This window comes from Globicephala melas, chromosome 1 (genome assembly GCF_963455315.2).
Source record: "Globicephala melas chromosome 1, mGloMel1.2, whole genome shotgun sequence".
Lineage (NCBI taxonomy): Eukaryota > Metazoa > Chordata > Mammalia > Artiodactyla > Delphinidae > Globicephala > Globicephala melas.
This window is the reverse complement of record NC_083314.1, coordinates 1,665,161-1,784,875: the sequence shown is the minus strand read 5'-3', so window position 1 is coordinate 1,784,875 and position 119,715 is coordinate 1,665,161. Positions and strand designations below refer to the sequence as shown.

Here is a 119,715-nt window from a genome sequence, read left to right as displayed (position 1 = left end):
CTGGGGAAATACGAACATAGCGAAGGCCATTTCGTAGGGGATCCTCAGAATCAAGGCGAATGTTTAGACCGCACCTAGGAAGCCAAGCAGAGCGAGCAAGCGGGTGTGTGCGGATGGAGAGATTCCTGACCTTGAAATCAGGAGGCGCGACTTTGAGCGTCCGCGCTGTTCTCCCCATGAAACCTTGAGGAATTCTCTTACTCTCTCTGGGCCTCCATTTTCCGGCTGTAAAATGTGATTAATACCTCGATGACGTGCTATCGTATTATTCAGTTCAATAAGCCGCAGTACGGGAAAGGCCTAGGACAGTATCAGACACATAGTCGGAAACCATGACAGTTTGCTGGTCGTGGATATTTGCTGGATCACCAAAATCCAGGTTTAGGAAGATTCTCACATTCACCTGTGGGCTCAGAAAGTGAGAAATAGTGGGAGTGGATGAGAGGGAATGGAAGTGAGAGATACTCGCATTGGCTGGGTGCAGGACTCAAGGACAACGACACGTTAGCAGCACGTGCGAGGCAGAAGCTGAGACGCGGATTAGGGAACCGCCTGGTCCAGTGGTGAGAGTTGAAGCCATAAAGACATCCCTGTGATGCCAAGAGCAGGAGTGTAGAGGAAGGAGGGGACCAAGGGCTGAGTTTTGACCATCTCCTCTGCTGGGTTCGGAAGGACAGCAGAGAGAACACGGGTCTCCCGGAGCCCACGGAACCTGAGAGAGAAGATGGCCTCGGGAACAAAGGGGCAGTTGTAAGTGCCACACGTCACAGGGGCCAAAGAAACAGGAGCACAGGAGTCACAACGGGAGCTCCTGAGGGACTTCTGTGAGCACAGTGTCAGTGGTTCCGGGGGAGCCGAAGCCACATCGCCGGAAAGAGTGAAGAGGTGAGTTTAAAATAGATTAAGTTAATATTTGGAATAGGTAAAGCTGCCTATGAATCAAAAGGTACCAAAGCATATAAAGAGAAACCTAGGTCTCTCACCTACTCCTCCAATTTCTGTTCAAATGTTCAGGAATATCCATGGAGAGTCAATGAATAGGTATTTTTGGTTTTGGTTTTCGGGATTTTTTAGTCCCGAGAATTTTTTTATTGTTATTTTATGATCGTTTCACACATTTTAATATATACCTGATTCTTCATAATCTGAATTTATAGTAACACATCAGGCATGTTTTCGAAATACCAACTAAAACCTACTACTCTGCACCCCTCTTTCTACTTGACCATATGATGTCTTGGAGATCTCTCTATATGATCCCGACGTACAGCGTAGTTTATTTGATCAGTCTTGACACAATCCTCTACTGGTGGATATGTGGGATGTTTCCATCAAGAACTTGATAAAAGGAACAAAATCTTCATGAGTGACTAGGGGACGTTCTAAAACTCTAGACCTTGATGACTCAAGTAGCAGAACTGCTGGATCTACCCACAAACAGCTGCATCCATTCCCTCTTGCTAGACTCCTTCCAGGTTTTTTTTTGGCCGAGTCATGCAGCATGTGGGATCTTCCCCCACCAGGTATTGAACCCGTGCCCCCTTCCCTGCTGCGTTGGGAATGCGCAGTCTTAACCACTGGACCGCCAGGGAAGTCCCCTTCCAGTTTTTTTTTTTTTTTTTTTTGCAGTACGCGGGCCTGTCACTGTTGTGGCCTCTCCCGTTGCGGAGCACAGGCTCCGGACACACAGGCCCAGCGGCCATGGCTCACGGGCCCAGCCGCTCCACGGCATGTGGGATCTTCCCGGGCCGGGGCACGAACCCGTGTCCCCTGCATCGGCAGGCGGACTCTCAACCGCTGCGCCACCAGGGAAGCCCCCACTTCCAGTTTATATTTGGTCCTTGCCTTCACTGGAGGACCCCATTTCTTGTCCTGTAACCTCCCCTAGCCTTTTTGCATTATCCTATCATAATGCTTTCTGGAAATAAAAAAAGTAACTTCTGCTCTAAAGATTTAAATCTTGAGTGCTAGCCAGCTGACTGATTAAACCTTCAGTTATGGTCTGGTAAAGTACAGAGATGTCACGCTCCCATTGTGGACTGTTGGCATTGCGAGTACCTTAGAATTTGCATAACTCTACCTCCTTTGTTTTACAGAAGTGGAAATCAGAGAGCAGAGAAGTGACATGTGTTCCCCCAAATCATGTGGCCAAAGAGTAGTGGAGCCCAGTATCCCCACTACCTTTTTTTTTTAAAAATAAATTTATTTATTTATTTATTTATGGCTGCATTGGGTCTTTGTTGCTGCATGCAGGCTTTCTCTAGCTGCAGTGAGCGTGGGCTTCTCACTGCGGTGGCTTCTCGTTGCGGAGCACGGGCTCTAGGTGCGCGAGCTTCAGTAGCTGTGGCGCAGGCTTAGTTGCTCCGCGGCATGTGGGATCAGCGCTCGAACCCGTGTCGCCTGCATTGGCCGGTGGATTCTTAACCACTGCGCCACCAGGGAAGCCCTCACTCCCTTTTTTGTTTTGTTTGTTTTTTGGCCACGCCATGCAGCTTGTGGGATCTTAGTTCCCTGACCAGGGATTGAACCCAGCCCCGGCAGTGAGAGCACAGAGCCCTAACCACTGGATCACCAGGGAATTCCCCCAGATTGGTGTTCTTTCTGTTTCCTCCAACATCCTTACCTGTCTTCAATGATTCTGAAAGTGGTAGAAGCATTGCCCATTACTGGAGACTCAGGTTTGAGCAGGGAATAAATAAAGGACAAATGTCTTAGGGATCTGGAAAACGGGAGGGCCGCCCCTGGGAAGCTGAGGGCCAGGCTTCACGGTTGGGTTTAGACACTGACTCACCTCCCGCCCCGCTAGGAGGTTTCGGGGATCCCAGTGTTTCAGCTGCTGCAGCTCCACACTTGGCCTCAGACCACACAGGCCTTGCTGGAGTCGTTGTGAAGGTTGATGAGGTAATCCTTGTAGAACTCTGTTAGCTCTGCGGACGAAAACCACAACCGTGTCTAGAAATGATGGAGTGCCCGCCATTCGGCCCACACTCTTCTACCCCAACTTGGTTTATCAGATGCGGCTATACTTCAGCCAGTTTAACCTCTTATTGTCATCGGTTAGCTTAGCATTCTTGTCCTTTTTAAACCTACCGCAACCCTGCCGGTCATTCTTAACTTGGATGATTCAAAGGTGACTTATTCTAGTTCCTTGAGTTTCAAAATAACATAAGGTCTCCACCACCTCCTTAAGTCCTCTGTACCTTGGTTATTCCATTTGCCAAATGAGGAAAATAGGGCTGTGGTGAAGGTTAAAAAAGTTAATGTATGTGGAGCAGGGCCTGATACACAGAAAGTGTCAATAAGCGTTAGCTCCTGTCAGTGTAACTAATTGAACATGGATGACAGTATGTGAATACACGCCTTCAGTTAAAGAAATAACGTGCACTTAGTGTAGTGCTTAGTGTAGTGTAGTGTTTAGTGTTTCTCTGTTTCCGAGGGGACGCAATGAAGATTTCCGTGGGTGAAGTACCAAGGCTTTGAGCCTACGCAGATGTAATCATGACAACGGGAGGAGAGCTGGGCTGCCCAGGCCCCGAGATCTCTCAGTTTTCCCATTCAAAATTTGCTTTCTCAGCTGTCTTGTTCGACACTGCAGCCTCAGCACGCAGGTACTCAATCAATATTGGCTTATGAATGAATGAATAAATGTATGAGTCTATCCAAAGACAGAGAAATGGAGGACGGCCCCAAGGAAGGAAGTCTGGCTGACACTGTGGATTTTCCAGGAGAAAGGAGATCAACTTTTAAAACAGAGAGGATGAGGAATAGACATGTAGGAATAGTGTAACTGTGGCCTGATGGCTAGATTCCAAGCCTGGAGATAAAAAATAGAGGGATGGCTGTGCAGTTGGACAAGTTGGCCCAAAGAATCATTGGGTTTTGTTTCTGTTTTTTAATGAAGCCAGATACCTCAAGAAAGCCGCGAGAGCGTTTCTTTTTGACAGCGGTCCTCTGCAGAGATTTCCAGTTGTTGAAAGGGATCATTCGGAAGGTATCACAAAGAGCACCCTATTAGAGTGTCTGTCTCCCTGAAAGTAAATCCTCCTCCTTTGTACTCAGGGTGTTTCTCTGTTAATAATAGCCTCCTACTATGACCCCAAGTTTCACAGCCTCCCTGAAAGTAAAAGCTACTCTTTGTGTAGGCATTTTTTTGTTTTCCATTCCTACACACACTCCTACCCAATTGGGGTCATAGTTATGCCGTCGCTACTAAATGCATCACCACTGAATCAAAGGACAAGCAGAACAACTGTCTGTGCTCCCTTCTCTTCCTCATTGTGTTTATTTAGGTTGAAATTGTTTTCCGTAAGATTCAACAAGCATTCACCCAGCACCCTGTGTGAGTGAAGCACTGTGTTAGGTCACAGACACAGCATAGAGTTGGTTGGGCGTGGTTTCTGGCCTTGAGAATCTTGCATTTGTTTGCAGATGGTCACGGTGACTGGTGAAATGCTTTGGTGTCTCTCTTCAACCTTTCCAGTATATAGGTTTCTCTTAATTTGACTTGTCACTTTAGGATTTCATTGAAGGTGAACTTTGGTTCAACAGAGTGCATTTGGTTTAACAGAGTCTCTATGAAACCCCCGATTCCTCTATCCGGATGTCCCCTCTGCACTTTATGTGCACTTACATCATTGTATTGTATTTACTTATGTACATGTCAACCTCCATAATCTGGGGAGGGAACAGGCACAGGGAAAGGAACCCTGGGAGTGGAGCCAGAAGACCTGTGCTTGTTTTTGAAGCCAGCCCCAGGTATGAATCAGCCATGAAATCTTGCCCAGGCAACTTAATCCCTCAGATCCTCAGTCCTGTATCTAGAATTGGAAGATAGTAATAACGCCTATTTCACAGCATGGATGTGAGAATTAAGGTAGTTATCATATGAATGGGCTGTGTCAACTATCATTCATATGCTAGTTTTATTATCCCCTGAATGATCTAGCAAAAGGCCTGGCCCATGAGAAATACTTTATTAATATTCATTCACTCATTGAAAAATGACATCAACCACCCTGTGGTGTATTATTCTTGTCTTCTTTTTGTAGCCCCTATTGTTAGTAGGTTTATCTGTAATGCCCTACTAGGTTCCGGGGGAGTATCTGTAGGGATCAAAGGGGCCTGCTTGCCAGTGGAGCTGCCCTTTTAGATAGTAGGGTCCAAAGCCCCCTCCCCACCCCCCATACTTCATATGTCCTGCTTCTATCTTAAGGGCAGGGAGTACCAGAGAAGCCCTAGTAGTTAAAGCATGGGCTTTGCAGTAAGACAGTCCTGGGTTCAAATCTTGGGTCAACCAGTTTACTAGTTGTGTGATCTGGGGTAATTTTCAAATTTTTCTGAGCTTTCCTTTTTTTGTATGTGTGTGAAATGAGGATACACAGGGTTGGACAATTAAAAGTCAATAATGTATTGAAAGGAGATAATGTGAGGAATTCTGAGTTAAATAAGCTCAACAAGAGTGAACTACAATGATATCCATCCCGAGTCCTTGTACATTAATTGAGCAAGTACTATGGGTTGGGCCCTACACGGGTGCGGGAGATAGACGCTGTCATCAGTGGGAAGACAGACAAGTCCTAGATGATTGCATGTACAGTACGTGCAAGAGCTGGGACAGAACAAGAACACGGTGCTCTGGGAACAGGAGAGCACCTGCCTGGCAGCCCTGACCGGGAGGATCAAGAGCTGTCAGGGAAGGCTTCCAGGAGGAGGTGATTCCTGTGAGAGCCTTGCGGGCCGAGTAGGAGTGAGCCAAGGGGACAGAAGGAGTACGGCCGAGCCAGGACACTGACATCTGAGAAGACGCCCCTTCGGGAAAACGGAGCGGCTCTGACAAAATGCAGCCACAAGGGCTTGTGGATGCCAGGTCATGCGGTTGGCTCCGTGCAGGAACTGACGCTTTGTTTGGAGGCGCTGATGGATGTGCCCCCTCCCGAGAGAGGACATTTAAGTGGAGAGCATGGAGTAAAGTATCCTGAAGTCGTGAAATCAACACCGGTGCGGAGCTTCCCAGATCCTCAATCGTGGTCAAGCCCCACGTGTGACTTAATCACCCCACGTTAACCTCTATACCTTTGTGGTCAACCAGCGATCACACCCACCCCCTCGGGTTACTTCGAGGACTAGATGGAATTGTTTAGGCACAAGTTGGCAGCAAAGCGTGTGTCACCGAATAAGCATTTTACTAAACATCAGTTCTCTGTGCCTCAGCACTGCGTCGCGAAAACACGAAAGCCACAGCGAGGCCCGTCTCCCCCTCCCTCCCCGCCTCTCCAGCAGGGTCAGCGGCCGCCTCACGCCGGGCCAGGACGCCAGGATGTGCACTCGGCTGACCAGCAGAGCCACCGCCGCCACCGCGCATGCTCCGCGGGCCGCCTGGACCCCCGCGGGGCGGCGGGCGGGGCGGGCCGCGCGAGGACGCATGCGCAGACCCGCGCCGCCGCTCGGTCCAGTGCGGCAGCTGGAAAACCGCAGCTGCGGCGGCGGAGGCGGCTACAGCGCGGGCGGCCGCAGGGGAAGCGCGGGGCAGGGCTGGCCGGGCGGGGCCCGAGCTCCGGGCTGACGGCGTCCACAAGGCGGAGGGCGCGGGGCGGCAGCGCGGCGGCGGCGGGGAGCGGGTGCCAGGAGGGACGGCTGTCGGCGCCCGCGCCGCAGGGACTTTGACGTTCTCCGCGGCGGCTCCGGCTGCGCCGGGTGGGGGCCGCTCGAGTCCCCCGGCCGCGTCTCCGGCGAGTCCCAGCGGCCCCGCGCTCCGGCCGGCGGGCGCCCCGAGGGCAGGGCCGCGAGCGGAGGGCGGCGCTGCGGGCGGCGCGATGGCGGGACGGCCCCCGCGACGTGACCGCTGAGGACGCCCCCGCCGCGCCCGGGCCCGGCCGCGCCGAGACAAAGGGGAGGCGCCCGCACGCGCGCTCGCGGGAGGCTCGCGGGACGGCCGGACGCGGCGCCGCCTCATCCCGGGCCGGGCGCGCGGGGCCGATGCTCTGAGCGGCCCGGATCCCGGCCCGGACCCAGACCCCGACCCCCACCCCCCAGCGCCTACCCCGCGGCCGGCAGCACCATGTGAAGGGCGGGCCGGCGCCCCGAGCGCGTGAAGATGGGGGATGCTGCGGACCCCCGGGACGGGAGGAGGACGTTCATTGTTCCAGCCATCAAGCCCTTCGACCACTATGACTTCTCCAGGGCCAAAATCGCCTGCAATCTGGCCTGGCTGGTGGCCAAGGCCTTCGGGACAGGTACGTGGTGCCCGCCCCCCATCCCTCCATCCCTCCGTCCCCGCAGGCTGCGCGCGTCCCCGTTTTGTTTCCCATCCTCTGGTCCCCTTCGCGCGTGTCTCCGCGCACAGGCTCGGGGACGCGATGGGAGAAGAAAGGAGGGGGGATAACGCAGGTTTGCTCTTCAATCAGGAGCCCTTGATTTGGGCAGGTGGGATGCAGCCAGATTTCTTTTATTGGATAGCAAAAGTGGGTGGGTTTTTTTTTCCCCCTCCCAGTGACCAATTTTGTCATGTTTTTACATGGGGTGGTTTTAATTTGTGGTATTTTCCTCATTGTGCTGCATTCATTTCCCCCACAGTCATAGTTGTGATTACACCACCGAGAAATCTGAGTTGGTTTCGTTATTATTGGAAAGAGGTGGATGGCACACAGACTACATTGATTTTGACATTTGTAACCATGGCTGCGATTCAGGATCCGTGGACTGCACCGTGGCCTCTGTCGGAGCGCAGTATTAATTTTTGTCGTCATTTTTGAAGCCCGTGTCCTCCCGTACACGTTTCAGGCTCTATTAAACCAGCTATTTAATATTTAGCTTGCTGAGTGTCACGTCCTATTTTTACTTCGTGTGCAGACACATTCCTTTTCCCAAACATTTTGGCTTCATAAATTAAGAAAAACAACAACTCCCTACTGTGGGATTTTTTTTTTTTTAATAGAAGAGTTTTTTGAGGGCATGTGCTGTTGACACAAATTGTATAGGACAGTAGGCGTCAGACACTCCCACCTTTACCCAGTCTTTGCAAAATGACAGGAAAAAGGCCTCCTGTTGTAATTCCTTAGCTGTTGCTTTAGGAGCCCATGTTGTGGAGCTCTGGAAGCATTACCTTCTCATGTGGAGATGCTCCTGGAAGGTAATTTAATCTGATAACTTCGAGTTATTTTGTAAGATTTCTGTGGCCTAGGTCATAAAGATTGGATGTGTAAAATATTTATTGAGAAGTTTCTTAGTATTTACAGACTTTTCTCCGGATGTTAAATACAGGGGTTTTTTTGTTTTATTTTTTTTTGAGGGGAAGAGGATGGCTTATTTCCAACTTTAGGACCGTGAAAATTTGTGGGTAAATGTTTTAATTCATTCTTACTGTTTAAACATACACAGCTGGATACATACATAGGTGACTATCAGGGCTGCATATTTAGTTAACTAGCAAATGAATCTCAGTGTTTAGAAAACTATTTGAATTAGTTTTGAGGGAAACTTCACGTTACAGTGATTTTGTGCTTATGACAGCTTCTGTTTTATTTGAATTATCATGCTTTGATATTGAAGTAGAAAGATTTTATTTATTTATTTATTTTTATTTAAATATTTAATTTATTTAATTTAATTATTAATTTAATATTAATAAATATTTTATTTATTTAAATATTTAAATATTTATTTAAAGGTTTTATTTATTTATTTTTGGCTGCGTTGGGTCTTCGTTGCTGCGTGCGGGGTTTTCTCTAGTTGCGGCGAGCAGGGGCTACTCTTCGTTGCGGTGCGTGGGCTTCTCATTGCGGTGGCTTCTCTTTGTTGCGGAGCATGGGCTCTAGGTGCACGGGCTTCAGTAGTTGTGGCGCGTGGGCTCAGTAGTTGTGGCGCGTGGGCTTAGTTGCTCCGCAGCATGTGGGATCTTCCTGGACCAGGGCTCAAACCCGTGTCCCCTGCATTGGCAGGCGGATTCTTAACCACCGCGCCACCAGGGAAGTCCTGATGTTAAAGGTTTTAAAACTAGCATCAGGAGTAAATATAATAAAACATTTATTTGGAAATAATTTAGATTTTAAAGATTTCTTTGGAACTAAATGTGTAGAGTGACAGCTCGGAGGAAACACAAAGTGTTAGTATATTTTTGTTTTCTGGCACCACTGATATCGGTGGTGAAAGTAATTGATGTATTTTGGTTTTAACTTAAGCAGCATACTGAAGCTAATATCCATTTAGAAGAGAAATGAAAGCTATTTAAGTTTTGGGGTTTTTTTTTTTAAAGATTTTGTTTTGATGTGGACCATTTTTTAAAGTCTTTATTGAATTTGTTACAATATTGCTTCTGTTTTATGTTTTTGGTTTTTTGGCTGGGAGGCATGTGGGATCTCAGCTCCCCGACCAGGGATCGAACCCACACCCCCTGCATTGGAAGGCGAAGTCTTAACCAGTGGACTGCCAGGGAAGTCCCTATTTAAGTATTTAGAAAAGATGGAAAGAGTAAAATTGATATAGTGACCTCTGTGGAAAAGCAGTGTGTACAAAATGGAAGGCAGAGGGAATAGCAAAAATATTTTCTTTCCTTCTGAAACTGAGAGGAAACTTGTAGTACAGATGTCACAACGTTGCCCTGGATTCACAAGGGTTCCTAACCAGAAAACGGCCTACTCTCTGGATGCCTGTCAGGCAAGTTTACTAGATCCTGGACCACTTGAGAAACAAGTGTTGAACACACTTGGCGAAGAAGAGAAGAGGAAGAAACAGTGTCAGTGGAATGTGTGTTGTGCCTGGGCACTGCGCTAGATGCTTTGCATTATGTTGTATGTTCGGGACTTACAGCAGCTCTGTGATGTAGGTAGCGTACTCCCCATTTAAAAAAGAGAGGACGCCAGTGCAGAGAGAGGTTAAACAACTTCCCCACGGTCACAGTTTTAGTACGGGCAGACGTGAGCTTTGATTTGATTGTCTGCCTAAAGGGTATGGCGTTGGTGAGGGCAGGCATGCCTCTTGTATGCCCGATACCTCAAACACATTGCTTCGTTTATTCCCACAGCATCCCTCTAGAAAGATATTGTCCTCATTTTGCAGGTGAGGGAAGAAGCTCAAATGAATTTGCTCAAGGTTAAACATCTGGCGAGCGGTGGATCCTGCGGGCCAGTGCAGGTCTTTCTGACTCTTAAGTCTGCGCTGTTTACCCTGCTCTGCAGAGTAAGCCTCTCATCTGCCAGTGTGCAGAATGGGCATACAGCACGCGTTAGAAGTCTTATTGATTTACTTTCTTTAAAGGATGGGCAGATCTTAACACACTCTCAGATGGCTTAGGTGAACGTTGTTGGTACTTGCAGTTGTCTTGGCAACAGTTAGAGTGGATGAAAGTCATATTCAAAATGGAATGAAAATAAGCTCAGAAGACCTTAAGAGTCACTTAGTAACGAGAAATTATATTGTTAAGAATGTTATCTTTGTGCATTTTGTTTATTCTTTAATCAACAGTATTTGAAAGTATAAATTTATATGGAGTGAGTTGAAACAATGTCGTGTTTCATTTCTTTTGATGTAAATTTTGTGCATTTGCTGCAGACACTGTTACATGGCAGATGATAGTAGACAACATATTTCAGAGGTATTGCTGGTGGTGCTCAGCTAATCATTCAGAACATTAGCCCAAATTTAAGTTATGATTTACTAAAATCGCTTCTTTAATGATGACATGTCCGGTCCTCAGTCACCAATTTAGTCTTTTTCTGTGAGAAAGTTTCTAACTTTTGACATATTAAAAAGAAGTCAATTTTAAACCCTATGTTGGACAATTCATTTAAAATGATAGCTAGAAATCAATTTTGGGCACAGAATGAAGTTACTGAACTATAAAAAGTAAATAAAGCGCTAGCATTGTAGTACCTAGAAAGCAAATGGAGTATTTACTTAATTTGAAGTCTTCTGTCAGAGCTTGGAATCATATTCTTTTTCTTTACACTAAAAATATTCCACATAGCTCAAATCTTCATAGTTTATTTTGTGGAAGAATGCAGGTACGGTTTTGATCAAATGAAGAATAAGTTTGTTTAGGTGAATTTTAATCTGTAAACCAAATAGATACTTTAAGCAAATTGCGGAAGGGGGGAAGTTAAACTGTGCTGTGTCTGCTGTATTTGAACAGCTTAACCCATCTAGCAGTGATATTACTGAGTTTGCTTTAAGTGCTTTGGGGAAAATGGTGGGTGCAAACCCTTTTATGACCTTCTTCCTTACTAAAGTCTTGCATTTGGAGGCAACTCTGTGAGGCTTGCAGGATCTCAGTTCCCCAGTCAGGGATTGAACCCAGGCCATGGCAGTGAGAGCACTGAGTCCTAACCCCTGGACTGCCAGGGAATTCCCAGCATTTGGAGTTCGAAACATGGAGCTTAAGGCCCAATTCCTAGTGTCACTTTATCATTTCAACTTTATCAACTATCATTCTCCCTTTCATACAGTGTAGTTTGATACAAACTACAAAACATATAGGAGAATATAAAATCATCTGCTATTTTAAATACCCCTTATTTCATTTCCTTATATATCCCAACACGTTTTCTCAAAATCCCGTCTCACACCTGACTCTCATGCACGTGTGAAGGATGTGCTGTCAGTGGACGGCACTCTGGTTAAGAGAGACTGATTGCAGAGAGGCCTGTTTGCGAAGTTCTCGTAGGAGTCTGGGCAAGAGATGGTGAGAGCTTGAAGCAGCCGCGCGGAAATGCTGCTAATATTTATTGAGTACTTACTGTGTGTCGGTCACTCTCCATGTATCATCTCATTTTAATCATCATGATGGCCTTGAGAGGTGGAAACTGTCCATCACTCCAGTGTTACTGATGAGGGAATGAGGCCCAGAGGGTTAGGGACTCACGCAAAGCCACCCAGCTTATGGTGCTGTGTTCTGAACCTGATTTCAGGCCTCCCACTTTACCATGTGCTGTTTGGGGAGAAGTCAAATTAATGGAAAAGAGGCAAAAGATAGAAAAAACATTGCAAAGGTATAATCCCTAGTGTTTCTAAATGACTGAATTCGGGGTGCATGGGGGGAGGATGAGGCCCCCTGAGGTGGCGAGGAGAATGAGGTTACTTGAGCTTTTGAGATCTGGGGACTGGGAAGGGTGAGTCCAGTGCCGCTGGCAGAGATGGCGAGCAGCAAGTTAAACGGCAAGTCGGCTTTGTTCTGGGGAACCTTAAGCTTGATGTGTTGGCCAGATGCCTTATCTGAGAAATCTAGTAAGGTAGGTAGCTGTAAATGTGGGTAGGGAGCACGATTGACCAGGTGAGGCTACGCAATAGCAATTGGGGAATCTTCTGCGTATAAAGTGTGATTGAAATCAGAAGGAGATGACACCGTAGAGCGACAGAAAAGATTTGAGACAGAATCTAGGGTGGTGAACACTTAGACTAGTTTTGGGAGGAGGCTGAGGAAAAGAAGGTGGAATTAGAGCAGAGAGTTAGGAAGAGAATTAAGAAAGTGTAAAGACACTGAGGCCCTGGAAGGAGAAAGTTTCCAGGCGGGTGGTCTTATTAACAGTGTCAAAGGCTACAGGTATTTAAACCATGCCTGAGTGGCAAATACGGGTGGCGGGTGGAGCACGTGGTCTGTGTGCCGGCACAGAGCTCCGAACCCGAGTACCGTTAGTGCAACAACATAGCCCAGTAGGACTGGAGGAGGTTTGTGTGATGAGTAGTGGGAGATGCAGCTTGAAAGGTAAATTGGGATTGTTTGAAGGACCACGTTAGGGAATTTGGTATTTGTTTAGTAGATAAATAAATTATCATAAGCACGTTGGAGTTTTGGAAAAGCTACTATGATTTATTGAGCACATACTTTGTGTTAAGTACAGTTTTGAACATTTTATATGCCTTATTTTAATCCTGAGAACGACCCTATTAAGTAGATACTATTTTATTTCTTCGTCTGCCACTCTAAGGTAGGGTTTCCCACTGCAGAACTTCTGGCTGGCTCCTTCCTTGTTGAGGGGGCCGTCCTATGCATTGTAGGATTTCACCAGCATCCTGGCCTCTACCCACTAGGTGACAGTGGTATTCCCCACTCCTACTTCTTCCCCAGTTGTGACACCCAGCAATGTCTCCAGACATTGCCAGTGTCTGCTGGGGCCAATACGACCCCAGCTTAAGAATCACTGCTATGAAGACTGTGAGATACACCTTCAATTTAAAAAGGTTTTTTGGACATTGAAGTACAAATTTGTTACATGTCCTGATTTCACAGATATTCAAATGGAAAATAAGAATTTAGGAAATATGACAGTTTGCCCTTTTTATAAAAGAGGAAATGGGTTTAGAGGGGTTAAATAACTTGCCCTTGATCATCCAGCTTGTAGATGGTGGAACAAAAATTAGAGTCAAAACCTTTATGATACTAAAGTTTGTATTTTGACCTCTGTGTTATACCTCTGTGCCTAGAGTTCATTACAGTTCTGTAGTATAATACTGGAAGTGAAGGCACAAAGAAAGCGTGAAAACCGTTCAAAAGTAAGTCTTACATTTTTTGTTTTTTGTGGAATTTAAAAGTATATTTAATTTTTCTTCAGCAAACCTGTTTGTATTTGATTAGTTAGTACAGAAATATTTAGCATCGGTCTGTCATTTCAGGGTCGTCCCCACCCCCCACCCCAGTGGATCTAGTTTTTTAGGTCCTAGTTCATGGACCTTTTCTATTGGTAAATTACAAATAATGATCTTTAAATTAATATTACACATTTGTTAGTAGTCACAGTGTGGTGCTTCTGCTGAGATAATAATTGTATTCACTGATCACGTTTAGCACTTTCCTTCCTGTGCCTTGCAGGGTCTCTCCTTTTTAAACACGGATTCTGCATCAATGTAACATTCTGGGTTAAAGGGCGACACCCCAACACTGTAGTGTCTTTCCAGCTCTCCTTCTACCACCTGCTCCCTTTTTGGGGGCCTTTTTCCTAAAGTCTTTGTCTCAGTTCCCCTGCTTGCCAAATAGTCATGATAATAAGCATTTGTTTTGCCTTCTTTAGAAGAAAAAGCGTATACATTGAAACATGAATTGATCCATCTTACACTTAGGCTGCTTTTGGATATTCTGTTTCCCATTGTGGAATGGGATTGTATTTCTTTAATAATTTCAAAGAATTCTTTTTATTCAAAATACTTTTTTCAGGAACGAAATTGGGTCATTTGTAGAGACGTGGATGGATCTAGAGACTGTCATACAGAGTGAAGTAAGTCAGAAAGAGAAAAATAAATATCGTATATTAACACATATATGTGGAACCTAGAAAAATGGTACAGATGAACCGGTTTGCAGGGCAGAAATTGAGACACAGATGTGGAGAGCAAACGTATGGACACCAAGGGGGGAAAGCCGCAGTGGGGGCGGGGGTGGTGGTGGTGGGATCAATTGGGCGATTGGGATTGACATGTAGACACTGATGTGTATAAAATGGATGACTAATAAGAACCTGCTGTATACAAAAATAAATAAAATACAATTCAAAAATTAAAAAAAAAATAAACTTTTTCAATTATGAACTGGGAAAAATAAAACAGAGGCTGGGACTCCAGCACTAGAGAGAAAACCGAAGTCCCTCTGTAACCGTCACGGTCGCACCCTGAGTGTTAGGCCTAGTCGTGTTTATGAAGCACCTGAAAATGGTTTTTTGAGATAAAGAAATAGAATTTCAGTTCACTGAAAAAGTGTTCGTCTCCTTACTCCATATTTAACAAATATAGGTTCCTGGGAACATGTGTGTATGATCTTGAAAAGTTATTTTGAATCTACCCCCACTCCCACTCCCAGCCCTCTCCTTCAAACCATTTTGTCTCTAAATGGGAGTTACAAGGAAATTTTAAGTACTTTAGGCTCTTGGAATAAAAAATATTTGAAATGTTTGAAATACTTTAAAAGACATTTGTCCTCAGCAAAGGAACGTTTCAAAGTAGATGGTTTCATTTTTGTCTGCTGGCATTTTATTGCTACTTTCAAGATTCTCTTTCAACTGTCTTCTTGTTTTCCATTCTTTTTGTTTTATGACATTCATATGACGAGGGTGCTGGCTTGTAAATTTTTCTCTAATTTACGCGTTTTGTAGAATTTTGTATTGTAACAGATTTTGAAACAGCAGAAATAACCTTTTTTCTTTTTTCGCTACCTCCATTTTTTTTAACATAGACTTTAGAGGTCTTGATTATAAGTTCTTGAAATTTTACTTTTGACACTTAATAGTTTTTGAAGAGGTGAGACAGGCACCGATTCAAAAGTCCAGAGGTGTAAAAGCCTAGGTCTAGTGAAAATCTCCTTCCCTCCTGGACCCTGAGCCACTCAGTTTGTGTTTTAAACTTGGTAATGTTGTTGGAAGACTGTTTCTCAAAAGATCTCTGGGAGTGCACTTACAAATGGTTGACATGGTGATTTTAATGTTACGTGTATTTGGCCACAACAAGGAAAAAGATCTCTTGGATACAGAGCAGGAAATGCATTGGAGGGAGACGAAGGGTTGTGAAGGGGGAACAGTTAGGAAGTTGTTACCGACCAGGTGAGAGGTGGCAGCGGCTTGAAGGTGGATGGATACGGAAGGAAGTGGATGCGCGTCAAAGGTAAGACCTGATGATATTGTGGGGCGTGTGAGACTGATTTTCCTTACTGGGGAACAGAACAGTGGGAGAGGGCCAGGTTGTGTGTGCGAAGGAAAGAGGGCGGGACAGAGCACTGCCGAGACGGTGGGGTGTGCGTTGGGCCCTTGAAGAGTCCCCCTCAGGTGGGGCTCAGAAGATCTCGGGGATGAGAGGCGAGGTGGTGATGGAGACACACAGGGTGGGTAGGTGCCAGTCACCCCGTGGGAGAGTGTGGGGAGGCCCCCAAGACAGGAGAGCCGCAGAGAGTGACCAGAGGGGAAGCGAGGAAGCGGCACAGGAGGCCCAGCTTGGGGGGTGAAGGCGCGGCCGGAGGCACCTCGGGATTTCGCAGCTCGGCAGAAGGTGTGGAGGGGAAGCAGGGGAGCGAAGCGGGCGGGGCGGCCGGGGCGTGTTCGCTGCGGCACGGAAAGCGCACCTGGGTCGGCGGACGGCGGCGGTGGCGGAGAGAGGGGGGAAGCCCTCCTCCCGCGCCCCGCCCTCTCTCACGTCCTTTCCCACGGCACCCAGGGCTCCTCAGAGAAACTTCTCTGCCCTTCTCCCGCCTCCTCCTTCCTCTTCAAGCAGACAAAGCCATGTGACGATGGCACATCCCAAACAACTACGATGACAGCGAGCTCCCTGTACCCCGCGTCTGACCTCCGCGGCCGGCGGCTCACCCCCGACCCAGCCGCCGGCTATTTAAAGCAAGTCCCCGACATCGTGTCATTGCATCTGTAAACATACTAGTGTCTCCGGCAGCCAGGGGCTCCCTTTTTATTTTTTTTAATTTATTTATTGTTTAAGATTTTTTGATGTGGACCATTTTTAAGGTCTTTATTGAGTTTGTTACGGTGTTGCTTCAGTTTGATGTTTTGGTTTTTGTTTTGGCCCGGAGGCATGTGGGATCCTAGCTCCCCAGCCAGGAATCGAACCGCACCCCGTGCCTCGGAAGGTGAAGTCTTAACCACTGGACCGCCGGGGAAGTCCCCAGGCGCTCCCTTTTTAAACTTTGCCGTGGTGCTGCCAGCATCACACCGCTCCACGTCACCAGTCATCTTTTTGTTTTCACTTTTCTGTTTTACAGTTCATTTGTTCCAGTCAGTATCTAAATAGGGGCCAGCCTTTGCAATTTGGTATGTGTCTCTAAGTTTTTTAAATATATCGGCTCCCCCTCCATCTAATTTTGTTTTCCTTACAGTTTACTTACTGGAGAAACCATAGTATTTGTCCTGTCGTTTCCCACGGCCTGGATCGCCATGAGATTGTTTAACAGGTTTCTTTTTGTCCCCTGTATTTCTTATACATTGACAGCTAAATATAGAGAATTGTACAGATTCCAGTTTGATTTTTTTTTTTTTTGCATACTCCATAGGTTTGTGTACTTCCACCAGGAGGCACTTAATGTCTCGTTATTTCTCTTTGTGTCACGGCTTCTTTGTTTGTTAGTGGGAATTCTCTTCCCTGTATTAAATGTCTGGGTGCCCTGGGGGAGAAGTTTCCACAGCGAACTGCCGGGCAGCCACCCTGGAGGTCACGGAGCAGGAATATTCACAGACAAACTCAGAGAGCTTCAATCACAGGGATTGTTAAATCGGTTTACAGTGAGAAGCGAGGGCAAAGAAAGGTGGGGTGAATTAACACACCCTCCCCGAATCCTGCAGCACACCACACCTCGTTCTTTGTGCTCCATCAGCCTTGCCCACAGATGGTACGGTTGCAACAACCAGCGCTGAGGTTTGAACAAGGAGGCCCACAGTGACACAAGGCCGCACACTTGCTCCATCAGAGACGCAGAGGACATGCATGCCTGCCGCAGCTGTGGCTTGTCGAGAAGCCTGATGAATAGGCTTGGGTCCTGTGCGCCTTGGGCAGAGCACACGCAGGCCAGAATGTGTGTCACTGATGGGTGGCCCAGTTAAGCATTCATGAATTTTAAGTGTTCATGTATATTTAGGGTTCATTGCCTATTGTTTGTTTAGCCTCATGTATATTTAATATATCATGAATATTTATTGCCTGGTGTATCTTGTGTATCATGAATAGTTAGCACGTTGGGACCTCATGAATATTAGGTATCTTCTGGTTTTTCCATTCCTTACTATGTTTAACATACATATGCTGCTAACCACTTAACCTTTATTTGGTAAATTCTTTGAGTTCTGTCCGTGATTAACAACTTTTTGCTTACTACTACTTGTCTTTACCTCACATATCTTAAAAGGTTTCACATATATTTTACAAACTTAAGCATCTTTTATAACAGAATTGGATAGCCTCGGAAGTAAAAGTGCATTTTCTGAGGTACAGGAAAGGCAGGATAACTGTTCTGTTCTTTCCCTTTATTGGACCAAACTGAATGGATCACTGGCCCCCGAGAATCTGGAAGGGAGGAAAGAACAGGGAGGAAGAGCATGTGAACAGTGGTGACGAGAATGTGCAAAGGCTTTGCGGGGGGAGGGAGCGTGCGTGGTTCCAGGAACTGAATGGGCCGCCAGGGGCAGGGCATGTCTTTCTTGTAGGTCAGAGGAAGGCTTTGAGTCCTTAAAGAAGCAGAGGTCATCGAAAACCCTGAGGTCTGGCAGGGTGTGTGACCTGCTCAAGTTTGCCCACGGGAAGGAAGCAGATTCTGGCTCCAGTAGAGAATGGTTTGGAGTGGGGACAGGTGTGAGCATTGCAAAGACAAGTTGAGGAGTAATGCAGTAGTGCAGGTGCAAAGTTCCGAGAGCCAGGACCAGGAGGTGGGAGTTGAGATTGCGAGAAGGGGAGGGTTGGGCTGGGTTTGGTGATGGATTTGGTCTGGGGCTTGAGGGACAACGCCTAGATGCCGCTGTACTTCTGTGACGCAGGGAACCCCGGGAATGATTACGCTTGGGGAGAAGATTGATTTGGGGCACTTTGAGGTTCATGACTCTCTTCAGCGTAATTTCAAATGCATAAGAATAGTACAAGGAATTCCTGCATACCCTTTCCCCAGGGTTACCAGTTGTTAACCTTTTGTCCCATTTTCTCCCTTCCCCTTCCCCCACACAAATCCGTGTGTGTCTGTATATACGTACACACACACACACACACACACACACACACGTAATGTTTTCTGAGCTGTCTGGGAAAGAATTAGAGACATTGTACCCTCTACCCCTAAATACTTCAGGCTGTCTCCTGATGAGAGATGAACGATAAGCCTCAGGTAATCTCAGTAAAATTATAAGAATAAGGAAATTTAACTTGGACCCCGTATTACCTAGTCCACACCCCCTGTTCAGGTTTGCCGTCGTCTTGATGTCCCGTGTTGCTGCTTTTCCCCGTTCCAAGATGCAGTCCAGGATCGGGCATCACATTTGGTAGGCTTGTCTCCGTCGGCTCCTTAACCTGGAACGGCGTCTCGGTCTGTCTCTGTCTCCCGTGATACGGACATGGTGAAGCCTCAGCGCCCCAGCTGCCTGCTGAGCTGGGTGGCGGGCCCCTGCCCTGGTCACTGTCTTTGCCCGGTGCCCCTGGCACAAGCAGGCAGTTCCCTGCAGGCTCCACCTGGGCCACCTCCTGCCTCGTGGTCCTCTGCCCTCTCTGGAACGCTGGGCCCTCATTCCGCCCCTGGGCTCCATGACTGGGACGACGACGAGATTCTGGTGTGGCTGCGGGCAGTGTCCCAACAAGAAAACCTAGACAGTCTGAAGGAACAGTACACAGACCCCTGCCCCAGACAAGAAGTGATGGAGACCCAGTAACCGGAGACGTTTCCCGACCCCCGCCCCGCTCCCGTCCCCTGGTGCCACCCCGTCTTCTTTGGCTTTCTTCCTTCTTGTCCTTTGACCACCTACTCTCTACTCTCCCTCCTTCCCTCCCTGCTCGCCTCCAGCTGACCCGCCCTCGCACCCCCTCATCCCTGCCACCTCCATCACCTGTCTCTCCAGCAGCAGGTGTGCTTCGTTGCCCCCTGCCTGGCCGCATCCCTGCGTCCCTCAGGAGGCTTGGGCAGGGATGCCCGGGAGGCACCAGAGATGAACCGCTGGGCATCTAGGCAGCCGCAGAGAAGTATCTAGACAGAGCGCAGTTTCCTTATCCTCTGTTGCTCCCAGGATCAGACCACTTGACATCCTCCCTCATGCACCGAGATGCTGGGGAGGGGGGGTCAGGAAGTAGGAAATCCAGGTTCTCAGTACCCCCGAAATGTCTGAGCCTGCAGTGTTGATTTGCTCCCTTTATTAAAATGTATTTTTATCTTATGAAAACTGTAGGCCAGTTATTTTATAGAACGTCCCTCATTTGGATCTAACGTGTCTTCTTGATGGATTCAAGTTATACAAACCTGGCGGGACGACCACAGAAGAGGTGCTGTGTTTTCAGTGTGGGTTGTGTCGGGGACACGCGATGTACGTTCAGTTGGTGGTGCAGACTTTGATCACTCGCTTCAGGCGGTATCTGCCACTTCTTTCCACTATAAAGTTATTATTTTCCATCTTTAATTAAGAAGCAATTCGTGGGGAGATAATTTGAAATACCCTGTTCATCAAACCCACCAATTTAGCATCCAGAATGATTCTTGCTTGAATCAGTTGTTATCCCATTTATTTTATCCCATTTTTAGTTGGTATTCCACTACAAAGAAGAGTTTTCCCTTCTTTTTCTTTCACATACTTATTCATTTATTTGTTTCCATCAGGGTGGACATTCTTGTTTTATTCCGTGGGTTCTAATCTTTTATTGTCATTATTTATTTTGATGTTCAGATTGTCTCAGGTTTGGTCAGTGGGATCTCCTTCTGAATCCTGTGAACTTTTGACATGGTCCCATCATTTGTTAGCTTTTGCACACGCACACACACACACACACACACACGTTCTTAGCTGATCTTGCAGTTTTCCTGCTCCAGCCCGGGAGGAAACAGCCATTTCTGGAGGAGTCCTGGTTCGTTTTAATGGGAGGCGTATTAGAAACTGAGATATAGGTGCGAGGCTTATTGCCGCTGGGATTTAGCAGACAGAGCTAGGAAACACGCACGTGCAGGTGTGACTCTCTCTGTCACAGATACATGCCAACCACCATGTGTCCACACTGACACTTCCCATCTCAGTCCAGCCCCACAGAGCTCGCTCGGACCCCCCCGCCCTTTCCATGTTTCTGAGAAACCAGGCTCTGGTGTGGGGTTTGTGAAGGGTTGTGAGGACCTGGAGCTCAGGAGAGGTCCCTGCGTCTCAAAGTATCCCGCTCTCCTCGAGGCTGCATTGTAGTGGGAGGGGGTAGAAATAGGCTAACCTAAATATTATGGGATAGTAGTCATTGAAACAGGACGACTGCGTGGGGTCAGGGAAGGTGTATCTGGGAGATGACCACTGACTGAGCTCCCGATGGGAAGGGCCGACCGCGGGAGGAGGGTGAGGGGCCGGGGAGTAGCTGGTGCCCAGGCCCTGAGGGACAGACGTGGCACCCTGTAGCGTCTGCGGTGTGGTGGGCCCAGAGGTGGAGGAACTTGAAGTCAGGAGCGACCATGGCTGCACACCTGTGCAGGCTGGGGAGCCCGAACTCAGGACAGGCAGTTCCTGTACTCACGGTCCCGGGTCAGGGAAGACACAGCTTTTAAATCCAAAGCCCGTTTTCCCCACTCTGTCATGCTGCCTCCTGCTGGTAGTGAATGTAGGTTAACTGGAAAAGGTTTGGTTTTGAGAGGGATACTATTGCAGAAGTAAAGAGTGGCCTAGGGGAAAACTGTCAGGTTTTTCAAAGCAGGTACTCGGAGTAAATTAGGATTACTAGTACAGAATCTGGGAGTTGAGGGGAAATTTGAAATCTGGGAGTCCCTTTAGGACAAGACTGATGACTAAAATTAAAAAAAAATAATAACATTTTCATTCATCAAATATTTATTTCGTGCTCGCCACGATCAGGCACTAAGATGCTACGGTTTGTATTATGGGGAATAATTATGGTCCTTGCCCTCTGGTCATGTAGGAGGTACTCTTTTTTTTTTAATTAATCTTTATTGGAGTATAGTTGCTTTACAACGTTGTGTTAGTTTCTACTCTACAGCAAAGTGAATCAGCTATAGTATATATATATCCCCTCTTTTTTTTTTATACTAGTGTTTATTTTTACTTGTTGACAGTTTTGCTTTATTTATTTATTTATGGCTGTGTTGGGTGTTCGTTTCTGTGCGAGGGCTTTCTGTAGTTGTGGCAAGCGGGGGCCACTCTTCATCGCGGTGCGCGGGCCTCTCACCGTCGCGGCCTCTCTTGTTGCGGAGCACAGGCTCCAGACGCGCAGGCTCAGTAGTTGTGGCTCACGGGCCTAGTTGCTCCGCGGCATGTGGGATCCTCCCAGACCAGGGCTCGAACCCGTATCCCCTGCATTGGCAGGCAGATGCTCAACCACTGCGCCACCAGGGAAGCCCTCCCCTCTTTTTTTGGATTTCTGTGAGGTACTCATTTTAATACATCCTTGTCAACTGTGGGTTTAAAAATTACTTGCCATTTTGATAGGCAAAGTCTCATTGTAACTTTCTTTGATTACCAGTACTATGATTTTTTAAAAAAATGTTAACTGACCATTTTTGTGTCTTTTGGTTAATTTAGAGTTCCAGGTGTAGGGCTTACTTTTACTTGGAGTTTTTGAAACTCACAAATTCTGTCTTAGTAATTGCCTTAGACATAATTTTTAGATTTGGAAAATAAGGCAGTGTTCCCATGGTTGAGTGCTGATATTTCTGAATTGCATTCCCCTTACACCCTGACCATTCACTGCTTTAAGGAAATCTGTGTCATTTGCTGGTGCATGGATGCAACTAGTACTAACTCAGCTTTATGGAAAAGTGCCTTGGGCAAGACTGTTTCTGTGCCCTCTGCCTGTGCCCAAGCATTTCAGGTGATTGTTAATTTCAAAGCTTAGCTCTAGTCAGGATTTATAATAACGTGAGTAAGGTAGGTTCTTGCTTAAGTCCTGGTGCACAAGAAAAACTTGTCTCTTATCCTTTGCAATTCTGGGAGTTTCAGTTTCTTGAAGTATTAATTTCTTACCTTCTTGTACTCTGGAGGTGAGGGGCAGGGTGAAACCTCTTATCTTTGATTTTGCCTGTTTATTTTCTAATATGTGGTTTCAGGTCATTTGTTTTAAAAATGTGATACAAGTCCAAACTGTTTTCTAACAAATGATAGTCTTGTACTGTTGGCAAAACGATAGACATTTTCGAAGTCTTCTTTTAAGCATATTTAGTTCCTGAAGACTTGCTCTTAGAAGTGACCTACTTTACAATACTCAGTATGCAGTTTTGCATTCTTTTGGGGTGGAATAATCTGTTTTTGTCATATTCTTGAAACATTCTTTGACTTGCTGGATTCCTTCCCTTTTCCTTGCGTTGAGATCTTTTTGAAACTTACATTTTCATCACTTAGATTTGTGGGTTCGTCATAATAAAATGAAAATAGCCCCTAAGCTGTATGTTTTCCACCTTCCAGCCTGTTGATCCTGGCAAACCATTGTTATTTTTGAATCTGTTTAGCTACAAGGTTTAGAGCTAAGACTCTGCACTTATCAGCTATGTGTCCTTGGGCAAGGTAACCTTTCTTGAGTTCCTTATCCGTAAAATAGGGACAAGAGGGTTGTTAGTATTGAACGACAGAATGCATGTTTGTGACAGTGCCCGCACATAAAGCCCTTTTTAAGTATTATACATTCCTGATATTTTTCTGTGTATTGTCTGATTTGACAGTTCCACCAAGTTGTAATAAAGATCGTGTGTGAGAATGGATGTAAAAGCCGTAAATAAATGTAAGCGGATGTACAGGTGCGGTGAAGTTTGCAACCCTGATGATGAGCAGTCACTTTTCTTTGCACAGCAGATGTTTAGGTACCAAGTCACCACATTAGTCACTTTTTATTGTTATAGGGGAAAAAAATCTATTATGTATACATTTTATAATAATTGTCTTCAAATCAAATAATTTCCCTTTAAATTTGCTCTACGAGTAGCTTCCATTTAGCTCCTGTGATACGAGAATTTAAGTGAGCGCCAGCACCGTGTTCTGTAGATTACAGCGGAGCTCATGTGTCACGCTGAGGCAGCTGCTAAGTTTAAGGCTGGCTCACTACTGGTTAATGCAGCTATGAAGGAAGGAAAGTGTTTTCAATTATTAAATGAGGATGATATTTTTAGATGTCTCCAAAATCCCAAATTGGTACATCTACTCTTGACCTCTTTCCAGAGTCCTGTATTCCCAGCTGCTTTTTGGATATTTCCACTTGGGTATTTTTGCTATTGTTTCAAACTCAGCATATGTAAAACTAAGTTTATGATCTTGCTTCTGGAGTTGATGCTTCCTCTGATTTTCTTTTCTCTTTTATTTTTCTCATTTTAAATTTATTTATTTATTTTTGACTGCGTTGGGTCTTCATTGCTGCGCGCGGGCTTTCTCTAGTTGCCGCGAGCGGGGGCTACTCTTCGTTGCGGTGCGCGGGCTTCTCACTGCGGTGACTCTTGTTGTGGAGCACGGGCTCTAGGTGTGCGGGCTTCAGTAGTTGTGGCACAGAGGCTCAGTAGTTGTGGCTCGCGGGCTCTAGAGCGCAGGCTCAGTAGTTGTGGTGCACGGGTTTATTTGCTCCGCGGCATGTGGGATCTTCGCAGACCGGGGCTCGAACCGGCGTTCCCTGCGTTGGCAGGCATCCGCCACTGCGGCCACCAGGGAAGCCCCTTGATCATTTATTGCTTAGTATTGTCTCCAGTTTCTGAATTGCTGAACTTTACCTGTCTGTCTCGATTATTTGTAGACTACTGGCTCCTTGAGGGTAAGGATTATTTCTAAATCCTTGAATTCCCCAGAACCATACTCATATAGAAAGTGAACGTGCAATCATTATGATACTGTTATTTGATGAAAATATTTTTCTAAATGATAGGACCTGTCAAGAACTTGAAGGTAAAATTGCTACGGAGTATATTAATACTCGCGAGTCCACCTTTTGGAAGGCTGACGTGGCTGAGCGCTGTGGCGTCGTCGGGCTCACGCTGAAGCTGCCTGTTCAGGAGGCTCCTCAAAGCCGCGATGGGCGGCGGGTGGCCCCGAGCCCTCATGCTCCGGAGGAGGCAGGCGGGGGCCTGGCTGGTGTCGGGCCAGAGCTGCCAGGTTCTGTGAGTGTGGCTCTACGCCAGCTTCCTGCTCAGATGCCCGCCTTTCCTCGCGGGGGACGACGCCCGTCCTTGCCTGGCGTTCTTCCCGGGCGATGGCCTGGCCGCCAGAGAGAAGCTCAGAGACCGTCCCATCGCCCAGCTGCCCTGTCTGTCTCGCTCGAAGGGAGCAGCTGGGTGCCCAGGAAGGCTTTTTGGGGTTGGGGTGGGGTCGGTGGGAAGGCGGAGGAAACAGGGCTTGCTGGCGTTCGGGACCTGTAAGGGCGGTTCTCCGAGAACCGCAGCTGTAGCTGCCCCTCAGCAGCCTCCGCGGGCCAGCAGGAAGGAGAGGCCAGAGGCGGCGGGAGGCGGAGGGACGGCGCGCAGTGGGCGCGTCCTGCTTGGCAGCCGGCGAGACGGGCAGCTTTGGGCAAAGGATTTTCTACTCCCAGGCGTCGAGGCCTAGCGGTGCCCGGAAGCAGCTGTTATCGTGAGCGCTTGAATGTGAGCGGATCCGCTGGAATGGGCTCTTCGGAGCCTTGTAGCTCGCTGTCTGTGTTCCAGCGTGCACGTGGGAATACTTTCCGCAGACTGCCCGGACTCAGAAGACGTCTCTCCCTGATGGCTTGGTAGAGTCGCTTTTTAGAATATTCTCGGAACCGTATCTTCCGTAAAGGAAAATTCTCTCTCTTTCTCGTTCCAGATTACCTGCCAAGGTCGACTAAATCATCTTTTCAGCTAAAGGGTTATTGTTATTTTTAGAAGGAATCTTAACTTTTAAGACATGAATGATTATTAGATAAACTGTGTTTCTTTTATAAAAACCTTGTAAGAAATTGTTTCCCCTTAATCTTTGTAGAAAACGTGCCAGAGGAGCTTCGAGAGCCATTTTACACAGATCAGTATGACCAGGAACACATCAAGCCGCCTGTTGTGAATCTGCTTCTCTCGGCTGAACTGTACTGTCGCGCTGGGAGCCTCATTCTGAAGAGCGACGCTGCCAAACCCCTTTTGGGCCATGACGCTGTCATCCAGGCTTTAGCACAGAAGGGTCTTTATGTCACTGACCAAGAGAAGTTGGTAACAGAACGAGATCTCCACAAGAAACCCATACAGATGGTGAGTCTACACACCCAAGATTATTTTGTTTCAAGTGTGTACGTTTGCGACTTGTATTATAATACAGAGGGACATAGGTTTTACAATTGCATTGGCATCTCTGCCTAGAGTTTAAAAAATACCTTTTTTCTCACAAGCCTCATTTTCAGATTAAGGAAGATTTTTTAAAATTGAAGTATAGTTGATTTACAGTGTTGTGTTTCAGGTGTATAGCAAAGTGAACAAATTAAGGAAGATTTTAATAAACTATTTTGGAATGTGTGGTGCTATTATAATGCCTGGGAGAAACAATTACATAATTTCCAACTAAAGGAAAGTGATTTCTGTTTTGGTTTAAAAACTTCTTTCCATCATAGAGACTAGAAGAGATGTAAAGTGCATCCTTTTATTCTCATTGGGAAAGAGATGGGATTTGTAAGTGTTCATTTACATGCTTGAATGACCTCTTGGTAAATGTCTGTATATCAGATACTTCAGTTTATTTAACAACGTGAATGCGTTCTTGTGGAAAACACACAATGACGGGCTCTGCGCTGGCTCGGGACTAGCAGGCAGGCCTCTCTCATGAGAGTCTGTGGAGACACACAGACGCTCAGGTGCATCGCATGCCGCTTCAATCTGCGGTACCGCGGTAGCTCAGGTTGACAAACCGCTGGGCATCGTCAAGAATGACATTAGAACAGCGGCTTCGCACGTTGAATTAAATCATGCTCTTGTATGAGACATTCCTTACTTCGGAGGAAGGAGAGAAATATACAAGAAGAAGATATGAAGTTTTGAAATTGAAGAATTTCGAAGAATGAACGAAAATTAGTTTCCCGAATATAGTGCTGAAAGAGATGATTGACCCGCTTTTGCTTTCTGTCTATTTTCCTTCTTAAAAAAAACAGTTACTTTCAAGAAATGGAGAATAACGTCTCAAGAAAAACTTAATGAATTTAGTAATAGATTTATAATAGAATTATTAAGGAAAACGAAGTGTTTATTATCAGATGTGAGATTTTCACCTCTCACTGACGGCTTCAGGTCCACCTTGCGGGTTCCCCCTATCGTTGTGCACCTGTCTCTGTGCTCAGGTGTCCCCACAGGCGCTCACCGCCACCTCTCTGCGGTCACTGCGCTGGTGGGATGCTCCTGCTCTGATTGTTTTTGCTTCCATCGTTCAGGCCAAATGGATGGTTGTAAAGCACGTCCGCAACGTTGAGTCTGTGTCTGTGTTTGCTCAGTACCCGTTCTTTCAGGTACCAAAGATACACGTCACGTGACCTGGTCCTTGTAGCATTAGAGGAGGTTATCCATTTTAGATCCTCTTTAATAAGAGTGAAACAAACCTGCCACATTTTCTTCATTATTTTTCCTAGTGCAGCTTGTGTGTGTGAAGATACAGTCTGGTAGACGACTAATCGCATTCCTGTCAGGTTTCTTTCACTCTGTATCGATCCTGCTATTAAATCTGACTCCAGTAGATGAGATTTAAGGAACGTGATGTAAATGATACGGCCTCTGGTCCTCTGGGTCTGGCTTCTGTCTGTGGGCATCAGGCACTCATGCTTGACTACATCACCTTCACCCTTGCGGTGTCACACCTACTGATCTGTGTTTTAATTGTATACTTTCAGTTTTTCTTACAGTTTGATTTAAAGTTTTCCAGTTGCTGTGAAATTTTGACTGATGATGCCGTACTCTAACTATTTTTCTAAGACCCCTGTGAGAACATTTCTCAGATACTAGTAAAAGCTTTGTTTCCTGAGAAGCTGTTTGGTCTGGTTTGACAGTAGTAAGAATCAGTTTCCTGCCTTGTCCTGCTTTTTGAGAAGTATAATGAAAACTGGTATGTTTAACTGTGCTGCATGTATTGACCCCACCACACTTCCCACCTCTAAACCATCCCGGTGTGTTTGAGATCTCTTACTTCCGTGCGCTGCCGCTGCCCCACAGCCTTTGGGGGAAGAGATGCGTGGTGGTGGCAGGAATACCATTCGAAGGCCAGCTTGACTAACCAGATCTTATTAACTTGGGGTGGGCGGGGATTGAAAGCAATGCCTTTCTAAAAAAATGACAACACCCGTTGCAGAGCACATGCTTTCTATCACAGTGCTTTTAAAGACAGATTTTGAGAGTACAGCCTTTAAAATGTTTTCTTCTGTATTTATAACCATGGGCAAGTGTTTTCAGGCATTACGTTTCAAAGCCAGTTAATAGTTATGACGTATTAAAGTTTATTCATAACTATTAACTGAATTGTCTGTCAGATCGCTAGAAGGGGTTGTAGAGTCGTGGTCTGCCTGATGGCTGTCACACACATGTGAGTAAAGGACAGATTGTGAACCAGGCACAGTTGCAGGGCTGGAAGCACAGGCTCTGAGAGCTGACGCTACCACGTGAGTCCGCGTTAAACGTACGGCGAGCTGTGTGCCTTAAAACCACAGGGGAGCGCCTCCCACCAGAAGTGTGTTCTGACCCAAAGCAGGTTAGCTGTCAGATTATCTGTCAGCACAAATACTGGTGTGTAGGATGGCTTGAAAGTTGAGGGACTTGTACAGTAAATGGAGCCCGATGTTAAGAATGATAACTTTCGAACTTTCCTGCACAGCGAAATGAAGTTGCGTGTGGACTGTGTTCGATATCATCAGGTTGGGCTGGGGGATTTGATCCATGCCATAAAATCTTAAATTCATAGAACTTTAGAGCCATAAAGAGCATTAGAGATCAGAAACCAGTGTGTAGTAGGAGACTTCCCAAACAGGAGGAGCCTGGGGAACACGAGTCCGTGGGAGCTTTGAACACAGACCCCCTGGCCCCCAAGGCAGAGCTGCTAGCATAGAGCCTTTAGAAGAGGGGTCAGCACATGTATTTTCAAACAAGTGTTCAAGGTGATTTGTATGATAAGAATGGGATCTGGGAAATCTGATCTAATCCAGAGTCATTTCAAATACGTAAAACTTAGAATTTAGAGAGGTTGAGTGACTTGCCTAGGGCAGCACTGTTATTTAGTAGCAGAAGTAGAATTAGAATCTGAATGAGCTAAAACTGTGGCTTTCTAATTTAGACTGCTGTAATTGGAAGCGAATTTGAGCACTTTAATATTTGGACTCATGCTGTCTAAACCATAGACTGCTTATGAAGCAAACTCTTGGTTGTAAATCAGCTTTCCAGCCATGTTTGTATATGTAGGAAATAAGAGTTGATATTTATAAAACTCCACAAAGTAAATGTATATAGTATGTGTGATATGAAACAAGGAGATTGATTTTCATATTTGATTTATAAAATACCGTTTATTATTTGATCAGATCTTGTTTTGGAACAGTCATCCTCATATAACACAAATTTTATTTTGAAGTGCTTTCTTTTAATGAGTAGCAAAAGGATTTAATACTCTGCTTAATTAATGGCAATTAAAGTGGGCTGATAAATCATTTGATAAGTAAGGCATAAAATGTTCCCTCAGTGAACTGTCAGGATTGTTATAAGGGATGTTTTTGGATATTCAGAAAACATAAGCTAAAAAGTTAGTACGTATCCCTGCTCCTGTCCATTACACTGCTTTGTAGTAGTGGCAGGCCAGTGAAGCTGTGTTTAGAACACAAAGATGATTGAAATATTTGTTTACCCTCAAGAAGGACATTCCTGTAGGTGAAGACGTGTTCCTTTATTTTGTTACGTTTTGTGGTCTGTGCATTCACCTGACCGCTGACACCTCCACTTGAATGACGTGGAACTTAGAATCCCGTGAGGAAGAAGATTGGCAAAAATGCTAACTAGCATGAAACAAGTGCTCTAAGTATGAGTTTAAGCAATAGGCGTTGGGAACGTACAGACGGGCGTGATGATTCCTGCCGGGGAGGATGAGGAAAGGCTTCAGAGGATGAATGGTTAATGGGCTTCCAGTGGTTGGGAAGAGGGGTGGGTGACAGAGGTGACTGCCCTGAAGGAATTCTTGGCCCAAGTTGGAACTGAAAGCATATATGTCACTACTTACAGTGTTGCCTGTGTGGAGGCATAAATGTGAGATGAGGCTGAAAGATAGGGTGGGCTTCCTAGGTGGTGAGGAGGCTCTGAGCCGAAGTTGAGGGTCTGTAGCTCTTTTTGTGGTTACAGGATCATGGGGTAAGTTTTCATACTGTTTTTCTGGGGTTTTTGTCGGTGGTGGTGGTGGTAGTGGTGGTTTGTTGACTTCTTTTTTCCAGCCTGCGTCAAGCAAGCAAACACGGCAAAACACTGGGAAGCACTTTGTGTGCTGATTTGCTTATACCCATCTGTATACGTGTTCACGTACCATCCCACCTGGAAGCCCTGTTGGTTTAGCTTACCCTGTGCCCGGCAGTGTGCCTCCACGTTTCATCCCCCGTCTCACATAATTTAAATCGTACAACAGTCCTTAGAGGAGAGTGTATGGTCCCCGCCGTACGGATGAGGAAGCTGAGGCTTTGAGAACGCGGCCTCGGCCTCGGAGCCAGCGCAGGGAGGGGCGGAGGCGGGATCCAGGCCAGCTCTGCTGCGGCTGGCTGTAGTTTCGTCTTCGCCTGGGTACGGGAAGTCCTGGGAGGTGGGCCGACGGGAGCGGGTGGGAGGAGAGAGGGGCTGTAGGCGGGAGGGAGCAGGGCCGTGTGCCTCTGGAAGCCTGCGCAGCCCTCTGCCCCGGCTTCTGCTCCTGTAGCCTTGTGTGAAGGGCTGCGGACGGAGGGCGGGTGAAGCAGTTGTGATCAGGTCTTTCTGGGGGGTGGTTTAAGACTGTGCGTGGTGATCCCCCGGTTACCACCAATTCTGCTGGGCACATGGAAAGCGCGGAACGGAGGAGCCGAGCTGGGGGAGCGTCGTGCAGTCCTCCTTCCTCCTGTTTTCCTTCCCGGCCTCCCTGCCAACTGCCGGCACACTGGGCCGGTCAGCAGCTGCTGTTGGGATTTCCTTGGCACCTCTGTCGCTGGAACTGGGGGTCCTGTACCCATGTAGAAGCTTTAAAAAATCTTTTCCCCATGTAAGAAGGTTAAAAATTGCACTTTAGAGGAAAAGGATTATATACATGTAACATTATAGTAGTGGTTGAGAAGGTACTTATTTCTAGTCACCCTTGTATAACAGTGCCTTACAAACTTATGAGCAGAGCTTGTCTGTGAAAAATGATTTTAAATTCTCGTAGCTGTCGTTGAGCAGGGTTCTCTCTTCACGCACAGTGCCGGGTCTTTCTGTTTCCCATGGGTCAGGTACCTAGTTTGGGCTCCATTAGTATTTCGAGGTAGCGTATACGCCTCAGTTACAAAGTCGCAGCATCTCTTGATATCTTACAGCGTGTTTCTTGTGTCTGCGTTTATCTGTAACAGTTATTTAGAACTCCAAATTACTTTCTCGTAGAAATAACTTGACTGGTGCTTAGTTCACCAGATGATCTCACAGTAACCTTTATATTTATAATAAAACTGAAGTCAGTCAGGCCGTTTATTAATTTATTCAGTTTAGTTACGGAGCTTCTGTCGTGTACTCTGTATTACCTGCTGTGATGAAACAGAGTCCCCGTCCTTCAGTGGCTCACTTTCTACTGGAGATTATAGAAACCTAAGCACACTGTAGTACGTACGTTTCAGGAGTTCAGAGGCACCAAACTCAGTCCTAATCTTAGTCTGAGTCTTGACGGCTCTGAAGGGGTTGCCAGGTGGGCACAGAAGCGCCTGTTGTAGATGGTGCGCGAGTGCCAAGGGTGTGAGAGCCGCGTGCACCGTCACAGCTTTAGCCCAGGGTACATGTCGGGGCCGATGAGAACCGAGGCCAGACCGTTGGATGGGGGCAGGGCACGGATGAGCTTCTGTGTCCCCCAAGTGTCACTTCATCCTGGAAGTGATGGGGCTTTAAACCAGGGAGGAGGGCATCAGACTTGTGTTACAGTCACTCTGCCATGGGAGAGACATCGCTGGAGGCCGTGGAATTTCAGCAGAAGCGTTTTTGAGGTGGAATTGAGATGATTTTTTTTTTAATCTGTGTCCCTACCCCCCACCCTTCCCCCCGGTAACCATAAGTTCCTTCTCTAAGTCTGTGAGCCTGTTTCTGTTTTGTAAATAAGGTCATTTGTATCATTTTTTTTTAGATTCCACATGTAAGTGATATCATATGGTATTTGTCTTTCTCTGTCTGACTGACTTCACTTAGTGTGATAATCTTCAGGTCCATCCCTGTTGCTGCAAATGGCATTATTTCATTCTTGCTAATGGCTGAGTAATATTCCATTGTATATCTGTACCGCATCTTCTTTATCCATTCCTCTGTTGATGGACACTTAGGTTGCTTCCATGTCCTGGCTATTGTAAACAGTGCTGCAGTGAACACTGGGGTGCATGTATCCTTTTGAACCAAGTTTTTCTCCAGATATATGCCCAGTAGTGGATTGCTGGGTCATATGGTACTTCTATTTTTAGTTTTCTAAGGAACCTCCATACTGTTCTCCATAGTGGCTGTATCAATTTACATTCCCACCAACAATGTAGGAGGGTTCCCTTTTCTCCACATCCTCTCCGGCATTTATTGTTTGTAGGTTTTTTTGATGATGGCCATTCTGACCTGTGTGAAGTGATACCTCACTGTAGTTTACATATGCGTTTCTCTAATAATTAGTGATGTTAAGCATCTTTTCATGTGCCTCTTGGCCATCTGTATGTCTTCTCTGGAGAAATGTCTCTTTAGGTCATCTGCCCATCTTTTGATTGGATATTTGTTTTTTTTGGTATTGAGCTGCGTGAGTTGTTTGAAAATTTCGGAGACTAATCCCTTGTCGGTTGCATTCTTTGCAAATATTTTCTCCCATTCTGTGGGTTGTCTTTTTGCTTTGTTTATGGTTTTCTTTGCTGTGCTAAAGCTTTTGAGTTTAATTGGGTCCCATTTGTTTATTTTTACTTCCATTACTCTGGGAGATGGATCGAAAAATGTATTGCTGCGATTTATGTCAGAGAGTGTTTGGCCTATGTTTCCCTCTAAGAGTTTTATGGTATCAGGTCTTACGTTTAGGTATTTAATCCATTTCGAGTTTATTTTTGTGTGTGGTGTTAAAGAGTGTTCTAATTTCATTTTTTGACATGTAGCTGTTCAGTTTTCCCAGTACTGTTTATTGAAGAGACTCTCTTTCCTCCATTTAATAGTCTTGCCTCAAACCTCTACAATTTGTTGTAGATTAATTGACCATAAGTGTGTGGGTTTATCTCTGGGCTTTCTGTCCTGTTCCATTGATCTGTATGTTGGTTTTTGTGCCAGTACCACACTGTTTTGATGACTGTAGCTTTGTAATATAGTCTGAAGTCAAGTCCTCAGTTGGGAAATGAAGAAGAGAACCTAGGATAAGGACTGGCCAAAAGATTTTAGCCCTTAGATCAACTCCAAGTAATTAATTGTTGGCTAACTGCTAGAAGCTGGGAAAACCAGCTCTCTGGTTTTGCTTCGTTCTGGGAGCCTCAGGCTCTAGATTTTAGCTCCCCATCCTCTGTTGCTTCTGGTGGTTTTGAATGCTGATACTTTTACCTTATAGGTTAAAAAAACAAAATAAGTAAAGGGACAGCCTTTTAGTTTAAAAATCTTGAGCTGATGGTCTTACGTTTTATTTTTGGTCAGAAAGGTAAAGGTTACTCTGAGTCTCGTCTTCAGCTTCTCTTTTCTTCTTAGCACCTGTTGAAAAACATAGAGATGTATGTAAGTGAAAGTGGGTCTTTGTTGTACTAAGGAATGGAGTAAGATTGATATGCATTTTGTTAGAAATGTCTGGTTTTTTAGTTTGTTATGTTGCATTTATGTTTTTACCAAGAAGATGGATGGGAATTCACTTCTTTAATGTACTTACTGAGCTCCCACTGTGTACTCTAGGTTAGGCGTTGGTGATGAAGTCTATGGTCTCTGCCCTAAAGATGCTCCTGGAGACCTGAGGTGAGGAGTCACGTGGATTGAAGGATCTGTAGTGTGAAAACGGGATAGGACCGAAGGCGGAAGGTTGTGGGGATGAAGTCAGGTGTGAGGAGAGTTGAATATACTTTACAGATGTTAATTATCCATGCAATATGTGTTACAGGTGTTAGTATCACTGTTCTATAGATGAGGAAACTGATACTCCAAAAGGTGAGTTGACTTGCCCAAGGCCAGACAGGTGAGAAATGCTGATGCCCGGGCTTAGCTTGTATCTGCTGACTCCCAAGCCCACGCTCATCCCGTTTAGACGTATGGCCTTCCAAAAACCCTAACACACACACAAAAAAAACCCTACTATTTCTGTAGTGCTTAACAGTTTATAAAGCATTTACACTTTTTTTTTTTGGTAACAACTAAGAAAAGTAAATAGGGCAGTTATTACCATCTCTTTTTATAACAAGTAAGGAAACTTTATGGATGGATGTTGTGAGTAACTACTTCTTCAGTTCCGACTGGAACAGGTGTGCAAAGAGGCAGTGAACAGATGGTGATTGTGTAGCCAGTTGGTGACAGAACAGTGACAGGCTCGGGCCTCCCTGACTCCTGACCCAGTGCTTGTTCTGCACATACGCTGTGCTGCCACCCTTGTTCCTGTCCTTGTGGATTTTATTCTGCATGGATTCTGGGGAGACCGGCAGAGAATGTCAGCGTGAAGCAGGATGTGACACAGTGAGAGGGTGTGCAGCAGACACACAGAATGGTGAGAGGAGAGGGTTAGGAACCCCAAGAGCAGGGGAGGGCGGCGGGAAGGGGAGTTGTTCCGGTCGCCCAAGCGAGGGGCTGTCTTAGTCTCCTCAGGCTGCTGTAACAGAATCCCACAGACTCTGTGGTTTATGAACAAGCGAAGTTTATCCCCCCCAGTTCTGGAGGCTGGGAAGGCCAAGGTCAAGGAGTCAGCATGGTCGGGTTTTGGTGAAGGCCTCTTCTGGGTTGTAGGCTGCCAGTTTCCCGCTGTGACCTCACGCGGGGGAACAGGCAGGGAGCTCTCCGGAGCCTCTCTTACAAGGGCACGAATCCTGTTCACAAGGACCCCACCTCAGGACCTGACCACCTCCCAGAGGCCCCGCCTCCTCGTACCATCATCTGGGGCTTTAGGGTTCAGCATAGGAGTTTTGGGGGAACACAGACATTCAGATCACAGCAGGTACTCTTCTTACATAGGGACGTCTCATTTAGTGACAGCTGACGTATGAAGATACAGACTTTTAAAAATACAGTGATTCACTTTGCAAAATAATTTTTAAATTTTAAAAATGCTTTACACCAGGATTTATTTTCACAACATTGCTTTGGAAAAATGCGACTTTTAACAACCCAAGTTTCTAAGAATATGTGAAATGAAAAATATCGTCCATATTATAATGTTCAATGTAATGTTCATTATTTTAAACGACTTGCTCTTACATATAGTGCACAGTCTCCTTTATCTGTTGAAAACATATTTTATATTTCTCATTTTTCCCCAGCTTTATTGATAAAATTTGCATATATTTAAGGTATATAATTTAATGTTTTAATATACACATACACTATGTATACTGATCATATCGAACCAAATATTATGCCTAGTACATAGTGCTTAAAAATGAAATGTTAATTTCTGGCCATAAAAATCAGATGGTTTAGACAAATTGGGATGGCGGAGAGTTTGTTTCCCCAGAGACCATGTCTGCACTCCCTCCCTGCTGTCGCTGGTTTATCCAGGAGTTAGGCTGCCTGATGTAGGAGGGCTGATTGCATTGTGCGGGGAGAAACTCACAGCACTGTGGTGGAAGGCGAGGCCCCGGAGCCCTTCGGTTTCTGTCCTTCCTGAGCCCACTGGTCCAGCGCTCCCAGAGTCTGTGCACTGCTTCCATGTCCCCATCAGTAAGTCCCAGTTGTTGTTTAAATTAGCGTGATTAGTCCCACAGACTCTGTTGCCTGCCATTAAAAGAAACGTAGCTAAACATTAAATAAAGAAGCCACTCATTACCCTTTATTTCCAGGTGAGGACAGACTTAACTGTAAAAGTAAAAGTTTTAGAGCGAAGAGACCATCACAACCATCTGGCCTGGACTTTTGAAATTCTCTTGACTAAGACTCACAGTTAGAAATACATTCTGCCTCGGGACCCACGCCTGGTCTAGCTAGATAAACGCATGTGACAGTTATCCTTGTAACTTGAGTTTTTTCCTGTTCTATTTGGAAAAAATGTGGACTGCAATTGACTGAACCTACTTCACGCGTGACCATGAGTGGGGCATAAACCCACGTTTAAAATTGCTTGTTGTTTAGTTAAGTTTTTTTTTTTTAATAGAGAAAAAATGGTGAAATGACAGTCTTGGTACTGAAAACTAAATAACCATACTCATGTTTTTCTTAAAAATGTATTCTAATATACAAGTTACCAACGTGATCTGTTTTAATGAAAAGAACTGTGGGAATAGAGTTTGTATGTGGACTTGCCTCCTTAAGATTTATGTTACCTAGGGACTTCCCTGGCAGTCCAGGGGTTAGGACTCAGCGTTTTCACTACCGTGGGCCCAGATTCAATCCCTGGTCTGGGAACTAAGATCCCACAAGCCACACAGCGAGGCAAAAAATATCTATATCTATCTATCTTATCTAATTTCTATGGTATACTGCTGCCAGGTTAATTTTCCTGAAATAACACTTTGATATCTGTCTTATTTTCCAATTAAAATTTTTTAATCATTTTATTTGACTTGAAATGCAGTATACATTACAGATTCAGATGCGTATTCTTTTGAAAAAATTTGACTTTCGGAGTTACTGTCTAAAGTGTGGTGTAACCAATTACTTCAGACTTTGTCTGTAAAATAGATAATTCACTTGTAAATAATGAAAGTTTTATTCTTTCTGTTTGTAATCTCATCTCCATAACATATTCAAAGTAGCAAAAGCTAAGATACTTAGGAAGTTGTCTGATATTACAGACCTGCCAGCAGTACTTTTTGATGATTATTGAAGGTGAAGTAAATGTATATTAACTAGGACTTTTCGTCTTTTAAGAAGGGAAGAAAGATAACTATCTATTCATTGTAGGTTACTAAACTTACGTAGGTAGTACTGTAGAGGATGATTTTTCTTTATTTGTATGATATATACAGCATTAGTATATATAATTGGAGCACCAAGATTGAGCTGTTTTAGCAGGTTTGGTGTAGAAATGCGGATTTTTCTAATCTGCACGCTTACGGTCCAGTGCTGTCTAGCGGTGCACGGTCCCAGCAGTGGTTCGCAGCCACCGACACCCCAGTCTGTGTCGAACAGATTGATCCGCCATCCCCATCCCCATGATACCGACCCATTTTTGTAGCTTGGTAGAGTGTAGTAGTTTAGCAGATTGTTTTAAATTAATGTCAGTGATGAGCTTTAAAGGAGGAAAGTAGATGATTATTTAAAAACTTTACCAAAAAAAAAAAAAAACTTTACAGACTGTTCCATTTGAATGCTTGCCTGTGTTTAGACACCTGGATAAATGAGCTTCTGTAATGGGGGAAAAAAATCTTTGTAATACTCGGTTTCTTCTGAGCTCACACTGTTCTGTGGTTGAAAAGAGGGTTTTAATGAGCTGTGTTACAAAGTGAGCTGTGTTACAAAGCCGTCCCTGGGGCCTGTCTTTTCAGGAAGTTCTTATATACTTTCAGGGATCTAAGAATGCTAATTATTGTTCTCCTGAAGCTAAAATATTTAGTTTGTGGTAAACAGTCCAGCTAGTAAACAGATTAAAAAGGTAACTTTAGAGAGTGATGAGGAAGGACTGTGAAGCATATAAAAGCGGGATGATGTGACAGAGCGATCGGGGGAATCGTGTGCAGGTCCATCATGGATAGAATGGTTGGGGCAGCCTTGTGTGCGAGAATGAGCAGAGGTGTCCATGAGGGTTCAGTGAGGCCGAGACAAGGGGGAGAGCATCGCCGACAGAGGGAGCCTCAAAATAAATCAGCTTCACGTCTGGATGATAAAGTTCCTACTAAGAGTTTCCTGGACGAAACATGTTCAGGAACTTGAATTTTTAGGGCCACATTTATTTGACTTGTAATTTGTACAGTATGAACTACTTGATTCATTCAGTAATCCTGGTTGAGAATTACTGTAGGTCTAGGCGATAGGAGACAGAGATGAGAAGACCAAGCCTTGCTTGCACAGAGCTAATATTTGAGTAGCAAAGACGAGCGATGAAAAGCTAAACAAATTGTAATAATTGCAGATGGTAGTAAACGCTCTGAAGAAAATAAATCGAAAAGAAAGAGGTGGAGGGAGTGAAGAATGCTGTTTTCATAGGAGGTGGTCAGGGAAGGCTTGTCTAGAGAGTTGACATTTGAACTGAGACCTAAATACCAGAAAGAAGCAGCGTGTGTGACATCTGGGAAAAGAACAATCCAGGGAAAAGGGACAGCAAGCTAAAGGCCTGGATGTGTGTTTCAGGAACTGAAAGGCCACTGAGGTTGGTCATGAGCAAGATGATGAGTGATGTTCAGCATCTTTTCATGATGCCTGTTGGCCGACCGTATGTCTTCTTTGGAAAAATGTCTATTCAGGTCCTCTGCCCATTTAAAAAAAAAATTTTTTTTTTTGGTTGCTTTCTTTTGGTCTTTTTTTTTTTTTTTGGCTTTGTTTTGTTTTTGATTTGAGTTGTATGAGTTCTTTGTATATTTTGGGTATTAGCCCCTTATCATTTGCAAATACCTTCTCCCATTCAGTAGGTGGCCTTTTTGTTTTGTTGACAGTGTCCTTCACTGTGCAAAAGCTTTTAAGTTTGATGAGGTCCCATTGATTTATTTTTGCTTTTCTTTCCCTTGCCTGAGAAGGCAGATCCAGAAAAAGATCGCTAAGACCAGTGTCAAAGAGTTTTCTGCCTGTATTTTCTTCTAGGAGTTCGTTTAGGTCTTTAAATGATTTTGAGGTTTATTTTTGTGTATGATGTGAGAACGTGTTCTAATTTGATTCTTTTACATGTAGCTGTCCAGTTTTCCCAGCACCACTCATTGAAGAGACTGTCTTTCCTCCTCTGTATTTCTTGCCTCCTTTGTTGTAGATTAATTGACCATAGGTGTGTGGGTTTATTTCTGGGCTCGTTATTCTGTACCATTGATCGATATGTCTGTTTTTGTGCCAGTACTGTACTGTTTTGATGACAGTATAGTACAGTCTGAAGTCAAGGATCGTGACACCTCCAGTTTTGTTCTTTTTTCTCACAATTGCTTTGGCTGGAGTCCATTTCTTATCAATATTTCCCTTTCCTGGGTATGGACTAAAGGGAAGGATGTGAGGGCTTAGAAGAGAGAGTGTATTTCCTTTTCCTTAAGCCAATTTTATGATTAAAAGGGTTTAGATTTTTGTTGTTGTTGTTTGTCTGGATGATAAAGCTACTTCAGAAAAACACTTAAAACTAATTGGAAAAGCAATGGTGGAAAATCTTGGATAATAATCTGGAAGGAAATAGAATATTGTATTTATCTCCATTTCTTTCTTACAGTGTTTTTTTTTATTGAGATACAATTGACATAGAACATTGTATTAGTTTTAGGTGTACAGCATATATGTTTATATTGCTGGATTGCAGTAGGTTCCGTTTTATCCCTACTCTGAAGCCTTTTGGGTTTCTGTTTGGGAGATGAGGATGGAGAGATAGTACTGATCCTACACACAACAAACGGCTTTATCTGCTAAAGCTTTTTTCTTTTTCTTTCTTTCTTTCTTTTTTTTTTTAACTCTATAAGAAGTCGTCTTTTTAGAAAGAGTGAATCACAGAGTTCAGCTTATTTTTGTATGCTGGAGCCAAAATGAAATTCCTCAGATAAAGTTCTAAATGGGGAAAAATCGTTTACTACTTCGCAGTTCTCCATCCAGCCGACAGGGAGTGCGCTTTTTGTGCCGAATCAGCTCCACAAAATCAGGGCTGTGTTGATCATGTTGTGTTCCCAGCTCCTGGCCCAGAGAAGATGCTGCCTCAGTGAAGGAAGAAGAGATGTTAGTGAATATTTAAATTAAGAAGTAAATCTATTTTGAAAGAGAAGTCATTCAGAATTACAACCGAGAGTGGTAGAGATGTGGTTTTTGTTTTTGTTTGCCTACAGATTTGAAAAGCGTGAGCTCTGGTTATTCATGACACGACACGCATGTTTACTGAGCTTCCACATGAGGTCTTCTGGGGGAGGGAGGCCCTGAGAATCTAATTAAGTGTTGAGATTGTTGGCTTTCTACTTTACCATTTTAATATGGTAAGCGCCTGTCCGCTTTCAGATAATCAGCTGATGAGCATGTGTTGACTTCCCTCTCCACCTCTGCTTTCTGTATCCAGCTGTGCCATTTAAAACTTCACAGTTCAGACCGCCTGGGGGGGTGGGATAGGGAGGGGTGGGAGGGAGGGAGACGCAAGAGGGAAGAGATATGGGAACATAGGTATATGTATAACTGATTCACTTTGTCATAAAGCAGAAACTAACACACCATTGTAAAGCAATTATACTCCAATAAAGATGTAAAAAAACAAAACAAAACAAAACAACTTCACAATTCATATTCATACATCAAATCACCAGGATGTACATTTTAAATGTCTTAACAATTTTATGTCAGTAAAGCTGAAATTTTTTTAAAAATTCACATTAATTAATTCTGTTTATAACACAGAATTAATTAATGCATTTTTACCAGTTTGTTTTCATGAAGTGAAGTATGCCTGAGATATAATTAGGTCTGTTAATACCAAGGATATAGTTTAGAAACTAAATCCAGTTACAGTAGATTTTAGGTTGCTCAGATTCTTTCATTATAGAGTTACGTGGTATTTCTCTAGAAATAGTTTAATTATAAAGTAACTTCAGAGTTCTATTGCATTTGGCCAGAGCCAGTTTTTGCTAAGAGCAGATTAAATCCAAGGAGTGGTTGACCCCTAGCTTCTGCCTAGTTGCTTAGCCCAAGGTGATAAATGAAGCCAATGAGAGTCTCTGCTTCAGAAATCTGAACAAACCATGGAAGGAATTTGCTTGTTAGCAGATGGAGAAACTAAGCAGAGAGTCCTGAGCAGGGAGAGTTAGGGCTGGGAAGGCATGGCAGACGGTGGAGTTAGGGGCAGGGAGAGCGCCTGGAAAGGGTCATAACCATCTTTCCATATTGATGAGTATAGACCCATGCCATCATTTTTCAAGACTGTAAAATACTCTGTGGTGTGAAAAGACCATAATTTATTTTTTTAAAATTTTATTTATTTATTTATGGCTGTGTTGGGTCCTCGTCTCTGTGCACGGGCTTTCTCCAGCTGCGGCGAGCGGGGGCCACTCTTCATCGCGGTGTGCGGGCCTCTCACTGTCGTGGCCTCTCTTGTTGCGGAGTACAGGCTCCAGACGCGCAGGCTCAGTAGCTGTGGCTCACGGGCCCAGTCACTCCGCGGCATGTGGGATCCTCCCAGACCAGGGCTCGAACCCGTGTCCCCCGCATCGGCAGGCGGACTCTCAGCCACTGCGCCACCAGGGAAGCCCAAAGACCATAATTTATTTGCCCAGTTCCTTGATGGATGTTTAGAACCTCCCCGCACTGAAAGGTTTGTAAGTATAACAGTGACGTGATCAGAGTTCCATATTTAAAACATAGAAAAGGAGGCTGTGTCACTAAGACTGAGCAGGCTGAGTACATATCGTAGTGACCTTTCCTGAGGTAGGGAAACGGGGAGAGGAGGAATTGCAGTGCGGGGAATGGCCACGCTCCAGTGAAGAGATGCCTGTTGAGGTGTGTGCTGAAAATAGAGATTTGGGAATCACCTGGGTAGTCCTGGATAGCTGAAGCCATGGGATTGAGATGACCGGGGAGGGCATGTTTTAGAGGAAAGAGAGAAGGTTAGGGATGGAACTGTTAGAAGCAACCAATATTTAAGTAATGCACAGAAGACACTGTGGAGAACAGACAAAGGTGTGGGATGAAGAACTGAACATTTCTGGATAGTATCAGGAGTCTTCTTGTTCTGATGACATCTATTTTTCTTAATGATTTTTATCCTCATTTTGCTCGGTAATTATTCTTTTCGTCTTAAATCCCAGACTGGGAAAATATTTTAACCTGTCTGTTCGATAGGTAGAACATCCTGATATATTAAGAGTGATCTCATAGATTTTTCTAAAGTAGTTTTGAGAAAAAACCTTAAAAGTTTCCTTTAAAAAAAACGATGAGGCATATAGGTTCAGAAATGCTTGGGTATTTGGCGTTTTATTAATTGCTGTACGGCGCACTGGCACCACTTGTTTATCTTCAGCTTTTCCTTCCCATCTTTGGCAGAATTGGTGCCACACCGCTAGTTTCCATATAGCTATAAGAACGTTACTGAAGAAAGCCTGAAAATACAAGGAAAACTGATTTTTTTCTATCTTTCTTTTGTTAGACAGCATTGTTATTGATAAATAATAGCATTATTTCTTGACTTTTTTAGTGATCTAAACTAGAATTTAGATTTGAATAATGTCAGTACTTAATGGGTCATTAAAAATCAATGTTTTAAAGGAGTTATGTTTGTTATGGTCTACCAAAACTATAGTCGTGTCCTTTTTTTTTTTTTTTTTTTTTTGCGGTACGCGGGCCTCTCACCGCTGTGGCCCCTCCCGTTGCGGAGCACAGGCTCCGGACGCGCAGGCTCAGCGGCCATGGCTCACGGGCCCAGCCGCTCCGCGGCATGTGGGATCTTCCCGGACCGGGGCACGAACCCGTGTCCCCTGCATCGGCAGGCGGACCCTCAACCACTGCGCCACCAGGGAAGCCCTATAGTCGTGTCATTTTATGTGGACAGTGAGGTATTGTATTACCAGCGCAGAGGGTTAACAAAAAAACTTGACAGTCGTTTGATCTCTTTACCCATTTCTTCACCTCAGAATGAACGTAGGGGAGATTTGACCGTTTTATCGTAGGTAGGAGCATTTCTTGAGAGTTACGTCACCAGGTTAGTTTGGGGGTCTCGTGCTGACAGCATCTGTTCTAAGTGCACTGGCTCCTATACATATTTAAACTCCTTTCATGTAAGCACTCGTTTTCCTGCCAGTTACCTAGTGAGGTACCTCCCAGATCTCCAGCTCTTTACCTCTGGCCAGTATCTATGTGTAGAGGCCGTGATGCCGGCCTCGGTGAAGTTAGGTGTCTTAGTTCTGCCGCTGTGGCATGTGTGTCTCAGCACTGCTTGCCAACAGGCCTTCATCTGGAAGGAAGTGGTGACCTCTACTTGGTGGCTTGGAGGAAGGTGTTCCTGCTTCTTCCTTTGCTGTTTGAGTTTCTGCCATAGCTGTGTCCAAATCTTGTGACATTTTGCCCACTGTTGTTCAACTTTAACTTGTCTTTGTAGTTTCTAAAAACCTGGGTGGTAACCTTCCACGTCGCCAGGGAGAGACATCATGACCTTCCTTTGTCTCTTCCCCGTAGACAGTGCTTGGCAGGTGAGTCCTGACTGCATGGTGGGCAGGTCAGGGAGCAGCTGTGATTGTGTCGGAACCTCGTGTGGTTCACTTTCTTTTTTTCTCTGGTAAAGCTAGTACTGTCAGGTGCAGTCTTCATACGTACCCAGCTGAAAGAAATCTGCTGACCAACTTCCTTTCGGGTAATTTTTTGAGTGTTAACTGGAGCTTTTACTGATAGTTATTTTTATATGAAGCATATTTCGGTGTATTTTATGCAACTTGTTTTCGATTTTGAGATTTGAGGCAGTTTTTGGCTCGGCATATCCATATGCCTGGAAAACTTTCAAATCTGGAAAGCTATAAAACACAAACATACTTTGAAGTACACCATATGTGGCTGGTTCAGCTCTACTAGGAATGTCACATTGGTTAGCAAATGAAAGAACATATCTGTCATTCTGCGTTGTTGGCATGAGGTGGCAGCAGTTATGTTGAGTGGTGGTGGACGAGCCTGGGCTGCCATATATAAACGGTCGTAAAAATAAAACTTGCCCAGGTCACTATGGTTAGGACGTTTGAAAAACACAGACGTTCTGTACTTAAATCGCGATGTGTTGGATATAATCATCTACTTTCGTGGGTTTTCCGTAAAGCAGCGCACGCTCTGCTGTCCCCGTGGTGGCTGTCTTTTCCTGCTTCCACTGTCTGGTGGCTCATTGCAGCCCCACTCTTAGTGGGCCAGGCACACTCCTAATTTCATTCCTTAAAGTATCGATCCATGTAGCATTTGTTTGGGGGAACATAAAAATAACTGATTACGGGGCCTTCCCTGGTGGCGCAGTGGTTGAGAGTCCGCCTGCCGATGCAGGGGACACGGGTTCGTGCCCCGGTCCGGGAGGATCCCACATGCCGCGGAGCGGCTGGGCCCGTGAGCCATGGCCGCTGAGCCTGCACGTCCGGAGCCTGTGCTCCGCAACGGGAGAGGCCACGACGGTGAGAGGCCCGCGTACCACAAAAAAATAATAATATAAAAAAAATAAATGATTATGATGAAGTTTGAAGATTATCTTTAGGTAATAAATTATTCTGCAGGCTAATCCCGTAGTCATACACTCACTAATACCTGAAGTAATAAAACACTACAAATCATTGTGTCACATAACAACTTCTAGAGTACTTTGATGTACTTTGGTCTCATTTGATGCCTTGTGGGGTGAGAAATTATGTATTATCCACATTTAACAGATGAAGAAGAGGCATCTCAATGAAGTCTGAGTGACTTTCAGGTCAGAGCTTTCTTTTTAAAAATCAGCTTTGTTGAGGCATCATTTAAATAAAGTGTACCTATTTAAAGTAAATAGTTTGAGTTTTGACAAATGTATACACTCATGTAAATACTACTCCAGTTAAAATATAAAATGTTTTTATTGGCTCCCAAAATCCCTTCGTGCCTCTTTGCTGTCAGGTCCCTATCTGCATCCCATGCTAGATCTCCATCAGTCTCCTTCCTGTCCCTGTAGGTGAGTTTTGCCTGTTCTAGAATTTCATATAGATGAAAGCATAATGTATGAACTTTTATTTTTTTAATTTATTTTTTTTAGAAATGTAGAATTTACTTATATTCACCGTAAAACGGTGTCACATTTTGTACATGGTTACCGGAAGAGAAATAACACTTGGATGACACTATATTGCTATCAACATTGCTTATGCTGCAGAGTCGGGAAACACTTACTTTCCCCTTTAAAAAAATTTAAAGCTCAGTTTCCAAAAGGTAGTTTTACCACTTATTTTCCTGTTCAAGAAACTGGGAAAATTCTGCAATAAAGGACGAAGGGGTGGAAGGGGAGGAACAGTGCTTCCTTCACTCCTGCCCCTGCTGAAGACACTCAGTGGGATTCGCAGTTGTCAAAGGCTCCTATTTGAAATGTGTTTGGTTACAAGATCAGACAAATCAGTAGATGGGAGAGGCCTTAAGTATAGATCTTTAGCATACAAACAAGGAAGACTAAAAACATTATCACCTATTGCTGGCTAACTTATTCGCAAGTTGCCTACGTACAAACATGCACATACAGTAACGTGGACTCGTTTCCTTTGGTAAAGCTCACCAAATAGAAGGTCTCTTCTAACACGCTAGTAAAAAATATTTAATTTCCTTTCAACTTTCAGATCAAGTGGCCACAAATCTGTCCTTTCTCCTAAATACTGTCCTCCATTTTTCTTTTCAACCTGGCAGTAGAACAAAACCATAACAGTAACTCGAGTGATGTGAAATCCATGTTTAAGTGATAGAAGGAAATGGGAGGAGGGGGCGTGAGAAAGCTAATCATGAACACAGCTCGGGGTATTTTCTTGAGAATTACTGTGTCAACGAGTTCCAAACACAACTGAGTTCCACAGATGTTTTAGAAGTACTTTTTCCGGTGCAAATATTTCATTCAATTCACAGTGACACAGTCGTTTTACAAAAGGCAGAACATGTTGAAACTCAGTAAACTACTTAACAGCTCATGAGGCTAATGCTGTAACAACAACAAAAGCCAAAAAGGGCACCGTGGATTCTGCCTCTGGCATAAAGAGGTAGAGACAGTCATCCAGTAGAAAAGATTAACAATAAAAAAACAAAAACGGTAAAACAAAACAGTGCACCCCCCCACACACACACAAAAAAAGCTCCACCACATTCCATTTCCGAGGACTAGTTCTGGAAAGCCTGGGTGGCATTCAGTCTGCTTCCGTGTTGAGATACCCGTTGCCCACAGTCATCTTGCTGTACTTCTTCTGTGGCTCTTCCTTAGAGACGTCCTTCACCTAGGCTCTCTTCAGCCCTCCAACCCAAGGAAGCTCAGTCAGCCCTCCTTGTACAGCAAGAGCAGACTTAACCCTATTAGCAAACTGGGCTGCATCTTCTCCTTTCTCTCTGGTCATGGGGGACGCGTACCGCACAGCACAGACAATGGCCCAGCTAGTCATCACTCAAAGCGCGTAGCTCACCGTGTCGTATTTACTGCTGTTCCAAAATGCGTCACCAAACTAAGGATCATACTTAATTGCAACTGGATGTATGGTTCCTCCAGTTTTAAAGCTTCCCTTTTTAAATATCATGACTGAAGTATTGTTGATGCAAGTTCCTTCAGGAAAGATGAGTATGGGTAATTTTTTCTTATCAGCAATATGTTCTTTTAGTCTGTTGGTAACCAGGTGTCAGGCCTTCATTTCTGAGCGTTCGGACCAGACATGTGGACACGCCTTGACCATAGCTCTGAATAATTCCCATCCACCATGCATGCACCTGGCCAACCGTAGCATAGCATCCATCCAACTGTCAAGATAAAACATCTACAGGGAGGTATGGTTGCAACACAAATGCCTCCCTTCTGGGGTCTGTACTGCGTGTTATGATAGCGAGTAGTACAGGGAGGGCATGAACATAGATCCGGCAGTGGACAAGTTCACTCAGCCGGTTTTTGAGGCTGCTTCCTGACAGCTGTCCAACCAGGGTACTTGCTGTAAACCTAGTGAAAGCCAAGGTAATTCTCAGAGGCAGTAGGACACAGTAGCGCACTGTGACGCCCAGCGCCACACCATGGTGAGCCACGGACGGATGTCTGGAAAGTTACATTGGTCCTTGTGAGGAGATTCCATGACACTAGCTCCTCTGCGGAGAACCGCTGGGTCACTTCATCTTCCATAGTGGCCTCCAGTACCTTCTTGGAGAAATAAAACACGTCAGACAGCTCCAAGTCCCTTCCTCGCAGACCGGACAGCCCATTTTCCACGGGTGACTCATCTCTGGAAGCTGAGTTTTTAAGAACTGACTCCTTTGAGGCTCCTTTTTCAATCTGTAATGTGGTCCACTCTCAAGTTTTCACCAGGGTCTTCACGTTGAGCTCGGAGATGCCCAGAGACACCCCAGAGGCCGAAGCTCCTAGCGTCAGAGTCAGCCCCACACCATCCATGGTTCGGCGCACCCAGAAGGGGTCCCCGGAGGAGGTCCGAGGGTGACGGCTGTCCCTGTGCCCGGCTCCCAGGAGTCAGTGCCGCCACCTCCCAGCACGTACTGCTGCAGGGAAAAACGAACTTCTGAAATTGGATGCTTTCGCTCATACTTTGTTGATTCAGTCACGTTGTTATGTGTCGTCTGGTCCTTTTTGTTGCCTAGTATCATTCCATTTTATGAAAACCACAGTATTCATTCACCTGCTGGTGTACATTGATGCTTACAGGGCTTGACCTATTACAAATAAAGTGGCTGTGAACATTTGTGTACATTTTTGTGAAGACATATATTTTCATTTCCCTTGGGTAAATACCTAGGAGTTGAATTGGTGGGCCATATGTAAGCACGTGTTTAACTTTTAAGTGGCTGTCCAGCAGTTTCCCAAAGTGGCTGTATTTATTTTTTTTTTTTGCGGTACGCAGGCCTCTCACTGTTGTGGCCTCTCCCGTTGCGGAGCACAGGCTCCGGACGCGCAGGCTCAGCAGCCACGGCTCACGGGCCCAGCCGCTCCGCGGCACGTGGAAACTTCCCAGACCGGGGCACGAACCTGTGTCCCCTGCATCGGCAGGCGGACTCTTAACCGCTGCGCCACCAGGGAAGCCCAAGTGGCTGTATTTTTAATTTTGCCACCAGCAGTGTATGAGGATTCCAGTTGCTCCACATCCTTGTCAACACTTTTGGTGTTGTTTTTTTAATTTTAGCCATTCTAGTGTGAATCAGTAGCTCCGTATGGTTTTAATTTCCGTTTTCTTGATGACTACTGTAGTTTAGTGTTTTTTATATGCTTATTGGTCATTCATACGTTGTCTTTTGTGTGTTAAATCTTTTTCTCATTTTCTTATTGGGCTTTTTATTTTCTTACTCTAAGAATTCTTTTATATTCTGACTACAAGTCCTTTGTCCATTATATGTATTACAAATATTTTCTTCTAGTCTGTGGTTTACCTTTTCATTTTCTTAATAATGTCTTTCCAGAAATTTTCATGAAGACCAATTTATAATTTTTCTCTTTTATGGTTAGTGCTTTTATGTCCTAAGAAGTCTTTGCCTATGTCTTGGTTGTAAAAGAGTTTTTTCTCTGTTTTTTCTTCGAGAATTTTATAGTTTCAGCTTTTACGTTTAGTTCTGTGACTCATTTTGGATTGTTATTATTTTGTATAACGGGAGGGAAGCGTCACGTTTTATTTATTGATTTAACCAGAACATTTAGTTGTTCCATAACCATTTGTTGAAGACCGTCCTTTCCCCACTGACTGACTTTGACACATGTGTCTGTTAGGCCAGTACCACTCAGTCTTGATCACAGTAGTTTTACAATAAGTCTTAAATCTGGCAGTGTCAGTCATTGAACTTTGTTGTTCTCTGTCAAAATTGTTTTAGTTATCCTAGGTTCTTTGTATTTCCACATAAATTTTAGAGTCACTTGTCAATTTCTACAAAAAAGCTTAGATTTAGCTTAGATATCGATTGGAATTGTGTCGAATCTATACATCATTGTAGGAAGAATTGATATTTTAGCACTATTGACTCCTCCTGTGTGAACATGCTATCTTTTCCCAATTTACTTAGGTCTTCTTTACTTTATTTCAGCAGTGTTTGTAGTTTTTAGTGTATGAGTTCTACACATATTTTGTGAAATTTCACTTTATTTCATATTTTTTATTTTGATTATAAACGGAATTTTAAAAAATTAATTTCCAGTTGTTCATTGCTAATACGGAGGCACACAGTTGAATTTGGAACATTGGTTTTTGTATGTTGCAACCTTGCATCTGTTCCTGGTAGGCTTTTTGTGGAGTAGCCAGAATTCCCTACGTGCACGATCCTGTTGTTCATGAATAAACAGATGTACTTCTTCCTTTCCAGTATGTTTGCCTTCTTTTTCCTTCTCTCATTGAACTGCCTGAGATTTCCAGACAATGTTAAATAAAAGTGGTGAGACCAGACATCCTTGCCTTATTCTTGGTCTTAAGGAGAGTGTATTTGGTTCTCATTGTTAAGCATGATGTTATCTGTAGGAATTTTGAATATCTGTCGGATGTTCTTTATCCAGTTTAGGAGGTTCTCTTCTATTCCTGGCTTGCTAAGAATTCTGTGTATGTGTGTGTTTTAAATCATGAATAGGTGCTGTATTTTGTCAAATGCTTTTTTTGCCTCTGTTGATATGATCACATGGCTTCCTCATTTATTCTGTTAACATGTGAATTACATGGATTGATTCTCAAATATTATACCAGTCTTGAATTCCTGGAGTTAAATTCATTTGGTCATGATGTATTATCTCTTTTATATATTGGTGGATTTCATTTCTTAATATTTTCTCAAGGGTATTTGCAGCCATTTGTATGAAAGATATTTTTCTTCTAATTTCTTTGTCTGGTTTCAGAATCAGAGTAATACTGACCTTACACGTTGAGTTGCAAAATGTTCTTTCCTCTTCTGTTTTCTGAAGGACTTTGTCTAAGATTGGCATTGTTTCTTCCTTAAATGTTTGATGGAATTCACCAGTGAACCATCAGGGCTTGATGTTTTCTTTGCGGGAAAGTTTTAAAATTACAACTTCATTAAAAAAATAGGTTTAGGTGGGTGGTGAATGCTATAAATGCTGTAAATTATATTTACAGCTATAATTTTTTTTGTTTCTTATGTCAGTTTTGGTTATTTTGTGTCTTTTCAAGGACTTTGTTTTTTTTTTTTTGCTTTTTTACTGTTTCATTAATTTCTGCTCTTAGTTTTATTATTTCCTTTCTCCTCCTTATTTTGATTTAATTTGCTCCTCTTTTTTTAGCTTTTTAAGGATGGAATCATAGGTAATTGATTTAAAAGTATTCTTTTCTGTTAAAAACACTGAAAGCCATAAGTTGCCCTCTAAGCTCTGCTTTAGCTGCAACCTGCAAATTTTGACATGGAGTCAAAAACCAGTGAATGTTGTTCATTACCATTCAGTTCAAAATATTTTCTGAATTCCCTGGTGATTTCTTCTTTGCCTCATAGAAATTCAGATGATTTAATTTCCAAGTACCTAGATGTTTTCCAGATACCTTTTTTTTATTATTGATTTCTAATTTACATCTGTTGTGGTTAGAGAACATATTTTGTATGATTTCAGTCCTTTTAAATATGTTGAGACTGTTTTATGCCTCAGCATTTGAATCTGTCTTGGTGAGTGTTTATGTGTACTTGAAAAGAACTGTTCTTTGGTATCGTGTTCTGTAAACGTCAGGTCATTTTGCTTGATGCTTTTCAAGTCTTCCATACCCCTTCTGATTTTATGTTCAGTTATTCTACTGATTCTTGAAAAAGAAGTATTAAAAACTTCAACTAATTTTGGATTTCTCTGTTTCTCTTTTTAATTCTGTTTTTCTTCATATATTAATATTTTGGCTTCTTTCAAGATTTCCCCTTTTTTCAGAAGTTTGACTATGAGATGCCTGTGTGCATTTTTCTTTATATATATTCTGCAAAGGGCTCACTTAAATTTTTGGTTCTATGGGTTGAAATCTTTCATTAATAATGGAAAAATCTTGGGGTTTGTTTTGGTTGTATGACCAGTTTATTTATCTATTTATCTGTTTATCATAAACTATATAAAACATAGAACTTACCATTTTACAGAGTTCAGTTCAGTGGCATTAAGTACAATGTTGTGCGGTCATCGCCATTACTTAGCTCCAGAACTTTCCACCGCACACCTGACAGCCTAAGCCCATCAACAGTTACTCCCGAACCTCCCCACTCCATTGCCACAGCCCACAGCGACCGTTAGTCTCCTTTCTGTCTCCGTGGATTTGTTCATTCCGGACATTTTATATAAATGGACTCATACAATATGTGGCCTCCTTTTGGTTGGCTCCTTTACTTTGCATGATACTTTCAAGGTTCTTCTATGCACATAGCCATACTTCATTCCTTTTTATTGCCAACTAGGGGTAGAACACATTCTGTTTATCCATTCATAAACTGATGGACATTTAGGTTGTTTCTACTTTTTGGTTACTATGAACAGTGCTGCTCTGAGTATTCATCTGCACGTTTTTGTTGGGATACCTGTTTTCAGTTCTCTAGGGTGTGTCATGAGAGGGCTGGTTCTCCCAGTCAGCGCTACACTGTGTGTGTCTTGCATGCTCATTCGTCGGCAGGCTCTTCTCTGCTGATCACCTAATGTGTGTTAATACAGAGCTACACCATCGGAACACGTAGAGTCCAGCAGGAGGGACAGACAGGGAAGAGGCAACTGCTTCATGGGACCTGCTGCTGCTCTAGGTGCTGGGGAACCTCCCAGAGACGCACCTAAGCCCAATCTAGTCAGAGGTGGGGAGCAGTGATCAGGGAAACCTTTCTGGGTGATGCCATGTGTAGTCCAAGACCTAGAGAAATGAGTAGAAATTAGCTTAGATTTTTTTCTCATGAGTTAAAAATAGTGAACTGAAGATTACATACAAAAGCACAAGAACTAAGATGTGCATTTTATTCACTGCCCGACAAGTCCTTGTGAAATCTTTAAGGCTTGGCATTTTTCTGTATGTGTGTACAGGTGCACACGTGCGTGTGCTCGTCTGTTTCGGGCTGAGCACGCTTGGTAGGAAGTGGATAACCCTGTGTGTACAGGTATCTCTGAGCCCACCGCCTCCTGTCGCCTCTTGGAGAGGCTGACATGCCACTGAGAGCTGGAGCGGTCTGTTACATTTCTAGACTTTTCCCTGTGCTGTCCATCGAAGACGTGTTCTGGGGCAGCTACCACCGATGGTTATTATTTCCTTAAACACCTTCACAGACATTTACCTTTCGTATAAGCTGGTTAGGTCAGGAATTCAGTTAATACTGACCAAAAATAAACTGCTTCTTACTTTAACTGTGCCATTACAACCTTCTTTTTAAGAGTGCAAACTTTAGTTAGAGCTTTAAATGTTCATAAGAAAGGTCAGTTAAACTGGGAAAGTTCAGCCACCTATGATGTTGACTAATTTAGTACTTCAGCGTAATCTATTTAGCAGGCCCCTAAAAGTGTCAGTGAGATAGTTTCTGTCGGATGTTCAACGTGTAGCTCAAGCTGATGTGTTTACATTTATAGAAGTGTTAACAGTCATAATCTCGAGTAATCAGTGTCTCAAGAGCTTTATTGGGACTCAGCAATAAAAAGGAACAACCGATCGATAAACATAGCAGCTTGTATGAATCTCCACAGAATACGCTGAGTGAAAAATGCCCATCCCCAAAGCTTCATAGTGTATGATAGCATCCACGTAACATTCTTGAAAGGACAAAATTGTAAAAACAGAGAACAGATTAGTGTTGCCAGGGTCTAAGGAGAGGGAGGGGCAGGAGGGAGGTAGATGTGGCTGTAAGAGGCCGACAGGAGGGACCCTTGGGATGGACAGGTTCTGCAGTTTAGTTGTGTCAATGCCGTCTCCTGGGTGTGACATTACGCTGTGCTTTTGCAAGATGTTACCGTGGGGGGAAACCAAGTAAAGGGTACGTGGCGTCTCTGTGTTGCTTCTGACAATTGCATGTGAACCTGTAATTATTTCAAAATAAAAAGCTTGATTTAAAAAAAGTTTATGAAGGATGGATGTTTAAGATTGAAAGGAAATGCTACAGTTTGGAGCAGAAATGGTTTGTGCCCTTTGGCAAACGCGTCTCTGCTGGTGAGGCAGAGTGGTGGTGCTGGAGCCCTTTGTCGCTAGAGCAGGACAGGCTCGCGTGGCAGCAAATAGCTGTCTGCCTTTGGACTGGTCCTGAAGCTCTCTGCGGTCCAGTTTCTTGTCTGTGTAAGGAACGACACTGTTGTCTACCTGCCACAGTTGTGAGGATGAATTAGAGTAGGCCGGGGAAGCGTCTAATGTAGTACTTGACCTGTGATAGGAGGTCAGTAAATTTTAGCAATTGTGCTCAGTTTCTATTGCCCTGTTTCTCTTCCTAGGTCTTTTGTAAACTGAATATTAGTATGTTAATTAATTCAAAATAATATATTTACATATGTATTGTTATAAAAATGGTTACTTAATGTGTGGTAAAGCAAAATAGTAACTAAAAGAAATAAAATTTATCTTCACTTTAGATCCTAAAATTTCTTAGGAGTGGCACTGTTTCTGGACGGGGTGCTGCAGAGAAGCCTGCCTCACCTGGATGGCACTGATGCCAGGACAGTTTTCCGACCTCTTTGCTCTGGGTACTGACCAATCGTTTACGGGGCTTATATGTACCTCAGTTGAAGGTCTTTTATTCCTTAAGCCTTTTTCTTGATTTTATATATATTTTCTTTTTGGCTTATTGAAAACTCCTCAGTTTCTGTATCTAATTGTAGCAACAGGACTGGCAAGTATCGCTTAATTAGAACTTCATTAAGGCCGTACATTCTCCTGTACCCATCTGATGACTTGTTTAATGGACAGATACACATGTGGAATGCATTCCTTGTGTGGTACGGTTTGGGGAGAAAGCCACCAACAATTAGCTAGGAATTAAAAAGGTAAACAGAAACAGCTTATTCTGTGCATGTATCAGCAGCTCCTGTTTTAGCTAGACAGCATTTAAAGCTTGCTCTGTAAACGTAATTTTGTGGGATAAGAATATCAATACAAGATTCAGAGTAAAATCTTTTTCTTTTTTTGGCGTTACGCGGACCTCTCACTGTTGTGGCCCCTCCCGTTGCGGAGCACAGGCTCCGGATGCGCAGGCTCAGCGGCCATGGCTCACGGGCCCAGCCGCTCCGCGGCATGTGGGATCTTCCCGGACCGGGGCACGAACCCGCGTCCCCTGCATGGGCAGGCGGACTCTCAACCACTGCGCCACCAGGGAAGCCCAAGTAAAATCTTTTGACATGAGCGCTATGACATGAATAGGTGATGTGTTATACTCTTGATTAAATCTTATCATGTCCCATTACTGGTGATTCTAAGTTTGACCACTTTTCCCTTTGTAACCGGGGGCATTATGTGGAGTGATACTTTGACATTTGTTGCATATTGTGTTTCCCAGTGATACACCACCTAGCGGTTTTAGCATCTCTGGGTGATCTGTGCCTGAATGAATTACTGCAGTGGTGGTTGCAATATGGTGATTTAAAAATTCTCTCATTCCTTTTGTATTTCTTACCTGGCATTGTTCTGTGAAGAAGAGCTTTCTCATCCTCCTTTCCCCTTTAGTGATCATCACTGTGGACTCATGGATTCATTTTGGTTTTGATTACTTGTGTTATGATTCATTCTTGTTAATCTTTTTTGTATTCATGTGGGCCCATATTTGGCCAATGGGACGCCCCGCTAGGCTGACTCCTGTATCCTTTTAACAGCTCCGCAGCAGTCTTTGAATACTTTTTTCTTTCTGACCCAACTAGCTATTCCAGGCTCACTTTGTGCTTTTCCTGTCTCTGGCTTGGAATCAGCCATTCTCTAAAGAGCCTTGGGTTTATTTTAATGTGGAGATGGGCACAGGTATATTTATCGTGTTACTGCTTCTAGTCTAGGAGAGACGTACAGGTAGGATCATGAGCTCTTAGGGCAGCCTCCAATCCAAAACGGCCACCACAGCCTTCTCTCCTTTTCATTCTTCAGCGGGGCATCTGCCTAGGGCCCTTTCCCAAGGGCAGCCCCGCGAGTGCAGTCTTGGCTGGGGACAGCTGCACTGCTTCCCGGGTCCACCTCTGCTGGCTGAGATCCACGTCCATCTGTGTCATCATGTCATCGTCCACCAGCCAGCCTCTAATTAGAAAGCACGCAGCACGTCCACACTCGCTTCTGTGCAGTTTCCCCTGCGTGCTGGGGCAGCTTCCAGCCCGGTGGAAGCCGGGCTCTCCAGGTTACCTCCTGGTCACAGAGGTGCCTACCCCAGCCCTGTTCTTGACGTAAACCGTGTTGTTGTCAGGGCACGAAATGCCCGTACTGTTGTTGTCAGCCCACTTTGCAGTTGAGGGTAGTGAAGCATAAGGAAATTGCGGGCTTTGCCCAGGGTTACGTAGGAGGCGTAGAGTCAAGGCTGCACGCAGGCACTCTGCTTGCTCATCACCTGCGCTCCTGGACCATAGGTTCACGCAGAGAAGCAGTGAAAGAGGAGACCCTGGAGGGTGGGGGGCCCCGGGACGCCCCTGACGGCGCTGGGTTGTGGAGTGACGTCACTGTCAGTCTGTCGTGCTGAGGGCCTTTGGGGGCAGGATTCCTGTCAGGATGCTATTCTGGGGCCCCTCTGACGTTTGGGGCCAGGAAATTTGTGATTTTTGATGATGAGCCAGATTCAGAACCACTGCTGTAACCCATTTCCTGTGTTTACCGTATTTATTTGCTACCAATGTGCAGTCCCTGTCTGCGTCCGCCCGGTGCAGCCTCAGGTAAACATCCTTAACTTGCCAGTTGAGGTTAAATATAGTCCAGAGGAAGTGATGGAGCTGCTCAGGAGACATCATTTCTTTCATTGGCCTGGGACTTGCATCTTGATAGACATTTGGGCTGCACTGTTTCTTGCATGTGTTCCTTTTGTAATAAAGCTTGATATCAGTTTGGTTCAACATTATCTCGGAAACAGTTCTCCATTGGGTGTGTGATTATCAGATTCACCAAGTGTAAATGACAGAATGTAAGCCAGATGCTCGTGCCGCCCTTATGGACACAGATTAAAGAGAACTCTCGACTGCTTTATTGTGCGTCCTACGGTATGTTTTCAATTTAGGCAGAGTTAAATGACAGCTAAATAAGTATCACTGTGCTAACAGTTCCATGCTGGTAATCGTACTTTTTACCTTTCTCTCTTTACCCCATTCACATGTCTAACCAGATGCGTCCAAATAAAATCGATGTATCACTTTTGTGTGGTCACAAGCAAATGTCATTCATGTTAAGAGTTTGAACCTCACGGACATCACCTCCCTTGCCAAGGCGCCCAGTTCCACCGTTCCATCTGGTGTAGCAGAACAACGCTGGCCCACTTTGGTCCTGAGTGTGTTTACTACAGGTTGAATACAGCATCATTATGACTGGAACAGCCATGCCTGGATCCTCCTGTAGGTTACAGCTAAACTCTTTGCTGTCTCAGTGATAGTCTGCCTCAGTGATAGTCTGCCTCTGTTTTTTTTTTTTTTTTTTTGGCCGCCTCTCATGGCACGTGGGATCTCAGTTCCCCGACCAGGGATCGAAGCCATGCTCCCTGCAGTGGAAGCGTGGAGTCTTAACCACTGGACCGCAAGGGAAGTCCTGCCTTTGTCTTTAAGGCCAGTGCTTTTTGCTCCTTGGCCCAGCCTACTTTTTTTTTTTTCTTTTTTTTTTTACATTTGTAGCAAGTATTACTATCAAATCAAATTACTCCACTCATTGGGCCAGAGACCCTTGTGATGTTAGCAAAAAACTTGCCCCTCCTGTAGCACACTACCTACACTTGTGAGTCCAGCCTACTTTTGATAGCCTGAATTTTTGATACGCTAAGATTTTCTTATCATATAAGGGGACCAACATTATGATTGGAAATAAATTGTTTTTCTGGAAAATTTCTATTCTCATACCAACTATAGAAATCTATCGCTAAGATCCTAGCTACTAAAATAATGAACGGTATCTAAGAAAGATCGTAAATAATAATCTTCTAAAGTAAACTATACCTTTTATCCAGATTAGTTGCAGCCTTAAGAAAGTGAACATAAAAAAAAAAAAGAAAGTGAACATAAATATCTGTGGGAGGAAAATAGAATTCACTCAGCATATTTATTTATTTTTCTTTTTGTCATCAATTCATGTATAGATGTTTCCTGCTTAACGTTATGCAGGAAACAAACTTATGGTAGTAAGCAAATGTTAATTTATTTTTTAATAATATCTAAAATACTTCACTGTCCAGAAAAATGTGTCCCTTCACCTTGAAGTCCTTCTGAAGATACTTTGCAAACACACGGATATAGCTAACTGCCTAACTTAGACCTGAACGGTCATTTTTGAGGTGTTTGCACTGGAAAAGGGTCAGCAGAGCATCATAAATCAATCTCATCTTTCGGGGGGGTAACGACTTGAGGTGTAATCGGCACACCATACAGTTCATGCATTCTAAGCGTACAGTGCAATGGTTTTGGTATATTCAGAGTTGTGTAAGCATTGCCACAATGCATTTTAGAAAACAACATTGTTTACCGGGTTCACACATGTTGTGGCCTATGTCAGGCTTTGTTCCGTTTTATTGCCGAATTATATTCCATTCAGAATATCATGGCGGTATCGTTTTTGCTTATCCAGTCATCAGTTGATGGACGTTTGGCTTGTTTCCACCTTTCTGGCTCTTACAAATAATGCTACTCTGAATATTTGTGTACAGATTTTGTGTGGACACGTTTTCGTTTCTCTTGGATATAATGAACCTAAAAGCAGAGCTGCTGGGGCAGACTCTGAGAAACTGCCAGACTCTTGCACAGTGGCTGCACTATTTATTTTAACATTCCCGCCAGCGGGGCACAAGGGCTCCCATTTCTCCACATCCTTGCCAGTGGCTGTTATTATCTGACTTTTTTAATTATAGCCTTCCTGGTGGGAAGTGGTATCTCAGTAGGGCTTTAAGTGCTGTTTTCCTTGTATCTCCATGTAAATGAAGGATAAATGAAAATTTTGGTGAACTTGTTCATATAAATAAATGATGTGTAAAATATTATTTTCTGAATCGGAATTAACTTTGACAAACTATAGCGTGATATGTATATGCTGTTGTGTGCCATTTTAGCAGAATAATTCCAATTCTTCCTGTTCGTGTCCATCTGTTAAGTCTGTTCCCTCCCGTGTCCCTCTAAGAGGGCTTGGACACGGTTGGTGCACTGGCCACTGCGCCACAGGCCTGAGTTCAGTTTCGGAAATATTTTCTTAGTCCTGCGTCTGATAAAAGAATAAAAAAGCCATGAAATAGTAGAACTTGGATGTTATTAATCTGTGAGGCTCATTAACAGCCTTCTTACCTACAACACTTCGATGCTCTTCTTTATTTAATAGCCTTAACCTTCATTTCTGATACCTAAATGTAAATCATTTTTGTCTAGACTCCACTGGTCGGAGATAACAAAAATGTAACCTGTAACCCAGATCTAGAAGCTAGTAGAGGCCTCAGTGAGTTCCCGGGCCTCCTTGTCCTTGCCTTTTTCACTAAAATGCAGGGAACCTTCCTGCTTTCCTTCCTCACTAGCCTTTCTGCTGCTGCTCCTGGGTGGCGGGCTCTGCACTGCCACCGCGGTGCCCAGCCCTGGGGTCTGCAGGCTGCTGCTGGGCCATGCGAGCTCCGCACCTCCTGGCTCTGTAACCTCGGACAGGTGGCTCCGTTCTCTCATCTGTAAAACAGGTTTAATAAGAGTGCATCTCACAGCGCTGTGTTATCAAGTGAGTTGACACAAATGCGGGAAACATTGCCTGGAGCATAACACTCAGTGCTAGCTGCCGTTATTGTTATTCTGACCTCAATGCTTTGGGTAAACAATTAAATGCATGTATTTTATTTAGAGACATAAATTGTCCCAAATGGATTGATTGTAGCCTACAGCTTATCTTTCACTGTCGATGCTTTCTAGATTCATTATGTATATAGTTTCTGTTATATATAATTCCTAAATTTACTTCTACCTGATAAAGTTAAGGGGTAAAAAAAAATCATAATAAAATTTGAAGGTTCTTAGTTTAAAAGTGGGTGAACGTCTTATGGAAATATCTGTAAACACTGTAGTGGAATTTTTTTAAGTCTGTTTTTAAATTTAGGAAGTGAAGTAATCAGTGAGATGAGCTTTGTTCTGAAAATGTATTACTAATTATACTTAGCGTTTACTATCCTAAGTTTTGAAGTAAACTATAGATTTTTAATGTATTTTTTGCATATTATAACAAGGTCATTTCTAAGTAAGTTTTATTTTTATTCATTCCTTTTCCTTCCTGTTTTTTATATATATATATATTATATGTATATTCAAGGTGTATATGTACATACGCTTACGTCTGCCCATTTATATGTATATATTTATTTTGAGCATTGCTATAGTATGGCATTGTTTCTTCTACTCAACATTGTACTGTGCACATTTTCCCCTATTGTTAAATAGCTCAGGATGGCATAAATTGCTCATTGTGGTGGTAACATTGCTTCCTTTCTTGTTACATACAATTCTGTAACGGTCAGTTTCATTCCTACAGCTCCGTTTTCTCCCTTAAATTGTATCTGTAGAATAAATTGCCAAGAGAAAGAGTCTTAGTGAAGAGGAGGTGAATGGTTTTACAGCTCCTGAGATGTTTTCCCACATTTTTGTTCAAAAGAGTTATGCTTTGTAATGCTGTAAATACTGATTACTGAGACTTTGCCCTCAAAACCTTGTGCTGGGAACAAAGATGAGAAAGACGGGACCCCGCTCCCTAGGGCTCGAGTGAATAGAGAGAGGACGCAGAAATCACCTGAGTGGAAGGGCGCGCTGCGGTTGATCCCGTGTCCACTCTGAGTCTGAAGAAGGAATTGGGGTCTCTCTCTGGACAGTAGCCGCCTGAAAAAGAGGGAGAATGTGAAAATATGACTTGAGGTTCAAATAATGATGCCGATTTTTCTTTCTTGCATATGATGTCTGTTTACCATTTCCAGAACATATTTCTTGCCTAACTATTGGTACGTGACTTAGCTTCTGCCAACCGCACGACGCAATAGGAGGAGCACATGGGTTTGGACGAACTATTTAATTTCTGGAGCTTCAGCTTCCTCACATTAAAAACATAAACGATGCTTCCTTCTGAGCTTTAAGAGTTATAGCAAATGTATATCATCTCCAGCCTCACTTCCGCAGAGATTGGAACTGGAAGAGCTAGTATGTTAATAAAGCCCTCAGCACAGGACCTGGAGTCACCGTTGGTTTTCTGATGGCCGTAATCAGGCATTCCGCTTCAGACAGAGCACCTGCCTTCCTGTAAACACCGCTAAGCTTTCAGTACGCTGGTCACCACCTCCAAGTCAGAACCCACTTCCTCAGCCTCCAGAGTCGAGCTAGCTCTTCGCCCTTTATGAGCAGTAGGCCAGCTCCTTTCCTTCCTTTAGCCCGTGCTCGCTGTCAGTTACCGTGTGAGGTGTAGGAGTGCGAAGATGCTCAGACAGTGCCCTTGCCCTTGGGGTCTCACTGTCTCACCAGGGAGATGGTGCCTGTCCTGCAGCAAGACAGTCTGTGGTCCTCAGCCAGCTTCTTGTTAGCCTCATCCGGGGAGCTTCTTACAGATACTGTTTTCCGTGCCCTGCTTCAGATAATGAAGTCAGAATTCAGTGAACATGTCACTAAACCTTTTGTGCTCATCGTTTCACAATATCTGTATGTCCAGTCTTCAACTCACACAGCGTGGCATTTCAGTTACATTGCAATAAAGCTCAAAGAAGAAAAGGATTTCATGCAAGTATAAATAGTATACTCACTCTGTAGGAAGAATGATCCATCTTGATTGGAAAGGGGGTCGGAAAGAGGGTGACAGTCAGACCAACAACAGGACTTAGTCTGCAGTGTGAGGTGGCGACAGCAGGTGAGGGCATGGGAGCTTGAAGCCTGGTGACAGGTTTGGGGAGCAGCAAACGCTCTTCTGAGGCTGTTCTAAATGGAATGTAGATTGGGGGAAGGAAATGCGGGTTGTAAAACTGGATGGATGGGGAGGGGCCTTAGACTTTATTATATAGAAGACGAGGTAGACTTCAGGGGAGCATGATATGATGACGTCTCTGATGTGGAAAAATAACTAGTCCCTAGTTGATAACATCTTCAAAAATAAATTCCACGTGGATTTAAAGTATCAATAACAGAAAAAGTAGAGGCTACTATTTCTATATTCTTGGGGGTGTGCGGGGGGAGCCTCTTGTAAACTTGGGAGAAATTCCAAAGTCGTGAAGGAGAACGTTAAGATTGACAGGTTTTACCGAGTAACTACTTAGAACTTCTCTGCAGCATAATATATTCCGAATAAAGTTGAAAGTCCAAAGACAGGCTAGGAAAAAGTATTTGCTACCTGAATGGTCCAGAGCTAATGTACCTAATAAATAATGAGCCCTTACAAATCAAGAAATAAAGAAAGGTGAGTATACCTAAGAGAAAAGTAGGCCAAAGACATGAGCAAGCAGTTTTCCAAGGAAAAAATACAAATAATTGCCCAACATACAAAAGATGCCCGTCCTCAATCAGAGAAGTGCAAAGCCTGAACAAGAGTGGGGTTTTTAACCTCCAGACGGATACAGATGATAAAAGGGAGTGATGTCTAATGTTGGCAAACAGCGTGGGGAAACAAGCACCCTTGCTAACGTTCCTGGGGGATGTGAAAGTTGCTGCAGCCTTTCTAGAGAGCAGATAAGTGATTATTCATCAAAACTTAGCATGCGGTTGCTCTCGGGCCCAGTAGCCCCACGGTGGAGAATCGTCCCTGGAGACACACAAGGTTGTAGCGTTGTTTGTGACGCCAAAGAATAGGAAGCAGTGTAAATTCTTACCAAAATTACATTTTTGGTAAGAATACGTACCAAACCGTAGACGCTCTTGGGAAACAGGAGGGGGAGAGGGTACTTTCGACTTTAGATACTTTGTAATGTTGGGAAATGTTAAGAAACACCCCCCTCCCCCCATATAACGTTTCTGTTTGAAACCACCCCTCCCAAAAAGCAGCCACAAAGGAAAGACTAGACGTCCTGTGCCGGATGCAGAGCGTGAGGAAGAAGTTGGAGCCACAGGAAACTCAGGATTTTTGCCTTGTTCAGGGGAATGGGAGCGGAGCCACCAGACCAGGAGGGTAGCCTTGAGAGACAGCTTACAAGTAGCATGTGTACATTTCTACCACGTGGAGGAGAGGAGTGAGGAGAGCACTTACTCAGAGACTGCTCTGAAGTTTGAAGTCGCGTTGCCGAGCCGATGACTGCGACATTTTCGAAGGCAGGACAAGAGGAAAAGGAGCGTGCTCTGAGCAGGAGATAACGAGTGTCTTGAGCATAGATCCTCAGGAAGTATCTGAGTGATAGATGACTTGGGTTCCGTCAGCTCACCTCTGGCCTGGACCATTTGTGCTTTCTCATCAAGGCTCGTCTTCCATAGCCTTGAGTTCTGCTCCTGTTCGTAAGGAAATATTATTAATATGTAAACATATAGAAGCAGCAGTTTCTGACGGTTGTTCTCGGTTTCTGTTTCCAGAGCGCTCACCTGGCCATGATGGACACCCTCATGATGGCTTACACCGTGGAGATGGTCAGTGTGGAGAAGGTGGCCGCGTGTGCTCAGCAGTACTCGGCTTTCTTCCAAGCCACAGATCTGCCCTATGACATCGAGGATGCCGTCATGTACTGGATAAATAAGGTAGGGATATGCTCCCTCGGGTAAAAAAAAAAGTCTCAGAACCAGAAAACATCACACATCCTCACTCTGCTGCACACTGAATGTTTGTGTCCCCCTGCCCCCTGGTTCATATGCTGAAGTCATAAGCCCCAATGTGGTGGTGTCAGGAGGTGGCTAGGTCGTGAGGGCCTGGCCGTCACGCGTGGGACCTGTGCCACTGTCTTTATCAAGAGACCCCAGAGAGCTCCCTCGCCGCTTCTGCCGTGTGACAAAGCGGGCTCGCCAGACACAGTCTGCTGGCGCCTTGATCTCGGACTTCCCAGCCTCCAGAACTCTGAGAAATACATTTCTGTTGCTTACAGACCACCCAGTCTGTGGTATTTTTGTTGTAGCAGCCTGAACGGACTAAGACAGGTTCCATTACTCTTTTTCTTTGAAATCAAAGTGAAAACGGAAGTTGTGCGATCTTACTTGAAATTTCCCATTCCCTTTAGACTTAAAAATATATATATACTGTTAAAATGATGGAAATAGATTTTATGTATTCCACAATATCTGTAGTTACATTTAATGATTCATCTGGTTCATATTAGATTGTTAGAAAATTCAGAGCCCTCCAAGTAGGGAACTAACTAAACGCTGCAAGCACTCAGTAAGTGTTTTTTACATCCAGGAATGAAATAAGTTTCTCATTTCCAACTAGATGATTTTTAGGTTTGCTTGGCTGACTTGCATAAGACTATATAGGTTGTAGATTCCTCCTCTTGGAAATTTTTATAGAGCTGTGATTACTTATTTGTGCTCTGAAGATGCTTCAATTGTCGATTTGTTGCTCCCTTTACCAATTTGAATAGTTAATTCCTCTTGATTCTCTTTCGTTTACAACTGTAACCCCAGAGAAATCAGACCTTATCTGTGAGCAAGACAGACCTGAACGGATTGAAAAGCAGTTGCATCTTCAGGTGTCCTCCGCTGAGTGCTTGCGTGGAGCTTGTAACAAGAAGCTAAGTGTGAAGACTCCTGCACCTGCCATCGTGGTCTGTAGTATCGGCGTCAGTGCCAAAGGCCCGTGTGGCACTCTGCCCTCCACTCGTTAGCTGTAGGGATCACGGTCCTATCCTGGACCCACTCATCGTCAGAAACCACGTGACCTTCACGACCCACCACAGACCTTCCGTTCTTGATTAACTCTTTTCCCTCACTCTCACACCCCCACTATTAAAAACGTTCACCTTTGGCTTCCCTGGTGGCGCAGTGGTTGAGAGTCCGCCTGCCGATGCAGGGGACATGGATTCGTGCCCCGGTCCGGGAAGATCCCACATCCTGCGGAGCGGCTGGGCCCGTGAGCCACGGCCGCTGAGCCTGCGCGTCCGGAGCCTGTGCTCCGCAGCGGGAGAGCCCACAACAGTGAGAGGCCCGCGTACCGCAAAAAAACAAAGAAACAAAAAAAGAATCTCCTGGGAGCTTGTAGGTCTGGGCTGGGGTGGAGTCTGCGTTTCTGAGAAGCTCCTGGTAATGTCCCAGCACTGGTCTGTGGGCCACACTCACGCTCCTCCGCCACCCGACTCCCTCCCTGTCAGGTCGTCCTCTAAGAGTAAGGCTGGTCTGCTGTCTCCCATCTTGATAAACAAAGCTTCCCCATCCACCTCAGACCCTGTTTCTCTGTTCACGGAACCTCTCCGTCCCCTCCCCCACTCCCACCCTGAAGTCGCTGCTGAGGCCGCTGCAGGCTCCCATTTGGACAAATCCAGTGGCTGCTTTTCTGTCCGCGTCTCGAATTCACACGTGAGCCTTGTGAAGCCCCGGGACCGCCGGGCGTTCCCCAAGCCCGAGCGCCACGCCACCTCCCTGCCGGGGTCCCAGCAGTTGTCCCCTCCCCGGGCTCCGGGGCCCCTTCCTGCTAGCACAGTGCAGGCCAGCCAAGGATCTGTGGCAGTTTCCGTGTGGGTTGGGGTCCCCTCCATGAACGAGTCCTTCCGGCCAGGCTGCTCCTCCTTGGTACCCAGCCACGCCGGTGACTGACCCCTTTGCTCCTCAAGCCACCGGGGCTGCAGCTCCCTGCTTGAGTCCAGCCACTCAGCCTCGCGTGGGTTGAGGGCAGAGCCACGCAGGCCGACCGCACTCGGCGCGCTCCTCCTCCAGCGGCTCCCCCTCCCGGTCCTGCCGTCGTGTCCAGAGCTCTCCTCGGTGTCCCTGGGAAGCTCCGGGTGACACCTGCTGCCTCAGCAGGACCAGAGCCAGGACCCCCAGGGTGTTGCTTTCAGGCCACTCGGATCATGCTGAGTTCACATCTTACACTGAAAATGTCAAGTGGACCAGTGCCGACAAAGTACCCCCCAGCCCGACCCAGGTCAGGACCTTCATCCCAGCTGCGGGGCTCACCTCTGGCCTTTGGACGCGATGCTTCCCGTTCCTGGGTGGCCCATCGCCCAGCCTTTTGTGCGGCTCGGTGCCTCTGCGCTATCATTTCTCAGCTTGGATGGCGCTCTCCTTCACAGCCTGTCCAAAGTAGGCACCTGGCAAGTCTTATTTTCTACTGTGATGCTCTGTTTCCTTTATAGCACTTTTCCGAGTTTAATCCTTTGAACAAACTAGAATAATCGATGTGAGGACAGGTACTGTGCCCATCTTTCTTTTTTTAGTGGTAAGTGCCTGGACTAGTGCCGTGTTTGGCAAAGCGATGGTGTTTAATACATCGAAGAGGGAGTTTAAGCCACAGAATCAGGCTTGGCACTGTAGAACTCTGGGAGTCTACGGAAAATAAGGAGATCACCTGATTCGGAACGTCCAACACCTTTAGGCAGCCGTGTCCTCTTCCGTTTTCAGGTCATGATTGGAACCAGTTGATTGAACCTGCACCTCAGAGTAGCTCAGAGTAGCTTTTTCTCGCTGGTTCCACCAGCCCCGGCGTCGGCGTCTGTTCTCCGGGTGTGACGTCACCTTCCGCTCTCCTTCTGGCTCTTATTTTGCCTCATCCTGACCTAGTTGCCTTTTCTTCTGGATAATACAAGTATAAAGAAAAAAAAAAAGCTGCCATAGAAAAATGGGAATTACATGGCTAGAATAGTTATCAGCATTGTTGACTGTAAATGAGCTTAAACTTAAAAAAAGCAAGATCACAGAGGACAAGATTGCAATGGCTAAGTCAGGCAGGGTACACGAGAGTTGTGAATACAGGTGCCTTCTGTTACTCGGCCCTACCTCTCTCTAGTTCCATCTGTAGCCCCCCTTGGGTTCAGCCTTCCTGTTCTCTTTCACTCCCTTGAACACACCGGGCTTTCCCACCACAGGGCCTTTGCTTGTCTCTCATCCTCCTCTGTGTCGTGACTGCCGCTTCAGAGCCCGCCTCTGGGACAGTGTTCCTGCCAAGATAGGTCTCCCCACTCCTGTGATTTTCTACTCACCTCTTTATTGATTTGTACCACTCCTTACAGATTGCTTTTGTGGGGGGGAGTTTTTCACCCTTTTTTCCTTTTTTGTTCCATCTCCCTTGTTCCGTGAGGACGGGGACTAGACTGTATTTATGCACCACTGTGTCCCTATAGCCTCTTAATATAACGTCCGGAGTTCAGTAAGTCGCTGTTGACTGTGTGGATGAGTAAGTGAAGGAATAGTGGTTCAGAATGTTCACATGTGACCAGTTTGCTTTGTGGAGAGAATCAGATAAGGACTATTTAAAAAATCATGAAGATATTTCCAAACTGACAGATCAGTTACAACTACCTGATATTGAATTTGAAAGTGTTTCTTTTTTAACTTAAAAAAAAAAAAAAGAAAAGAAAAGAAAATGCTAAGAAAAAGGACCAAACCAAAACCCAGAAAAAGTTATAAACTTTCCCAAGTTTGGGCCCTGTCAACCCCTCCCCCCCATAATTGGTAAATCCATCAAAATGCTTCAAGATGCATGGATGTTATGACGCCTTCTAACACATGTTGCCGGGACAGAACATTTTAGTTATTTTGGCAGCGTGTCACATTCAGCGGTAGCCCTTCCTGTTACAGACTCCTGGACGTGTTTGATAAAATGCAGTTGGAAAGGTTTATGCTACAGAGCTGAGCATCAGAGACAGAAAAGGAAACTGTCGGGTGCCAGAAACAAAGTGGGGCTGCAGGCTTTGGTGGCCTCTCAGGGGCCGTGGAGCCTCTGCCGGGGCTCGAGAGTCGCTGGGTGCCAGAGGAGGCCGTGGGTTTTGCCGGTTACGGGAAGTTGGAACCGTGACCTCTGTGGAGACCCACCAAGAGCTCACGCCCTCGGTGGAAACGAGCACACCAGCCGCGATGTCTTTGCTCTTAAGTGCCACCTGGAGGTGGGCCTTGTCGGTGTTAGTGTCATCAGTAATGCAGGGGTTCCAGCTCTGCCACGGGGCTACTTCCACGCATGGTTTTACGATGGCTGCGGTGATTCCAGAGGTCGTACACGTGCAGTCATAACGGTGTCCGGCAAAGATGAGAGTAGGGTCTTCTGGGCGCTGCTATCAGCAAAGGAACCTTCCCCCAGAAGGTCTCCCCCAGGAGGGTGGTTCTCAGGCCCACACCTAAACCACCCCCTGGCGAGAAGATGCGGCCTGTCGGGTCGTCTTGGGCTGACTTTGCATCTCCCTCCAGGTCTAGGGAGGAGGCCTCCTGGACTGAGCGTGGGGTGGGGGGCGACAGATGACCAGAAAGCCCAGTGCCAGGCCAGTGGTATCTTCCTGGCACCTGGCAGACCAACAGAGGTAAAGTTGCTCTGAAGGTCACTTCTACACCCAAACCGTGGGAGTCCCCAGCAGTGGGGGAGGGACACTCTTCTCGCAGATGCAAAAGTACCAACAACAAGCGTTTAGGAAATGATGAAGATGCCGTCACGTACACGGGAGAGTCAGCAAACCTGACAAACAAGGCCCACACGCCAGAGCTGCAGAGAGCAGAGCAGTCTGAAAAGACAAAAATAAATGCTTGAGTGGCTGAAAATAAAACACGGAATAAAGGCCATAGGAAAGAATAAGGCAGCGTGGAGGGTATATTGGAAAAAGAATAAAATATAACTTCAGAAATTGAAAATTTTAGTCGTTGAAATAAAAAGATTAAACAGAAGATTAGACATAGTTGAAGAGGGGAGTTAATTAACGAGAAGAAATTACCCAGAATCAGCCCAGAGAGATGAGATGGGATATATGACATTGAGGTTAACAGACTTGCCTAGAGGCCTGATTGGAATTCCAAAAGGAGTTAACAGGGAGTGGGTAGGCTGGGGAGAGAATAATTGAAGAGACAATGGATGAAAATGTTTTACAATAGATGAAAGGCATAGACATTCAAATTCAGGAACCATCGTGAGTTTGAAGCAGGAGAAATTAAAATAAATCCACGCCTACATATATGGCAATGAAACTGCAGCATCCACAGATAAAAGACAGTCTCTCTCAAAGGAACGGGATAGTAGACATCTCAGCAGTAATAGTTGAGCCAGAAGACAGTGCAGCAAAATCATCAAAGTGCCGAAGAAAAATAACGATGAACCTAGAGTTCTGTACTTTCGCCCAGGACTAAAGTTGTAATCGAGATTTGTTCAGACAGAGCTGGTCTATCATTCAGACCTTTGCAGAAAGAAGTACTGAAAGGTTGTACTTCAGGAAGAAAGAAGGGGAACCTAGAGGAAGAGGTGGGGTGTAGGAAGCAATGATAAAAAGGGGGGTTGGTGTGCACATGGGTAAATCTAAGCAAGTGTTATTAAAAAATCATCATCGTGCCTAATTCTGAGGCCCTTAAAAAGGAAGAACTATGTTGCTAGGTTAAAGTAACATGAGGGGTGAGAGGAGGTGATTTGAATTAAAGCCTTTCTAAGGTTTTTGTATTATTCAGGAGGAAGGAAAAAGTATTGACTGACTTTAGACTTACATCAAGGCAGGGATACACAGGACTATTTTGTATTTTTAAATGAAAAAAATTAAATAAAAGCTAGTGTCCATTTTTAAATTAACGGATATTTAAAAATGCATGTGACGTTTTAGCACATTTATTTTTAATTCATATGCCAGCGCCGGCTGTTCGTTGTATGTTCTCTAGTTCACTGGTCCTCAGCGCTCGTTCCAGCGGTGAACCGCCTCCAAGTCGCGATGGGCTCTCTGATACACACACATCTTTAACTTTTATCCGTGAGTTGCGCAAAGAATGTCACGACTCAACTTTAGTGCTAGAACTTTCTAACCAGCATCTGGGAACTGGCTTAAGAATTACTAAGCTAATTATCTCATTTATCTGTCTTGTGTACCCAGATAGGTTAAATGACTTGAAGTGACCAGGTCTTGTACTTTCCGTGTAGTTTCCCTATTAGAAAGTTAATGACTTATCAACATGTAAAATCTTCTTATAATCATGAGTTTGGTATTTTGGATGATTTATGCCATTACATCAACTTGAAGTATTTTGAGTAGGATTTGTTAAAGCCCTTACAGACATGTAATATCTGGAATTACATTGGGGCTGTATTGTTTCTAAGTCATGGCAGTAGTTTCTATTTATGGGGTCTGTGCTCTGTATTATGCACTTTACTTGGTACATTTTATACATTATCTCTTTTATTCTCTGTATTAGTTGTTTTGCTGTAATAATTACCACCAACTTAACTGCTTAAAACTTCTGGTAGCTCAGTTATTTACTCACTTATTATAATCATCTCAGGATTACCAGTTTCTGTGGGTCGGGGATCCAGACCTTGCTTACCTGCATGCTCCATCTTCAGGGTCTGTCACAAGGTTGGGTCAAGGTGTTGCCCAGGCCTGGGGTCTTATTGGAAAGTTTGGGTGTGGAGGGTCCACTCCAAGCCCACATGGTTGTTGGCAGGGCTTAGGTCCGGCAGTTGGACGGAGAGCCTCGGTTCCTCACTGGCTGCTGGCCGGAGGCTGCCCCCAGCTCCTTACCATGCAGGCCTCTCTGTAGGGCAGCTCGAGGGATGGCTGCGTGCTTCCTCAAAGCCAGCAGGAGAGAGTGGGGCTTGTGTGCGAGACGTAAGCGCCAAAGTGGTATCCCATCCCCTTAGCTGTATTCTGTTGGGTAGGAGCAAATTATAGGCCCTGCCCACGCTCAAGGGGATCATTGGGGACCGTCTTAGAGCCATCGTCTCCAGACCTCTTGTGAAGTAGGTTTTATTCCAGCTGGCAACGAAGGCTCAGGTATCAGGAAATTATTAAGGTCGTGGCTTGTGAGTGGGGGTCTTGAGTCAGAGCCGGGTCGCTTCTGCTTCTGCTCTCTCTTCGGAAGAGTGTTTTACACTGCCAAGTCGGAGCCCTAAGATCTTAGAGCACGGCAGCCTACTTGGCAGTACAGCCCAAGATGAATCTGTGTGTTGGTTAAATTCCTTCTAACGCCTCGGAGTGTATCGTAACTGTTAGTTAAATTTATCATAAATTCAAATTCTTCAGTCTTTTTTTCTTAGGCACTGAACTGAATTTTAAGCAGCAGAAGAGGTTAGAAAATTATTGATTTAGTTTAGAGTTACAGTGGTTGATAATACCATTCAGAGTTTCCAGAATGCCATTATTAATTAACTTGAACATTTGCTTATTATTACTGGACTGACCTTAAAATCAGTGACTCAGAATCCAAACTTGTCTGAACTATTCTGAAGAAATACTTTTGCACTAGACAGAGTGTCTCTTAATCATCTTGAATTATGGGCTGTTTGAACAATCTGATAGATAAGTCAGGGAAGATAACTGAAGAAGATAACTTCTTCTCCCTAAGAAGTTCCCATATGCAAAATTTTTTCATGTATTTTAACTGTGGCCTTATGACCACATGAAAACCTACTCATGATCCAGGGACATGCCTATGAGATCACAGCCTAAGAATTTGATTCAGGGCTTCCCTGGTGGCGCAGTGGTTAAGAATCCGCCTGCCAATGCAGGGGACACGGGTTCGAGCCCTCGTCCGGCTCAGAGATCCCACATGCCACGGAGCCACTGAGACTACGCGCCACAGCTACTGAGCCAGTGCTCTAGAGCCCCCAAGCCACAACTACTGAGCCCACGTGCCACAACTCCCGAAGGCTGGGCGCTTAGAGCCCGTGCTCTGCAACAAGAGAAGCCATTGCAATGAGAAGCCTGCTCACCGCAATGAAGAGTAGCCCCTGCTCGCCACAACTAGAGAAAGCCCACGTGCAGCAACGAAGACCCAACGCAGCCAAAAATAAATAAATAAATAAATTTATTTTAAAGAAAAGAATAAAACACAAGGAAGACATTTAAAAAAAAAAAAAGAGTTTGATTCCGAGTGTTTTTGAGGAAAATAATTTTCACTTAGCAGTCCTAAAAGAGATTGTAAACTTTTTACTGAAAAAAGTTTTATTGTTTCCCAAGCATTAAAACAGAAGTTATCAAGTACCTTTTTTTCCCCCTAGCACTCCAGCTAGTACCTGACATGTACTAGGTACTCAACAAGTATTTGGTAAAGTCATGAATTTTAGAATTTCAAACAGAACACCTGTAAAATACTTTTTTCTGGTTGGGAAAATGGAATTCTGTTCATTTGCATGGTACTGGTATTTGACATCAGAGATCTGAACACGGGCATTTTAAGGTACATGTTATTTTACTGTTATATTTGACTATAAATTCAAATTAATGTTTTTATATTTTAAGGTAAATGAACATTTGAAAGACATAATGGAACAAACACAGAAATTGAAAGACCACCACACAGTGGAAGCTTCAGGAGGCCAAAAGGTACATGTTCTTAAGAAAAAAAGGCGCCTTTGTGAGACCCTGTGTTCATATGTGTGTGCTGTTTGGGGAAGCGTTAAGAGTGTGTTCATCAAATTAGTTTTTGGTGATCTTAACTGTACCGTAGAAAGCCTTTCCATAAATACCAAGTAAGTAGCAGTGCAAAATGAAGGTTAATTGGATGACGGTGTTTAGGAAAATTTGTTAATGACTAGAGCTCAGCTTCTGACATTCTTTCGGCAAAAAATAATGGGTTTGTCTTTGTTTGATAAAATATATGAAACAGGAAAACATTTTTCAATATATCAGCCTTATAATGACTTGTAGTAAGACCAGCCTCTAAAATTACATTCCAGGAATTGTAAGTTGTACATATGGTTATTTTGTGAAGGAAGAAGAAACATTAACACGGATTAATTCTTTAAACTTCTTGAACAGGCTTTTAGAGTTTTTTTCTCCAGACACTTGTGTGTTTGTGTTTGTTATATACTAAGACCTAAAGTATATTTCCTACATCTTTTAAAATATATTATAATGAGAGCCCTTTAAACATGTTGTCTAGCATTTGAATTGAGGTATAAGAAATTATCTTATGCAGAGACTTTATTTTCCATCTGGGTTATTTTAAGTCTCTTCATTATTATACAGCACGTCTGTTCATTTTGGGCGAATGCTGCTAGTTACTGACACTCTGTAAGAGAGGAGACCGGAGGAGGGAAAGGGAAAAAAGCTGGTTTGTGCATCACCAGCTGCGCCAGGCAAGTTGTGCGAGACCACCTACACTTCCGTCTCAATCCGGTGCTCGGGGCCACAGTGGTTTCCCTGGGCTTGATTCTTGTCTTTGTTGACCACCTTCCCCAGTGGAGATCTGCCCCCGCTTCCCTGCTTCCCCCAGCTCTGCCCCCGCCTTGTCCCTTGAGTCCCCCAGCCCTTTCCAGTTTCCCCCCTTGCTCTTTCCCTCCCTTTAGTAGTAGAAATCCTTGCCCTAGAGATGGATTTAATCCTGCCCCCCCACCCCCCATGTTGCTCCTGGCTCTAATCAGGAATAAGGTTCAGCATCATCCTGCGTTACAGGATTTCCATGGAAACCTCGTTTATTATACATATGATTTAATTCTGTAGTTTTGCATACACATTATGAACTAAATGGGGATTTTATATGCTGACATAGGATCCAGTAAACCTTGTTTCTATGGAAAAAAATGCTATTTGCGTTCCAAACAACTGCAGATTAAGTGACCTTTAAGAAAAGCAAACTATGGTATCCAGACACTACTGGATCACGTCACTCTGACTTTTTCACAGCACTTGGCCCATGGAATTGTACATACTGACCTCACAGCCAGTATTTGCTGAGTGAGTGATTGAGTAAATGAATGAATGAGTGTGCTTCACTTAAATATTTGGGTCAGTACACATTTTTACTTGAGCACAAGCATAGCATTTATACCTTCATTTTCATTTTTTTCCTCTTTTATTATTTGTTTTCATTTACTTTTTTATTGAAGTCTAGTTGATTTACAAAATGTTGTGTTAATTTCTGCTGTCCAGCAGAGTGACTCAGTTGTACACATATATACATTCTTATTCATACTCTTTTCCATACGGTTTATCCCAGGATATTGAATATAGTTCCCTGTGCTGTGCAGTACGACCTTGTTGTTCACCCGTCCTGTATGCAATAGTTTGTATCTGCTAATCGCAAACTCCCACTCCATCCCTCCCCCATCTCCCCTCCCCCTTGGCAACCACAAGTCTGTTCTCTATGTCTGTGAGTCTCTTTCTGTTTCGTAGATAAGTTCATCTGTGCCATGTTTTAGATTCAATACCTTCATTTTCAAATGAATTTTATCCTTTTTCTCATTGTGAAAATCTTTGTGAAGGTAAGTGTTCATTTCACATAGTCTGTGAAGTACAGGGGTCCTCATGAAGAGCACACTGCCAAGCACAGAGCAGGTGATGCAGCCTTGCTCTGTTACCCAACGGTGGGATTTTGGGCATTTGAACTATTTGCTTTGGCTAGAAATATAATCATTTTATTCTTGATTTACATTCTTGTAAAAACAAAATTCTTCCTTATAAACTTTCACATTTATGTATATATTTAAACATTTTTAAAATTCAGAGATGGTACCATAACTTTTTTTTCTCCAAGCAATATTTTATAAAGATGATTTGGTCTGAAGAAACTTATACATTAGTTAGATATCCTAGTACCGTGATTTTAATCTTTGCCTAAGAGTACTATAAAAATGAGATTTCTTCAGCAGCTTTATAGATCAGTAGTCTTGTGCATTTGGGTACAAGACCCTACAAAGATTTGGATTGGGATGGATTTAACATAACTTGTTAAGAACATTTATTTTGAAATATTTCTGATTTAACAAAAAGTTGCAAGAATAGTTCAAAGAACCCTTACGTGTCCTTTGCCCAGATTCATCAGTGTAACATTTTGTGTGCTCTGTGCATTACATGTTGCACACACAGACGTATATATGTGTACATTTTTCTGAAACATTTGAAAGAAGGTTGCATGTATCATACCCCTTCACCCCTAAATATTTCAATGTATATTTCCTAGGAAGAAAGCTATTCATTTACACGACCACAGGATAGGTAACAATGTCAGTAAAGTGCTTTGATCAGACTTACGGCCTGTGTTCTAGTTTTGTCAGTCATCCCAAGTGAACTTTATATATTTTTCTAGTCCAGGGTCAGGTAAGGTATTTAGCTGTTGTTATCTCTCATCTTCTTTAAACTGGAACAGTCCTCAGCTTTTCTTTTTCATTCGTGACCTTGACATTTTTTAAGAATACAGGTCATTTTCATAGAATATGCCTCAATTTCAGTTCTTCTGATAGTTCCTCATCGTTAGATTAAGTTGTGCTTTTTTTAGCCTAGAATACTATGTAAAGTGTGTCCTTTTCCCAGTATTGTATCCAGAGGCGTGGGATATCCATTTGCCCCTACTAGGTGATACTAATTTTGATCAGTTGGTTCAGATGTTGTTTGGGTTTTTTGACTGCATGATGATTATTTTTCCTTTCGTAATAAGTAATTGGAGAGGAGGGTACTTTGAGACTGTAAATATTCTGTTCCTCTTCAGTGTTGCCCCACCTCCTAGACTTAGCATTTATTGACGATACCTACTTCAGTTACTTTTTACTATGGTGGTTACAAAATGGCAATTCTCTAACTTTATCATTTCTTCTACGTTTATTAGTTAGGATTCTATTATAAGCAAATGTGACCTCATCTATTTATCAATCTACCTATCCTCTCTTTATTATCTGTATGAACTGATGGATTCTTATTTTATTTAATGGGTTGTAATCTGTTTCTGTCCATCATTATTCATTTGTTCATTGATTCGTTCATTCCCAGTTTTATTGAGATCTGATTGACATACAGCCCTGTGTAAATTTAGGGTGTGCGCCATAATGATTTAACTTACATACATGGTGACCGCAATAGATTTAGTGAACATTCATCCTCTCGTATAGATACAGCATAAAGGAATAGAAAAACCTATCTGTTCCTTGTGATGAGAACCCTTGGGATTTACCCCCTTAGCGGCTTTCCTATATAACATGCAGCAGTGTTGACAGCACACTGCACATCACATCCCTAGTACTTACTATCTTGTAACTGTTTGTGCCTTTTGACCACCTTCACCTCATTTCGTGTGTATTTATTTTTGAAATCAACTTTGTTGTGGAATAATTTTAGATTTACAGAGAAGTTCCAAAGATAGTACAGCTTCGTCCAGTTTCCCCCGATGTTAGCATCTTACGCAATCGTGGCCTGTTTGGCAACACCAAGAAAATAGCTTTAGTGCATTCTCATTGACTAAACTACAGACTTTATGTACATTACACCAGTTTGTGTCCTGACCGGGTGTTTTACCAGTGTCCCCGAATTGGGGTTTGTCTCCTGTGTCCTGTGATGAGGTTGGGCCTGTGGGCCTTTTGAGAAGAACACCACAGAAGTGGCTTCACATCTCATCACGCCACATCAGGGAGCACGTGGCATGAACACGATTTGTCACTGATGGTGTCCACCTTGACCACTTGCTGAAAGTGGTCTCCTTCACTGTAAAGTTTCTGTTTCCCCCTCTGATGCTCTTTTCTTTGGAAGTGGGTCACTAAATCCACCCCGTGTTCCAGGAGAGGGAAGTTAAGCTCCCTCCCTGAAGGGAAGAGTATATACACCATCTGGAATTCTGTAAGTGAGATTCGTACTTTCTCCATCTATTTATGTCCTTCAGCCGTTTATTTGTATCAATGTGGATGGGTGTGTATGTGCTCTGTACTTGGTGTTGCAATCCAGTCTGTGTTCATTTGTATTGTTATGGGCTCCAGTGTGTGTTGTATAGTTTGGGTTACAATCCAGTCTGTGGTATTGACTTGTTCCGTTTTTCCAGCTGCAGCCACGGGGAGCTCTTTCAGAGTTGTCTGAATTAGTAAAAAGGTCAAGTATTGAATATTTTGCAAGAAATGCAGACTCATTTGAACCACGAGAGACTCCTTTGCTTATCTTCTGTCTTGTATAATCCATAGTAGTTTCTTGTTATCGTCAGTTTCTGTGTTATGGATTCTTCTAGTCTCAGAAACGAGAGAACTCCTGTTTTTGAAATTCCTGTCATTCACTGGGAATCCTGACGCGTTCCCGGGGACTTCCTGCTCTCTGGTCCTGCTCGTGCACTTTTTATGGCTATTATGACTGCAGCTGCCAAAAACTTTTGGTTAAACGAGAGATGCAAATACATGCAAAAAAATTATTAGGGTTATTCTTCCCGATGCAATAAGAAAACATTATTGGAAATATTATCTCTTTGTGGGAAGCTGGTATTTTTCTGATTCTTGAGATGACATTTTTCTGATCTTTGAAGTTCTTGAAAATACCTCATTTATATTATTTTTCCGAATAATGTTATTTGTGCTATTAATTTCTGTAGGAAAAACTTTCTGCATAGAAGTTGAATATGAATTTTAACTCAGACCCCATTTAGTTTGGTTCACTTCAACAAATATTTATTTAGGGCTGCCAGAAAACTGTGCTAGGAAATACCAAGATAAACAGTTACAAATTATGAAATTATGGGCTTATTGTATATTCATCTTCTTAAAGACATAAAATTATGTTCTTTGGAACACCCCTAGATAGTAAAATTAATAACATTTACATTCTCTTTGTGTTGGTAGCTACTTGCCTTAGAGACTCTATAAAAATACTAACTGGTGAGAATTGCCAACTGGTTTTTTATCCCGCATTAATTGAAAGAAATTCTTTATGTCATTAAAAGAAATGATCATTGTGTTCAATTCTACATTGTTATTTGCTTTTATTCATGCACTTATGAAACAGTCTTTCTTCTTTTCCTTCTGGGAAGAAGTCTCCCTTATCAGACTTGGCCTCCTAATGTCTAAGAATTTTAATGATTGCAAGTCCAGCCCTAGAATCTCTCTACTCCCTCTTGTGATATAAATTTAGTTTCTAACGTGATGTGTGATCCCAGAACTGGGAGGTAAAATTCTTTGCTGCCGAAGTACACAGCATGTCCTGGGTACCCTAAAAACGCACATCCATGTTGGGAGAGGAGAGAGGGGAGGGAAGGTGGTGGTCTTTATCGTTAGGAACCTCTATAGTTTAAGCTAAATTGTAAAGTATTAACATTTAAAAAATGTTTTGAGAACTATAAACTTGGAACTCCACTAACAGAAACTTTACTATAACTTGTTAATTTTAAACACTTCTGATGAATTTTCCCTTTACCTTTTGCTCCCCCTTTTTTCCTGCTGCTTCCTCTGAAGTCTCCTTCCAAATGGTTTTGGAAATTGGTTCCAGTAAGTTTGCACAGCTTCTTCAACTTGCTCTCCAGAAGTGTAATTGTAGAATGGTATCGTTTATGTCTTGCCGATATGGTCATTACGTATAATTCTGTTAGTCACAAGTAGAGATTGGATTTTAAGGTGTTTTTGATCATAATGTAAAACAGAAAGATTTTAAAAATCTAGTCAAATTTTGGATTAGAAGCTTTAAAAATAATTTAAAGTGTAAGCTAGTCTGTCAGTATTCACAGACCATCAGTAACTAGGTAACAAAAAAAGTATGGATATAGATTTGCATTAGTTTCAGTAATGTTAGTAAAAGTGAATATGAATTGCACATGTAAATTATTTGTATTGTAAAGTCATCTCTTTGAAAGGATCATTTCCTTTTGGCCTGAACTGTGGAGCATACTTTTTGTGTAATAAAGAAGTGACAGGTTCTGTGTCCCTCCCAGCACTGGACCTGAGCTAGATTCAATTCTGGTTTGACTTGAAGAGTTGATCTTTCACGGTGACATCTGGGGGTTAGACCACTTAAGTATTTCACACCCTCAGAAACAGAAATGTAACTTAGAAGTGCACCATAATGTTGAAAGATAGAAAGTATGTCCCTTTTAAATGCCAGATTTCTCCATTTGTAGAAAGAGCAGTAAGTTTGTAAGGCATAGAGCGTGTTCAAGTATAAAAGACTCTGTACCCTTTGTGAACTGCAGATGAACTTTCAGGGAGTATTAAAAGTTGGTTTACCTGATGCCTCTCCTAGGATATAATCTTCAGGAAGATGTTTCGGCATGCCACGTATGAACCTCTGATTGGTCTAAGCCGTGGGCCTCTGTGGCTGCAGCCTCATGAAGCTCTGTACGTGTGTGTCTGTGTGTGCCTTGTGCAGGGTGCGGTACAACACAGCACACAGCTCAGTTCTTTGTTCCATGACTCTGGGCACTCAGCTCAGTCCAGTTCAGACCGTGGGCCGAAAACAAGGGTAGACCTGGAGATCTGGGAAGTTTGGCCCTGAGCCCAGCCCATGTAGGGGATTCCCAAGAGGTGACTCTTTTGTTTCTAGCTGGCCCAAGAGGACCTGGAAGGGTGCTTACTACCAAGTGTGAGGGGCAGCGTAAGGCCGGAAGAGGCCACTGGCTGATTTCTTTCTCTCTCCCCCTTCCTCCCCTCCTCTCTCCTCTTTTTTCATGGCTGATTTTTAAACCGTCTGCCAGCAGCAAAATGAGGCCGTTTTCTAAGGATTATGTAAAAGTCAGTAATCAATTAAAGAATTTATGTAGTGTATCTGTGTGATTTTTTTTTTTCTGAATATAGGTAGTCTATGAGTTTGGAACATACCATTAAACACAGATGGCTAGTCCCCACTGATTCATAAGAACAAGCTCCTCTGAAAATCTTCGGAGGAAGAGATGTTCCATGAACCTTGCTCTTGAGTAGCCAGTGACAGGGAAATAGGGATAAATGTCTCCTTGAACGTGTGTGCTCTTCTGAGGGATATCATTTAGAGGAAATCTGACCTCACCACCAAATAGTAAATTTTCTCTTTCAGTAAATTATAATATTTTTCTGTTATTCTCACGAAAGTATTATATTTCATAATTGTATTTTAATTATGAAATATAATCAGGTTAGATGGAGTTAGAAGAAAAAATAGTTTTGATTACTTAAAAAAAAACTGTATTTAAATATCAGTAACCACTATAATTGTAAAGTTTGCTAAGAAAGTACTTCAGGGTGCATCTTCATTAAGCCTTCAGCGTTACTTTTCTTGGCCTGAGGAGAGCTAATAGCTAGTAGCAGCTGACCACTGGCGATTACCCGCTGTGTGCCCGTGTGTGCATCGCACTTTCTGTCCATCATCTTCTGTAGTCCTTCGTGCTGCTGTGAAGTAGGTACTGTGATTGTCCCCAGTTCACAGATGGGGAAAGCGAGAAATGAGCACTGAAGTACCTCGTCCAAGATCACAGAGCTAAGAAGTGGCAGAACCAGGACTTGAGCCTAGGTGATCTGGCTTAAGAGCTCGTTCTCGTGACCTCTGAGTTCTACAGCACGTCTCATGTCTAGAGAACCGCCTTACACGTTTGTATCCACTCACGCCAGCCAGTCTTTAGAGAACAAGAATTTCCTCTGTTTTTCTGCGAGGGAGCAGAAACCCCCGTACTTGCTCTGTTATTGGTTAATGCAACCTCAACCAGGAGGGTGTTTTTCAGTTGCAAAGTCGTTACACTTTATTTGCATTGTCTCAGCATTCAGATGAGGAGCCAGAATATCTTCGTGGTATTGGATATTATTCCAGTTCCTAAAGTGATGTTTCTTCTCGCCACATTTCCTTTAAGAATGGTTTCACATTCCTCTGCCCGCTCTCCCAACTCTGATGCGTGTGGTCTAAGTGAAGTCTACACTTAAAGTGAAAGCATTTCATCATCTGCAAAAAAGCAGAACTGATGATTTGGATAACAAATGTTCAAAATCCATTTTGTGATGCTTTACATGTAAATTAGGCTAAGTGAATTGCACGCACATGAGCGCTGTAATGTTACGTTAAGTACTTGGCTTTAGAACCAAAGTGCTGTTGGTAAAGTGAGGTCTAGGTAATGTTTAGAAAAGAAGGATGTTGGTGAGTAGTTCTCATTTCTCTTGACTTATATTTTATTACTGATACATTGGAATCTACAATACTGTCTTTTTCCTGTATGTTGCTTAGTACTTATTCATTTTCACCTCTTTTTTTTTTTTTTTAAATGTAGGCTCGTTACAGGAAAGAGCAGACATTGCTTAAGCAACTGCCTTGCATTCCGTTGGTAGAAAATTTGTTGAAAGATGGCTCGGATGGCTGTGCGTTAGCTGCCCTTATTCATTTTTACTGTCCTGGTGTCGTCAGATTAGAAGGTAAGTGTTCCACTGAAATGTCTCGAAACTGCGGATAGACGGTAAGAAATACGTAAGACAGTAAATTTAATAAGTAATGACGGCTTCTTTTAAGAACATTTATGTATAATTCTAGGAAGCAGTTGAGCGAAGGAGTGCTTGGTCTCTAAGCCTCTGTGTAGTGATCACTGCCGTTACATGTGTGGGTCAGACAGATTCTACGTAGTTGTGTATCTGTATTAAGGTAATTACAAAATGAACATGAAATGTACATTATCAGAATTAACCCTGGCTCTTTTCCTGTTTGAAGATATTTGCTTGAAAGAAACCATGTCATTGGCTGATAGCCTCTATAATCTGCAGCTGATTCAAGAATTTTGCCAAGAATATTTGAACCAGTGTTGCCATTTCGCCCTGGAAGACATGCTGTACGCCGCTTCCTCCATAAAGGTATTTCAACCATCCTCTTCCCCTTTGTTTGTTCAAGTTTGCTGAAAAAACATATAACCAGGTACATAAACAGTATAGCTGCTTTAAGCTTACAAAATTAACTGTAATTTCAGGCAAAAGAACTCTTGAAAAAATCGTTTTTGTTTGATTTTTCTGCTGATTTTATTTCTTATTTCTTAAAAACCTACACTGTTAGCTACAGGTTTCTTTTGTAGTGCAAAGCTAAGCTTAATGTCAGAGTACAGAATTAAACCATTGTTCTGATGTTGTTAGCAAAACAGAGGACGAGCCAGTAAGCGTTTCTGGGTCCTGGAGGGCTGCTGCCGCCTGTGGGGAGCGTGCAGGAGGTGTGGCCGCTCGGGACACTCAGCAGGACTGTGGACTCTGTCTGGGAAGAAGGGGCCCTCGGGTCCCAGAACTTGAGGCAGAGCCTTGGGAAAGGAAGAGGGAAGGAAACATCACAGTTACCTGGAAATGGACCTTTCAGGAAGTCATCGCATTTACTAGCCATGCACTTGTCCCTTGCTTCAGGACATCACATGGCCTCTCAGCTTCGGGGCCGTTGCTTAGTGCCTTTCTTTCAAGAAATGTTTATTGAGCGCCTCATAGTGTTCTAGGTGGTTGGGATAACTCAGCAGACAACACAAAGACACCCCCCACCCCCCACCCCCCGTCCTTTCAGGGCGTTCTTTCTAGTGGTGAAGACAGACGCGTGTCTAAGGCATGATGGCTTCTGAGCTACAGGTTCCAGAACTTCATGGTGGGAACGCTGCCCTTCTTGTTACCGGCAGCTGCAGCTGCAGAATTCCCTCACGGCTCTTGTACACCTGCCTGAAGTTAACACTTCTGTTTAAAGGCTTTAGGAATAAATGATCTTACAATTGATTTGTTTGACGTCCGAGAGGGACAGCTTTATGTCAGTCCTAATTGTGCCTGTGATGCCCACCTTCATAGAAGCTGCCAAAGGACCCCTCCCAGCGCAATGCTAGTGCCTCGTGATGCTTTAAATTCTCGTTCTCTGGTCTCTCTCTTTTTCCTGTACCCGTTTCTCGGTTACCGCAAGGCAGATTGACGGAGCCAGGGGCAACGGCGTTTCCAGAATAAGCCACTGCCCCTGTTGACCAGAATAGCGCTCACTCCCCACTGTCCAGCACATCACAAGAAAAACCTGGACTGATTTTGAATGTTTACACTTTGCCGTTTTTACCAAAATGGAAGTTAGGAGATATCTTCATATTTATCTTAATACTTTTTCTGGCGCTTCCTATTAAAAATTTCAAATACTTTTACTGAGATCTCAAAGAAAAAAAATGACCTCGTTAAATACATTGAATTGTAAGGTTACATTTGCTTAAGTTGTATACCTTGGACTTCCAATAGATAACACATATCCCTGATGTTTAGATCAACTTAGTCTGGGCGTGATCCGGATACAAAGACATTTTCTTCAATCGGGCACTTTAAAACTAGATACTTATCTGCAGAGAAGGCTTTGGTCACTTTCTATGTTCTCTGCTAAATTATCAGAACCACAGTTTTGACCTCAAATGAGTATTTTAAGGCTCTAAGCCCGCAAGAGGTTGCTCGGTCCATGGTGCTGGCCGCCTTGTCATTTGTTGACTTGAGTAACAGCTGTTTGTGGGGAGTAGGGAGTGAGCCCTCTTTTCCCCTCGTGGCGGACTTGTAAACCGGTGTGCTCTTTTTAGAGGGCAGATGGGCGTTGTCTAACCACATTCAAAGTGCACAGAAGGACGTATAAGGATTGTTCGTGGTGGTGAAGAGTTGGCAGCAGTTCACCTTGGGAGGGCCACACTTGAAACGTCTTGTAAAGCAGCTGTTTGAAGGAGGCAGGGGTATCTTACGGATGCGGAAAGCTCGCTAGGAGTTACTAAGGGAAGCGTGCGGGGAGCACGCCTTATATCCGGCATGATGCAATTTACATATATTTTAAAAATCCTTTTTCTGTTTGTATGCACATCTGCACACATACAGAGGCGTGGGAAGAGGTCTGTAGAGAGATGAACACGGAACTGTTAACAGTGGTTTCTTCTGACTGCAGTATTAGGATTTGAGGGAGAGGAGTTAAAGCATACTTTTACTTTTTATTCTATGTTCCGTATGTTTGTATTCTTTGATGTCATTTACAGTGTTTAAGAACGTTAATGTACAGCTGCATGACTGTCTTAACTGAAAGAAGGAAAGAAGAGCTCTTAAATGAAATTAATCTGGTACCATTCCAGGAACATGGTGACAGATTTATTGCTGTTTAATCATCGTAAATTCAGAAAGACATTCTCTTCATAAACTAGTTACTGGGAAAATTATTTCTTACTATGCTGACATCTAGTGGCCAGACGCATTACAATTATGTTATTAGGACAGTTATCTTACCAAGGTGCTTAAAATAAATTTTTTCCATAATTGACATATAACATCGTATAAGTTTAAGGTGTACAGCGTGTTGATTTGATTCACTTATATACAGCAGAATGATGATCACCATAGTATCAGTCAGCACCCTCATCACGTCACATAATTACCATTTTTGTTGTGAACGTTTAAGATCTACTCTTTCAGCAATTCTCATGTATATAATACAGTTATCATTAACTATAATTATTTGATCCCCAGAACGTATTCATTTTATAATTGGGAGTTTGCACCCTTGACCAGTACTCCCGCATTTCCCCTACCCCAGTCCCTGGGAACCACCACTCTGTTCTGTTTCTGTGGGTCTGGCTTTTTCAGATTTCACGTACAAGTGATGCCGTACGGTGTCTGTGTTTCTCCGTCTGACTTATTTCACTTCACACAGTGCCCTCGAGATCCGTCTGTGTGGCTGCAAATGGCAGACCTCCCTTGTTTCTCGTGGCCGCACGTACACCACATCTTCATCCATTCATCTGCTGGTGGACACTCGGGTCGTTTCCATGTCTTGGCTGCAGTGAACATGGAAGTGCAGATATCTCTTCAAGAGATCTGTGTTCATTTTCTTTGCTTATGTACCCAGATAGGATTGCTGGATCATATGGTGGTTCTATTTTTAATTTTTTGAGGAGTCTGCATGCCGTTTTCCATAGTGGCTGGACCATTTTACATCCCCGCCAACAATGCACAAGGGTTCCCTTTTCTCCACACCCTCATCAGCGCTTGTCATCGCTTATCTTTTTGACGATGGCCATTCTGACAGGTGTGAGCTGGTGTCTCCTTGTGGTTTTGATTTGCGTTTCCCTGATGATTAGTGATGTTGAGCTCCAGGGTCCTTAAGATAGTAATTAATTTCCTATCAACAGACAATTACGGGGTACTTAAACAGTGTTTTTCCAAAAGATATACACAGCTTTCAGTGAACTGTACTAGAAGAGCTGGAACCTAGCACCAGTGCTTTAGATATAATTTTATACTTTGGTTTTAGAAAGTATACTATGAGATAAGTATAAAGAAAAACTATAAATCACAATCATCGTACTACCCAGAGATATTCCGTATCAACATTTCGATGCTTTGCCAGTGACTGGCCTTTCTTATGATGTGTTTATTCATTCATTTCTATGTTCATTCAGTACATATTTATTGGACATCTATTATGTACCAGGCACTGTCTTAAACACTGAAGATGTAGTGGTGAGCACAGCTTTGTCCTTTTGACCATATAGTCTGATGGGTAAGATGAGGAACCCTGGAGAATATGGTATTAGATGAAGCTGGGGAAACTGAAAAGGGACCCCATCAGGTACCCGCTTGTAAACTGTAGTCAGTCTCCCAAGGGCAAGGGCGAGCGGGGGAAGGGGCGTTGCATTTTGAAAAGTTTGGCTTCATAAGCCGAAGAAGAAATGACCGTGTGCTGACCAAGAGGCGGAAACAGTTTGAGTGAGGGTAGTGACGCTGCAGGTGGAGAGAAGTGGGTGGATTCCAGGGCCGTTGAGGCGCAGAACCTGCAGGCTCGGCGGTGAACTGGGTATGAGGGGAGAAAGAGGCCGGTGTCGCGGTGACTCCCAGCTTTGCTTTGTGCACCGGGAAGGTGGCTGCCATTCAGGGAAATAAGGATGGGATCTGATCAGACTTGTGGGGAAGACGACTTGCACAGTGAGAGAAACAGAAAGTGCGTGTGCAAGTGCAGTTGTGCCTTTGGGGGCCGTTCGATAGCTGGTGGGTGTGGGCGGCAGTTTTCAGACATCAGGGGTATCGAATGCTGCTGAGGGCTTGGGGGCAACGAAGACGAAAAAAATCTGTTTCATTTAGTGACACAGACATTGGTGACCTGAGCAAATGCTGGCTCAGAGCGAGGGCGCCTGAGTGCCAGACTGGAGTGGATTAGGGAGAGGAGGGCTGAGAGCAGGTTGTTGGGAGAGGCCGGTGTTACACAAGTCCGAAGCAGGCCAGGTGGATGCATGCCGGAGGGTGAAGGATCGCGTGCCAGTTTCGGCTGCATTCAGTGGCAGAGGTTTGAGCACGTGTAAAAGCCAAGCAGGAAGCACTCAGCTGAGGAGAGGAATAAACATACAGGAGACAGAAATATAACTGAGAATGGAAAGCTTCTGAGAAGGTAACCCACAGCACAGCCTTAGGGATTATAAGCTTTATCATTTCTTTAAAAAAAAAAAATCACAGATTTTGATGGGTGAATGCTATTTCGAGCTGTGTTTTAATAGGTAACTCCCTGTCATTGCTTTCTGGTCGGGCGTTACCTGCTTTCTCTCCTAACTTCTTGCCTCTCGCACAGAGTAACTACCTGGTGTTCATGGCGGAGCTCTTCTGGTGGTTTGAGGTCGTGAAGCCCTCCTTCGTCCAGCCCCGCGATGCTCGTCCGCAAGGAGGTGATCAATGTTCCCGTAAACAAGCAGGATGGAGCGTTCAGATAGCCTCACCTGGTTATTCTTTTATAGGGAAGCCTGTTGCTGTGTCCTAGTCTAGCCTTGATAAATTCTCTCTCAACGTTTAAAGCCACTAAATTCTCCGTGACAGACATGGTGTAGGGGAGGCAAAGGGGGTGGCGAGAATAGCCCTGCATTCCACGGCTTATGCTGTGGAACTTGTAGCTTTAACTGTTTTCCCACTTTCCTCTCTTTGCATCTTTTACCCCCATCCCTAGCTTTTTGTTCCCTGTCAGAGTCTGAGTTTTTAACATTGTTGCCCAGAAGCCACTCAAATTATGGCTTGGCTTTAATCTGTAATTTGAGCTTGCCCTTAAACCATAAAGGGGCTTGTTATATTTATTCTTAACCCTAGTAGGTTTTGTGATTGTTACGGTACCACGATCTATTGATTGCTCATAATAAGGACACTGGTAAGAAATAAAGGGGTAAGTTACCGTAAAGATCTCTGGAAATGAAGGAAAAAAAATCTCTCTGTATTTTCTCTAAAGCAGAACAGATTTTCCATCAGCTTCCATTATAAGACCAGAGTTTAATTTCTGTAGGGGAAAATCAATTCCACGTGATAAGTGTGGGCCCACTAGAGAACTTGCCCCCGTCACAACTCTGGGTTCTTCCTGCTGCCAGCGGTCTGCCCAGCACGAAGTGGGATTACTGTGCCTCCCAGCTAGCTAGCTGCTTTCCTTGGTGCCCCATTTTTGTATTTTCCCTTATTTCTCCCCATCCCCACCCCTTCCCTCAAAAAATATTAAAGAAGAGCAAGAGATCAAGAAGGAGGGAAAACTGCGTACTCAGGCGGCAGTGGGTAAGGGACGTGGGAGGGCGATACCACTCTGGTGAGTAGAAGGAGCTGCCTTCAGTCGGCTGGCCCACTGCGTCCCAGGCCAAATTCTGTAAAACATGCAGGAAATGAGTGTTTAACCTGTTGTGCTTCCGAGCTGCTTAGGGCAGAGCTGTCGTGTAACGAGGCAGACCTAGAGAGCAGCCGAGGCCCTTCCCGAAGGCCACTGCGTAAAGCCAGGTGTCTTCAGTAGTTACCACAAACGATACTGTACAGCTTTTCACCGTTAACATGGAGTTTCCATGTACGTCGCTTTGTGTGATCTCATCTGTGAAGCCCACTATTCAAAATATTCAACAGCTGTTATATTAGGCCTCCAAAGCAAACAATAAATGAGCGTTATTTACAAAAATATAAACTATACCCGTGGTTTTAATTACTAACCAATGAAATTCTGTCTCTAATTGATTACCAAAATACCAACTGTTTCATAGATGTAGAAGTGACCATGTGTAACTGAAGTTCTGTGAAAGCTTTTAGCAAAATTAGACACTCGTTTATTTTTGTTTTAAATACGTTTATTTATCTTATATTAAGCCTTTTTTTTCCCAATTAGCCTTAATCAAGTGGATTTTTTTTAATTCATTTATTTATTTTTGGCTGCGTTGGGTCTTTGTTGCTGCGCGCGGGCTTTCTCTAGTTGTGGTGAGCGGGGGCTACTCTTTTTTGCGGTGCGTGGGCTTCTTATTGCAGTGGCTTCTCTTGCTTCAGAGCACAGGCTCTAGGGCGCGTGGGCTTCAGTAGTTGTGGCACGTGGGCTCAGTAGTTGTGGCTTGCGGGCTCTAGAGCGCAGGCTCAGTAGTTGTGGTGCACGGGCTTAGTTGCTCCTTGGTGTGTGGGATCTTCCCAGACCAGGGCTGAAACCTGTGTCCCCTGCATTGGGAGGCGGATTCTTAACCGCTGTGCCACCAGGGAAGCCCCAGTCAAGTGGATTTTTTAAGCCAGAACACTTCCAAGAACAGTTTAAAGAAAATCTGTCCTTTTGAAAATTATTTAAGGAGAAAATTAAATATGCTAAGATTTCTCTATAAGTAATAAGGAAAATTGTGGTTAGACTTAAACATTTATTTGTGGCTCATAATTCCTGAAGCAGTGTTGGAAACATGCTAACTACGTAATTCTGAGTTTTTTTTTCCTTTCCTGTAGCTGAACCTGTGGACGATCTGCCCTCAGATCCTGTCTTAACTGCTGCCCAGAGAAACGCCTTGGACAGCTCTGACTTCACCCCAAGGTAGAGTCCAGAACATCGATTCCATTCACTCAGGAAATCAAAATCTTATTACCTTAGAGTTTTTAAAGTTTCAGTTGGACTTTGAACTAAGCACGTTTCAATTAACTTACCCTATTAAAGCCTGTTTTAACATCACCGTAATTGAAATTTACACTGAAATGAACGTTTCATAAATAGGCTTTTAGGAATCGCACTGAAAGGTGGGAAGGTCCAAGTAATCAGCCTAAAACTAAACTTTTGCTGCATAACTTGTTTATAATTGAGATTATATGATGCTTAAACGACAGGTAGCTCTTAGGCCAGGGGGAAATTTTTTAATTTTCCATTTTTTAATAATTTTTTAATCTTTGAGGCAGTTTTCCCTACTGTTTTGTTTGCTGGTTACTGTAGCTATTCATAGAGCACAGTGGAATATTTATTGTCCTGTTGAATCTTTATCTCATGCTTTAGTTCTTAGTATCAGGAACTGAACTGGAAGCAAAGTAAACATTTAATAGCCGGGTAATCCTGACTTCTGACCCAAGTATGTGATAGAGACATTAATTTGTTTAAAACTGTCTTTCAGCAGATCCTATAAGCACTTTTAATGCATATTTACTAGAACCTAAAATGTGTATTGACTTTGGGCTCCCTAACTTACCTGATTTTTATTTTAAGTTTAAAATGGATGTATTTTGGGATTTTTTTTTTTTTTTAGAAATTCAAGCAGATCTATTAAAAATATATTTTAAAAATTATGAGTAAGAAATTGAATCTTTCTGCATGAAATATGAACTTGTACTGAAGTTGTCACCCCCTCCTCACATCTAAGAAGTCTCTCTCTCCACTGTGTGCTAACGAGCATGGACAGAACCCTTACAGTACTCTTACTGCCTTCGGCAGGGCTTCTTAGCGCTGTGCACTTCTCATCTCGCTAAAGTACTTCCTTCAGATTAAGAAGGCATTTTCCTTCCCTTACCCTCTGATTGACTCCTATAAATTTTCTTACTTCCACTAAGTTTTCTATTTCGTAACCACCCCTGAGATTTACCACAAAGGGATTAGGTTAGAATGTGGCTGATCCAGGAGCGTCTCTGTTTTATCCCGTCGGAAACTTCTTTGTACACGCTACTTCCTCAGTGCTTTCCTGGGTCGGTTGGATAGTGGCATTTCCTTCCCTGAAAATTTAGAAAACACTCAGTATTCTGGGTCGTAACTCTTGTACTGTTAAATCTTTAAAACCTCTGAAACTTTCCAGTTAAAGACTAGGTTATTCCATGATTATTATTTCTAGGAACTTGAGTGGACGACCTTCCACCTTTCTGACACTGGGAAATGTCTTAAGATTCTCTGGAAGACTCATTCCTTCTCTGTCTCTCAGATATCTGAGTGGCTACCTTTTTCCTTTCTCCCAGCGGAAGAACTTTCTATAACCAGATGGATGTCTGAATCCTTTTCCTTGAAGAGTCATTGTGTAATCCTTTCATTTCTATGAGTTTCCATATGGTCCATTTGTAGTTCTCCCATTGTAGAACTTTTGGGGAAGGATTCAAGGATTTCTGCTCTTCCTGGGAATAATGCAGCCACATTTACAAATGTTATCGCACCTGAATGGTGACCTTACGAGGAAAAAAAGCCAAAGGAAGAAGACAGCAAAGCAAGACATTGGTAGCAGCTACTGCTTGGCTACTAACCTGTACGGGAATCACCCCACATCAAAATCCTCTGTGCAGGCGTGAAGTAAGGCAACTGTAGGAAGGTACCACAGTTTAGCCATTACTTGGGGAAGAAGAAAAGAGTGAACCTATTTTAATAACTGAACTTGCATCTCTTCAGGATTATGCTCCTGTTGTAGATGTAGGAAGGGTAGAGGTTGCAGAAAGGCTACTGGAGCGGGGATGAGAGAGACGGACGAGACAGGGAGCAGCGTGGGGTCCTCTCCCCGGGTTTCCCAGGCAACGACCCGGGACGCCAGTGAGAGGAAGCTGATGTGCGGGGCAGGGGCAGGGGCTGTGGGAGCTAAGCGACAGCGAAGGTGTGCACGTGCTCCGGGCGTTGTTGCTTCTGGAAAGCTCGTGAATTAAGCTTTCATTAAATAATAAGAATGCAGCATTGTGGCTTACCTTTGTATCCTTTAGCTGCTTGTCCACCTTCGCAGTTTGCATTAGCCGAGAGGTAGTGTGGTCGCAGAGAGCTGCAGAGGTCACGGCGTCCTGCTCCCAGCTTAGTCTCAGCCCATTGGGGTCGGGATGCTTAGTTTCACCTGCTACGAGGTAGGCCGTGGTGGACTGAAAACGCAGAAAAAGAAAAACTAAATTGTGGCCAAATGTCGTCAGAAACTGAGAAGTAGACTGTGTGATCCGCTGCATTAACTGGAACAGGGTGGAGTTAAATCAGAAGAAATGTAAGTGTTAAAGACGTGCAGACTGCCCGCGAGCAGGGGGTGCCAGGCTCTTTCACAGGGATTCATCATTCCTGTACTTTTAGAGATTGAGATTCGACCAGAATACTGCAAGTTGACGACTTTGCTTTCTTTAATTCTCAGTCTTTCTATTTGTAAAATGAAAATAAGGTGCCGTATCTTGTCTCATAAGGACATTGAGCTGTACGTGAAAGTAGTGTTTCAAGCTCTTGGGCTAAAAGACATAAAATACATAGAGATACATATAATCGCCGCCATCCTTTGGTTTAAACACTATATTATGTTTCCTTATTATTTTTTTTTTCACTTAGGATGGAGAGTCGGAAGTGACAGTGTTGTTTCCGACTTCAGCTGTTGTATCTAAAATTTATATGCAAGAGCTAGACACTTTATGACATTTGATTGACGTGTATTTTACGTTGCAGTGGGGAAGGAGCTGCGCTTACACACTGTCGTCCTCATTTGCCTTCTAGACGTCCCCAAGCTCATCCTTCAGCCTCAGGTAATGTATTTGAAAAAGCCTAGGAAAATGCCATTTAAGTGGTTAACTAGAAAATGATTGAGAATAAATGTAAATAAAAGTATCCAGTTCTTTTTTCTAAAAAGTGTTACATATGACACACTAAAAGGGCTGCTTCTCTATGCTTGCTTTTAACAAAATGATCTTTATTTCTCCACATGTACTTACCTTATGTGAAATCTGTTAAATTATTGTAAGTTAAATTTTTTTTACATGATTTCAATGACTTTTACTTTTATGCATTTGAAGGAGGAATAAGAAGGTCTTCATCTATGTCCTATGTTGACGGCTTCATAGGGACATGGCCCAAGGAGAAAAGGTACACAGAGACTTATTTTTAGTGTACTCACGTTCTCAAGAACTGCTCATCCCCCGCCCCCACCCCCTTGTTAGCCAGATTGCAATTTAATTAGTACCTGCATTTGAAAAGGGCAACGTGGGCCGATGATAGAGTGACCACAGGGGCCAAATGTGACGGGTGGCCCGACAGCCTTACCCTCGCCTTGAGGACAATGTGATTATGAGAAATGGGAAAGAAAGGAAGCATAATTTCAAATAACTGTTGCTGTTCAGTGATATCAGATTGTTTCCTTTCTGGGATTATTTAAAGATTTTCTCTTCAATTTTTTTTTAGATCATCAGTGCATGGCGTTTCATTTGATATTTCTTTCGATAAAGAAAGTAGTATACAGAGATCCACTCCAAACCAAGGAATCACTCGTTCTATTAGTAATGAAGGACTTACTCTGAACAACAGTCGTGTATCCAAGAACATTAGGAAGAATCTGTCCTTCAAGCCCGTAAATGGGGAGGAGGGAGCAGGAAGCATTGAAGAAGAACTTCAGGTGGGCTCTCACGGCCACCTGACGGCCTACGTGCCCCTAAACACAAACGAAGTAGGTTCTAAGCAGAGCATGGCTCACAGGCTTCCGAATGGAGCTCTGCAGAGCAGGGTGCTCCTCGATGAGTTCGGCAGTCAGGTCGGGACCCCCAGCATCGAGGAAGCGTTACAGATAATCCACGACACCGAGCAGCCTGCCCACACCCCTCGGCCGGACCAGCTTGCCAACGGCTTCTTCCTCCACAGCCAGGACGTGGGCGTCCTGAACTGCAGCGTCCCGCGCAGCCAGTCCAGTCCCGAGAGCATGGCGGACACGAAAGGCGCCTCGAGCCCCGTCACTGACAACACGGAGGTGGACACGGGGATCCACGTCCCTTCAGAGGACATTCCGGAAACTATGGATGAAGACTCTTCCCTGAGAGACTACACCGTGAGTCTGGACTCTGACGTGGACGACACATCCAAATTCCTCCAGGACTACAACCCCAGAGAGGCCTTGAGTCCCTGTCCCAGCACCGTCAGCACCAAGTCCCAGCCCGGTAGCAGCGCCTCCTCCAGTTCCGGCGTGAAGATGACCAGCTTTGCCGAACAGAAGTTCAGGAAGCTGAATCACACCGACGGAAAAAGCAGCGGCAGCAGTTCTCAGAAGACCACGCCGGAGGGCTCGGAGCTCAACATCCCTCACGTGGTGGCCTGGGCACAGACCCCAGAGGACACGGGCCTTCCGCACGGCCGGGACACCACGCAGCTGCTGGCCTCCGAGGTGGTGCATCTCAGGATGAAGCTGGAGGAGAAACGGCGGGCCATCGAGGCCCAGAAGAAGAAGATGGAGGCCGCGTTCACCAAGCAGAGGCAGAAGATGGGGCGGACGGCCTTTCTCACCGTGGTGAAAAGGAAAGGGGACGGCCCCTCCCCGCCCCGGGAGGAGGCGGCTGGCGCGGAAGACGGGAAAGTGTACGCGGAGCGGCCGCCGGAGAAGGAGCCACAGAAGGCGAACGGGCCGAGGAGCGGGTCCCCGGCGGACCCCAAGGAGGGCACGGAGAGCCCCGTGGGCAGGTGGCCGCCGTCCCCGAGTGCGCCCGGCGACCCCGAGGGGCCGTGGAGCCCGGCCTGCCCCGCGGAGGAGCCGCCGCAGGACGGCGAGCTGCTGGAGCACACGCGCTCCATCGAGAGGCTCAACGCCTCCCTGCTCGTCCTGCAGCGGGAGATGCAGCGCCTGGCGCTGCAGCAGGAGCTGCTGATGCACATGCGCGAGCAGCAGGCCTGGGTCATCTCCCCGCCCCCGCCCTCTCCGCACCGGCCGGCCCGCGCAGGGAAGCCCCACCGGCCGCCGGCCGAAGCCCCCCGCCCTGCCCACCCGTCTCCGCAGCCCGCTGCCAGGAAGAGCGCCTCCTTCTCCGTCAAAACTCAGAGAACTCCCAGGCCAAATGAATTGAAACTCACGCCCTTGCACCGAACGCTGACGCCCCCTCGCTCTGTGGACAGCCTCCCTCGGCTCAGGAGGTTCTCCCCGAGTCAGGTCCCCATTCAGACCAGGTCCTTCGTGTGCTTGGGGGGCGGCGGAGAGCCGGAAGCGAAGGAGTCCGGACGCAAGGAGGGAGCGGAGGACGAGGAGGGGGAGGAGGAGGGGGAGGGGTCCACGGGCCTTCGGGAGCAGCACGGGCACATCCCGGAGGACGAGGAGGCGCAGGCTCCGCCCCCTGCGGCTCCCGAGGGCCTGGCGCGGCCCGCCACGGAGACCGCGTGGCCCACCCGGAGCGAGGACCGCGTGAGTCAGCCTGCAGAGCCTCCTTGCAGACCTGCCTTCCCACCCGCTGCTCCTAAAAGTGCTAATCTGATTGAAGTCTCCCTCTCAGATTTGAAAGCCCCTGAAAAGGCTGATGTATCTGTTGAAAAATATGACGGAGAAAGTGATAAAGAACCAGTTGATGACGACCAGAAAGTATGCTGTGGATTCTTCTTTAAGGTAACGCTAACCCGCGTGGCCCAGGCCTCTGCGCCGGTGGGTGTTTTCAGTGGGCGCGCTTGCTGCGTCGGCAGCCGCCCTTCTCGTTCCAGGTCTGCCATTAATCCTAAAATGTATTCTGGCCCGCCCCTTGCGGACTGCAGTTATGTTCGGGCACATTGGTTTCTAGAACAGTCCTCCTTTCATCACATCGTGGTACATGTTCAGACGTGCTGTTTTTGTCCCTCTGACTCTCTCGCTTTCACCAAAGCCTTTTGAAAACCAAGTGATTCACACTCTTCCAAAAGACGTGCAGTGGCCACTTTGTAAAAAGCTCATAACTTGGCATTGCATGTAAGTCTGTTTTAGTTTATTTTCTTAATACTGACCATCTTCCCTTGTATGTATTGTTTTCTAAAAAATCTTTTGAAAACTGACCAGACAGACTCGTGCAAGGTGAAACATTTAAAAGTATATAATTGGAGCAGTTGTCATTGAAATAGCTTCTCTAGAAGCATTGGCGAAGGTGTAGCATATGACCCCTAATCTCAGGGTCGGTGTTGGGTGTGACATGTGTTTAAACAGTACTACAGCCAACTAACACAAATACTGAGCAGTATCACCTCGTGATGGTAAGATCTTGAAATTTATCATAGATATTAGAACCAGAAAAGCCTAATATTATTTAAAAATGTCTCTCCTGTCATCCCTTTTTTCATCTTTACATTTTTCCAAATTCCCTATAGGGAATAATATAGGGTTCTTTATAATCAGAAACATGTATATGTGTGCTACTCATGTTTCTCTTTTTAGTTAAGGGACTAAAGTAAATAGTTTGTGATCCTGAATAGCTCCACAATTGGGAATATAGATAGAAAGACAGCACTCAGTGGCAACAGTTTATAATTTCGGGTTTTAAGTGAAACGTACAGCAGTCCTATTGGGGTCAAAACCCGCGAATACTGAAGTGGTTACAATTGCTAGTTTTACTTAGGATCATTAAATATTGGAACCTGGTAACTTACTTTGAAGTTGGTCATAGAGAGGTGGCCCTCTCGGCCCTTTTTAATGTTTAGAAATTTGAATGTGGGTTGTGTTTTGTCTCTTAACCGTGTAGAACTACTATTTTTTTTTTAATAGGCTGCTACTGTAGACAGTAATAGATGTGTTTAATTTTAGAGACCTTGCTACCTCTGCTCCTGCAGAGAAAGGAGAACAGAGGGGCATCCTTGGGTGTAAAACGTACAGTCCATCTCTACCCTCGTTTCCTCACTTCAGTTTTCACTGCCCAGTACTCCCCCCTTGGACCGTGGTCATAGCTCATTCACGGGGCTCCCTGCCTCTGTCATGGTTCCATTCGTCACACTGCCACTTGGTAGCATAACTCGACAGAGTCTCTTAGAGTTGCCTGTTGGATAAACTTAAACCCCTCAGCATGTATTCAGGGGCCTTTCACAGACTGATCCAAGCCTGTTGGTCCACCCTCTCCCCCCATAACTCTGGGATGTTTTGTAAGACTAACTTCAGGCCTCATCTGTTTGCTGCAGCCTTTCATGATTCCTTGGGTAGATGTGAATATGTTCTCCTCTGGGTCTCTTGTATCCTAAACATCCTCATAGTAATGCTGCTGACCCAGAATTTCCAACTACCTTGTGATTTGCTTCTGTTACGATTTCTCTTAGACTGTGAACTCCTAGAGACACTGCATCTCCTTATCCCCAGAGCATAGTAAAGTGCCTGGCGTATTGCAGTGTGTGTAGTTTGTTTGACACAGACGTGTGAATGTTTGGACTGACTGTTTGAATGGTATCTTCTGACTTTCTCCATTCAGAGTTCATCTCTCTCTGGGTTTCTGTGCAAAGCACCTTGTTTGTACCTCTTCCCCGTGGGATCTAGAAGCTCCTTAACCTAAGGTGCCCTATCTTTTTCATATTTTAGTATCTGTAATGTCTGACACTATGTTGTGAATGTATTAGACACGCAGGAAACACTTGTTGAATTAATAAGCAAGGCATCGTTACAACAGGGAACCACTTCTACAGCTGGTTACTTTCCTGACTTCTGAGCTCCCTGAGCGTTCAGGTAGAAGCTGGGGCAGGCTCAGGACACCTACAGGTCATGAACTAGCTCTGGGGTTAGGAGTATAAGTATGCTCGTCTTCTCTTCAAAGGAAAAACCTGTGGTATAGTTCAGAACCCAGCAAACAAACTGTCAGGACCTCAACTTTTTAAAGAAAATCATGCAGCAATAGCTTCATTTATGTGATACAGCTTTGGGTAGCTAATTTTTTTGATGCTTTTACTTGAGTTTTCTATATTAAGCATGTATTTAAATACAATTTAAATGCAGTTTTAAAAATTGTGGGGAAACTCTCCACTCTATCAGTTATTTATCAGGGCCCCAAAAACTTTGTCTTTTGTTTTCCTTTTTATGTTGTTCTTTGCTAACTTCCTAAGTTTTGAAAACATGTAATCAAAGAAGTTTGTGTCCTCTGTTACTTGATAAAAGTATTACCACTTTAATTCATTTCTCTTCTCATAATTTTGGAACATGTCCATCTATGGTGCGGTTGGAGTGAGCTTCACTAGACAGTTTGGATTTTCAGTTATTAAGAGTGACCCCTCCATGTGGCCACAAGCATTGAACATGAGGATATTGGTGCCTCAGATGTTTCCTCTTTCTCAATGACATTCACTCTTAGGATGATCAAAAAGCAGAAAATGATATGGCCATGAAACGGGCAGCTTTGTTGGAGAAACGATTAAGAAGGGAGAAAGAGACCCAGCTGCGGAAGCAACAGCTGGAAGCTGAGATGGAGCACAAGAAAGAGGAGACCAGGTGGGGGCCGCTGCGCGGGGTCCGTGGGAGGTGGTGTCCCCCTGACTCTTGTTAACGGTGTTTAGGGACCTTTGCAGAATATAGAGACGACGCTGATTTGGGGTGCTTTTTAGAAGTGATTTTCCCAAAGTGTTACTTGGTTGCATGTTTTTATCCTGAGTTTGAGGCATCTTAAAGTTCTCCAGAAACATTAATTGAAAGTAATTTTCCACACACACACACACACACGCATTTTTTAAGTACTTACTTATTAATGGTATATTTAAGTGACCTAAATGATCTCAAGTACATTTTTTTTTTTTTTTTCCGCGGTACGCGGGCCTCTCACTGTCGTGGCCTCTCCCGTTGCGGAGCACAGGCTCCGGACGCGCAGGCCGAGCGGCCATGGCTCACGGGCCTAGCCGCTCTGCGGCATGTGGGATCTTCCCAGACCGGGGCACGAACCCGCGTCCCCTGCATCGGCAGGCGGACTCTCAACCACTGCGCCACCAGGGAAGCCCTCAAGTACATTTTAAATGAACCAGTTTCCCAGGGGCTGAATCATTCTTCCTTCTCACGTAAGCGCACACCTGACAGTGTTGTGCACAAAGAAATGTACCCGCTTGTTTCCTAGGCGTAAAACCGAGGAAGAACGTCAGAAGAAGGAGGATGAGCGAGCCCGCCGGGAGTTCATCCGGCAGGAGTACCTGAGGCGCAAGCAGCTGAAGCTCATGGAAGACATGGACACGGTCATCAAACCTCGGCCTCAGGGAGCAAAGCAGAAAAAGCAGCGGCCGAAGTCTATCCACAGAGACCACATTGAATCCCCCAAAACACCCATAAAAGGTCCTCCAGGTAACACGTGCATTGTGAGGAGTCTGTTCATAGCCACAGCAGCCCGGGCAGTCACGCTGGCAGGGGGTGCTCGGGGCTGAACTGCACACTCCCTGTGTGCAGAACCAGAACGAGCAGAGGATGCTTCCGGTGACTTGAGTGTATTATGTGTGCATGCATATGGCCAACAGAGCAAACGCAGGGGCTGAACATCCAGCTTAAACACTAACCTGGCAGGGAGCTCGCCCGCAGACGTCAGCTCCCTGGATCATTAACTGCCCTTTCTGTACTGGTAAATTGAAGGATAAGCATTGTGTGCCAGGAATGTGTACAGAACATGTCAGTATAACCAGCAATATAAGATCAGGAGTTCATGAGTCCCTCCTTTAAGATATAAATGGTCAAAAATCCAAATTTATAATTTCTGGAGTTGAGATAATATTTTTTTCTAAATTCAACATGCATATTCTTATTTTTTTAATGTTTACTTTATTAAACCTAAATGCCATGGAAAATTTTAGAGAATTCCTAGAGTAATTCTAAAACTGAAGGAAAATAACATAACATTGACTGTTTAAAGAGACCTCTAATGCTCACAGACATAGAAAACAAACTTATGGTTACCAAAGGGGAAAAGGGACGGGGTGGGTGAGATAAAGTAGGAGTTTGGGATTAACAGGTACACACTACTATATATAAAATAGAGAACCAACAAGGACCTACTGTACAGCACAGGGAACTATATTCAGTATCTTGTAATAGACTTATAATGGAAAAGAATCTGAAAAAGAATGTGTGTGTGTATATATATATATATATATATATAATATATAAGTGAATCACTTTGCTATACACCAGAAACTAACACAACATTGTAAATTAACTATACTTCAGTTCAAAAAATAAAGAGAACTCTACCTTTTCTAGTCAGTGAAAATTTTTGATACGCGGTATTAGCTGAAATTAATAAATTAATTTTCTACCTGGTAATTAGATACTCCTAAATATATTTTATTCTTCTTGTTGATTTCTTTGTTAATTTTTCTTATTGTTAACTTCTTCCTTATAATCACTGTATTATATCTCATATTACCACGTTGTTTCTGGAATAAATCCTAACAGCAATTAATTTTGTCATTATTTCTTTTTTTTTTCCTTCCAGCCTTATTGAGATATAATTAGCATACAGCACTGTATAAGTTTAAGATGTACAGTATAATGATCTGACTTACATACATCATGAAATGATGACCACAGTAAATTTACTGAACATCCATCATCTGATCTCGTATAGATACAACATTAAAGGAAAAGAAAGACATGTTTGTTCCTTGTGATGAGAACTCCTAGGATTTACTCTTAGCAGTTTTCGTGTCATATATCACACAGCAGTGTTAGATAAATTATAAACCGTAATCGTCTTGCTGTACATCACATCCCCAGGACTGTTTGTCTTGTAACTGGAAGTTGTACCTTTCCACCACCTTCTTCCAGTTCCCCCTCCCTCCCCCCACCTCTGGTAACCACAAATCTGATCTCTTTATCTATGAGTTGGTTTGTTTGTTGAAGTATAATTGACCTACAACACTGTGTTAGTTCCTGTTACACAACATAGTGATTCATTTGATGTTTCCATACGTTTCAAAATGATCACCAGGGTTAGTCTAGTTACCACCTGTCACTGTACAAAGATATTACGCAGGTATTGACTATGTTCCCCACCCTGTACATTTCATCCCCGTGACTCATTTATCTTCCAGCTGGAAGTTTGTACCTCTTAATTCCTCACTTATTTCATTATTTCTCAAAAGTAGTTCCTTGCTCATTTTGAATAAATTGTGCGTACATGCATGCAAGCATATTATGCATCTAAAAAGGAAAAGAAACTGCGTGAGCTCCGTTTTCATATGCTGGTGTTGCCTAATGGGCAGACTCTTTTCCAGTTGTTCCTTTTGAATTTCTAATCTTGTTTTTATTCAGGATCACAAATTTATCGTGTCTTTTCAGTCTCTAGCCTTTCTTTGGCGTCACTGAACACAGGCGACAGCGAGAGTGTGCATTCAGGCAGGAGGACCCCGAGGTAAGTTGCAGCGTAAGCGTTTTCATAGAAAACGTTACTTTGTATTTCCCAGTGAACGGACCATAGTCACAAATGTTTATAAGTGTTGCTCGCTAGGAGAGTTTGGGTTTCTGTTAAAAGAAATTTATATGTAAAGAGGTCTGTTCATCTTTCAGTTTTTTATCCTGCAGAATTATGACACCAATAAGACATTAACCGTAATTGTACATCAGTCGTTGCCACTACGATTGTGATATAATCATGGTAAAAACAGAAAGTACCTCATCGGTATAGTGCCGGCCTCTAGTTTTCTTCCCCTTTAGAATAATTCCAAAGTAAGGAATTACTGCTCGTGACTTAGGAAAGATCTCTTTTGTACGCTGTCTCTTTCTTTCTCTAGGATATATGCACCTTAGAAGCTAAAAATCAGTATTTCATTATTTTATACTATAACACCCATATACAGAAAAGAGCGTTTCTAGGGACAGTCATCAGCTCTGAGCTCTGATCTTTGTATTACCACCCCACTGCGTTAATTGCCGATTGTCATGTGGACAAACCATTCATTCTGTCATTCAGCAGACACTTAGGGAGTGCCTGCTGAGTTCTCAGGACTTGGATGTATAGCTGTGAATGAGACGAAGTTATCACCGTCCTCTTGTTTAAAAGCCTCTGGGTTGAGTGTGTTTGGTGCTCATGTATACCCTTCTGAACCCCAAATGTTTTTCTCTATCTGAGGCATTAAAATGTTATTTATTATTTAGATCAGAGTCTGTAGAAGGCTTCTTGTCCCCAAGCCGTTGTGGCAGTAGAAATGGCGAGAAGGACTGGGAGAACGCTTCGACCACTTCTTCTGTGGCTTCTGGAACAGAGTACACAGGTCAGTGCCTGTGCATTTTTAGGGAAACAGTTTAACATGGGGCTGAGACTAACCGCAGGCTGTGCTAAGAAAGGTTCACCGACTTGCCTCTCGGTCTAAACACGGAAGACTGATCCGAAACAGTGAACGCAGGTGGTCACTTTCAGGTAAGTCGGTTTCAGTGATATGGTTTGTCCCAGAAGAATTAAGGTAAGTTTCTAAAAGGTAGTAGCACCACTTAACACCTCGTTCCTCTACTTGTCCCTTAAAAATGCAGGCCGTTTCTGTGTTGTGGTTTGGGTTTGAAGAAGTTTTAGAGAGGGTCCCTCAGCAGTGCATCGGTCCTGAGTACTGGGAACAGCTAGAGTCCACCAAGCCCCTGCTCTAACGCTGGGATTTCAGTATCTGGAACAGTGCGTCTTGAAAAAATGTTGAGCGGCTCTAGAAGACATGGGAATGCATTGGGTCTAGGAGGGCACCCAGCCTTGCACGCCCCCGTCAGGCCCGCCTCCAGCCTCTGTTTGCAGAGGTGTTATTGAAGGAAAAGCTCATGGAATGGAAAGTAGGTAAGAACTAAAGAAAAGAAGCAGGAGAGGAAATGTGAGCGCCCTGGAGAGGTCGGTGGGAGGACAGGAGAAGTGCGGAGGAGCAGAGACCGCCCGCGTCCCGCCTGCATCCGTGTGGCCCTGGAAGTGGCCCCCAAAGGCCCAGGGAGGCAAAGCTGGCTGACTTGGTGTGAGCTTTCCCTCCCTGTTCTATGGCTTCTACGACAGCCCCGTTCAGCAGCGTGTCAGCCTTCAAGGCCAGCTTAATGGCCGTGTTGCAGCACCGCTGGGAGCCCAGAGCTGCAGGCCTGCGGCACGCACCTGACCAGCTCAGACCAGCTCACGGGCTGACTGTAAAATTCCAGGAATTATGCGGCTGCAGAACAATTGCTGGCCCTGAGTCAGCCACGGTAGGAGTAGTTTACTCTAGAAATAGGTAAAGGTCAGGGCTCATGTTTTTTCTTTCCCAAAGAACCAGTTTCTCGGCACACTACCGAGGGCCTTTTGGGGCAGAGCTGAGTTAGTGTGAGGGGGAGGGAGCCTGCCAACACACGGCCCTTCACGAGCGCGAATGTCCCAGCAAAGTGGCAAAAAGGGTTTCTGTGCTTTACAGACACCGTTGTGAAAAAAAAATGCTAAGAAAAAACCCCAGAGGTGCGGAAGAAGAAAAAGATGAAGCTTTTTCTTGTCTTTTAAAAGCTAAAGTTACTTGCGGTCCCATTGTGCGTTAAGCTCACCAATCACCTTACCAAACCCGAGAAAGAGGGGAAACGGGCAGTGCGACGATCACAGCAAGGCCCGCGAAGGCCCCCAGGGGTGTCCCTGCGGATGCAACAGTGCTCTGACCTGCTCTGACCGCTGCAGAGCAGCCAGAGGCCCTCCGGCACAGAATGTGGTTTTCCATTACAGAGTTTAATCGGTGTAGGGACAGTCGCGTTGTTTAAACACAGTCGTATTTCTGACGTAGGAATGCTGTTTTTGTTTTATTACTGTTATTAAATTCTGCCACAGGACCAAAGCTCTTCAAAGAACCCAGTGCAAAATCCAATAAGCACATAATACAAAATGCTTTAGCTCATTGCTGTTTGGCTGGAAAAGTAAATGAAGGTCAGAAGAAAAAGATACTGGAGGTAAGCATGTTTGCACGAAAATTAGATTTGGCAACATTGTAAAACTGAAGGAGTCTTCTCTTTCAGTTCAGGAGGAAATTCTCTTCAGGGGACTCCTAGAATTTCAACAGCATATGAAAGATCTGTTAACTATGTTCTCATTGTTAGACTGAGTTTACTTTCAAACGGGATTCTGGAAGACCGCAGATTTTATTAAAGACTAGGCATAGACTTAAGATGATAATATAAAATTATAAATTATTTTCTTGCCCAGAGTCGCTCATTCACGTTTCATAAATGCAGATAACGTGATCTGCCTTTTTTAAAATGAAGCTCTGTTGCGAAGGAGATCGCCAGTGCCTGGTTGTTAGTGGTAGAGACAGTTTGACTGAGACCGAGAGTTAGCAGACCCTGCAGCCCTTTTAAGTCCCTCCGGGATTACAATTCCGGCACAGCCAACAGGACCTCAGCGGTAAGGTCTCTGCACTCATCTCAACCCCGTGTGCTGGACGTGGATTGCATGCCTCATTTTGGCTACTAAGAACTTATATCTTAAATTACGTGTCATAAAAACTGGCCAAGAAATGTAACACAGTTATATAAATTATATTCGGCAAAATGTTTAAGGGCTTTTATTTTTGTTTCTTATCCTAAAGGAAATGGAGAAGTCAGATGCCAACAACTTCCTAATCTTGTTCCGGGATTCAGGCTGCCAGTTCAGGTCTTTGTACACTTACTGCCCAGAGACTGAAGAGATTAATAAGCTGACTGGGATAGGCCCTAAATCTATCACTAAAAAGATGATCGAGGGCCTTTACAAATATAATTCTGACAGGAAACAGTTCAGCCACATCCCCGCTAAAACTTTATCTGCCAGTGTTGATGCCATTACCATTCACAGCCATTTATGGCAGACCAAGAGACCAGTGACGCCCAAGAAACTTTTGCCCACTAAAGCATAGGAACCGGGAAGTACTCGCTTCAGAACATTCATGCTAAATTTGCACTTCATCTTTCCTGCCTATAGAAAACCTTTCTAATTGCCAACAGACTTTTATTAATTGAAACTGGACATCCAGCTCTGTTGTCATGACAACTGGAATGTAGACCGCAGTGTTTGGAGTGCAGGAGGACCCACACGGGTGATAGGCCAGGCGGTGACGCGCTGTCCAGCTCACAGGTGGAGGTTCACCTGCTCGGTATTCGATACATCAAAGCACTGAGTTCTCATATGGACACTAGTTGAAATACGGCTAAGATTACGAATTGTGTGTTTTGTTTGTTGCTTTTTTTTAAAGAACTTTTTAACGTACATGCCTGTCTTCAGATGGTTTATTTTGCTGTTTTTCTCTGCTGGGGGTTTGTCCCAAGATACCTTTGTATTTTGTTTCACGTGGAGATCATGCGAGTAGGTAATAGGCCTTCAGAGGTAACTTGCATCTTCCTTAGGATGCCGAGAGAAACACTAGTGTTTAGTTTTACAGCAACCCTCATGTTTTAATGGTGTTAGAGCATTTGCAAGAATTATTCTGCTGAGTATTTACAATTCCATATTTATTATTCACTCAAGTATTAATGTTTCTCTATTAAATAAGAGGAGAAGTTGTGAAGAGCTGCTATAGGTTCACTTAAACCACATGAGCTTAACCAAGAAGATGTTATAAGAAGTTGCTGATTAAATCAGTGCTGTTTTTACACCACTTCTGACCAACTCAGAATAATTTGGATTGTTCTTTTAACAAAAAGGCTTTCTATCTCTCTGAAAGTTTGTCACTTTATAAGCTGGCGGAAGTGAAGGACACTTGGAGAATAGTCTCGGAATCAGAGGATGTAAGACTTCCTGCCATGAGTTCTCAAGAGGTCTTTACATTATATTTATAACTGATATAAAAAATTATATTTAGAATTTTTAAACATGTACAAAGGGCTACGTTTTAATTTTAAAATAGCTTCACATTCTTTTGCTTACGTTGAGTTTTTCTTCTTCTTTATCCTTTTCAAGTGGTTCAGCTTAGATTAAGTACACACTTGAAATCTTCTCTATGTGGTCTTTGTTCCTTTAACAGTGTATACCAGAGGGTTAGTTGGGGAAAAACTTCATTCTCAGGAAAAGACTTGAATGATTCTGTGACCCTGTTATGTTTCAGTGTTGTGACAACCGTGTAAACTTAGAGGGAAAGACAGTATTGTAGCATATATGAGATGTGTAGTCTGTTTTCTTTCACGGGAAGTAGAGACTAAAATCTATACATTTCTCTAACTGAGTTGTTTAGAGAAATAACTAATATCTCATATGATGTATTTACTTATTTTTTAAAAAGAGTAGGAATGAGATGTCCCTGAACTGTACTTTTCTATTATTATAAGGCCTTTAGGCATCAGTGCATCTGGGTTGTCAACATTTTCTCAAATGCTGTCAATATTTTACTGTAATTTATGTCCTTATATTTATGTATATTTGTTAAAACTGTAAAAAAAAAAAATTCACAGATTTTTTTTCCAGTACCTGTGCAAGATATATGTGTAGCTCAGAACTATTTGTGATCTACTGTTTGCATGTAAGAGACCAGGATATATGTAACTCTTATATTTTAAGTGTATACATACTGTGTATATAATATATGGAGATTTAAACTGGGGGACTGCACATGTTACCTTTCAGACAACCGTTTCTATCACAATGAGAAGGAAATGATTGTCAAATACATGTTTAGATTGACTAGTTTTAAAAAAAAAAACAAGTAAGTGAATCTAATCAAAATGTGGTAAATAATAGAGACAAAAGGAGAATTAATAAGCGTTCTACATTACTAAATTTGTTCTTTTCAATCAATTAAATTTCCTTTATCAAAGCAATCTTCTTGGTGACATTACTTGGCCATTAAATTTTTTTTAATTGGCTGCCAGACAATGGAGGAACTGACTATGTAAAACCGGACAGGACCACCCTTTATTCTCAAATTTGTGTGTGTCCAGCAATGTCCACAGTGTCTAAAGGTAGAATGTGAATGTTGCCACAGAAGTTCCTCGCTCTCAGTATGTTTTGCTTTCTTCATGCGGAAAGAATATGGATCTATTTAAGTCTGCAGATCTTTTTTAAATTATGTTTTGAAAATTATACACATGAAAATTACGCTACTTCATAAAGTCTGGAGATATCCGTCCACCTTATTGAAACACACTGGTGCTTCTCATCATTGGAGGGTCACGTTATTAGGACAATTATTCAGTTACGTTTGCCAAACAGACCCGTAACGGTTACCAGTGCGGCCTGTCAGATTCTGCCACGTGACACAGCCTTGGAAAGCTTTTCATTCCTCTCGGCTTTTCCCTTTTGCTTTCGAACGACTGTTAACCGTTTTTATTTGGCTGTTTTTAAAGCCGAATTCAGCTTTTTAATGTGGTTTCATGGGCACTTCGGGCGGTGCAGTGTCTGGTGTGCCTACCGTGCGCCCCGGAGCATCGCTTACAGGTTTTTTACGATGCTGTGCTGTAAAGGACTGTCCTATTTGCTACTTCCTGGTACCGTGTAGTTTCTCCCCTTTCATTTGAATAAAAGCATGGCACCAAATGACCTTTTCTGTTTCTTGAATAAAATACGGGTTTTGGGGGTAATATTTGAACTTGGGCAAACTCATCATATCGTTTTTCCTATCTCTTCACCTCTGTTTAAATTGAACAGTTGAGATATTCATAAGAGGCCACTAACACTAGATGTTGTTTGAACCCTGACTTAGGCAATGCTGAAAGTCTGTTGCCTTCCGTGCTCGGCTCAGACGGTCTGTGTGGTGGCGTGTAAGTGTTTGTGCTCGTCCCACGCTAATTTTTTCCGTGTTGCTTCACTTTCTTCTGGTGAGTTAGTAATCGTGTCAGAACTAACCCTCTGTACCTTTGGAACTGAACGGCTGCTGGGGCGACCCCCTCACCGCCTACCCCGCCGTCTCTGGCAGCGGTGGGAAGCCAGGTCTTGGCCATTATTCTCTAAGTTTCACTTTGATTTTGCTGATTCTCCTCGTTCAGAGAAGAGCAGTTAAAAAAAAGAAAGATCTAACACCCGGTTAACAACAACAGAAATCCTTCCCGCATAATTCCACACCTGAAGAAACGTCTGCGGTTGCCAAGCCCGAGTGCGTCCTCCGCCTTTGGTCCTTTGACAGGACACTCGGGCCTCAGCACGGAGTTGCGCTTCCATTTTCAAAACTGAAAGTATTTAACCGTGAGACTCAGGCGACACTAGAGAAGCGTGCGCAAACCGTGGTGCCCGGGAGTGCGCCCCCTGGCCTGGCTCATTGGGAGTCCTTAGGGCAGAGGAAGGTAGCCTGGTGGATAGGAACAGGCGCCTTTATTTCGTAACCTGTCCACGCGGAGAGATAACAGCAAAGGGAGCACGGCTGTGAGGCTCTGACCTAGGAATCGGGCGTGAGTTTGAAGCTCTGCCCTCCCTCAGAATCACGGGTGCTTAAAAAGTAGACCTGCGTCTCCTTAAAATGGCAGTTTTGCTTCTCAGAGACACATGAGAAATTAACTATTTGTGTCATTTGGGGGGTACGTCAGCTGCTCTTCACGTCGGGGCTCTAGAACCTCGTCTCGGTGGCCCGCTCTCTCCGGGTTCCCTTCCACGTGCCCCAACAAGAGTGAGTTCCTATTTATGTCGGAAAGAAAGAAAAAAAGGATTTTTTTACTTTCCATTGAAGAGGGTAAAGGCAACTGAGTTAACAGAAGCATATTTTAAGGCCCGCGAAGGGTTTTTGTGGGGTTTTTTTACCATACGAAGCGAAGCCACTGTGGAACCTCAGCTCCTGATGCATTTATTCTGCTCCACCCCAGTCTGTGGCTTGAGGTGGTTGAATCCTCGCCCTCCTTCAGGAGCATCTGCTGGGGTGCGAAGCACCGCAGGCTGAAGACACAGGGGGGCGCGTGTCGCTGACAGTTACACTCGGCTGCGGTGGTTCTCGTCGATGTGAGAAAGGAAACGTGGCTCTCAGCCCCGACCAAGCAGAAACCGTCCCCTTTCACGTCGCCTGAGGACTTGAAGGGTCCTCTGACGTGCTCTCCGTGGAGACGCGAGCATTGACATCTCCATTTTACAGACGAGGGTGCCGAGGCCTTGGAAGGTTAGTGACTCTGTCAGGGACACAAAGCTAAGAAGTGGCGGCGTCCCAGCCGGCGTGTCAGCCTGGGGATTTCAGGTCCCCTCCCCGCCCGGGCCACACGGGGCAGCCTTTCCCGCTGCCGTAGGTGCTGTGGCGTGAAAAGACAACGCAGTCTGACGGTTGCAAAAGGCGGTCACACATTCACCGGCGGTGGGGAACAGCCCTTAGGGTTGAGGTGGGCTTCCCTCTGGTGCCCAGTTCTCCAAACATCCACACAGCAGCAGCAGCTAAAACCAGCCGAGTGTGTTCCCGTGGCCTTGAACACCTGGATTCACAAGGATGGGAAGACGGAGCGATCGCGAGTGTACTGGAGATAAACGAAGCCTGCCAACAGGTTGACTACACGTATCGGGGAAAGAGTCGTCAGGTGCGAGGGTCACCACGGTAGGTCCCTTCCGTCAGGGAGCTCGACTGCCTCCAGGCAGACGCACTCAGGCCTTGAAAACAGCTGGTAGAGTCTCTACTGTGATGGGGGCAAGCGAGTCCTTTTCTCCTTAACGGCCGCAAGTTCAGTCTCATGAAAGCCAGTTTTGTAAGGAACATAAGACGGTCCTACAGTATTAGCTGTAGGACGCGCGTGCAACGTGGTCTCAGACCTGAATTTTGAGTCGCCGTAAGGGCCTACTTTTACGACCACGGCCCTTCAGCAAGGTCGCGGCTTGTAAACTGCACCCTCTTGACTTGGAGCCAGAGGCAGCCACTGTGTTGCCCGTCCCACGTCCCACAGGGTGTGAAGGTGGCGGAGCGCGGGGCCCCGGGGGAGCACACAGCTGTGCCTGCGGACACTGGAAGTCTGTGCTTACATCCCTGACCCTGCGATCCGTGTGTAAACATAACAGTGCTGAGTCGGTATTCGCCAGGTGAGTCAGTGGAGGCCCAGAATTGAAAATCAGACCCAGACCTAGTCTGGTCTCTGCTGGGCCACCCCTGCTTTCCTACTAAAGATATTTCTGCCCTCAAAGTAAGAGCCCTGCGTTGGCTTTCCCGCTCTGACCCCTCCGGTTCACACAGCATTCCCTGGGACCCGGGGGCAGCTCGAAATTCCAAACTGCCGGGTCATCACGACGGTGACCTTCTGACCTTCTCTCTGGGCCCCCATCTTCCCCCCGCGAGTTATGGGCCTGTCTCAGAGCTCCGCTCTCCCCGACGCCCACCCCAGGCCCTGCTCACCCCCTGCCCTCCTTCGGGGCCTCCAGCCCCTCAGGGTCCCGGCCCCCCGCGCCCCGCCCGCCGCCACCATGCGTCTGACCTGTCCCCTGGAAGTTCACGGCCATCCCCAGCTCAACCTGCTCAGGAACCGAACAGCAAACCTCCCAGTGGAACCAACTCCCTCCTGGCAGCCTCCAGCCACCAAGGCCGAAACCTTCAAGAGCATCCTTTCCTCCTTCCCCCGTGCAGCACGGAAGGCACCCAGGCCCGGACCCCCGTCACGTGTCCCATCCTCGCCTCCCTCCGCCCCCAGTCTCCTGTCGGGCGGCTCTCGCAGGTGAGCCTCGGGTCCCGATGCATCTCGAGTGTCTCCCCCCACAACCCCGGGGCCGCCTCGCCTGGGCCCGGACCTCGCCTCGGGAGCCCTCCCCAGCCGGCCGGGTCACTGTCATGGCAACCGGCAGGGAGATCCCCAGTAGACACCGCGAAAATAAGACAGTCCGACATTCCGAGGTAAGTCATCAAGGTACTCGTAGAAAAGGTCAAACTGTAAGGACGGTCTTGGGCTTATCTTAACAACTCCTCTTGTGTCTGTCGAGCTGCGGGGAGGATGGTGCTGGGGTGACTGTGACCCCTCGGCGCTGGGGCCACTCAGGACATCACCCCGCTTATCACGTTGCCCCCGGCGCAGTCCTCTTCTCTGCGAGGCCGCCCCGCTGCCCGCACCCGGGACAGGATGCCGCGGGCTGCCTCGAGTCATGCTGATTCATGTGGTAGAATTCATCCTCTCCAGTAACGTGAGAGCGGTTCTCAGGGAAGCAGGGCGTCATTTTCTTCTTGTCTTTTGTTACCTGACAGGTGGGGCATCCACCCCGTGGTAGGAGGGGCAGGACGGGGTGGGAAGGGCAGGGTCAAGGGCAGGACGGGGTGGGAAGGGCAGGGTCAAGGGCAGGACGGGGTGGGAAGGGCAGGGGCAGGGGCAGGACGGGGTGGGAAGGGCAGGGGCAGGGGCAGGATGGGGTGGGAAGGGCAGGGCCAGGGGCAGGATGGGGTGGGAAGGGAAGGGTCACAGAACCAAGAGAGCCGCCCCCCAACCCCCACCCCGCTCCAGTTCCTACTGAAATGACTAGAAATGTGCACCCACTTTCCCACTCCAGCTTTCAGTGAAATCACTGGAAAGTAATGGCAGGTCCTAGCGAGCAGCCTGTGTGGGCTGAGTAATGGCTACCGAGAGCTGTGACTTCCTTTCCAAACACGTTCTGGGGTCCTGGTCCTGCCGAGGGACTTCCCTGCCGCCCATCTGTCAGGTTCCTGCCGCCTTGTGTGCGCCCCGGCCGTGGAGGGGATGGAGTCTCCCTTTCCTTGAAAGCCACCCTCCGCCCCCGACCCGCAGGCTGGCAGTGAGGTCGCAGCCCTGAGGCACTTCCACTCTGAGTCACCTCGGTGCACCTGGGGTACACTGATGCCCCTTCCCAGCCACCCAGGTTTATTTCCTGAGAGTTTCTGAAACAGTCGAGCATGTGACACACTGCTCGGCCGGCAGCCAGGGTGGGGCCCCTCGGCTGGGCAGGCTGCAGCGCAGGGGCAGGACCGCCGCCTTCCTTCCCTGGACACCCCTCCCTGCCCTGCACACGCACACAGGCACACATGCTCGGATGCACACACGCGCATGCACAATGCACACACAGGTACACACACGGGCCGTTAACCCGTCGACCGCAGAACTGGCAAAATGCCCCCTGTCTGCCTCAGCCCTGTCAGCATCTGCAGCAGAAGCCCCCTCACCCCGTGGAGTTCACCACCCATGAGCCCAGGCCCAGGGACCTGTGGTGGTCAGGTCTACAAGCCCCCAGATGCGGATGATCCGTTGGTAGTTTCCCAGAGCAATTCCAAATCATTACCCACCACCCACTGTGTGCACAGAAAGCAAAGAGGGGATGGGGCTGGGGGAAGCTGAGCCTGGCAGCTCCGGGTGGGAGGGAGCCCTTGACCCCCCTGCTCAGACCCTGCTGGAGGGGGGCCTTCCCCAGGGCTCTCTGATGTGATCCTCACCCGCTCAGGGAGACCCTCTCCCGCCCGCTCTAAGACACAGGAACTGGAGCCCAGCTGCACACAACTGTCAAGTTATAAAACTGACGTGGGAGCCAAACTCAGGTCAGTAACAATCTGACCCGTTTGTTCACTGGCCAGAAGCAGACACTCGGACACAGCGTGTGAGACGTGTACATGATGAACTTGACATCACAACACAGCAGGGTTTTTAAAAATATTTTTAATTCAGTGGTGTTGGGGAATTTCGACAGAAATCTAAAAAGAATGACTACACTCTAGGTGGATTAAAAAAGATACAAAATTTTAACAAGAATAGAATTGTATGTTTTTAGATCATCAAAGAGAAGATAACATTCTAAACTCTGAAACTGCTAAAAGCAACAAATGACTATGGAAATGTAAAACAAAAAATTAAAAATCGCTAAGAAAAAGGTCTGGAAAAATATTTAAACCAAATGGGACAATGGTTTATCCTAAATAAAATAGTCCAAACACATTAATAAGAAATATAAAAGATTATAATAGATAAATGTCTGAAAGATGTAATTAGGCAGTTCACATAAGAGGAATTACATCTAGAAAGATTTTCAGTCTTATTGTTTTCAAAGTAATGTAGATTTAAATGAGGTACCACTTGACCTCATTACCTATTAAAGTGGAAAAATATATTTTACTGATGAATATCTCTAACAAGATTGCACTGAACCCGTACCCTCCTACAATGCCAGGTGATTACTGATCACTGCAAGCATTTGTATCAAGTCAAGAAAATGCTTATAGCCTTTGACCTTCACGAGGGCATTTATACCCTGAAAACAGTGAAAGAAGAAAAAAGCTGTAAGTGCAGTTACTCGTTACAAATCTCTGTAACAGCAAAAATTGCTGCAAACAACCTAAATGTCCAAAATTAAGGGATCAGAAAATTCAGCAACGTAGAAAAATGTGAATTTGCATGAATTGAGAAAAGCAGACTATAGAACAGGGCACATTCTGACGACATACATGCCTCTGAAACAGTTGTGTAAAATCTATGTACGTGGAGAACATCTGAAATGGAATGTTGACAAAACAGAAAACCCAAGAATAATGGGATTACAGACGAATTCTCCACTTCTGAAAATGTCTTTCACTGGTAGGAAAGAAATTCACCACGTCATGCTTCACGAGGGCTGGGACGCCTTTTCTTATTCCACGTTCTGCGACGTGACTGTGGTTTTTATGATGAAAAAGGCGAGATAATTTTCAAAATTTTTCCAAAAGAGTTAAGATGATTATTTGTACAGAAAAATTAACATTGAGGGGGGAAAGTGGTAAGGGCTTAAATATACAGCCCATAAAGGGCCAGAAATAAAAATACTCCTGGAAGCCATCTAGTTCAAAGCATCGGATATTTACTTATTAAGTATCTCCTCTGATCTCAGGCTTGTACCAGTCGCGGTGATGGCGAGCCTCCCTCACCCCAGGAGCTGATAATCCCACGGGCAGGGTGAGGCTGGCCCAGGTGACCAGGCCACCCGGGCTCCAGCCGTCCAGAGGGAGGAGGGCCCGTTGGCCTAGGAAGGCCCCCAGGTGGGATGGAGAGAGGGAGGACCATTTCCTCTCTGCTGTGTTGACACCCATCAGCAGTGGCCTGGGTTCTCAGCTGAGCGCGATGAGTTTCCACTCATGGACTGTTTCTAACCCTGAGGGGGGTCCCCTGAAGAGGGGAGGAGAGACCTGTGTCTCTCCTGTCATGGAGTTGGCCTTAGTCACTGAAGCCAGGCTGGACACGTGGCAGGCCAGGCCCAGAGCAGCGCCCCCAGCTCTGGCCCGAGCTGCTTCCTGCCACCAAGAGACATGCGGAAAGGCCCAACGCCCAGGCCCTGGCAGAGAAAATCTGCCATGTGCTCGGGACCACAAGACCACAGCCCAGGAAACAAGAACCTCTGTGTTTTTAATAAACAGGCCACTCTGCCTCCCCTCCACCCCCTGCCTCCATGACCCTCTTGGTCTCTTTGCCCTATTCTCTTCCACCTGGAGGTTTCCGGCCGTTCATCTTGAGCTTTCAGATTTACGCCCCTTCTATGCCCCAGGCTGAGAGGCGCCCGGCAGGTCTGGGCCTGTCCCTGACTGTCCCGGGCTCCTGCAAGGCAGCACCACCTCGGCTGGCCTTCTGGGGAAGGAGGCTGTGGCCCCCAGGCCCCCCAGGACGAGAGCATCCCTCAGCAGCAAGCACGTGATCAAACATCAGAAAAATTGCTCCACACGTCCCGTGGCCCCTCAGGTGTCCACGCTGTATGTGGGTCTTGAGGAGAAACCCAGGCTTGGGGGCTGGGATGCCGTGGAGGGCTGGGCCAGAGCCTTCCATTCCCCAGCCTCTTCCCTTGCCTGCTTCTCCCGTCTTGTAACTGGCCCAGGAGAGAAATTCCTGACCGGAACGGCGTGGACACGCGCGCCCACACCTCCTTAGGCTTTGCCACCCCTGGGGATCTCCATGGACCAGAGGGGCCACAGCTAGGGTGACCTCATGTCCCAGTTTGCGCAGAACGGGCCAGGTTGATCGTGATAATGCTTCTTTCACTCTCAGAAGTGCCTGCTGTGGATCAAGAATTATTCCATCAGGGCTTCCCTGGTGGCGCAGTGGTTCAGAGTCCGCCTGCCGATGCAGGGGACACGGGTTCGTGCCCCGGTCCGGGAAGATCCCACATGCCGCGGAGCGGCTGGGCCCGTGAGCCATGGCCGCTGAGCCTGCGCATCCGGAGCCTGTGCTCCGCAGCGGGAGAGGCCACAACGGTGAGAGGCCCGCGTACCGCAAAAACAAAAAACAAAAACCAACAAAAAAAGAATTATTCCATCACCCCACCTCAAATCAACATGAAACGGAATGCACACACAAGCCGCCCCGTGGCCCCGACCTCAGTGGACGGGCAGTGCCCCTGGCGTTCCCCACTGGCCGTCCAGGCCCAGCCGACTCCTCTGCGCTGAGGTCCTCGGTGCCGCAGTTCTCTTGAACAGATCCTCTCCTTTCTGTCCCCTCGTCCAGTTCCCTATGTCCGACCCTGCCTCTCCCCAACACAAACAATGACAACAGCCCACGGTGGGGTCCCCCGGCTGGAGCTTCTCCCCATCCAGTCCACAGTTCTGCACTGACCTGTGCAAAGCAGATGGGGGGACTGCCCTCCTCAACATGTCTGGGGGCTCCTACTGGTGACATCCAAGTCCCCTGTTGCCTCTGCTGCATCCCCTCCTAACACCCTCCTCCCACCTGGGCTCTGCTGCTCGAAGAATTCACCTTTCAGCTCCTTTCTGGAACTGACCTCAGGTGCTGGGAAAGGTTTCTGACTCTTCCCATCAGAGGCAGCTGCTCCCTCCCGTCTGAGCTCCAGGGGGACTTTGCTAACATTCACTCCAGGCCATCTGACCTCTAGCACGCTGGCCACTGCACGTCCTGTGCATGAATCTGTCTCCCTTGCCTCCTATTCAGACACCCTCCAAGGTCAAGAACGGCATCTCTGTGACGCCCAAACAGGGCGTTGCGCACGGAGGAGCTCGCTGTAACGGGACGGTATGCTATAAAACGGATAGATAATCCACCTCAAATTTTTAAAGCCAGATGGCCCAACAGTTCATTCATTCCTGGTGACGATGGGGCGGGGGCTCTGGGGGGACACGCACACTGTCACATCAGTTGCTACACAGCAGCTCATGGGAGGAAGTCTGCTAAGAAGAGTTGGGACCTAACTGGAGTCGTCCAGCATCCCCGCGCACCCTTCCCCGTTCCCTCCCTGGCCCCACCGCCTCCTTCAAGGCCAGGCTTCACGCCCACCCTTCTCCGTGTATCCTTCCCCACCTCTCTCAGTGCACGAGGGATCTCACCCGCCTTCTAAGATCCTGACTCCTGATTTAGGACGACTAATCCGCTGAGTCAGGTACGGTCGCGTGTCATCTTTCGTACTGAACTTACATCTGTGTCTGGCTTAACAGGTAGGTTTTGCCGACGCAGGAAGGTGGGGAAGAGCTGGGATTTGGATTCCAGGCTCTGCTCCTTTCATCTGGACAGTCTGACCCTCCCCCTCCAGGGTCAAGCCCTCCCTTGTGGCTCCCTGGGAACCTGAGTTGGTCAGAAAAGCCACCCTTTGGGCTAAGGCACGCGGCCCAGCATCTCAGGGAGCTAACACCATTCGAGGGCCTGGTGGCCAGTCCCTGATAGTAGGTAGGCCCCCCAAGGGCAGGCTCCCCGCAACATGCCCGCTGTGCACAGATGGCAGAACCCCTCTTTCCTAGAAGGCAGGGGAACTGCGGCGGAGGCTCCTCCCCAGATAAAATACTCACCCCTGGTCCTGTCTCCTCCCAGAGACAGACAGCAGCGGGGAGCGGGGGAAGCGGGGATGAGGACCGCCTGGGGCTCTGGGCGCCTCTTCAACCGGCCACCAGACCCCTGAGACGGTTGCCGTTCTTGGCCCATGAACAAAGAAACCGAGCGACTTACGGAGAGGGACAGGCTAGGCTCCCAAGGGAGGCAGGGCCGTGTTCCAGCCCTGGGGACTTTTCCTCCTAGGACCCAGCTGGGAAGCCCCCCCGCCCCCGCCTCCGACCCCGCCCCAAATCGTCGGCCACCGTCTCCGCCCCAGGAGCCTGCCCCTCCCCTCCCCTCCCCCTCCCCCTCCCCTCTTCCTCCCCCCTCCTCCCCGCCCCCCTCCCCCCCTCCTCCCCCACCCCTTCCTGCCCACCCAGTCGCCTCGGCCCCGGGTGGGTGACAGGAAGGGAGGTGCTGGGCACCGGCCGTGAAGAGCCACCCTCCCTCTCGACGCCGCGTCCGCCCGGGTCTCGCCAGCCATGCGCCCCACCGAGCCCTGGAGCCCCAGCCCGGGGACGGCGTCCTGGGACTACTCAGGGTCGGGCGCCCCGGAGGAGCTGGAGCTGGAGCAGGAGCTGTGCGCGGCCCGGGACCTGCCCTACGGCTACGCCTACATCCCCGCGCTCTACCTGGCGGCCTTCGCCGTGGGCCTGCCGGGCAACGCCTTCGTGCTGTGGCTGCTGGTCGGGCGGCGCGGCCCGCGGCGGCTCGTGGACACCTTCGTGCAGCACCTGGCGGCCGCCGACCTGGGCTTCGTGCTCACGCTGCCGCTGTGGGCCGCGGCGGCGGCGCGGGGTGGCCTCTGGCCCTTCGGCGAGGGCCTGTGCAAACTCAGCAGCTTCGCCATGGCCGGCACGCGCTGCGCGGGCGCCCTGCTGCTCGCCGGCCTCAGCGTGGACCGCTACCTGGCCGTGGGCCGCCCGCTGGCCGCGCGCGCCCTCCGCACCCGGCGCTGCGCGCTGGCCGCGTGCGGGGCCGTGTGGGCCACGGCGCTGGCGGCCGGCCTGCCCTCGCTGGCCTTCCGCCGCCTGCGGCCGCTCCCCGGGGGCCACGGCAGCCAGTGCGCCGAGGAGCCGTCCGACGCCTTCCAGGGCCTGAGCCTGCTGTCGCTGCTGCTGACCCTGGCGCTGCCCCTGGCCGTCACCGTCGTCTGCTACTGCCTCGTGTCGCGCCGCCTGCGCGGGCCGGCGCACCTGAGCCGCGCCCGGAACCGCTCGCTGCGCATCATCTTCGCCGTCGAGGGCGCCTTCGTGGGCTCCTGGCTGCCCTTCTGCGCGCTGCGCGCCGTCTTTCACCTGGCGAGCCTGCGCGCGCTGCCGCTGCCCTGCCGCCTGCTGCTGGCGCTGCGCTGGGGCCTCTCCGTCGCCACCTGCCTGGCCTTCGTCAACAGCTGCGCCAACCCGCTCATCTACCTGCTGCTCGACCGCTCGTTCCGCGCGCAGCTGCGGCGGCGCGGGGCCTGCTGGCGCTCGGCGCGCGCGGCGCGCGGGGGCAGCTCGGCGTCCTCGCTCTCCCAGGACTACGGCTCTCCGTTCCGGAGCCCGGCCCGCCGAGCCCAGACGACGAACGCCTCCTCGGCCGTGGGCCCATAGCTGGCCAGCCCGGAGGAGCGCGCGGCAGCGGCGCGCGGAGAGGGGCGGGAGGCATAGCGAGGTGGGCCGCCCCCAACCCCCTACCTGCCTTCCCCGGACCTGCCTTCCCGAGAGCGGAGAGCGGCTCCGCCGGCACCGCCTAGACCCCGCGGGTCTGGTTCACCAGCTTTCCCAAAACCTCAGCGTTTCGAGCTCCCCCCACGCCAGGCGGCTGAGACCAGGTCTTCTCCCGCTCGGCCCCGCGGGCACCTGGGCTCTTTGTCTCCAGCCCAAGAAAGGTCCCGCAAGATGGAGCCCACAGCAGCCCGGACACCGCAGGGTCCGCCGAGTAGGGGAAAGGGAAGTGGGCCTCCCTCCTCTGCCCCGTGGATAGCAACACTGGCCAGAGCCCCCCAAAAGCCACTCTTGTCTTGGGCTCTGTTACCTTTGGTCTCTACAATCGCCATTGCCGTCTGAGAAATACCTCCTCCAAGCCAGACCCTCTGGCCCCTCACTTTCCAAAAGATCCTACAGACTATGAAACCGACAGCCCTTTATACTCAGCGGTCTTGGGGCAGAGTTTGCTGAATCATTAGTCACCATCAGTTCAGATCTTCATTTTCAAAGCTTGCCAAAGCGTGGGAACCAGTCCTGCTATCGACTCACCCAGCCATTCCTCCTGAGTTTCCCCAGAAGCCCGGGCCTGCCCCAGTTCCGTATCTTCTCCCCTCTCCCAACAAGCGGCAGGACTCACCCTGGAAGTTATCCTGGACCTTCCCTCTGGACAGAGGGTTCCGGCATCTCTCATCAGGTGTTTGGATTCTCTCTCCCCCAGCCCGGACACCAGGCCCTTCAGTGTGAGTTCCCCTTTCTCAATAAACACTCTCGCTGCCCTCGCCCGACAACTGTGTCGGTCTTTACTTGAGCAGAGGCGGATGGAACACTGGGTCAGACAAAACTCAACCCAGGAGTTGAGGTTGACCTCAAAGTGATCGGAATTTGGGGTGAAGGTCAGGGACCGAGAGAGCTGATCCCACCGTGGGCACAGCAGTCCCACGGGAGGGCGGCATAGCTTTTAATTCTCATTATTTTAAAGGATGCTTCACATTTTGAAGGTTTCAAAGAGAGAGGAGAAAAAAAAAATAAAAGATTTAAGGTCCTCTGCCAGCCAGGTGCCACTTCAAAGAGGAAATGTGTCATTGTGATTCTCAGATCAGCACAGGGCTTTTTCTCCTACCCCTTTTGAGACCATCCAGTGCAAATGTTGAGGGTGTCCATTTTCTGACTCTGTGACATCGTTTGAGGTTTCTGGAGGGGTTGAAATTTCAGTGTTTCTACTTTTAAGAGGATTTGGCCTGAAGAAGTGTCGGTCGCTGCGGAAAGGAGCTCAGAATTTCTCTCTGAGGGCCCCCCTCTCCGCCAGACCCCCGGGCAGGCGTGGAGTCCAGTCTTTGGGGCTGATGGGTTAGAGCAGTTCAAACCCGCCTGTCAGCGGCCCTGGGAGGTCAAGCTGGGAAGAAGCACACCTGGGCGCGTCCTCCCCACGCACCCGAGGGAGGCAGGCCTTGCAGCCTGTGGGGTCGCCGGGCCGGCAGGACCGAGTCCAGACACTTTAACCTCGGTACATCGGGGCTGCCCCCATCCTCACCTCATCGCCCTCCGAGGCAAGAGGTGACCGTTTCATATGATGGGACCTCAACTTACAGCAGAAGGGCTTTACTGGGCTGTTCGGACGGAGCCCCTACCTGGACCCCTGTCACCTTGCTTCTCCCGACTTGCTGATGAACTGAGTTCCCTGAAGACAGACAGACAGAAAACTTCTCCAGCTCCCCCCAGCACAGCAGTTATCAAAGCTCAGCATTTCCCTCCCCCTGCTGGGAGATTGGAAAATGCTGATAAGTGAAAAGAAAAACGGGGTAACAGAGTTGCTTGTGTTAAATAAACACCCACACACTTCAAGGCTGGAGGATATAAAATAATTGTTAGCCTTGGTGTTGTCGAAGCAAAACGTTAGGAACCACAGGGTCCTTTGGGTAAAAACCACCTTCTGTGCTTTTCCCTCTCTAGCTCCAGTTAAGCGCCATAGGCGTCTCTCTTCTCAGCTAGTGGGAAGCCGTCCCGTTTCTCTCTGTTTGTGTTGTCTCTCCCTTGAGAATGCGAGCTCCATAAGCCAAGGGAGCATGTCTGTTTGGTTTGAGGCTGTGTCCCCAGTGTCTGGTGGGGAAGGGGACACGCATGAACCCCCCGTGGAGGGAACGGTCATCGGGACCCTGTCATCCGAAATGATAAGAAATAACGCGAAGCGTAAAAGCGGGGTTGCTGCATGGTATTACGATCTAGGCACACAGGAAAGGGCTGTAGGGGTGAGGGAGTGGTAGCCCCTTCCCCTCCATGTCTCTGTCATGAAATTTTCTGCAAGCTTCTTTTAAGGTCAGCGAACAAAGAGCAGTCACAGTGCCCCGGTGCTGGAGCTGAAGACAGAGCCGGTCCTGACCTGGCTCAGTCCCGGCGGGGGCCTTCCTTGGGCATCTCTGCCAGCTCTCTCCAGCCTCTGGTTCTTCATCTGAAGGATGGAGATAGTTCTAGTTTACTCAGGCACCTCACAGATCGAGGGAAATCACGTTCTTTTCTTTAAACTATTTTGTATTGGAGTGTAGCCGATTAACGACCTTGTGATAGTTTCAGGTGCACAGCAAAGGGGCTCAGCCGTACATGAGAAATCACAGGAGCCCAACCCTCAGGATTAGCTGGGTCCAGGCCTGGCTGCCCTTGCCCCTCCCCTTCCAAGGGTGCCCCCTCCCCTTGCCCGAGGTTTTTTTTTTTTTTTTTTTTTTTGCGGTACGCGGGCCTCTCACTGTTGCGGCCTCTCCCGTTGTGGAGCACAGGCTCTGGACGCACAGGCTCAGCGGCCATGGCTCACGGGCCCAGCCGCTCCGGCATGTGGGATCTTCCCGGACCGGGGCACGAACCCGTGTCCCCTGCATCGGCAGGCGGACTCTCAACCACTGCGCCACCAGGGAAGCCCTCTCTGGGTTTTTTAAAGGTCAACGTTTGGGCAAAGGCTGGGCACCTCGGCCTGTGTGACTCTGATTTGAACTTGTGACTAATTCTGGGCTTTCTTGGGCCCTTTCTCAGGGCACCGTGTTGTCACCCAGGCCCTTGGGTGAGTGATCTGGGGAGTTCATGGGAATGGCAGAGTGGGTGAAGCCACGCTTGGTGAGATGACTCAGCCCCACCGTCGCTCTGGGCATGGTGAGGACATCTCGTTTGTCAGAGCCCATGGGGTCTAAATGCTGCTCTGCCTGCAGGAAGCTCCTCACCACCCACGTCCCCATCAAGACCCCCGCTCAGTCCAGTGGGGCAAAGGATGGAAAGACCCGGGAGCCCAAGGGCAGGGATGCTGGGCTCGCGGGAGGGAAGGAGGAAGCGGGGAGGTGAATTGTCACCAGAGTGTCTCTGCGCGTGCCATTGCATCTCTCATGAGAATGGGCGCTGTGTGCGACCCCTAAGTACGTCCATCGCAGGCCTGCAGAGCTGGAGGCCCGTTTTGCTCGTTCCAAGTCGGGGACAGGGAGGGCCAGACCCAGAAACTCACCTGCTTAAGGTAACGGCGACCACTTGCATCTCTGCAGCACAGCACGCGTTTGTAAAAGGCACATAGACATGCTTTCCTTGGCCCTCATGACCCTGGGGCAGGCAGGAATGATCCATTCATTTTATTGATGGTGGGGCTGGGCTTGGAAGCAGCCTGGTCAGGGTCGCAGACCAGCAACAGGGCAGCTTAAGCCTCTGTCTCTCCCTCCCGACTTCTCTGGACCCTGTCACCCCCTCCCGTGTGACACCCAGCTCACGCCCAGGGATGCCCAGGCCCAGGCTCTCTCTTACAAATTGTTAAGTACCCCCCCCCCCCGATTGTTTAAGTAATGCAGGTTCTTTGTTTTTTTTAAAAAAGGAAATTACGGGAAAATATAAAGGAAAAATATGGAAAACATCCATTATTCCACCTTGAAGATACCTTCTTTTTCTGTGTATATAATAATAGACATGTACATTGTTTCCCAGCTAAATTGGGGTCTTCCCTGGCGGTCCAATGGTTAAGACTCTGCGCTTCCACTGCAGGGGGCATGGGTTCAATCCCTGGTCAGGGAACTAAGATCCTGCCTGCCACGTGGCCAAAAATAAATGAGTAAGTAAATAAAGTAAATCAAATGAAAATAAATAAATAAACCAGTAAATTGGGGTCAATCTGTATGAGACCAAAAACTGAGTCTATTGTGTTTCCAACTGTGTACCCAGTGCCTGGCACAAACCTGGCATTCAGTAACAGTTTGTTGAAT

At 45.7% G+C, this 119,715-nt stretch overlaps 2 protein-coding genes and 1 pseudogene across 3 annotated transcripts; 2 read left to right on the top strand and 1 right to left on the bottom strand.

The window, feature by feature from the left end:
* Positions 1-6,910: 6,910 nt before the first annotated feature.
* Positions 6,911-104,691, top strand: CAMSAP2 (calmodulin regulated spectrin associated protein family member 2). 2 transcript variants are annotated; one of them, XM_060291512.2, is made up of 18 exons: positions 6,911-7,232; positions 25,545-25,804; positions 62,253-62,414; positions 71,012-71,095; positions 76,906-76,938; positions 79,671-79,812; positions 80,102-80,241; positions 84,965-85,058; positions 87,103-87,187; positions 90,014-90,090; positions 90,358-90,427; positions 90,743-92,915; positions 95,596-95,732; positions 96,346-96,566; positions 98,553-98,625; positions 99,369-99,484; positions 101,020-101,138; positions 101,774-104,691. In XM_060291512.2, the coding sequence occupies exons 1-18, from the start codon at positions 7,094-7,096 to the stop codon at positions 102,077-102,079; spliced, it is 4,431 nt and encodes a 1,476-aa protein (XP_060147495.1). In that variant the 5' UTR covers positions 6,911-7,093; the 3' UTR covers positions 102,080-104,691. The 2 variants fall into 2 exon arrangements, with proteins under 2 accessions (XP_060147495.1, XP_030700172.1); XM_030844312.3 differs by lacking the exon at positions 76,906-76,938.
* On the bottom strand, positions 45,850-47,084 carry LOC138842800 (glycerol-3-phosphate acyltransferase 3 pseudogene; annotated as a pseudogene).
* A 9,595-nt stretch (positions 104,692-114,286) lies between the features above and the next one.
* GPR25 (G protein-coupled receptor 25) lies at positions 114,287-115,399 on the top strand. Its single transcript, XM_030844310.2, has one exon. The coding sequence runs from the start codon at positions 114,287-114,289 to the stop codon at positions 115,397-115,399; it is 1,113 nt and encodes a 370-aa protein (XP_030700170.1).
* Positions 115,400-119,715: the final 4,316 nt, after the last annotated feature.

Coding starts and splice junctions, on each gene's coding strand:
- GPR25 (XM_030844310.2), top strand. CDS start 114,287: ATGCGCCCCACCGAGCCCTGGAGCCCCAGCCCGGGGACGGCGTCCTGG.
- CAMSAP2 (XM_060291512.2), top strand. CDS start 7,094: ATGGGGGATGCTGCGGACCCCCGGGACGGGAGGAGGACGTTCATTGTT. Junction 62,415..71,011: donor TCATGTACTGGATAAATAAG/GTAGGGATATGC, acceptor TTATATTTTAAG/GTAAATGAACATTTGAAAGA. Junction 71,096..76,905: donor AAGCTTCAGGAGGCCAAAAG/GTACATGTTCTT, acceptor CTTCCTCTGAAG/TCTCCTTCCAAATGGTTTTG.